Source organism: Trichosurus vulpecula, chromosome 9 (genome assembly GCF_011100635.1).
Source record: "Trichosurus vulpecula isolate mTriVul1 chromosome 9, mTriVul1.pri, whole genome shotgun sequence".
NCBI lineage: Eukaryota > Metazoa > Chordata > Mammalia > Diprotodontia > Phalangeridae > Trichosurus > Trichosurus vulpecula.
Window position 1 is genome coordinate 203,344,788 of NC_050581.1, and position 144,179 is coordinate 203,488,966.

At 47.8% G+C, this 144,179-nt stretch overlaps 1 protein-coding gene across 4 annotated transcripts; it reads right to left on the reverse strand.

The window, feature by feature from the left end:
• Nucleotides 1-18,317: 18,317 nt before the first annotated feature.
• On the reverse strand, nucleotides 18,318-91,739 carry SEPTIN7 (septin 7). Of its 4 annotated transcripts, none has more exons than XM_036738031.1 (14): nucleotides 91,541-91,739; nucleotides 65,368-65,372; nucleotides 63,946-64,048; nucleotides 53,734-53,840; nucleotides 46,543-46,643; nucleotides 44,266-44,400; nucleotides 42,607-42,724; nucleotides 41,071-41,163; nucleotides 39,747-39,843; nucleotides 33,821-33,872; nucleotides 28,373-28,498; nucleotides 21,681-21,816; nucleotides 20,617-20,756; nucleotides 18,318-19,436 (listed from the first exon to the last, which is right to left on the reverse strand). In XM_036738031.1, the coding sequence occupies exons 1-14, from the start codon at nucleotides 91,602-91,604 to the stop codon at nucleotides 19,397-19,399; spliced, it is 1,317 nt and encodes a 438-aa protein (XP_036593926.1). In that variant the 5' UTR covers nucleotides 91,605-91,739; the 3' UTR covers nucleotides 18,318-19,396. The 4 variants fall into 4 exon arrangements, with proteins under 4 accessions (XP_036593926.1, XP_036593927.1, XP_036593929.1 ...); XM_036738032.1 differs by lacking the exon at nucleotides 65,368-65,372 and adding an exon at nucleotides 88,917-88,918; XM_036738034.1 differs by lacking the exons at nucleotides 65,368-65,372; nucleotides 91,541-91,739 and adding an exon at nucleotides 64,376-64,764.
• Nucleotides 91,740-144,179: the final 52,440 nt, after the last annotated feature.

Consider the following 144,179-nt stretch of genomic DNA (forward strand, 5'->3'; position numbering starts at 1 on the left):
GAGCTTTTATGGTGAAGGGGGAAATGGGGGTAGGTGGTGGTGGGCAATGTTGGAACCTCACTCTCATTGGAATTGGTTCCAGGGAAGGAAGACTATACGTACACAGTTGAGTATACCGTGGCCAGTAGGGAAATACAAAAGGAAGGAGATAAGAGAGGGGATGCTCATCAGAGGGGGAACAGTTGAACAAGCTGCGGTATACGCTTGTGATGGATTACCCTTGCTCTATGAAAATGATGAGGGAGGTGGTGACAGAAAAAAAACATGGCGACACCTGTATGAACTGACGCGAAGTGAAGTGAGAAGAACCAGAAGATGGCTGGGCACGGTAACAGCAGCGTTCTAATGCTGATTAACTGTGAGAGACTCAGCTACCCTGATCGATCCAACGATCCAAGACTATTCCAGAAGACTCATGATGAAAAAAGGTTATGCCCCTTCAGAGAGAGCACTGATGAACTCTGAGGGCAAAGTGAGGTACAATTTTCCCAATTTTTTTCAGTGATATGGCTAATGTGGAAACGTTTTGCCTGATTTCACATGTGTTATTTGATACTGTGTCACTTGCCTTCTCAGTGGGTAGCGGAGGACTGAGGGAAGAGAGGGGGGGATTTGGGACTCAAAATGTAAAAAGAAAAGAATTCTAAAAATAATAAATTTGTAAAAGGGAAGCTTGACACCGACGGCTTCCAAGGTCCTTCCAAGGCTTGCAACCGGCCATCAAGAGCACTTAAGCCTTCCCCTCTCCAAGTGAAGTTTTCCCAGCTCCTTCACCTCATCTCATTTGGCAAATCCTCCACTGTTCCCTCTCCTGCTCTTGCCATTTGGAGTCTCTCTGATTTCTTAGCACTGAAAGGCATCGACAAACTTGGCTTCCTTGGTCTCCCACCTTCCAGAAGCCTTTCCCAGTCCTCCTCAATCTCTGGGATGATTTCCAATGTATCCCATGTAGGGTTCATTTGTACAAAGATGTTCCTGGTTGTCTCAAGGGTAAGGACTGGGGTTTTTTTTTGCTTGTTTGTTTTGTTTTGCCTTTCTTTGTATCCCCAGGGTTTAGTACAAAGCTTGGCACATAGTAGGGGCTTAATAGCACTTGCACATTGACTGATGGAATAAAGGCTCATTGGACCGGATTGGGAAAGGTTCCAAACTCAGGAGACAAGAAACATTGATGAGTAACGTAGTAAGTGCCCACTGCCCAGGCCTGCTGGGTGGAAAGAGAAGAGGATGGTCAGTGAGGGCTGGAGGAGGCAGTCACCTTGGAGGTAGAGAGTAGAGCCAGGGTTTGGACAGTATTTGGACAGGAGGGTCCCTCATTCAGTCAGTCAGTCAATAAACAGTGTGCTAAAGCCCTGGGGATCCAGGGTAAGGCCCTTGCCCTCAGGGAGTTCACGGTCTAGCCGTAGGAGACAATAAGCAAAAACTGTGGCTACAGACAAGAGAAATCCAGGGCAACTGAAAAGTTACTTCAGAGGGAAAGTGTCGGGGGAGAGGGGAGGGCGGCCATTCCTTGGGATCAGCGACAGGCAAAATCAGAACTTCCCAAGACCTTCCATCTACCAAGGAAGAAGCCTTAACTTTCTACTTCTTTCCCAAAATCTGGTTCTCAAAGCAAGGGCTGCGGGGTCTTTTCCACAAAGGAAACTCTGTTGCTAAGACCTCCCCCCCCTCCTTTCCCCCTTGCTCTCACGCACACTTTCATCCCCCCTCCCTCCCCTTCTTTTGTTCTCTCACTTTGATCTTCTGTTTCTCTCACACACACACTTTCATTCTTTCTCCCTTCCTTCTCCCTTTCCCCCTCCTTTATTCTCCCTCACTGTAATTCTCTTCTCTTCTCTTCTTTCTCTCTCTCTCTCTCTCTCTCTCTCTCTCTCTCTCTCTCACACACACACACACACACACACACACACACACACACACACAGGCACACAAATTGTTAAGTTGCCAAAAGGACCACAGTAAAGAGACGCCATTTTGTCATCTACCGACTGGGCCAGTCTCTGGCGACCCCCCAGGCATCAGCTCCTCCATCTAGTGGCTTTCCCATTGGCTGCTGAGGGGTCTCCTCACTGCTGGCCGGCAGCCACCAAGGCTCTGCTGAGCTCCAGCAGCCCCTTCCCTCTTCTCACAGGCTCTGAGCCAACTGCTTGAGAAGGCTGGGAAGTTGTGTCTTTTGAGGAAAACAAAAAGAATACTGGTGAATCCCTGACCCCCACATCCCCCCATCACCACTAGACCAGAGCCAGGCCCCTCCAAGGCTGCCTGTTGGCCCAATGCTGGCTTAAGCAGAAGACTGGAAACTTCCCCCCCCATCTCACATGTTCCGAGCCTGGAGTACCCAGGTCACCCTGGGACCCTGGCTCAGGCTGTCCTCCTCTCCCCAAAGGCTTTCCAGCCGTTCTCTCCTCTGGCCCCAGCTGCCCAAATTCAGTCCTGGCATGTGTCCAGGACAAGTTAACGGGATAGCAGCCCTGCTTTCTCTGACCCCCAGGATCCCATGGAGAATTATCTTTTCTTCTTCCTTTTTTCCTAGGACAAGACAACCCGAATGAAACCTAGAGGCCAAAGGATAGCTGACAGGCTGGAGGACGTGGAGATCATGGTCAGCCCAGGAGGAGGGGAGGAGGAGGAGAAGGTTTCCTCTTCCCTTCCTCTTTCCCATCCAATGGACCCATTGTCCAGTCATGATATCCCAGCCAAAGTCTTCTGCCTCATCCATACCTCCTGGGAGCTCAGTTATCCAAGATGATTAGGGCATGGGTTAACTGAACTGGTTAGCCAGAAGGAGAATGGAAATGTTTGGGACTCATGAAGTGGCCCAGAGCTCAGAGTCATAATGACCATAACTAACATTTATGACCAACACTTACTGTGTGCTGGGCACTTTGCAATGATGATCTCATTTGGGGAGGGAGGGGCTTTTGTTATCCCCGTTTACAGGTGAGGAAACTGAGGCAGGTGGGTAAAGTGACTTGTCCAGGGTCACCCAGCTGGGAAGGGTCTGAGGCTGGATTTGAACTCAGGTCTTTCTGATTAGGCCTTTTCTGATTAAGCTCTTTGAATTTCTATATGTGTTCCTGGAGGGGAAAGAGCCCTGGATCTTGGGAGGCCAGGATTCGAGGCTTGCCTTTGCTACTTCCCGGCTTGATTTCCTCACTTGGAAAGTGCAGGTGCCAGGCTCTTCCCCATTTGTGACTCCTTCCCTGACACATGCTCCCTTGATCTTCCCGAGGACTCTGTCCAGAAGTCAGAATTAGTTATCCCACTGTGGAGAGGGGAGGTCAGTCCTTTCCCCAGAGATGCAGCTATGCACAGACTCCCTGACCAGGGACGTAGGTAGGTCTGCTGCATGCCAGGGGAAGATGCCCAGTCACAGGAAGCGTGGAGGAGCTTCCAGTCTGAGGAGGGAGACCAGGGCGCAGCTCTGGACAGACAACGATAAGGTCGGGTGAGGCCCCAGCATTACCAGGATCTGGAATGGCTTCTTAGAAGATGCGGGGGGCCTTGAAGGGCATTGAAGGAAGCCAGGACAGCCAGGAGGGGAGATGAGACCAAAAGTCAGACTCTGGCTCCCAAGGCCACCTTTTGCTGCAGAGCGTGATTGAAGGCGTCCCAATCGCTCACCAGCACGATAAGGCCCAAGAACCCAGAAAGGATCTCTGCCGGCAAACACTGGCCTTCCTCGTGAAGCAGAAAGCCACGGCCACCAAGGGGTCTCCCAGGGGAGCAGCATCTCTGGACTCACCACTTCAGGATTCCCCGATGAAGAAGCAGGAACAGCCCTCAGGACAATGTCACCAGGAAGGCTGCGGAGATCCATGCTGGAGGCAAGACATTCTAGGAAGCGTTAAAGAATCAATTTTCAGGATATTTCCAAAGATTTGAAACAGTAACAGACAAATTTCCTGCCCTCAAAGGTGCCTCCGTTGAATCCAGCAGCCCCTGAGCATTAATAGTCTGACTTTTCCATCTTCAAGGACTTTATGAGAAGGGTTCACGCAGGCCTCGAGGGTGTCCTTGACCAAAGAATTCAGAGAATAGCCATTGATATCCAGTGACGTCCTCCTCTTCATTACCCCATTTGGGGTTTTCTTGGCCTTTTCCCTCTCCAGCTCATTTTACAGATGAGGAAACTGAGGCAAACAAGGCAAAGTGACTTGCCCAGGGTCACACATCTAGGATGTGTCTGAGGTCGAATTTGAACTCAGGTCTTCCAGACTCCAGGCCCCATGCTTATCCACCGTGCAGCAGAGCCGCCTCAGGGAATAGTCAGGCTTCTTCCATTCGTCTCCTACAGCAGACGCACCGTCAGAAGTCTTCTCAAGCCCGTCAGTGAACATTCTTAGTCTCACAGCCATCATGTAACCAGTGATGCCCCGTGTGAGCAAAGGCATAGAGGCAGGAAACTATGGGATCCGTTATAAGGTCAGAGAGCCATCCAGTGTGAATTAGATCAGGGCCTACCCTGGATCAAAGCACAGAAAACGTCCCAACCCTGTTCCCCATTGGCCCATTACCCCAGTGGATTCATCTGCCTGTGGCCTGGGCACAGAACCCATCTCAGGCCTGTTCTGTCCTGTATCCCCACTCCCCTCTTCCTGGCCCTCAGCTCATTGACATGGGTTCAAGGAACACCACTGGGGTGTGAGGATTAGCCTGGGTACCCCACTCTCACCCTATCCCCAGGATGTATGCTGGAGACCCTCCCACAAGGCCCCTGGGGGGCCTTGGTTTGAAAGCCTCTCCCTAGACTTGGGTTCAAGAGCAATCTGTCTGAAAGAATTCTCTCCGTGGCCCATGACACCATGACTGAGCTCTTGGGCAGACTCATGAGGCTTTTGGAGAGGCCCAAGTACCCCATTAACCCCTTTCACAGACTCCAAACCAAAGGAGACTCTGACCTCAGAAGACGCCATGTCCTTTCCCCACCTTCATGCTCTGCCCCCCGTATTCCTCAGGCCCGGACCGTCCTCCCTGCTCCCTCCTCCTCTCCCAGATTCCTCATACTCCCTGACACCTGGGGCCTAATGTACTTTCCCAGGGCTTACCACAGTGTGCCTAGTATACAGTAAGTGCCTAATGCTTGTCGATGGATGGTTCACAGACCTTGAGCTAGAAGGGACCAATCCCTCCAATTTACAGATGAGAAAACTAAGGCCCCGGGGAAGATCAGAGCCTGGGCCTTGGCCAGGGAGTGGTTACCACAGTGGGATTCAAACCCAGGTCTGCTGCCTACAGAGTCAAGGTCTTTTGCTGTGTTTTTGGGTCAGCTTCCCAAAGGCAGAAAGGGTCCTGCACTCCCCCTAGAACTAGGTGGCTGTGCTTTTGGCCCGGCTGGACCTCTGTCCTCCATCCAAAGCCTCTCTAGGTTGCAGGGAAGCTGGACTCCAGATTTTCCAGAGGACAGAAGGAGGGTTTGGGGCCCTGGGGGCCAGAGGCTGGCCAGAAAAGAGCTGCTTGCAGGACCTCCTCTTGGTAGGGAAAGGATAGGAAGTGCTGGGGTGGCTTGGATAGAAGGCAGAGCAGGCCTAGTGGGGAGCTGCTGAGAAGTTCCCCTCTTACAGCTGGAGAGCTAAAGTAGGTCAGATGCTCTCTCTTCACAGTATTCCCTGGGCTTCTGGACTGGAGTCCATTACTGGGTGGCGAATGGATGGGATCGACACAATCCACAATCAGCATTTATTAAGCACCTACTAGATGCCAAATGGTCATGCAAGGTACTAGGGATTTTGAGAGCTCAGGATGAGGAACTGCCTTGACTGACACAGATCAGGACCTGCCCTCAAGAGCTGCCCAGATCCTGAGAGATTACCCGGGCTTGCCCAGGCTACCAAGCCAGGATGCTGGCTCCGGTGCAATGGAACCCACCTCTACAAGGTCCGAGGCCAGCTTTCTATCCACCACAATACCTAGGAGAGTTTATCTGTTATTAGGATCAGCAGACACAGATAAGTAAAGGCAAGATCATTGGAGTCCTGAGAGGGCCTGAAGCCCCAGAAGCACCAGAGCCAGGGCCTGAAGGAAACGCAGGCCTCTGAGGCCGAGTTGGAAAGCGAGTGTATGCCGGGCCTGAAGGACGGCTGTGCAGAGGCTTGCACCTAGTGGAGGCAGCAGCTCCAAATGGGCCTACAGCCCAGAGGCCATTTGGCTGGAAGCTAGAGTTTGCAGAGAAGCCCCATGTGGAATCCTAGCCCCAGGCCAAATGGTGAGCTCTTTAAATGGCAGGGTGAGGGGTTTGTGTGTTATTTTTGAGATAATTAGATAACCAGGAGATGTCTGGGCAACATGGACATCACTGTCCTTCAGAAAGATAATTTCGGCAGTGATGGATTGGAGACAGGGAGACCAGGCTATGGTGTTCATGAAGCGGGACAAAGGCCTAGATGAGGACGTTGCACAAGCAGAGAGAAGGGGAAGAATGTGGGAAATGTTATTAGAGTAGGAGGAGAGATATTCCAGTTGGATGAATGTGGGCAGGGAGGTGCAAAGAATTGCGGGTGACTCCAAGTTTGGGAGCCTGAGCAAGCAGGTTGGCGGGGCACTCCATAGAAGTAAGCATGTTTGGAGGGGAAGCGAGGGCTAAGTGCTTGATCTCATAGGACACCCAGGCAGAGACCACGTGAGAACAGAGTTCAGGGGAGAGTGCTGAGGGCTTGGAAGCTGTCTACGCAGAGGCGAGATTCAAGTCCTTGGGGCTGATGAGGTCAGGTAGGAGACTAAAGAGAAGAGGACACTCCAGGACGGGGCCACAGAGTCCACCTTTCATGAACGGATGTGGGTGAAAGTCCAGCAGAGAAGACTCTCTGAGGAGCGCAGAGAGAAGGAGGAGGAGAAGCAGAAGACCAGTGTCAGGGCATCAGGGAGAGCAATCCTCATAATAACCAACATCTATATCACACCTACTGTGCGTCAGGCATCACGCCAAGCTGCTTTACAAACATTATCTCATTGATCCTCACAACAACCCTGGGAGGGAGGTGTCATTATTATCCCCACTTTATAGGGTCACAGAACCAGTAAGTGTCAGAGGCCAGATTTGAACTCAGGTCTCCTGACTCTAGACCTGGCACTCTATCCATTGAGCCACCTAGCTGATCAAGAAGCATGAGGACTGAGAAAAGGACATTGAATTTAGCAACCAACAGATTTGTTGGCATCCTTGGAGACAGCCGTTTCAGGTGAAAGCTGGTGGCAAAAATCTGAAGAGTCAGAGGTAGGATGAGGAAGTGATGGCAATGACTGTAGATGCCAGTAGTTCAACTATGAAAAGGAAAAGGGCTCTAGGATGATAGTTTGAGGGGATAGGGCAGGGTCACATCAAACTTTTTCTAAAGCATGAAAGAGACATAGGTGTGTTTTGGGGAATCAGGAAGAACCAGAAGATAAGGGGGAGATTGAAGATGGAAGGAGGAAGAGGAAGAAGAGAGTGACTAATGGGGCAGGTTCCTGCAGAAGCTGGGATGGGATCCAAGACATAAATCAAGGGGTTGGCCTTGGAAAGGAGAAGGCCACCTCTTCTTCAGAGACTAGAACAACAGAGGAGAGAATGGAGAAGGGTTTTAAGGGGAGAACAGGGGAGAATGGGTGACTCATGACAAACAGACTCTTTCTCAAGTGGGAGGCAAGGTCTTCTGCTGAAAGGGTAAGGCCATGAAAGGCTTGGGAAGTGGAGAAGGTTTGGGAGTCACCATTGGGAAGGAGGTGGCCAAGCAGGGAAGGACAAACGTATGTACAGCAGTGAGGGTCCAACTGGCATCAGCCACCATTGTTTGGAATGGACCCAGTCAGCATAGCTGTGGGGCTACTTCAAGCAGGAGCAAAGACAGCAGATGGTGGGGCCAGCCAAGGGCTTGGGCTTGGCGGAGCAGGACAAGAAAGCCAAGGATTCAAAGTTGGGGGATGGTATTTATGGTCAAGATTGGGCGAGGAAGAAGCAAGGCCAAAGCAGGGGGAGAGCAGGGGAGGAGGGAAATGGGTGGTGGAGAGGATGCAGAGTAAGTCTAAGAAGAGTGAGGGATGAGAGTTTGTGACCTAAGGGTCCCAAGCCTCCTGGACAGCGGCTGACATAGGGCTGGTGGTGACTGAGGAGACAGGGAGAACCGTGCAAAGTCCCCCAGATCTTGGACCTGTACTACTGAGGAAAGGAGAATGACCTGGGGTTGGAGTGCATTGGCCAAGCCAGGACCTGGACACTGACGATGAAGAGGAGCTTGGAGGATGAGAGGCTGCTGACAAGGGAGGGACTGGAAGCGGCCCGGAGAATAAGGACAGTAGTCCCGTTCCCTCCTTTGTGCACGGTGGGGGATGGATGCCATGTCTTCTGGGGAAGCAGATTTCATGAGTTCTGGAGATGGAAGGAATGAGAGGCTAAAAAAGCAGGTCTAAGACAAAGGCAAATTTGTTGGGGATTGGGATGGGAGAGCAGGTAGGACAGGGGCAGAGTGCCTCCTCCCACGGAAGCAGGTCTTGGCTTCCAGAGCCAGCCCCTGAGCCAGGCTAGGCAGGGGCTGCTAACTGAGGCTGGGGCCTTGCGGCCGTGACTCAGGGCAGAGGCTCCCGCATCGAGGAGGGGCCTCCAGCCCCCACTTCACCAGGCTGATAATAGGCTGTTTCTTTTGGGGGGAGAGAGGTGAAAGGAACCAGGGATGCAGAGCCTGGAGAAGATTCAGGGCAGACACAAGAGCTGGGTTCGAGTGTCAGAAGAGCAATTACCCAGGGTGAGGATGAGGGTGGTTCTCCTCAGCCCAGAGAGCCGAGCCAGGAGTAGTGGGGGCTGTGGGAAGGTGCAGAGATGCATTTTCTGGCCAAACTCCCTGACAATGAGAGGGGTGCCCAGGTGGTCCAGATTCTCCTTCACCAGGGATCTTCAAGCCCAGGCTGGGAGACCAAGTGTTGGGCTTGGCCTAGAAGGACGGACTAGGCGGCCCCTGAGCAGGCCCCTGCCAGCTCCGATTCTCAGGATGGGAGGGGTGGGATACTCCTCCCATGGGAAAATCTGATCCCAGAAATGATCTCAAAGGTGAGCAGAGCCTGATGGCGTGGGAAATGCTGCCATCTTCTGGCGTCTCCTCTCCAGCCGGCATCCTGGCCTTTCTAGAACAGGCCACCAGGCGGGGCTGCTGCTCGGACCCAGGACCGGCTTCCCGGTGCCCAGGGGACACCTGACGCCGTGGCAGCCTTCCCTCTGGGACAAGGCCCTTCGTCCATCGCTTGCCTTTCCTCTTCCTCTTGTCTCCTCCCCGCCCCCATCTCCACTGATGCTCCCCCCACCCCGCGAAGGCCCCTTGGAAGCAGATCTGGGCAGGGCTCTGAGGCAAGCAGGACAGACTCCTCCGGGCCTCCTCAAGAACGGGCAGAGGCAGAGATCAGATTGGCCGGACCACCACGATGGGAAGCGGCTGATGCTGATAAGCCGCCACGAGGCCGGGCACGGCTAGCCTGGGGAGGGGAAGACTGGGGCACGGAGCGCTATCTCACGCAGGGACTCACAGGAGCCTTGTTCTCCTTGACCGCCGAGGGCGCAAGGGGAAATCAGGGCTGATGGGGAAGCGGGGGAGGGTAATTTGCAGTAACCCAAGCTGCCACAAAGGGGAATGAGTGAAAATCATTAAGTCCTGACTCTGCAAAGTCCTTTGCTAAGTGCTGGGGACTGCCTGTGGAGGTAGCAGGTTCCCCCGACCCCACCAGAAGGGTACCAGCCCTGGTACCCTGCCAACCTATGAATGTTCTCCAAGGTCCTCCCAAAATCCAGCCTCCACTGTGTTGCTGGGCAATTCACATCCCCTAGCCGGGCCTCACTCTTCTCACCTGCAGAATGGGGTCGATAATGGCATTTGCCTCCCAACGAGGCTGTGGGATGCTCAGAAAAGGTCTTTTCTGTAAAGTTGTTGAGAGCAGCTCCTGTCAGGGGCACGCCTCAGCACTAAGACCTGGAAAGTGCCGGAGTTGCCTCAGTATTCCCTTGGAAAAGGACAGAGGAGCAAACTCAGGGTCTCCCCTCATTCTGGGTCTGCCTCAGTTCCCTTCACTGCCCCCCATCCCTGAGCTCCTTGGTCCCTGGACAGTCTCCACCAGCCAGCCTCGGTGTAAGGCCCCCAGGCTCGTTTTCCCTAGTGGGCCTCACTCCCTGACAGATGTCTGCTGAATTACGTAGCATTGGTGGGGAAGGGGCCCAGGCAGAGCTGGGCTACCACCCTGGATGGAGCCTTCTGGACACAGCAGACCAGGGCTTCTCCAGCCTCAGGCAACACCTCTAATGGGAGAGGGCAGCCTAAGGAGCTTCTAAGGTCCCCTCCGGGGCCAAGGGAAGTGAAAGGCCTAGAAAGGGCACGGCGTTGGAATCTGCTGCCTCAAGACCCATTTGGTTTGACCTCGAATGGGCCACAAGCAATCTGCCGTGTTTCCTGGTGCTTGCTCTGCTCTGCCTAGCCCAGCCTGTGGTGTCATGACAACCCCACGAGAGGTGGGTGGACCTCATCGCTGGGCCAGCTCTCACAAATCAGTAGGGCTGATTTCATGGGGAAGTTGAGAGGGGCATCAGAGGGGCCCTGAGAAGGTCCTCACACCAGGGGCCCACAGCCCCCTAGGAAGTAGTGGGGTGCCCTCCCCACCTCCACCCTGTCCCAGCAGCTCATCTTCATATCCCTTTGGAGATCACTCACTCTCCGAGCCAGGAAGGGAGTGCAGGAGAGGAAACTGATAGACATATACCGGCACATCTGTGCCCTGTACTCAGAAAGGAACACAACCAACTTGAGAGGGAGGCTGGGCCACAACCGACGAAGGCCCTTAGCAGCACACCCTGACCCAGTGACCATTGCTGGGGGGTCCTGTAGACAGGTGCTGGTTTTCAGCCCGCTGTCTGAAAAGCGTAGGACTCAAAGGAGCCAGTCTCACCTAGCAGGAGGTCACTCAAGAGAGCCAGTGTCAGAAATTCCACTTCTTTGACCTTGCTATTGGCTAAGCCATAGGAACTAGACTTGGGGGCGCCCTCTCTCCCTTCCCACTTGTCTCATGACCATGCTCACGCCCAAAATGGCATTGTCTATTTAAGCCGATGGGTGAATGCTCAAACAGCTCACAAGTGCCCTGCTAAGAGACAAGCCGGTGTCCTCAAACAGCAGCACCCAATGTGCAGGCACAGAGGTGTTGGGCTCAGAACAGAAGCCCCTGTGTCTCCAGCAGAGCATGGGGCTTCTCTCACAGAGCAGTGCTCAGAACAAGGTCTCCTTTCACTGGGCCCTCCCTCAGCCCTGGCCTGAGCTTGGCACCCCATGGGAAGCAAAAGGAGTTTTCATTCTTCTCCATGTTTTGTAGGCTCTGAGCAGAGGAAATGTAGCCAGGACCCCTTTTCAGCTGGGAACAGACACAGCTTGGAATGCCCTTGGGCTTAGTCAAAAATCATGGGAACCAACTCCGCTCCCGGAGTGGGCAACCTTATAGAGGAGCACTTTTCTGCTCACTCATCTGGAGAGGTCACACTGGAAGAACTGAATCAGGCTGGCCCCTTAGAAGTAGAGATGGACACACTCCCTGCATAGCCCAGAGGAACATGAAGGTTCACCAGAACAGCTCCAGAACTGTGACCCCCAAATTCTACTGGCGGTGCTGATGAGTGAAAACACTGACAAACATTAAAATGCTTTGCCTGTCAGATCCTTGCTCCCCCTCCCACATGGAGCCACCTTCCTTCCCAGCCCAGTGAGTTCTCTGATGCACAGGGCACCACCACAGATATGAGAACATATATGTTCTTCAGCAGAACTCCTTTCGTGAAAGAGGCCCATGGAGACACTTGTCCAGGCCGCTCAGATGGAAGCAGGCCCCAGTTATGCTTTACATAAAGCTGAGCCCACCTGTAAGTGAATCCCTTCTCCAAAAGCACTTCCAGCTCTCAGCATCAGAAGGGTCCCAGCAGCCGTCTGGTCCAAACCATAAACCAAAGGACTCCCCACGACAACCCCCCATGTGATCCACCAGCCTCTGCTTGATGACCTCAAGTGAGGGGGTTTAACCACCAGACATGGGCAGCACAATCTACTTGTGTGGTGGCTTGCAATCTGCCCCTTCGGCTTCTATCCAGGGCCCCTGGTTCATCCCCAGGCCAAGTAAAGCTCCACGTTTTTTTTTCTGAGCCCCCCCACCCCCACCCCGGCCTTGCACACAGGTGATCAGTGTTTTCTTTTACAGAAGCCCAGATCTGGTGGATGGCAAGGACTTTACATCTAAGCCAGTTCTCTCATTTCCCCGATGAAGGAACTAAGGTGCCCTGCCAGGGAGCTCAACATCTGACTGCCAAAGCAGAGGGCAGCTTAGTGGCCTCATGCAACCCTCCACCCCCAGGATGAGGACCCTGGAAATCCCTGATGACAAGCAAAGAAAGGAGCCTGGGTAAGAACAGGTCCCAGTTGTTGGATCTCTCATACTGAAAGTAAGGAGAATCATCTTTTAATCCCCAAAGCACTTACTGGAGCCCCTTGAAGAGCCTGTGTGGGACTTTCTTTTAATCAACTCCCAGTAAGTTTCTAAAGTTCAATTCTGCCAGGAAATAGGGGTCCCTGCTTTGGGAACCCAAGGTCATCCCTATGCTTTTTCAGATTGTAACACTGGATAGCCTTGCAGTGCAAGACATCCAGTGTGCATGCTCTTACCCTGAGCTAACACTTGGGGATCCAGGCAAAGCGTCAAAGGTAAAATGAGGTCCTTGCACCCCCAGGTTTTCCAATGGGTTGATAGATCTTTAATCAAACATCAGGTCACAAAATCATGGGCTGTCAGAGTGATGATTTTATTCCATTAAAAACCATTAAGCTCCGGCTACCAGCAAAACACACTAGTCTAAGACCTTGGCTACAACAAGCTTCTGGCCTCTCTATGAGGGTATACAACCGATAAATTTAGCTAAGCTTTTTAGGAAGAGAGCACAAAAACTGAAGTGGGAAAAGGATATTAGAGGGCAGGGGGAGTGTTGGCGAAGACCAAGTCTAGGAGGCAGACCCTAAGCTAAGCCCTGAAAGAAGCTACAGATTTTCAAGAGCACAAGGGAGGAAGGGGTACCTGGGGGCAGAGGGGACACTGAGGCCCTGACCTGTTCAGGTGCCAGGCCAATAGGTACCCTGTCAAAGGAGAGGTGCAAAAAGTGTCTGCGCTTTTAATCTGCCCCTGAATTGGCACAATAATTCTTCACTATCGGAATCCTTATCTTTCACTAATTATCCACACATCTGCATTTCTTTAAAAGAGGCTCAGCCCCCAGCCAGCCTATCCTTCCTCGCTCTACTCTCCAGTCTTGGTCCATCTTCTAAGCTCCAGGGTATGTGTCAACAGCTGCCCAATGGACACTTCAAACCAGATGTTCCAGGACATCTCCAATTCAATGTTACCTGAGACCCCGGAACAACAACAGATTCTTAAGCCTATATGGCTTAACCAACAAGCACCTATTAAGAGCCTACAAAAGCTCTCAAGAAGCTGGCCCTGCACTGAGGTGGATCCACAGAAAGCACACACGCAACAGACAGGAGGGAATTTACCTAGGGCACACACTAGTAACTGGGGAAACTAGGAACTGAGCTCGAGTAGACCTGAAGGAAACCAGTCCTTCCAACAGGCAGAGAATGGGAGGCTCTCTCTCCCACACAGTGGAAAACGCTTTTTTTTTTTTAGCATAATGCACTATTTATTCAGCAATAAACTAAAGTATAACATTTATAACAACATCCTTAAAACATACCATCTAATATATGTGCATATATACATTTATCTATATATCTATATCTACATACATATATATACATATATATATCTCATAACACTCAATATGTCACATGGCACATAGCACACATCACTGCACTCGGTAGCATTCCCCGAAATACTTGTTTATACAGCAGGACGTCCCAGGCTAGGGTCTTCCCCAGCATGACACATCCTTAAGGCGTAGCAGAAAATGCCACACTACCCACCCCTGGGTCACAGTAAGAACAATCTCCTTAATCAATACCAAGGGTCCAAGTAAAGTCCTCCTTTTTTTTTTTTCCACTGAAGAGAACAATTTCTTTTTTTTTTAAATGTAATGTTATTGATGTTTTACTCTATTTTTGTTTATTATAACTGTTTTCCAATTTTTTTTACTTATTTAATATATTTAGTTTTCAGCATTGATTTTCACAAGAGTTTGAATTACAAATTTCCTCCCCATTTCTACCCTCCCGCCCACTCCAAGATGGAGTATATTCTGGTTGCCCCATTCCCCAGTCAGCCCTCCCTTCTGTCACCCCACTCCCCTCCCATCCCCCCTTCCCTTCTTCTCTTGTAGGGCAACATAAATTTCTATGCCCCATTGCCTGTGTATCTTATTTCCTAGTTGCATGCAAAAACCTTTTTTTTTTTTGTTTTGAATGTCTGCTTTTAAAACTTTGAGTTCCAAATTCTCTTCCCTCTTCCCTCCCCACCCACCCTCCCTAAGAAGGCAAGCAATTCAACATTGGCCACATGTGTATCGTTATGCAAAACCCTTCCACTATACTCATGTTGTGGAAGACTATGTTTTGCCCCGTCCTAACCTATCCCCCTTTATTGAATTTTCTCCCTTGACCCTGTCCCTTTTCAAAAGTGTTTGTTTTTGATTACCTCTTCCCCCATCTGCCCTCCCTTCTATCATCCCCCCTTTTTTTATCTTCTTCCTCCTTTCCTGTGGGGTAAGATACCCAATTGAGTGTGTATGGTATTCCCTCCTAAGGTCAAATCTGGTGAGAGCAAGATTCACTCATTCCTCCGCACCTGCTCCCTCTTCCCTTCCTACAGAACTGCTTTTTCTTGCCACTTTTATGCAAGATAATTTACCTCATTCTATCTCTCCCTTTCTCCCTCTCTCAACCCTTAATTTTTTTTTTAGATATCATCTCTTCATATTCAACTCACCCTGTGCCCTCTGTCTATAGATATATGTGTAAATGTATATATATATATAAATATGTATATATGTACACGCACACACATATACATATATATACATAAACATATATATATATATGCATATTCCTTTCAGCTACTCTAATACTGAGGTCTCGTAAATCATACACGTCATCTTTTCACGTAAGAATGTAAACAAAACAGTTCAACTTTAGTAAGTGCTTTGCAATTTCCTTTTCTTGTTCTTTTTCTTGATTACCTTTTCATGCTTCTCTTGATTCTTGTGTTTGAAAGTCAAATTTTCTATTCAGCTCTGGTCTTTTCACTGAGAAAGCTTGAAAATCCTCTATTTTATTGAAAATCCTTATTTTGCCTTGGAGCATGATACTCAGTTTTGCTGGGTAGGTGATTCTAGGTTTTAATCTTAGCTCCATTGACCTCCGGAATATCATATTCCAAGCCCTTCAATCCCTTAATGTAGAAGCTGTCAGGTCTTGGGTTATTCTGATTGTGTTTCCACAATACTCAAATTGTTTCTTTCTGGCTGCTTGCAGTATTTTCTCCTTGACCTGGGAGCTCTGGAATTTGGCAACAATGTTCCTAGGAGTTTTCTTTTTGGGATCTTTTTGAGGAGGTGATTGATGGATTCTTTCAATTTCTGTTTTACCCTCTGGCTCTAGAATATCAGGGCAGGTCTCCTTGATAATTTCTTGAAAGATGATATCTAGGCTCTTTTTTTTGATCATGGCTTTCAGGTAGTCCAATAATTTTTAAAATTTTCCGGGTCAATGATTTTTCCAATGAGGTATTTCACATTGTCTTCCACTTTTTCATTCCTTTGGTTCTCTTTTATAATATATTGATTTCTCATAAAGTCACTAGCTTCCACTTGTTCCAATCTAATTTTTAAGGTAGTATTTTCTTCAGTGGTCTTTTGGACCGCCTTTTCCATTTGGCTAATTCTGCCTTTCAAGGCATTCTTCTCCTCATTGGCTTTTTGGAGCTCTTTTGCCATTTGACTTAGTCTATTTTTAAGGTGTTGTTTTCTTCAGTATTTTTTGGGTCTCCTTTAGCCAGTCATTGACTTGTTTTTCATGGTTTTCTCACATCCTTCTCATTTCTCTTCCCAATTTTTCCTCTACTTCTCTAACGCTTTTTCCAAATCCTTTTTGAGCTCTTCCATGGCCTGAGACCAGTTCATGTTCTTCTTGGAGGCTTTTGATGTAGGCTCTTTGACTTTGTTGACTTCTTCTGGCTGTCTGTTTTGGTCTTTTTCGTCACCAAAGAAAGATTCCAAAGTCTGAGTCTGAATCTGAGCCTGTTTTTGCTGCCTGGCCATGTTCCCAGCCAACTTACTTGACCCTTGAGTTTTTTGTCAGGGTATGACTGCTTGTAAAGAGTACTTTGTTCCAAGCTTGAGGGGATGCGCTATTGTTTTCAGAGCTATTTCTATACAGCCAGCTCTGCCACACCAGCACTCCTCCTTCCCCAAGAACCGCCAGCCAGGACCTGACTGGAATCTTAAGCAGGCTGTGCACTCCTGCTCTGATCCGCCACTTAATTCCTCCCACCAGGTGGGCCTGGGGCCAAAAGCAACTGCAGCTCCAGTTCTGTAGCTGCCCCACCTCCACTGCCCCTGGGGCGGTGGCTGAACCATGAACTCTATCCCTGTCTCCAGCAGCTTTTCCCACTAACCTTCTCTGTTGTCTTTGGTGTTCGTGGGTTGAGAAGTCTGGTAACTGCCACAGCTCAGTGATTCAGGGTGCTAGGGCCCATTCTGCCCGGCTCCTGGTCTGGTTGGTCCTGCTGCCGCTCACGCTGGGCTCTGCTCCCCTCTGCTCCCAGCTCTGTGCGCGATAGACCTCATCCAGCGACCATCCAGGCTGTCCTGGGCTGGATCCCTGCTTCCCTCTGCTATTTTGTGGATTCTGCAGTTCTAGAATTTGTTCAGAGCCATTTTTTTTATAGGTTTTAGGAGGAACCTGGCAGGGAGCTTATGCAAGTCCCTGCTTTCCAACCACCATCTTGGCTCCGCCCCCCAGTCCGGAAAACACTCTTGTAAAGCACAGGTCAAGCCCACACCACCCCTAGGCACTGACTCTCAGTAACTCTTTTTACCTTGAGGACCAAAAAACAAAATCAGCACCTCCTGTGTAGTCTCCAAAGCCCTTCATGCAAGGTAAGCAAGTCGGGTAATCTTGTCCTGAGTCCCTTAGCTACCTGTTAACTTGCCACCCAAACCACATGTGGTATGAGAGCCTTTCATATATGCTCATGCAACATATCATCTCACCTGGAGAGGAGGCGGCTAGCTCACCTTGTATCACCAGTACCCAGCATGGGACTTTACACATAGTACATGCAAAACTTCACTTGGCCAGTAAAGTTCCTAAAGTCCCAAATAGCCAATTCTTTTGAGATGCTTCAGATACTCTGCTTGGCTAGTTTTACACAGGACTAGTCTTTGATGTAAGGTGTGTAGGGTGGCAGTGGCACAAGGATTTTTCCAAGCTATTTTCACTTTGATTATGCTATCAAGTGAATATAAAAGCCTGATGTTATCAAGCTGGTGTGGCTTGAAGAAGCACACTGAGATCTGAGTTAGTTTTCTGGCCTTGATACCTCTTAGCAATATGACCTTAAATAAATCACGCCTCTTCATTTATAAAACTCACCTGCATTACCTACTTTGGAGTAATGATGTGAAGGCTGAAATTTTTAATTTTGAAGTATTACAGGAAAGTGAATTTTGTTTCGCTCAAAATGCTTTCCTGAGTTCTTTGCTCCAAAGTAGCATAGGGGAGATTTTGCTGCTTAAAATGCACTCAACAATAACCTGATTTTCTAAAGTGAAGATGGGTCTTAACTGAAAATAATTCTGTTTTCTTCACGTTTTGCCCACAGTGACTCGGACCACCAAGAGCAGGTTGGGTGGTGCTGCCCCAGTCCAATCTCCTCTTTGGAGACAAGCCAAAAGGGTCACAGTTGCCCTAAATTCCCCTCTTTGTTCACCTCCCTTGAATAACGAATCCCAACAAAAGAAGGGGATGTTAAAACAAACCCACAAAAAAAAAACCTCCCCACTCTCCATAGAGACAAAACTAGATTATGTTTTGTTATATTAAAAATAGCACAGGGAGGAAAAACAAATCAGTAACAATTTTTAAAAGTTAAAATTGATGCTCTAGGAATATGTGAGTTTATTGAATCTGAATTGGCAATTTTCTTCAAAGAAGTAACATGGAGAAGTCAATGGTAAGGCACTACCTGAAAGTGGGCCTGACGGGCACACATGAGACGACTTCTGGGGTGAGCCATGGCTATCCATCAGCAAAGAGCGGTAATTCTCTCCTTGCTGGCCTGCACCTCAGATGATTAATGCCCCATGATGATCACTCCATACCAAATTTTTACATCACAATATTGTTTATTATGTGACTTTTTACAATACAAACAAAAAATACAGAAATGCAATATATGAATACAGCTAAATGCAGAACGGTGACTTTTTTCTCTTCAAGAGGCCATGATTCCCATTTCTAGTAAAATAAAGAAGAGACTGCACACAGGTAGAAACAAGTTGGTAGTTAACTCCACATTTTTGTCTAGAAATGACCTATTAATGCATTTTTCCTGCTACTTACCATAAAGTGTAAAAAGGGAGTTAAAGGGAAGTTTTACTCACTGGTTCCTACCATATGAAAGACGCTATATTCTATTTTAGCAGGGCCAATATACGGAAAATACTAAATTTAAATGTTATTACAAAAATGAAGCAGTAATGAGTCTTCTGGCTAAAGAAGTCACTAAATTGAGAAGAGCATATATTTAAAGAATCCAAAACAAGAAAGGGCTGTTATAAAAAGCTTTAGGTGCACTGGAAGCTTAGAGGTTGGGTTTTTTTTCCATGTGTATTTTTAAACAATGGAAGTGTCAAAAAAGAGGGTCAGCTGTGTTAGACTAGGTCACGTTCTCATCTGCGGAGAATTCTAAGGGAGAAAGGAAGAGGTGGGGGGGGGGGGAGGGAAGGAGAGAGGGAGAAGAGAGAAAGAGAGAGAGAGAGAGAAGGAGAGAAGGAGAGAGGGAGGGAGGAAGCACAGTTTGTATCCGAGTATGGCAATTTCTCCCCCACACAAACCTTCCAGAGTCCTTTTATTTTGGAATATCCTGTAAACAATCAAACCACCAGAACATGATTGTACAACAGTAAAATGTTCTCTTGCATTAAAGTGAAGACATCTGTTTAAAAAAAAAAGAAAAATTGGAAGGTACTTAGAGATGTTTCCTTCTAAGTACATGACACGGCTATGCAATTCAAGGCATCTTAATCTCCATCAACCGAGAAAAAAAAAAAAAACTTTGTCATGCTGTTAAATCCATCATTATGGATACAAATGGTGCAAAATTGGTCAAACGGATCCAACAAACACTGACGTCCAGGCTGGCATATTGGCAACTAATACATAACTGGTGGTCACTAATGGGCTTAAAAGATCTTTCCTTTCTTCTTGTTCTTTTCCAAAGTTCTAGAAAAGGAAAAAGAAAGCACCCAAGATCAGCACCCATCAACTGAACCTGACACAGGCTGTGTCCTGTGCTCAAACTCCCCTAAAAATCTCCATTCTCATCAACACTGGCTCACTCAAGAAGCAGGAAAGAGGGCAGGGATGGGCACTAGCTGACCACAGTCTTGGCTGAGACCCCAGCTGGAGTACCCCATGCTTACGGACTAGGGGTGCTACCACACACTTCTGGCCCCTCAGGTCTGTGGTGCTTCTGAGGTTACCAAGCATGGTGAGCAGTACAAACAGCACCCCAGGGAAAGAGGACCAGCAGCCTCAGAAAGAAGGGCCTGCCCAGGATTCCCAGCTGCTGGTCTTCTGACCAATGACATTGTGCCATGCTGCTTCTAGGGGCTCTAGAGATAACCTAACCTCCACTGAAAGATGAAGACACTGTGGCTCCCTGAGGTGAAGAGGCCTTGGCTGCTGTTCCAGGTTCTGCTCTGACCTCCCGGCCCTCCCTCTCTCCTTCTGTCCATCCCTCCATCCATCCCATGATTGCCACTATACCAGACTCTTCCCTCTGGCCCACACAGGCACCCCCCCACTATTCAGAGCTCAATTCAAATGCTGACTCAATGCCTCCATCTCAGAAACGGCCTAGTCTCACCTGACTCCCAAACCACTTTGTTTTATTTCGCACTACTGCATCCACAGGTTCAGACTTCAAGTTCTGAGGAGTCTTACGAGCTCCTTAAGTTGAATGCCCTCATTTCAGAGGAAGAAAGTGAGGCCCAAGGGAAGGGTCACAAAGGGCACAGCCAGGACTCTGACTGTCCCAGTCTCCCATGGACACATCCTATCGCTGCTCTAAGAAAGGAGCGTCTGCAGGTGCTCAAGACTTCCTGTCCTGAGCTGAAGGTACAAGAGCTGAGACTGACGTCTGTCGCGAGGCACCATCCTCAACTCTCATCCCCACTATCTGTTTCGTCTACTTATAAGGAACCCAACGCCACCTGAGAAAGATGTGGCGCTTCCCATGGGCTTCCCACAGGAACGGGCTATTCGACCCATTACAGAAACAAACCCCAAGCTCCAGCACCAAGGAGCTTCCACTCCAGCCGCGAATGCCCCTCAACCTTTCCAAAGCTCCTGGAAACCAATGAGCCCATGAGAAGCTTCCTCTGTCAGTACGCTCAGCTACCTGGAAGAGTTCTGCTGTTCCAAGATACGCTGCTGAGCTTCCCAGTTGGCCTTGTCATCCTCAAACTGACGCCGTTTTTCCTCTAATTCCTTGTGCTGCGCCTCTAGGTTCTTTTTCATTTGCTCGTGACGCCGCTGGAGCTAAATAACAAAAGAAAAATCCCCAAATTGAAGAAATCAGAAGAGGCAACGAGTGAAACTGCCGCGATACATCAAGGACCTAGGACTTGGGGGGGGCGGGGGGCAGGGTCCCTTGTTCCCCCCATAATCACAAATGAGAGTCATTACCATGTTAACTTCTACAGAACCCCCCAAATAGGAGCCAGATCCATCTCACACAAGGGAGGTGGCGCCCAGCCCAAGGGGCCTGCAAGGCTGGGCTCACGGGACCCGGGCCAATGCTAAACCCTGGTTCAGACTTTAGGTGAGCCCTAAAGGCTCCTTATGGGCCCCTCAACAGCAACATGTGCAGGCCCGCTGGGCCACCTGGGGGCTACAGCACTGATTGAAAGGGGGGCTCAGCTGCCTTTCCCCAAGGCATTCCCTGTATGGTTATATACCTGGCCTTACATACTAACACCCTGCAAAGCACACCATGAAAGAGGGAGGGTGGAAGAACCATAGCAACTGAAGAGGACCCTCCCCTCCCAGATGGGGAGCCTCTGAGGGCCCATCCCTCAGCTGATATGAGTGCCAGCCTCATCATACACTCTCATGCTTTGATGCTAAAGTGGTCGTGAACTATGGCAAGTTTGGTCATTAGTGACCTTTAAAATTTTGCTTCTTTAAATAAGCTCTGGATGGGGAGAACTGCAGCGAGATCCTAGATCCTGATGGCAACTTCTCCAGGCTGGGGGTGGCCTCTGGGTCCACTGTCCTTAAGAACCTCTGGGCTTTGGCATCTGACAGGGCAGGAGCAGAAAGAAACTCAAAACTGTTGGCTTTGGTACAAGGTTTATTGGAAGAGGTGAAAACTAGTAATTAAAATGCAGCTTATAAACTCTTGGCTCTCGGTCACTGAAAAGGTCCTCATTGCCCAAAATGGTGGCACTTTAGGGAGAATACCTCGGCTTCCGAGTCTTTCAGCTTCTGCACCTTCTCTTTGACCTTCATCTCAAACACCTGCTCCATTTCCATCTCCATCTTCTTCATCTTGGCTACATGTTCCCGCCTTTCTTCCTCCATTTGGGCCAGGGGGCTCCTGCCAGCACAACAAAACCAGAGTTTGGCTCATTAACTACGGGAGGATGCCATCTCCATCACTCACGCACAAGTGAGGTGCCCAAAACAAAGGTGGCGGGGCTGCATCTCCCTCCGGCTTTTTGAAAGCAAGTTTCTGAACATCTCTCTTCTTGAAATTACCCTAAGAGCATCAATGCATAACGACAGTAACTGTTCAAAGGCTTTCTATTCTGAAAGCTTATCTGTGGTCAAAAGTCTCCTATAATGTGGTTTGGTTTGTCTAGAACCTTCAAAAACACTTCCCACGATTCAGCTATTAAAAAAAAAAAGAGGGCTTCAACTGATGGCATGTGGAAACATAGAGAAAGCCTTTACGTAAAAGGCAGGACAAGCAAAGCACGCTAGAAGAGATGAGAATGTTTCAAAGGTCGTTTGAAGGGAAGCAGTGAGAAAACAGTCGGATTTTAAAAGTGTTGTGGTTTTCCTTTTCTTTGGGGGAGGAGGGGAAGAGGGAAGTACAGGAAATTTAGCGAAACTAACATGTATTCACTCATTTAAATATTCCTATTTACTGAGGCGATGATACTACCCAGGGCTGTAAGCTTTTTGCTCAATCAGAGGAGCTTCTCTTAACTCCAAAGTGGAATTCTGATGCCCTGAAAACCTGAACCCTCCTCCAATGTCCTGGAAACTTCTGCAGATTCAGACTGTTTCCCTTCTCCCCCCCCACCTCCTGTCACTGTCTCATTTCTTTTTTCTTTTTTTTTACCAATATCCTTAGGGAGGGATTTCTAAGTCTCCTGACAAAGGCTCCTTGGTGACCCAAACACAGAAGGGCTAAAAAGGAATACGCAAACACATCCATTAAAGTTCATTCTCAACATGGAAGAAAACACACACAAGGCCGCATATGTGGCCACCTTTCCCTTAGGCTTCCACTACGGAAGCTCAGCGCTCTGGGCTGCTCTGGGCAATGAAGCTGGGTGAGCGCAGCCTCAAGCACATATGGAGACAGACAAGTCTGCCTCCTCACCGCAAGGGCCCAGCAAGGTAAAGCAATGGAGGAAAAAAACTAAGACATTGGGTGGACTCTTGGGAGGCTGAGAGGACACAAAAATGACCAATTAAAAATCAAGGCTGTCCCAGCTCTAGTAATGGATTTAGATTTAATCATGTAAAATGCCAGTCTGGCCTGCTTTGTGCTCCTAAAATTCACATGTGACCTGAACATGACCAGCTTCTACAAGGAAGCTATATACATGCACATGGCTGGCAAAACTGATGTCCACTTGAAAAGGGTGGTAAAGACAGTTAGGGCAGACACATTTCCCTGTCTGCAACAATGTGTTTATAAAAACCATTTTGGGGTAGGGGAGACTTATTTACAAAATAAGGACAAATATTTTTCTAGGGTTTATATCTAAAAAAGACTGTAGTTAGTAAATTTCCATTCCATGTAAACTGTTACTTGACATGTGAGGATCAAATGAAATTCTATTTGTAAAGCACTTCTAGCCATGAGCTTAATTTTAGGAAAACCTTTTTAAATGTGGAACTCTTCAATACATGGATTGTGTCCTCATTTGTTAAATTTTTCTGTTGAAAACAATCTGAACCAAATGAGAGGTGACGGGGGTGGAGGGTCAGTGTCAGAAGAAGTTCAGACACGAGCAGGAGTTCAGTTGCTTTAAACTCCAACACTGGGTCACTAAGCTGCCACCATCTAGAAGAGACATCACAGGCTCCAGAAGGTTGGTCAATACCTCAGTGGGTCCTTTTCTTATATTTAAAATTCTTGGTTGCCATGGTGAAAAGTGACAGAGATTAAACTTTTTCTGCCGTTATTATAAAAACTGCCAATTCTCTCAGCTCTGTTCATTTCTATACCTAAACATTAAAAATTCTTAGGGGACTAAAACTGCATAAGTCTGGAAAAATTTAAATGACCACTTATGCCTTCAACTGGGTCAAATCTAAAAAACCAAAAAATACAGAGACTTAGTATGCTCAAAGTGAACCATAGATACTGAAAGCAACAATTTTACGATAAACTCAGGCTCCACACAGCTAAAGAAGAAGGTTATGTAATCAAAACCAAAATGTCTTCATGAGGGAATTTCTTGATTTCATTTAATAAAGTACTACAACATGACGGCATTGAACAGATTGGCTGTGAAGAAGACCCTAAGAAAGGGTGCCAAGTTTTACACCTAGTCCACACACATATTTTAAGCGTTCAAAAATAATTCTCATAACCGAGATCCCCTTTAAAGTTTATTTCTCTTGTAAAAATCCTTAGCTCCTGATCTAACACACGGACATTCAAGAACAACACTGTCTTAGCAAAACAGGAAAGCATCTGCAGGATTTGCAGGGGTCTGTCCAATGGCTAACGTTCACCACTGGGGCTCCCCCAATCCCTGTGTCTCCTGCTTGTAGATGCCACATACAACCCACGTTTGCAAACTGGGGGGTGGGGAGTGCACATGTTCCGGGGCTGCAGGTCAGGGGGAAAAAAAGGGAGGTTTCAAGTGCACCATCACTTCTGAGTTAGGTCTTCATTGATGCCTCAATGCCCAGTGCATCAAATGTCCAGAAAAACTACAGCACCACTACATGGCAAGGGCTTTGCTCTGCGCAGGACCCCAACAAAGAATAGGGAGAGAAAAACTCCACACAACAGGGTGAGGCCGGGGGCAGGGCCACGGGCAGAAACCTGTGGATGCAGTGCCAGGCCTGGAATCATCTTCAGACACTTCATGGCTGTGTGAGCCTGGCCAAGTCACTTCACCTGCTTGCCTCAATTTCTTCCACTTAAAATGGGAATAATGATAGGAGCTTACTCCCAGGACTGCTGCGAGGATCCAAGGAGATCACATATTCATAAGTACGTGAGCACATAGAAGGTGCCTTCCACTAGAGGAAGAGAGGCCAGGCTGGCCATGTCAGCCCACCCTCCTGGCCAGCTGCACCCTCACTCCCAAGGCCTGGAACACTCAGCTAAGATGCCACACTGCGGCCCGACGGCAGGAAGACCCGAGTCCAAATCCAGACTCGAATACTTAGTAGCCGGGTGACCCATCTGCCTCCCAAGGACGTTGTGAGGAGCAAATGAGACGGGAGCTGCAGCACACTCAGCAAAGACAACATGCCATAGAAAGGTTAGCTCTTTTTATTACTGTAGCTGTTACTACGTACATTTGGCAGGTATGTGGAAGGAGGGAAGAGCCTGGACGCTAGGAGAGCCACCAGAAGGATGCGGCCAATGGCGGTGGCCAAAGGAGGAGAAAGGGAACTAGGGAGAGAGAATCAAGATGTGGAAACCGACTGAATACCCATCCCTCCAGGCTAATCAAACGTGCTGTGTTCTAGTCAAAGTGGCCAACTTACTGTACAGATGATAAACATGCCATGCCATCTCCCCCCTCCATGCTTTGGCAGTGCAAGCCTCCTGCCTGGCATGCTTACCCTCGTCCACTCCAAACTCCTAGAGCCCCTGGTTCCCTATTGTCAAGGCTCAGCTCAAATGAGAACAGAGGCCATCTGCTCCCTCCTGCCACAGCTACTTTGTATATTCCTATCTGTCTCTATGCTGCATCCCCCAGGAGAACGAAAGCTCCCGCGGAGGGCTGTGTGTCAGCTCTGCCTCTGCATGCCTATTACCAGGGCATAGTAACCGGCACTGGGGTAGTAAGAGGGCCTGAGGTCAGTTACTGGCTCAGCTGGAGTTCTCTCATCTGTAAAACAGGCTGGGGCTGAGCTAGGTGCCCCCCAAGGGCCAACCCCTCCCCCCGACCCTCCACCACTAAAGCTTTGATCCAGTGACTATTAATTTGGGGGCAGGGGAAAGCAAGTGAAGGTGAGTGGAGGGTGTCGGCAGCCTGGAAAGAAGAACAGGAGAGCCTTTGGGGAAAGGTGATGGTGTGTCAGGGGTGACTGCAGAATGTCCAAGGGAGACGGGAGATGGGTCACTGGCAGGGAGGTTGTTAATTCAGCCCTTGGGAGCAAAGGAGGCCAATGAAAGAAACAGAAACAGAGGGAAAGGGAGCAGGAGAGAAAGCAGGTAAGGTCAGATGGGTCAGGGTGACCTAGTGCTGCAGAGATCTCTAGAACGCCAATGAATGGGCTGAGGAACAGATGGTCAGTAACAATGGACAGAGAAGTTGAATTAGTGGTTTGGACATCAGATTTTACAAGCTTAAGAAGCAAATGCAGCAGCCATAAAATAATAAAAATCAATCCCATGAATTCTGAAAAGAACGCATTTGGAACGGGATTTTTGGAGGTGTCCCAAACTGGTTAACAGCCACCAACAGTTAGCAAAGCCAGTGTTGCGATTTCTGCTAATTTATCATCAGTTCTATTTAGAAACTCGGAGGATGAGAATGTTTTGTGATCAAGTCACAAAAATCAAATAACCCTAAAGACAAGAGGGCCTTGGGCCATCGCACTGGTTTCCTCATGTGACAGCTAGCTGAGCAGGCCCAGCTTACAAGTGATTTCTCAGGGTCACACACAGGACTGGGCCTCCGACCTCCAGGAGACCATGAAACTTGCTCAATAAACTCGAACCAAACATACAACTTCAGTTCATTTAATCTGAACAAAAAGCAAAAATCCAAGTTGGTTTAATTATGCCTGGTTGTTTTGATACTTCAAATGTTTCAAAATTCCCAGCAATGTAGATTAAAGGTTCAAGTGAAATTAAGACTGAGGAAGGGTCTTCACACCTGCCACTGGGGCGTAACAAGGCCCCTTTTATGTGCACATCATCTTTTTAGAGTCAATCATAAAATAAAACCAGCCTTGCAGAGTCCCAAATGGCAGCTCAATGGGGAAAGTCAGGTTCAGGCTGAAAGGTTCCTAGGACTGTAGTAGGAAAAGGAATTACAAAAGCCCTACTGCGCTCAATGCAAAGTGCTAGGGAAGAGGGAAAAGAAAAGCTGAAGTAAATTGGTATTTACTTTATTATATAAAGAAGTTTATATCTATTTTGTTATATAAAATAAATTTAAGTAAAAAACAACAGAAGCCATGATGGAAATTTCCTCACGGAAATCAGCAGAAACGCCTTGAGGGTTTTGATCCTGTATGAGCGCAGAAAAACAGGATGATTCAATCTGGGAACAAGGGTTTGCTTTTGGGAAGTAAAAAAATGTCTGTCTGAACAAAAAACAAAACAAAACAAAACAAACTAAGAAAAGATCCTGACTGAATTTGGAGTGTGGCAAAGAGAGGCTTTTTTTTAAAGGGGCATCTTGGGGCAGCTGGGTGGCACGGTGAGTAGACCATCAGCCCTAGAGTCAGGAGGACCTGAGTTCAAATCCGGCCTCAGACACGTGGCACGCTAGCTGTGTGACCTTGGGTAAATTACTTAACCCCAACTGCCTTTCCTTCTCCCTTCCCCCCCCCCCAAAAAAAAACAGAATAAAAAGGGGCATCTGACATTCAAGCTCACGTGGATAATGAGAGTTACAGGGGAGACAAGGGGCATAGCTCTGATTGATAACAAGAAAAAAAGCTTAAATTTCACATAAAAAGAACCGTAAGTAACATTTAAGTAAATTATGTTTTGTGAATTAATTCATTTTTCTTCCTGGTCCTCAGACAATACTTAGAAAGTTCACTGGGCTTTTCTCCCAATTGGCATCATTGCAAAGAGACCACTGGTAGCCTTCATCTCCAACCCCAGAACAAGGATGGAAAAGGTAAAGGCAGAGTCCTGGGAGATGACAAGATATGCACCACGATGGGCTTGCCTGGTTTAGAATATAAACCACAACAGGCCTGCCTGATCTTTCTCTGTAGGATGCTAGGCAGGGTAGAAAAGCTGGCAAGATGCAGGGAAGGAAGGGAAAGCAATGGAAAGGGTGGAGACTGGGCATGGATTGTGACCCCCTGGGCATACACCCTTATCGTCCTGTTGGATACCAAGGGCTGCCCTGCTGTCCCACAATCACTGGCATAGAGTTCATGTAGAAAAAAGCAAGGCAACCCTGATGCTAATGCCCCTCACTCTATGGTGGAAAGTTATTCAGACATGCAGAAGATGACAAATAAAAAGGCAAACGCCAGGTTCCCTCAGCAGCCATGTAGGCTGCAAGGCCATGTCAGAACAAAGCCAGAGGAGGGTACCAGGAGGAGGGCACCTCAGGGCTGAAGCCAGAGGATTCAAGTGTGAATTCCAGGTCTGTTCACTCCTAAGTGGCTTTGGCCAAGTCATTTCCCTTTAAAAGACACTGTCAATTGTAAAAGAACCAGGACTAGGTGAAGTCTAATGATTGCTCTGAATTAACTTATCCAACCAGAACTGAAAAGGTCAAGAACTGCCAGTGAAATCAGGGCAGGGGGCAGTATGAACTGCATGATATGGGATGTCTTAGGACAGTGGCAAGTGAAGTTTTAGAAAGCCTTTGCAATTTCAGTAGGAAAAAGCCTTGCTAAACTATAATACTGCAGGAGGAACAGTCTTGCTCAAGGCCTGACAAAAGAATTGCCAACGTTCTCACTGAAGGAGGTGGCTGGAAAGGCAACCCGACCCCCACCTCCTCCACCCCCACCAGCCCACCGCTCACTTGGTCAGCTGCCCTTTGTTCTTGTTGTTGTCCACACCGTTGTATGTCACGGCCGCCAGCTTCCGGCTCCTGTAGTTCTCATAATGCACGTTGTTAGTCACATCCTTCAGGTCCTGCATGTGGGTTCTGTCACGATAAAGATGACAGCGAGAGTTGGTCCCTGCTCTCACCAACACTGGCAGAACAGAGGGTCCCAGACTCCTGACAGCTCGGCTCACCGTTCTCTTTAGGCAGTGAAGCCCTGGGCTTGACAATCGACACTTACTTCTCCAAACTGTGCCCCTACCACCGCACGAGTGTAAACTCAGTAAGTTGTTGTGGTAAAAATTCAGTGAAACTTCCAATAAGGGACATTAGGGTTACAAGGTTTTCATCAACTTATACTCCGTAAATTATCATATGGGCATTACCAACTGCCAAAGAATTAGAATTATGGGATCGAGGTCAAAACTGGAAGGGACCTCCCTGCTCATCTTGTCCAACCCACAGCAGAAAAACCTGGGAATCCTGCCCCCGCCCAGATGGCAACAGAGACCACACCGACGAGGATGATGACCAGCTTCACGGTTTGCAAAGCACTTTTCAGATACTGCCCCATGTGAGCCTCACAGCAGCCCAGGGAGGCAGATGCTATCACTGATCCTGTCATAGAGATGAGGAAACTGAGGCTGGGAACCAGGATCACACACACTGAAGTCACAGCAGAACTCAGGGCTTTCCATCTCCAAGTCCCACACTCTACTTACTGTATCACGTGGCCCCCAGCGCACACTAGAAAGAAAACCACTCCAACAAGTCTAATACGACAAAACATAGCATCACACAAGAGTTCACTGATTCTAATGAGGAATTCACATGTTCACCTTTCCTAAAGAAAACAAACAGTCATTTTCAATCTCCTTTTAACAAGAACAAAGAGTTGCAGAAGAAGCAACATAATGTTAGCCCCCTTGTGCTGAAGGCATTAAGACTCCTCCCACCCTCATCTGTAAAGTGGGGATAATAGCCCCTACCACCTTTCAGGCTTATCGTGAGGATAAAATGAGATGATATTTGAAAAAACGGATGGCAAACCTTCCATTAGGAGCGGCGGGGGCCAGTCCACCTTCAGCTTCACCTGGGCCTCGCCCATGACTGAGCCTGGCTTAGCAGAGCTGGAGAGGGCTCTGCTCAGGAGGCTCTACCCCATCAGCACCCGAGCTTGCTGATCAGTCTCACTAACCTGAAATGTTTCCTTAGTATTTTGGGGTCAACTCCTAAAAGACAGATTTGTTTCTATTTCCTTTACCTGCCTTGTGACATCTTACCACAGGGTTGTACATATGGGGAAGGCCAGTTGTTAAGACTTCCTCCCCCTTCCAGTGTCACTGCCCCGGACCTTGCCTCATTCAAGGTACTCTAGCTCTCTGCCCAGCCCCACCCTCACTCTCCCCCTCATCCACATTTCTGGGCTTCCTAGGCTCTGGCCCCTCTTATGCAGGAAGCCTCTCCCAGTCCTCCTCCATCTCAGTGCCTGCCTTCTGAGACCACTCCTAATTCAACCTGTCAGCGGCTTGTAGCCACTCACACACTGCCCCCATTAGACTGAGAGGGACCCTTGAGAGCAGGGACAAAGTAGAAGCTTAATAAATACTAGCCTACTGAATGATTAAAATAAAGGGTCACAGAAAAGTAGTGATAGATGTTTGTCACTGACCACCACCCAAACAGCACCAACTACCCTACACATTAAATGTTTTCTGTCCTCTGGAAACCAACTGGGCAAAGGAAGAGCCTGACTTCTGCCCAGAACCCAGAAAGCAATGTTCCAACATAGCACTGACCACATCAGTGCAATGTGAGGCCCACTGAGCTCCATCACTCCAGCTTCTGAATTCTCTTTACATAGTGGCATCAAGTTCAAGCCTCAGTCTCTCCCCAGCCTCACTTGGCTGAACCCCATGAAAACCCTACTCCCACGGCTCCCAGTGACCCTGGCACCTCCAGAGCAAGGCTAGCCAATGAGACTCAGGAGCTCACAACATCACATGTCTGTGCACAAGGCAGCAGAATTATTTGGGAATCCTCAGTCAATGAAGTAGGCAAGCACCATTGGCTAAGTCTGACTTTTTAGAGCCTTCCTCCAGTGAATGTCATTGCTGTACACTACAAAGGGAGTCAAGGCCACACCATGTCACACTGGCTCAGAGCATCAGAATATTTGAAGGAGAGGATGGGGGGTGGGGGTGAGGGGGATCACCTAACTTGAAAAGGGCAACTGAGAATATCAACACTGGCCATCTCAAATGTGCCTACTTTCTCCCATCTAAAATGCTAATGCAAATAACCTGCATGCATACATTAGGAGCATCCTAACAGCAGACAGCCCTCTTTATAATCTAATTAAAGGAGAATGGAGACTATGCTTGTGCATCAGTTGTCAAAAGGCATTCGAGCTGGGAGGGCAAAACACCTTAAGGCACCATGCTGACAAGATTTATCTCCCCATGCCCATGTTAAAATCATACTTCATTTGTTGATATCAGGCCAGGCATAAGAGAGGCAAGTGCAAGCCTGGCAAAGAGGTTTATCACCATTTTGGTCGAGCGTGATGGGAAAAGGATTCCCTGAAGATTGGGGGTAGGGGGTTCCCCAGATTGCCTGTTTTTATGATGTCATTGTGGTGACCACACCAAGCTGCACAACTCTGACTAGCCTACTAGAGGATTTGGGCCTATGGAGGCACACAGAGCAAACAAATGCCTGGAGAAAGTCTACTGTCCCCACTCTCATGTGGGATATGGCTGGATGGGACTCTGGATGGACCATGAGCTGGACCCACCCCGAACTGAAGAGAACAAGCTGAAATGACACTTTGGGAAAAGTGCTTTTAACGACTCCAAGCTTCTCCTGGAAACAAGGGCCCATCTTTTTAACAATTCTTTCAGTGGGACCATAGGGACATAAATCTTGGAATCAAGACGATGACAGCCAAGTCACCCAAAGGACAAGGTCGAGAAGCACAGTGGTTGTAAGCAGTCTGTCAAATTTGGCCAAAGAATTATGCAAGAAAAATAGGTTAAAGGATATCGCTGTCGTTTGGAAAATACTTTGGGCAGGTCGTACAGTGAGGTGGAGGGATAAATGATGAAGAGCCTGGATGATGCTGGTGTGCAGCCCATGTGAGGAGGGCTCCTAGCCACTAGGGGGAGCCCCTAGAGGAAGTCTTTGAGGAAGATATGCAGAGTCAAACAGAATCCGTACCCAAATTAAGGAGCTCGTAAATCTCTAACTCTTAAGTTCCCAAACTTCATAGAAGATTCCCCTTCTCTCAATACTAGACTCAGATAAATCTGTCACAAGGACTGTCCTCCCGTGGTCTGGATGGAAGGACATCTCAGACTCCACCAAGTCCATACAAATACCCTCTAATCTCTCCAGCAAGAGATCAGAGCCTTTGCCCAGAGCTCTCCTAAAGAGACGGCCCCTGTACTCTCCACTACTTTCAGGGCTAACTAGAACAAACCTGATCAAGCCCCTCTTCCCTGTGTTCTTGTCATCGTTCAGTCTGACTCTCTGGGCCTCCACTTTGGGGGTTTTCTTAGCAAGGTGCTAGAGTGCTTTGCCATTTCCTTCTCCATCTGACATCTTTTCAAATACTTGCAGACAGCTGTCACGTCCCCTCTTCCTCTATTCCAGGATAAACATCACCAGTCTTTTTGCCTAATCTTCATCCCCTGCTGTTCTTCTTTGGCTCTCCAGCTATGATCGTTCCTAAAATATGGCGCCCAGACCTGAATACGTCATCCCTGGTGAGGTCTAACCAGGCACAGTACAGGGCACCGAACGCTTTTCTAGTCCTGCAAAAAATTACATGAGCTTTCCTGGAGGCAATGCGACCCCGCTATCTCTTAGTGAGCTTTCAGTTCGCTAAAGCCCTCGGATAATTTTAAAAATCCCAAAGTTTAACCAGTATAAGCCTTCACATGTATTCCTATTAAATTTCATTTTCTTAGATTCAGCCCGCCACCTCAACTTGACAAAATCTTTATGGATCATATTACTGAACTAGTAAATGTTCACCCCAGAAGCCATATTTTATTTGTATCAGTCAGCTTCTTGGGGCACACCGATTGAGGCCTCCGACCAAACTGACCCTGACCCTTCAATGACTATTCACTCTTGGGAGTCCAGCCATTCAGACCGTTCTGAATCAATCTCAATGTACTAAGCCACATCTAACCACTCCACAAGAACAAGTCATCGAATGCTTTGCTCCAGCCTCGACAAAGTGTCTCTTCCAGTGCTCTTCGGAGCATGCCGTATCCCTGGCAAGATTCCAATGGCTCCAGACTCTCAGCCTGGGAACACTGAAAGGCCTAGGCTGTTTCTCCGACCTAATTCAGTCCAATCCATGCTCTTCCTGCTCTTCAACTCTAGGCTCACTGTCCCTCTGCAATGCACATCCAAGAGATGCACCAATGGCCTAGCTCAGGGGGCATCCCTCTACTGAGCTGTCAGTCCAACAATAAGCATGCTCCATCTATCATTAGGCTGATACCCTCTAAATGGTCAAGAAATTTTAACAACTACACAAGCCCTATGGTATTCTAGGCCTTGATGAAATGGGTACAGTTTTAGCCACAAGGAGGAACATCTGGAAGGCTTCAGCAGAAACAAAGTCATTCTCTTCCCTTTGAACTCTACCCAGGACATGTTCTCCACGATGGAGGGGAAGGAGAACTCTGGGCACATCCACACATGGCCTTGGTAACCAGACGGCTGTGACAGATGTCTTGTGAACATCAACTGTGATGAACAACTCTCATTGGAAGAGAGCCTCTAAGGGGCAGAGAACCCATGGAACATCAGAGACTGGAACCCAATCTCTAGCAGGTCAATGAATCGTCAGTTAGAACCCAGATGTTGCCCAGCCCTCTCGTTTTGTGGATGAGCAAAGAGGCCCAGGGAAGACACAATGGTAGGACACGGAGCATGGGACCACAGGCTCTGTCTCCAAATGAAACAACTGACCTTTCCACCACTTTCCATGGCTGTTTTCCTAGAATTAACCTGAGTTCTAAAGAGTTCCTCACCAAAAATACTGCCTTAAAAACCAGTGACTTGAAGGGCTCCACTGTGCCCATGGAAGGAGGTCTCAGACTACGGAAGAAAGTCACAGACCTCAAGTTTTCAACTTCAATACAGAAAAGGCACAACCAGCAACAAGACTAGCTGTCATCTAATGTTCGCATCACCCACTTACTCTCGACTGGGCTACTTTTCATGTCATAACTGAACGGAGTCTCTTGGGGCAGAAATCACAACATCTCCATGCAATTAATATATACTAATTAACAGTATAGCACACCATGAACATCACCCCCATTTTTAACAAAACTGATACTTGGAGAAGTCAGTCCCTTTAAAAAAAATCTGTTTAAATTCCATGCTACTGTTCACACTTACCTTATCAACATGTTTCTTAGAATTGTGAAATCACAGTGATCACCATTTTCAACTGCAGGAAAAACACAGAATACACAAAGTAAATTCACTCAGGAATACTAAGCTTTCCCAGCAACATCAATATCCCAATGAAAAACACAATGGTGACGAGCAATTTTTTTTAAACTAAGGACCTCCCACAGTTCTGAGCTCCCTGTTCAACTGGAAGGAAATAAGATCGTTGGCTCTGCTCTTCGATGACAGACAAGCTATCATGAGGCCGAATGTCTTCTGGCTTTCTCTGCTCACACCTTAAGTCAAAAATGTTGAAGGCAAGTGAAACCTGATTCTCCTACTCCTCTTTACACATTTTTCGGGGTGACAGAGAACAGAGGTACTTTGAATGTATTTTTCACCTCGGGAACTCAACTGAATTTTCCACAACATTGGCCATTTAGATGTTATGGTATCGGCAAGACCCCAACACCCAGAAGGACACAGCTTTTGCAGACGCACACCCAGATGCTTTGGTTTAATCAGTGCCAGGGCCATCCTAGTCATGGTTCCCGTGTCATAATGTGCAAACACATCATAACCAATCGACATCAGTAACGAAACCTCATGTGACCAACTGCCTGTTTCTAACATTGTTCCTATGTCTCTTGTTCTCATAAAACATGGTTTCACCTAACACCATGCCAGGCCACAGCTGGACAGAAGAATTTTGGCTCGAATATGGCTATGGATGATGCATCCCCTTCATGGCACCTAAGGCATGGATGGCTTTGTTACTTTGGGAAATGTTTGAAACTGCCCAATCTCCATGCGACCTCCAACTCCACCACATAGAACCTACCCCACAAAAAACAACCCCTACTCTTGGGCAAGCTCATTTTCCCTTCATTTCCTACTGGGCATTATACTTCAATGAAAGCAGACATTTCCCCTTACCATAGATCAGGCTATATCATTTAATTTGCTTGTCATTTAATATGGTTTCATTCTCTCAGATAAAAGGATAGTATGTTTATAGAGTTGGAAGAAAAGCCGAAGAGGATCTGATATTCCTTGTTATAATTGAAACAAACTTTAAGCTTCCTACACAATGAACTTTAGGGTAAATAGTGCTGGGAAAAATACAAACCTGAGTGCATGAAAGATAATCAGAAAATTTCAGATGACTAACTCAACGAATGTGCAAAGACGACAGGACAAAACAGTTAAGCTCGGGCTGGGGCACAGCTCTAGAGGGGCCTGCCGGTAGGGATATAAGCCGACAGTGAAGTCTTCTTGCAAATGAAAGGGGGAAGAAGTAACCCTTCAATGGGTCCATGATCCCAAGGATGTGGCCCTTCCTCATCACACCCCAAGGACCACAAAACTGACCTTCAATGTCAGAGGTCACCTTGTCTTACTCCACTTGTTGTAAGGCTGAGGAAACTGAGGCCAGCACTCAGAAGGGAAATACAAGCCGAATCGGGACAGGAAGGCAAGCATCCTCCACGCTCCACAGGGGGTTGGGAGGGGCTCCTCTCAGGGATACCCCACTGTGACATGAAGGCTGGCTGCCAAACCCTAGGCCCCCGTAGGCCCTTCCTTCCCCCCAGAGGCCTCAAGCTCTAGGCACCCCTTTCTAGTCCCACATCTGCAAAGACTAAGGATCATCACATTCTAAATGGCAACTGTCATCTCATGACCAATAAGATGACACAAGACACAAGGAAGCAGACCAAACCTGTGCGGGGCCCACAACCAATGAAGCCGAAAGGCAAAGGGGGCACCGGCTCGCTAGCTCTCCATGACGATGCCATGAGGTGTGGGCCAGAGGCTATCTTGGGCACTTGGTCATCTCACCCCATGCCCTGCCCAAGGAGCCAAATAAAGGAAGGGAACCAGGAAAGAAAGAGCTTGAGGAGATCCTCAAGAGCTCACATGTACTTGGTTACTCAGCAGCTTCCAGGCAAGACAGAGGTGACACTAGGTAAGATGATGAAACTGTGCAGAAAGCTGGTGTTTTATGGACAATCCTTATCAAACCTCCGCACCTGGACTCATTAAGTATTCTCTTTAAGAGGGAAGCTAGAAAGTGACGGATTTTAACACTGAATAAATTATTTTTAAGAATGAAACAAACTTCATGAAGAACTTCTGGCATCTGCCAAGTCAGAAAAATCAGAAATGGACAAAAGATGCTCTTCACATTTATTAGAAAGTTGAGTCAATGCATAACAGCCAAACACCCCAGGAACGAGATCCAAAGGCAAGCATTTAATCACCTTTCAAAGGAGAAAGACACAGAGCCAAAGGCAATGCTAGCTCAGAGGTGAAGTTCATTTGTAAATGAGAACGGAAAAGCATGGGAGCAGAGAAGAGCTCGATGTAAAATGTGGCCGTCCCAGATCCTCCTGAGAGAGAAGAGACAAGCCAGAGAGCAGATGTTCTCCAAGAACCACTCCATCTGGAGGCTGATGCTCCGGCCAATGAACAACCCAAGGAGGACAAAGTCGGAAAGCAAATGCCTGGAAGGGAATCTCAGGCCAGAGAGAACAGGATCCGAAGCCATGGCAGGAGGTGATCTCAGAACGAAGGGGCCCCATAGGAATCTGGGACAGCCACATCTGAACAGGAAGCCTCCTTAAGTACTTCCCCTCGCCCCCCAACAAATCCAGCCTCCACCACTCCTCGCACAGCCAATCATACTCTCATTCGATCAATCTAATTCTTGTTAAGTTCTTTCTGACAGCAAGCCGAAACTGGCTTCTCTGGGATTTCCAGCTACCATTCTTTAGCAGAACAAGTTGGAACAGTTCGAATCCTAGGATACTGCCATCGTGTCCTCCCTCCACCTACACTGCCCGGGGCCTTCAGCCTGTCCTCGTAAGGCATGATCCCCACGTCCTTCTCTACTGTGGTTTCCCTCCTCTGGCTGGCCTTCCTAACAGACCTGAACAGAATCTGCCAGGAATGCTCCAACCAAGGGCAAAAGGGAGGCCAACTATCCACTTGCCATCCCTGGCCACCATATCACACCACTGGTTCATTTACTGAGGTGACGGTCCCCCAAATCACTACATCTAACTGCTTGACCATGACTTCCAATCATGTCTGGGCCCCTAAGAGGCTGCCCAAGTCCAACTCAAGAGGCAAAACAAGATGGGCATTTCTAGCTGATGTTTTGCATGATTCAGTGCCACAGAGCAGCTAGTAGTTCAATTTATCTGGAACACAAAGCATTAAGCTCAAAAAGTTAAGTGGGAGGCAGAAGGCTTAAAGGCAGATCTAAAAATGAAGTCTGTCTCCTGGAGGCATTCAGGTAGAACTGTGCAGCAGGTGGCTGGAGCCTTGAGACTGTTCAAGACAACGAAGAGTTGGACTGTGGGGTCATCTACCTTATGGGCGCAGGTCAGATCACTGAGCAAAGTTGTAGAGGGAAGAGTCAGCCCAGACAGAGCCTTGGGGGAAGCGGCCAGCCTTAGGGAGTAATATTTTAAGCCTAAATCCAAATGCCATTTCTGCACTGTCACATTCTCTTTTAGCTACATGTGTGACCACAGGCCTCTAATTTAAGCCCTCTGAGCTCCATGTTCATCTGTGAAATGGAACTAATCCCTACTATGTTACCCACCTCACAAGATTGTTTTGAGGCACAAAATGGATAATGAATGCAAAGCATACAGCAAACCTTACATCACTACAGAAGTGTTCTACCATTATCAATGATGCCTCAAGAGCCTACCAACCACAATGCTCTGAAATGACAAAACATGATGTTTACTGAGTTTTTAAAAGCATCTGATTTGATGCACCAAAATACAGCCTGAGAGGCTCTCTTTAATGGAGACATGTCTCTGTTATACTTTAACAGGCCAGAGCTTGTTATTACGAGTGACCCACAAGGACAATAAACAGCTTTTAACACCAAGGGGCTTTCCAATCTCATCTGGGAGACAAGGTCAAGGCCAGCTAAGGCATTTGTTGACTAAAGAAGTCAATAGTTTTCAAGGCCAGAATCAATAGGAACAGTTAGACTGAGATCAGAAAGGGGGTAGGAGCAACAGAGCTACAATGAGCAAGAAAGAATGCACAAAGGGCTGGAATCTGAATGGGACTTGGAAGGAAAAGTCGGTGCGTTTTCTGATAGGATGAGGAAAGGGATTCCGGGGAAGAGAAGTAGCAAAATGAAATACTGGGGGCAGCAGTGACTGTGCCGTCTACGGGAACCAAAGGAGAGACTGGATGCAGAGCTGACAATCCACGTTAAGTGCTAAGAGATACACTGAGATGATCCGAAGCCATGGAGGGTCACTAACACTGGCCTGAGAAGCCACATTTCACACAGCTACCAAGAGCTCCTGGAGAGGCAAGAAAGTGGCAGAGCCAACATGATCAGGAGTGGAACAGAAGGAGGTAAAAAGGATCCGCCTCGTTCATGGGTAACACGAGGCAGTGCTCTCAGCTGTCACAAGCATGCGCACACGCGCATGCGCGCATGCGCGCACACACGCACACACACACACACACACACACACACACACACTTTTAAGGTCACGGCAGCTAGGTAACACCATAACTACACAGAGCACCTGGGAGTCAGGAAAACCCATCTTCCTGAGTTCCAATCCAGCCTCAGATGCTCACTAGCTGTGTGACCCTGCACAAGTCACTTAACCCTGTTTGCCTCAGTTTGCTCATCTGTAAAATGAGCTAGAAAAGGAAACAGCAAACCCCTTCAGCATCTCTGCCAAGAAAACTCCAAATGGTGTCATGGAGAGATGGATATGACTGAACAATAACAAGTTTAAGGCCTGCAGGCTACTTGGCCCACTCTCAGCTGAGCCTCTCAACAACCCCGAAAGTACGGCTGGCATCATTGCAAGCCGTCGTCACAAAGCTAAGAAGTGTCAGAGGTGGGATGGAGACCAGACCTTCCCAGCTGCCAGTGACACAAATGACTCAACACCAGCATCTCAGGAGAATCTGAACAAGTAACCCAGAGGCTCATGAGAAGAAATGTCGGCATGTTACACTTCTCCCACCATTTACATTTTTTCAATTATATTACAGCTCACCTAGGACACATTACCTGAAAATAAAGTGGACTGCTTCCTTACTAAGAACGGGGCCGGGTGTACGGCCCTATGGGCCCCTGAGACACTGGGAATGGGGGAGGGCCTTAAGAACTAGGCAGGAGGGGGCAGCTAGGTGGTGCAGTGAGTCGAGCACCGGCCCTGGAGTCAGGAGGACCTGAGTTCAAATCCAACCTCAGACACTTGGCACACTTACTAGCTGTGTGACCTTGGGCAAGTCACTTAACCCCAATTGCCCTGCCTTCCCCCTACCCCCCCGCCAAAAAAAACGAACCAGGCAGGAGGATGAGAAAGTATAAAGAATTGGTGATTTCTATCAGTGAAATATACCCACACTGATAAAACTCCAGTTCTACCCAAGTAACATGGGATCGTCATTCACGTGGAAATGGGGAGCCAAACATAGAGCACAACTCCTCTGCTGTAGAGGGTAAAGGGCTATGTTCCACTACACTAGGCTGTCTTCCTTATTCTCGTCTCTGTCGACGAACTGGGAAGCTAGAACTGGGAAAATGGCTGCTGCCGTGCTGCACAGCTGGGCGGCTGCAGTCTGCAGGGCTCAGAATTCAGCAGGTAAAGGCAAGGGCTCCTTACTTCCCTTTCAAATGAGGTTTACAAATGCAGAGAAGACATTTTCCCCCTCGCTATCAAAAAGCCACTTAACACGTAAGTGACCTCAAAATACCCAAGCTTGGGGCAGTGACGACTTTCTGACAGCGAGGGATGCCCAGGACACATGTGGCAAAAAATGAGAAGAGAGTAAACCTTGAATCATGTAAATAAACTCAGTAAGATTCAGGACCGGGGGAGCACCTGTACAAACAGAAATAAGAGATAACGGGCGCTGACGAAAACCTTACCTTCTGCAACACCCCACGGATACTGCCTTCCTCGGACCCTTTTGCCATTAACTTCAATGATAGTATTACTACCAACCACAGCAAGAGGTAAACGGTCCTACAAAGACAAAACAGGGCTATTCAAACATGGTTCTGTTGCCCTCAGAAATACAAAATGACATTGTTCAATGGAAAGGACACTGAAAGGCCTCTCTGAGTAGTCTCTGCAATGGCTCCGATGGGGACCTAACATACAACGTGAGGAAGCCGCACCCACTCTAACGAAGGCCTGCGGACAGCAGACGGTCGACTTGAGGCACCGTTCTAGCAGCGCCAGCCCCCAGGACCCAGGGTGGGTAGGGGCAGTCACCCAAACAATTCCATCACTGGAGAAGGAGTCTGCTCTGAACAGCAAACAATGGCAGCTCTACCACGACCGGTTTATATTTACACAATTCAGTAAACTAAAGCACAGTAAAATGGTGACACTAAACCACACTGAGGTGGAGCAAGGCCCGCAACTCTAAAATCGAAACCTCTCACATGTGGCAGCTTTCACGGAAAAGCACCCCCGGCTTACTCGTTACCTCTGGGGCTCACCCACTGCCCGTCTGCGGGAGCCCAGGCAGTGCCAGAGCAACAGACGGTGCCTCCTTGGCTCTAGGTTTGGGCCCACCCCGACCTGTGAGGACAGCTTTTCCAAACTGTGGTGGCCCAGAGGGACACTGTAGCCTCAGGACACAGCCCAGATCTTCCTTACTTACCACTCCCCCCTGCTAGCCAGCTCCCTAAGACGCTCAGTACGCAGGGCGCCGGCAGCTGCCGCTCCACCATGTGCTGATGGTCAAACATTGAAATGAGGATAACAATGTGAAGCCACTGTGGCACATTCTAGCTATGGAGCAAGGAGAACACTGACCCAATGTTCTCAAACACATCCAGGAAAAGCAGGAATGTAAAGAACCTACCTACAGGACTGTAAAAGCTTTCAGGATCAAACTCCTCCAGGATTTAAGAGAGAGAAAAAAACCAGAAGGGTCAGAAATACAGACCTATTCTGCCTGTCAAGCTTCGGTGAAGAAGGTCCAGAAATGCTAACCTTGTCACTCCAAACTGAATCACAGACTGTAAGAACAACATTTTAACCCCAAAGTGATTTTTCTTTCTCTAACCTGTCCTCAGTCAAAGAAGCCGTCTGCAGAGGAACACAACATGCCCCTCCTTGAAAATCTCTAAGCAGCCTGGCTTAAAAAGAGAAATCCTAATCTGCTGGCAGAAAAAACAGTTGATGCAGATTTTCTGTAAAGGCCATAATATTTCAATATATAGGCTAGAAATGTCTTACCTTTATCTTTTTGACAAGCTTATTTTCTTCTTCATCATCTGTTTCTGGAAATTCATATATTTTAATTTTATGCTCCTGAATTTCTTTCATTATCTAAAACAAATTGAAATGAATGAAAAATAAGATAACATTATACCAAGTCAACAATGTATTTTAAGTGTCTATCATGTGAAAACTGGACAGCTAGCTGGCACTGTGGATGGAGCATGGGGCCAGAAGTCAGGAAGACCAAGTTCAAATCTAGCCTTGGCCACTTACTAACTGTGTGACCCTGGGCAAGTCACTAAATCCTGTCTGCCTCAGTTCCTTATCTGTAAAATGAGATGGAAAAGGAAATGGCAAACCACTCCAGTACCCAAGAAAATCCCAAATGGGGTCACAAACTGTCAGACATGACTGAAACGACTCAACAACAGACCCCTCGATGGATGAAGGGTATCCACAACAATAGGGACAGGCTGGGCAAATAAGGACTGATGCTCCAAGGACATTTTCTGGAGTCAAATAAAGGCCAACATCGAATGCACGTCACTATACTAAGAGGCAATTATTCCAAAATGGGCTTATGACCTAATAATGTAATTTATATAACAAAATGATGCATAACAAACATGCAAAGGCTTTGCCTCTTTGGTGTATTCTGAAGCAAATGGATAAGTACTTGTCTGGACTTTGGTTTCCTCCCCAGTAAAATGGGAAGGTAGGCCTGGGCTATTTCAGGTCCTCTCCAACAAATCTTTTTGAGAGGAAATCCCAGGACTCGAGGATTCTATCCAATTATGGGTTACATCCTAGACAATAAACAAAGGAAAACTCCACATAACACACTTTTTAAAAAGCTGAAGAATGACAGAGCATTTAAGATGAAGCCTTGATGAAAGCATAAATCTTCCAGGTAACCAGCGACTTCAAATGCGCGCTGCCAGAGGAGCTAGCTTGGCTCAACAACAACAGCCAGAAGTGAGGCTTGTTTTGTCCTTGGTTCTTAATGCTGTGGGTGATGGATGGAGGACTAGGGAAGGGGAGGGTGTTGGGGGGTTAGAACTACCTTCAGAAAGAAAATGAGAGAAGAAAAACTAAGCAAGAAAAGACACATAACTACTCTGTAAGGAAGCAGATCCCTGTAGCATGCCAAGGAGCATCTTCTAATAAAAAGGCAAACAAGGAGGGAAGCTTTACTGCACCGAAAAGCAGCTGCAGGGGGCAAGTGAAGGCAGCCAGGAGCCAATGTAGCTTTATTAGGCACCTACTATGTGCCAGGTCCTGGGCCATGCTCCAGGGATACAAAGCAGGAGGGAGACAAGATGTACACATCTGTGCACAATGTGAAATAATCCCCCAAGAGAGGGAACTAGAATTAGGGGGATAAGGAAAGGCAAAGCATTTAAGGCCTGGGGATTGAGATGCAGCTCCTGGTGGCAGCTGGGGAGATGGAGGGGAGGAGTCGCAGGTTATTACAGGCTCAGGAAGACACAGAATGCTAGCCCTAAGCGCACCTAAGAGGCCTAACACCCCACACCCACGCCCACCGCACACCTGCTTCTTAAACTGCTGGCACTCCTCAGGGGTCAGCGTGTCCGCTTTGGCGATGAGGGGGATGACGTTCACCTTGTCGTGCAAGCGCTTCATAAACTCGATGTCCAGTGGCTTGAGGCTGCAAGACAGACTGTCAGTGTGACTGCACAGCTGCTTTCTCATGCTCCTTTTGCTCAGAATGGCAAGGACGCAGTGACGCCCACCATGTGCTACCCCGCTCTCATGGGAGGACCAGAAGAGGAAGATGCACCAAAGAAGCCTCGAGAACAGAAGCCACCTCACTGGTGATCCCCTGGACTTTGCGAGAGCCCAGAAGGGCACATGGCGGCTGGTGCAATCAGTGACTACATAGGTGAGTGGGGGGGGGCCACATGAGAATGCTCCCAAGTGCTGGCAAACCTCCCCATCACCATGGTCATTCAGAGGTGCCACAGGACACAGAGCTCAGGGCTGGAAGTCAGGAGGACCTGAGTTCACATCTGGCCTAGCTCAGTGACCCTTGGCAAGTCCTGTCATCCAATCTGCCTCAATTTTCTCAATTGTAAAAGAGAGACCACAACACCCACCCTGGGGTAGTTATGAAGATTAAAGCACTTAACAAGTGCCTGGTACACAGTAGGCCCTCTATCCCTACCCTCCTTTTATTACTGTTCCAGCTGTTGTTATCAGACTGAGGGAGTCATGGGGAGCAGGAAGAGCGCACTGGTAACTGGCCAAGCTTCACCAGAGCTCAGGAGAACCGGCTTCCTGAAAATGCCAGATTATGGATTCCTTGCCAACAAGTGGCATGAAGGACATGGCAACTCCTGGCCCTGATTCTCTCCCATTCTGGCCTAAAACTTCTTATCTACTGATAGAAATTGGTAGAATATAGATTAAACCAGCTATAATGTCTAAAAATTAGATGGTTATCACTTCCTTTCACTGAATTCAAAGTCACTTAGTCTAATCCAGATAATATTCAAGAGATTCAGAAGAAGTTTTAGACTTGATCTCTTGAATTGTCAATGACTATGAACTGTTCTGGGGCCACTGAGGCATTTTAGGAAAATCTGACATACCTAGGGCTTATAGCAATTCTAATTCGGTGTTTTTCATATTTTCAGAAAATGAGATATGAGACAGTACTAACTATAGAGAGGTTCCACCTCCTGGAGAGTGTTGTGGAAAATGGCACACAGGGAGAAAAAGCAACTCCATCTGCTTTTCTGCTAAATGCAGATTAATCTCAATCAATACAAAATAGCTGCTTCAAGCGTAGAACACTCTTTCTGCCCCCTTCCCTGGGACAGTTTGAACAAAGAAATCTGGAGCTTCCCACAGGGCCCCAGAACCGAGCTTCAGACTCCCAGCGTAAGAAAGCTTAAAGAGAGATTCTGGGCCACCTCCCTGCCTCCTCAGGGCATGCCCATTTGTTTCTATTCAGCACCATTTCATCATGGAATTTGAGGCACAAAGGGATGTGCCCCACAACCAATATTCTAGGAAGCAAAACAAAACATTCATTCCTTCAGCATGGTAAGGACTGAGCGTATCTGGCTCAAGTCTCATAAGAGATAAGGATTTCTGATCATCCAAGCAGACTTTCAGGCCAGCTACAATCCTCAGAAAGCCACAAAGACAAAGAAAACAAACAAACAGAAGGATTAAGGTACTAACCCATGTCCTGAAGGGGCAATGAAGTATAAACAACACTGCACCCTATTGTCTGGCATCTGTCGTCTGTTCACCCGAGATTCCGCGTTCAGATAATCCTCAAATTTGCTGTCAATGTAGTCGATAACAGGCTGCCAACTGAAGAATGAATAAAGAAAAATAAGACCATGAGCATGGTTCTATTCCCACTGGATATCTAAATGTGTGTGCGGGCATATTTAAGGGTGCGTGACATCTCCTCTCCTCCAGGATAAAAAGTGTACAAATTATTTAAAGGCTCACTTCTCCCTTAAGCAGATAGGCAGACAAAGCATACCACCATGCAATTACTCTTCATGTACTCTTTTAGTAAAGGCACAAAAATGAGTTCCACATTTAATAGAGCATTAATAAACATTTATAAAGCACCTTCTGTGTGCCAGGCACTGGGTCAAGTTCTGGGGATAAAAAGAAAGGCTCTTAAGTGCTTGCAACCTAGTGGAGGAGAGAGCAAACAAATATGAACAAATGGGCTCTCTATGTGCAGGATAAATAGGGAATGATGCACAGAGAGAAGGCTGAGGATTAAGAAGAGTGGGGGAAGGCTTCCTGTTGAAGGTGGGATTTGAGCTGGGACTCAAAGGAAGTCAAGGAGGTCAGTAGTCAGAGAGTTCCAGGCCAGGAGGATGGCCAGAGAGAAGGGGAATCTTGTTCATGGAATAGCCATGAAGCCAGCACTGCCGGATCGAGGTGTAAGAAGCCTGAAAAAGCAGGAGGGAAAACAGAATTTTCTATTTAATCGTGAAATGGGGAGGGAAAGGGAGAACTGAGTTTTAGGACGACCACTGACAGCCAAATGGAGGATATGCTGAAGTGGGGACAGACTTATGGCAAAGAGAGCCCTCAGAAGCTACTGCAGTAATGCAGGTGTGAGGAGATGAGGGCCTGTACCAGGGACATTAGGAAGGGACAAGCAGCAAGATTTTGGCAACAGCTCATGTGTAAGCAGCAAGAAAGGGAATCGAGGATGACAGGCTGCAAACTGGAGTGACCAGGACAGTGGTGGTTCCCTCCACAGTAATAAGGAAGATGGCTAAGCAGGCCTCAGCTGGAGAGAAAGAGGAGTTCTGGTTTTGGACAGGCTAAGCTCAGGACGGGGACAGGACAGACAGTTTGAGTCGTCCAATAGGGAACTGGAGATGCAAGACCAGAAGGTCAACAGAGAGGTTAGTGTTGATAAGGAGATAACTGAATCCATGGGAGCTGATGAGATCACCAAATGAAACAGTACAGAGGGAGACAAGAAACGTCAACACAGAGTCCTGTGGGACACACAGAAGCACACGGAACCTCGATAAAGACCCTGCAAAGGTGACTGAGCGGGGGGTGGTCAAAAACCTAGGAGGAGAACCAGGCGACAGCACTGTTGCAAAGACCTAGAGAAGAGGGTGATCAACCGTGTCCAAGGATGCAGAGACCGCAAAGCATGAGGACTGAGAAAAGGCCACTGGATTAGGCAACCAAGAAATCACCAGTAACTTTGGAAAGAGAAGTTCTGGCTGAATGATGCGGTGAGTGAGCCAGGACGTAAAAGAATGGCCTTTCAGCAGCGAAGGCACGGTTGAGGTTACATAAGAAACTGGTAGTGGAGCCAGTCAGCACGGTTTCATGATTTTTCTGGCTTTAATCAGCAGAACATGAGTAGTAGTCATGGCAGGAGAGTGGGGATAATTCAAAGATGAGCAGGAAAGACGGGAGACAGAGCGAGGGGGCAAGGTGTGGGGTACGCAAGGAGAGCAATTATGGGTGAAGAATAATAAACCACTGAGATCAGATGAGGGAACTGCAGAGTTCATGGACATGGGAGCGGAGAAGCCGCGGGCAATGGTCAAGGGGATGACCATTTCTGTGTGTGAGGTGCACTGAAGGCAGACTAGATCATGTGAAGGGTCGAGGAGCTGGGAGGTGAGGGTGTTCGAGGGAGGAGTGATGTAAGCAGGAACCAGAACGGCTGAGCTGCTGAGCTCCTTGAAGAGGAAAGAGAAGATCCAGGAGGCTGAAGACTACAGCTACCAATAGCTCCAACAACAGCACGCTGACTGGGTGGCAGACAGGGAGTAACAATGCACACATTCCTTCCTCTCACAAAGTTACTATAAACTGTCACTGAGCACCACAGAAAAGGGGCCTGGTACATTTTGAGTTTAGTAATCGTGAGCAACGGAGAGTAAAAAACAATGGTTTCGTGAGACACCTGAAAAAACCCAAGCGAGGCAAGCCAGAGACAAAGAGCGCGCTTACCAGTTACTATTGTCCACGGCATCCCCAAATCCAGGAGTATCCACTATTGTGAGCAATAACTGAACACCACCTTCTTTGATTAAAACTTTGGCTTGTTCCACCTGAAAGATCCAATAGGTCAAAGATTAATAAATACTGAATCAATAACTGTTAGACCAAACAAGCAACTTGAAATCATGGTGCTCTAGAGGGCAAGGAGAAGCAGGAGCAGCAAGAAGAACAAGGAAGAGTCCACAAGGGCTCCCCATCTACATGGCTTTATGGACAGCTGCTGAATAACAGAACAGGATGCTCCTCCACCTAGTGAACGGCCAACTCCTGGAAAGATCCTAACAGCAAGGTGACATCTGCCAGAAATGCAAGAGGGAAGGAGCTCTCCTGACTTGGGGCCAGATTTGAGCTATATTGTACCTAAGATCTTAACAGAGTCTCTATTAGGAAGCTGCTGGCATTTGAAAAACGGATCCTTCCAAGATCCACCCTAATCCAGAAGAGTCTGTTCAGCCACCATGTATTTAGTGTCTTAGAGGTTACAATATGAGGTAGCAGGCATTATCCTTGGGGTCTTGGAGGCCAGACCTCGGATATGACACCCGAGGTATGTAGGTAACACCGAGTGAGGCCTCCTTCCTACCTGCAAGTTATCTAGTTACTATGATAGTGAGAAGTTAAGTGACTTGCCCAGGGTCACAAATCAGGTGTGAGAAGCAGGGCTCTCCTGATTCCCAAGCCCAGTCCATCCTGCACCGCCTTTCATTTCCATTATATAGAAGAAAATTGAGGATCACTTAAACTGAATTCACATTTGTGGAAAATGAAGAAACAAATGCCTATGGAAAACCAGAAGCTCCGTATCCAGATGATTTCGTCCTTCCGTGAAGTGCACGCCCCTAAATCGTCCCGGCTGAACTCGATCGACAAGACGCTGACAATCTTGACAAATGGTTCTCACTTAGCCAAGTGTACATGGGGGCCGGGCCCCATCTCTCTGCCCCTGGAAATGCACATTGTGGTCACTGAAATCACAAGGGACCAAAGGGTGCTTGGCCCAGCAAAACCTTGGCAAGAGCAACTCAAATGTGTTTTTAAATAATCTGTACATAAAGAAACTTCCCCTCTCCAGCTCCCCTGACACTGCCTCCCCCCTTTCTCTCCTGACCCAAACCCAACTGTCACTGAACCACACTGAGGAGAGTAAATAACCTGACCAGATGATGTCACTCTCCATGAGTAACCATTGGAGTCTAGAGTCCAGTACCTGGCTAGAGAGACGGCCTCCATCAAGAAGAGGACCCAGGCTCCACCTCTGACGCTGCCACATACAACCCTGAACAAAGTCACTCACCCTCCCTCCCTCTGTGTGACCCAAGGAAACTCTGTAGAACACTAAATATGGAAGAGCTGCCAGTCAGCCCTGTTGGAAAGGGTCTGCCCATCTCCAAACTCCCCACACCAACAAAATCCAACAAAACAGGGTCTACAGAAAGAGCCCTGGGCCTGGGACTAGAGGAAGAGCGCTGGCTCTAATAACGCTGTGGCCACCCACTGTAGGGCACCCACTTGGTTGCCTCATCTGTAAAATGGAGATAACGGTGCTCATATGCCCTACTCTTACAAAGTTACTACAGACTGTCATAAAGCACCAGCAAAAAGGGATCTGGTGCATTGAGTGTAACATATCTACACTCATCAGCTTGGGGGACCTGCTCCCTTTAGGAAGAACACTTGGTAGCTGAATGGAGGCAGGCAGCCCACCAGCAGCTACCCAAATAACACAGGTGTGAGTAATGAGGGCCTGCACCAGGGGAGGTAAGTGTCAGAAAAAAGAAGACGCATTGGAGAGAAGCCCCAGAGGGGAAATCAACAGGCTTTGACAGCAGCCTGGATGTATATATTGGGGGGGGGGGGAGGGAGGCGCGCGGAACTCCTGGAGGCTGTGCACATGCGGGCCTGGGAGATGCTGTTGTAATTGGGGGAGGGGGGGTGCAGTTGGGAAATATGTTTAGGGAGAAAGAAAGATAAATTCAGTTCTGGGTATGTTGACTTTCAAATGTAAAGCAAATGTTTTGCTTTCTTTAAATCCTGCTCTAAAATGAACTTTAATGTTGATCAGCTATTATGTTCACCTATTTTAAAAGGGTGTTTTTTTTTTTTTTACTGTAACAGAAGATTGAGTGAGAAATTTAGGGTTTGTGACCCCAACTGAAGCAAAGGCCCTGGGAGTGCTGCCCGGGTGGCAGGTGACCCTCATTCTTTGAAAAACTCCCAGGCTCAGCCTCGCCACTGACAGTAACATCATCTCTGGCCCTAAGCTAAATTCGGTCCAGCTGTTGTTAGCTTTTTTAACCACAGCCCAAGCTTCACATAGAAGACAGCTGCTGCTACGCCCAGGAAAGATCACTCCATCAGCGATGACCGCCTCAGTCCAGAATCCAAATAATCACCAAATTCAAGTAACAAGTTTCTTCCTTCCATACTCTGCCTTTACAAAAAAACACAAGTGATAAATATCCAAACCGCTAACAAAGACTGATTCCCCTGCCACCTCCCCAGCCCTGTGGGGAGAGGAGAACATCCTTCCAGAACAGGCCACATTCAGTCCCAGAACTTTCTCTACTGTGCCGTGCAGTAACTGATTCATGCTGTCACTGTGAACAAATGACTGGCTTAAACTATACAGTAAAAAAAGATGAAGTCCCCTTGATTACAACTGAATTCCTTGAAAACTGAACAGAAATGGTGGTCAAGAAAATGAAGGTGTCAGTAAATTTCAGTTAACCAGACTGTTCAATCAGAACCTATTTACCCCAGGAACACTGAAAGAAAGCTTATTCTCTCTACAAAATGTGATTCTTTGGCCAAAGCCCACTTCTCTTGGCTGCAAGGCACATGATGGCCATCCTCAGAACTGCAGCCACGCCATAAGCTATGACGCTCTTTTGAAACTTGAAGTCCACGGCTCAACTGTTTCAAACCCAATTCAACTCTGGAAAGAGGCACAATCCCTAAGACTGACAGAGTCAGCTTGCTATGAAAACTGAGGGTCAGTATGTAAAATTCTGCCAGTAGTCCATTTACACAATTTCTTTTTGGTTTTTTATAGTTTACAGAATTGCGTCTCCATACATGGTCAAATACAAAATGCTTGCAACGTCTGGAGGCGATCCAGAAAACCTAACTGTAAACCCCAGTCATTCACATAGTCCAACAGTATCCTACCATCCGGCTTTACAAGCATTCTCGTGGGATTCGTGGAAAACAAATTTGTTCAAGTGCAGGAATTTCAAACTTTTAAGAAATCTCTTCCAAATGGCCATTTTCCCATGCACTTTACTGCAGGGGGTCATGTTAGAATAGTTTATGGGACTACCCTGAGTCCTCCAAGATTAAATGCATAATTTAATCCTTTAGCAAGGAACAAAGAATACTCAGAATCTTAACTTTTCGGAAAAACAAATATGACATAGTTCAATTTATTGAGGCCATATTCTGGTTTCTTGGCCTAGCCCCTGCATATGCTTCATAAGCTGGTTAAAAGACTCATTTTAAAAAATCTTACCCCAATAACATTGTTAAACTTAAAACCAAAACTAATTCAACTTTACATATACTCTGTAAGACACCAATATGGTAAACAAGACCAACCATAACAACAGTGAACAGCGGTTTCCTGAGCACCAGGCCCTGCGCCAAGCATGTTACAAACATTATCTCGCTGAATCTTCGCAAACACCCTGGGAAGTGAAGGTGCTACCATCCCCATTTTACAGATAAGAAACAGAGGCAAACAGAGTCACAAAGCTAGTAGCAAATCTGAGGCAGGCTTTGCACCCGAGTCTTCCTGAGTCCAGGCCTGGCTCCCTGTCCACGGTCCTGCCCAGATGCTTCAGCAGCTCGAGTTATGGTCAGCACATCAAGCACACCACCGTCTACCTTTCCTGTCTGCATAGACTGTTCCCTCCACATACTTCCCAGTTCAGTGCTAAGGCAGCACCTACACAGCACTAAGAGCAGCTTGTCAATAAGTAATACGTACATTCAAAAGTAATGATGCGATATTCTGTTTGCCACAACAGGCTTCGAGAACATCTGTGTGTTTAGTATTTCTTAACCCCATCTACTCTAGAAATCTAGGGATTTGCCACATAATTTCCTACTTCAAACAATTTATAATTTTTAGGTACAAAAAAAGAAGGTTTGCCTTGTACTCAACACGATTCTTTAATCAAGCCAGGCTTGTGACGGCTTTGAGAAAATGCCATGAGGCCTACCTGCCCATGACCTCACACCCACGCTGCCCCCAGACCTGGCAGTTGGAAGCCTCCTTTTTACCCTTTCAGATCAAAAGGCTTGAAAAGAAAAAGGAAAGGCATGCAAAGCTCTCAGAATAACCTGGACCAAGCCAAGTGGACAACGCTTACTGGCAAAGAGGACCTCTAGCCCAAAACTCCCAGTCAGCAAAGTCACTGGGAAGAAGAGTCAGGTGGAGGGGGCCAGAAGCAGCCTTCATCCCAAAGGAGCCAATCACTTAGCCTGGTTACTCGCTCTATGGCAGACAGCTGCCTCGGCTGGAAAATGGGGAGACGAACATGCTCCTGACAAGAACCCCTGACCATCTTGGAATGACTCTTACTAAACAAGGCCACCATGGGTACTCCAGCAGCCACAAGCCCTCCCTTCCCACCCCCACACCTGGGGGTGCCAGGATCACTGCCTTTAGGGCTCATAAGGGGCAAGTGAAGAAAGCATCTGGAGTGATGCATGGAATAAACACACCTGTAGATCAAAAGGAATAAGACAACCACCTTTTAGCACATCTTGATCACTACTAAAAAATAAGTAAACAGCTCCCCTAATTTTCCTATTTGAATGAATAAATGAAAAAATAATTTATTAAAGCTTCCTTTCTTCAAAGGCCTGGGCTCAGCATCAGGAGCCCACACGTTAAAGTGAGTGAGGCCCTGCTCTCGAGCCCTCCCAATGGGGGGACAATACCTGGGGAAGGTCCCAGGGTCCTAAGGGGCAGCAGCAGAGCAGGAGGTCATTCCCCACTACAAGAGTCACAGCAGGGCCTGACGTGGAGCCGCTGGAGAGGGCCTGGGACTCTGATGACCAGGACTTCCTTTTTCTGTTCGCCTTCAGGGGCTGTGGCTGCAGCCCCTACAGGAGCAGGGTCCAGGCTGCATCTCCTCGGGAAGATGGCCGAGGGCACTGGGCTGGTTCTTCTTGAGGCTCTTGGGCTCCGGGTCCTGGGCTGTCTCCATCAGGGTCTGAGGGTAGCTGAATGCAGGGTGTGCTGCTGCAATGACCTGCCTGCACATGTAGCCTCCCATCTCAGTCCCTTCACTATTTCAACATTATCTATTCCTCCATTAGAGGCCTCTTCTGATGCCTCATCATGGCATGGAAGTGACAAGAAGCAACAGGTTCTCCCTCCCTAGGTCAGACCAAGAAATGTCTCATCTGTCTGTAGCTCAGGGTCAGAACACATTTTCAGAGATCACTAAACTGACCAAAAGGAGGATGAAATTTTTGGCCATGGCAGTTCCCAATGATTTAGACAAAAAAGGGGCTGCAACCTGTCTCAGGAATATGGACAAAATCACCAATTTCTGAATCATGAAGCACCATTTATCAATAAATAATACAAAAGAACATTCATGAATTTTTGGTTAATGAAACAATAAGCCCCCTACGTGTTCCTCTACAGAAAAGATGAGGCCATCTGCTGTTTTTAGAAAACAACACTGGCCCACACAAAATGTCCGTGTCAGCTGAGCTGCCTGCCTTAATGTCTCGCGAAGCAATTTTCCCCATTAACAGTGTTTCGGAGAAAAGGCTGTGACTCATCTTGTTCTGCTTGACTCTGGAAAAAAGAACTAGGAACAATGGCTGGAAGGTGGCAAAACATGGCCTTGATTTAAGGAAACCTTCCCCCAAATCAGAGCTACTCAAATGTGTCTTCTAGCAAAAGGTGGTGACAACTTAGCAGGCTTCCCTTTCAAATATGGGTGAGACCAAGTGGCTTCTGAGTCTGGATCTCTACAATCCTGGGGGAGAGGGGAACGGCGAGAAGAGGACATGGAAGGAAAGACAGGAAAGGTATTTTATAATCTCATCGAGGATACCACTAGAAATATCAGCTTCCTATCTACAGATGAGTCCAATCCACATCCCACATAACAAGGTCGCTTTTCATCACAAAAACAAACAGAAATTTTGGCGAGAATCCTGTGTCAATCATTTAAGATCTCAAGCTCTAATTCTGAAGAGAAAGTAACATTATCACCAGATAAAAGGTAAACAGAAAGGCAAGCCAACAACTTTACTTGCATTTGTTTGCAAAAAAATGCCTGACAAGAAGCTGAGATAATTCAAATATTAAGAAAACTCTCAAATCACTTTATGAAAGAAATTTTACCCAGTGAGTACAACTGGGTGCTCCCAAGTTCATAAACCCCAACAGCCAGGTGCTGTGACAGTCCTGTGACAATTTAATACATGTCATGAACCCTTTCACAGGCAAATGAAACCCAGGTAACCTTCCTCAGAATGCTTTTAAATGAATAAAAAAATTCACAGGATCACAAAGGGAACCAACTATACTGAAATATTTGTCTAATATTCAAAAACAAAGCCAAGTCCACGGGCTTCGAGCCTGCCACACAGGAACAAAGACGATTCCATTTACCTCCCTGGGCAATGTTTTAGCCACATACAGCAATGAATATGCTCATTACTGGATCACTAATAAATGAGCTTCTGGCCCAAAAGCCACTGGAGCTATTCAGAATGTATCGATGTCACTACAAAGTGAAGGCAAGATCTCGGGTTGAGGCCCAACACCGAAAACTGCTTTCAAATTCCATTCCTGACATTTCGCTACAAAATGCAAGTCAACTGGCACTTTCATTTCTACTAAGGAATTCTCTAGATGGAACCAGGAGAGACTTTTGACTAGAACCTACTATTGAAACCAAGAGGACTGGGGTCCAAAAGGCCTCAGGTGTGCAATTATTTGGTCAGACATCAATTAACAGAAGAACGTCACCACGCCCGGGTGGCAACTACAGCGGGTAAGAGTGTGAATGGTCCTTCAACATTGGGAATGAAACATTTCTCAGTGACAACAGTTTCTAGCTCTCCACAAGCTGGGTTGTTTGTGAGTAAAAAGAAAGCCACAGTGCCTACCTGCACGGTCTTTTTAATTCTATGTGAGGGGCCCGGGTACTCTGAAGAATACAAGTCTGTTAGGAATAATGAGTTGATTAGCGTTGACTTCCCCAATCCGGATTCTCCTACAAGGAAACAAAAAGCATATTAGTCACTTTACTATCACAAGACACCGTCCCTACATCTCAGGCAGGTCCACCATGAGGAGAGCACCAATCATGGCAAAGCCCCAGTGTGTGTGTCTGCCTAAGCATTCCAATCTGAAACATAAAAGATTTGGGGGCTGGGGAGTGGGAAGTGACTCCAAGTGGTCAGGACAGTTCTTCCCATAGAGCCAGGCAATCACTCCCTCTTGAGGTGACACTCATTCACTTGTTTGGATAACTAAAAGGGCGCTAAAATTGGCACCCTTCTAAGACCATCTACAAACTGTCTGTTGGGAGTCTAAATGTGAGCTCCTGCGGCACACAGCGGCCACACTGCTGGAGGGGCTGCCCAGTAATCTGGACTAAACAACAGCAAAGCAGAGAGCTCAAGGAAGGACGGCAGCCCGGCACTAGCTGGAAAAGAAAAGAAAGGAGTGGCAGAGTCGATGTCATCGAGCAGCCAAAGGGAATGAGCGCTTCCCAGAACTACTACATATCTGGGAGAAGTACTTAATGCAAAAAAGGACAAAAAGAGGGAAAAAGGAACGTCTCAAGTGTCGCTGTGCAAGACAGTCCCCACCCCAGAAGCTTCTGTTCTAACTTTCGAAAAACGGGGGGGGGGGGGGGGGGGGGGAAGGGCAGGACAGCTAGCAAGGAGGAAAAGAAGTCTAGGGCTCTAAATGAAGTGGAGCAAGGCCCTGTGAGGCTCCTGAAAAGCTGATTTCGGCAGGTAGTTGGTATGTAATCAGAAAACCTGAAAGAGTGCCCCAAGTTCCTAAGTCATCAAACGTCTGACAAACATTGTCAAGAGAGATGCTCACCAAGTAAAATGCCAGTGTAGAAAACAAACTCATCTGTAAGCCATCACAAGACAGAGACAGACAGAAGCAGGAGTGAGGAAGATCAGAAATCTAAGCAAGCAAATCCCAAAGGTCGAAAAAATGAAATTCAGGGAAGACAAGCAAGAGACACAACACAGTTTAAAAGGCTCCAAAAGGCACATCCACTTTTACCACCAATGCGAGTGCAGCTGCCACCCTCAATGTCTAAATACTCCTAGAAGGAAGACAGAAGAGAAACAGGAGCAGCAGTCAGACACTCGTGGATCAGAGATCTGTGGGTGAGCCCACAAATGTGAGGGTGTACAGCATCATCAGGTCATAGATTTCAAGTCAGAAGGGGCTGTCGAATCCAACCCCTCCACTTTAAAGATCGAGAAACCAAGATGCCATGTGATTCACCTCAGGTCACCCAGCCAATGATTATCTGAACACACACCTTTTGGGGGCCAAGGCCACACTCTCTATTCACTACACCATTTAGCCTCTAATCAATTCACAAGGTACTGGAGGAAAAGCTACCAAAGGTGCAGAAAACATCTTGAACCATATTCATTTTTCTTAAAAGGAGGTGTTAAAATCACTGGGTAAGGAACATGGGGGCTACTGAAAATATTCTACAGTGAACCCCCTTATGTTTACCTCGCTGCAATTTAATCAACAGACATTTGTTAAAACACTACGTGCCAGGGACTGTGCTAAGCACTGGAGACAGAAAGGCATCGGCCCTCCAAGAGTGTCCATCCCAATGGAAGGAAATATGAAAATGACTCCATCTGATTGGCACAGGCTAAGGTGGAGGCAATCCCAGAGAAGGCACTTCCATTAAGGGAGCCAAGGAGATTAAATGGTGGGAGTGAATACCAGACCTAGGCTGGGCAGAGTCTGCAGATTATGGAACCCCAGTTTCCTGTGTCAGGTGAATGAAAAGATGGAAACCCTGCCTCCTAAAAGCTCTCTGCCAACAAGGTTTCTCCTAGCCGCAAACAAAATTATTCAAGATTGATTCAAAGACACAACAGCAATAAGCCCGTTCAGGAACCTCAGAAGAAACATAAAACATAGGATTCCCAACAGCATCTCCTCCTTGCCCCCATCACACCTGAAGAGGCAGCCTTTCTTCTCACCACAGTATCCTCACTCAGGGCATCCCCCCATTCCTTTCCTCTCACTCTCCTCCCTCTAACGTCACCATCCCCAATGGTCTCCAAATCACCTTTTCTGATGTCTCCCGACATCTCTGTAGCCTCTTGCACCGATTATCACCCTCTTCTCATTTAAGGCTCTACGACACTGCTCTCCTGGCTTCCCACACACCTGTGTGGCTGCTGCTTCCCAGACTCTTTATCTAGGTCGTGCCTACTAACTGTGGGTATCCCCCAAGGCTCATTACTGGGCACTCTTTTGCCTCCTTTCTAGCTCCAAGTCATTATTACCCATAAATTCAATTATCTCAGTAATAATGGGAAACGTTTATATAGTGCCTACTCTGTGCCAGGCTCTGTTGCAAAGGGCTTGACATATATTATTTCACTTATCTTCATAATCACCCTTTTGAGGTAGGTGCCATTATTATCCCCACTTTACAGATGAGGAAACTGAGGCACAGAGCGGTTAAGTGACTTGCCCAGAGGCTCACAGGCAGTAAGTGGACTCAGATCTTTCTGCCTCCAAGGACAGCGCTCCACCCACTGGGTCATCAGGCTGCCTCAAGATTATAACTAGCCTGGCAATCAGGGGACTGACTTTCTCGTATTACTTCCCACCAGCAGCTCAGTGAGGGAGTGATCAGGAAAGCTCACCAAAATCTTCTCTATGTCAATTTTCTCAATTTCAAAAGTGGGAGGTCAGAACATCCAAGGTCCCTTTGAGCCAAGGACAGGCTTGCTTTTATCCTTCAAGCTTCTATTTTTAATATTGACATTTCCTAGGTCCAGAGAATGTTCAAAGGAACCCAAAACCCTCAAAGAGGATGACGAGCATCCTGCCATTTTACAGGTAAAGCTACTAAGGCCAGAGGTACTACAGAATTTGTCCAATCACCACCAGGACGATGAGCCAACCTTTTCACTGGACCACAGTTTCAAAGTATCCACTATTCCTCCATGCTGTTTTCTGCAGAAATAGCTGGCAGGCAAACTGCCACTATTTGTAACCAACAACTAAGAAAAGTTCAATTTTAGATAAACACCTCTAAATTCTTGTCCAAGGTAATCAGGCTGTCATAGATAAGTTTAAGCAGAAAAAGCCGACTTTTAAAAAGCCACAAATATTACTGAGCAATAGACATCTGTTTTTTTCTTATTAAATTTTATTTTACCAGAACACAAATACAAAATAGAGAAAAGAAACAAGAACAAATCATAAACTTAAATACTGAAACTTAAATATAAAAGAAAAAAAAAGCATGTCATGTGCATAGCAGAACATAGGAAAGGATTCAAAATATGTAACAATAAATTTTCACTTCAAGAAAGCCTGCATGATAAATACACCTTGTGTTGAGAGTTGTCCATCTTTTCTTTGCTTCCTTGTGTTTTCTTTTGTTCTCTGCTGCGCACTTTTTAACTTTGTTCTTTTTTTCCCCTCCCCCCACCCTCCCAGAAGGCTACAATATAATTTAGATATTCTTGATATATACATATACGTACAGATATATACATACACTTATACATATACACATGCGTATATAGACATATACTTTCCCAAACATACTCCACTCCTGATCTGTTTTTTGTTTGTACATATCTTTTGTTTCCTATCCCTCCTGCCTCCTCTACTTTACTTCTACCTGCTACATCTCCTTCCTATTACTTGCCTTCCCCCCTCCAAGGATCCCTCCCCCATCCCCCCATTCCCATTAATCTAAACTCCCTTTACCTATTCCCTCATTCTCCCCTCTAAAAATCCCTCCCTTGTCCTCTCCCCATCACTAAACCCCTACCCATTTTATTTCTTCTAAATGTAGAAGACTTTTATACTCTTCTAAATATATACGTATTCTTCCCGCTTAAACCCATTCCCGATGAACGTAGGTCACCAGAACTACCAGCCCTCCTCCCCATCTAAATCCTCTGTATCCTTTCTTCTTCTTGCACCTCTTTTATATAAAATAGTTACTGTTTTTAGTTATTTCTAAATGGTTTTACTTTTTAAATTCATATCATAGTCAGGTTTATCCCCCTTTGTTATAAGCTCGACAATTATCAATAAGAATGTTAGTCATACATTTTACATTATATAAAAGGTAAGCAGTCTGTCCTTGTAAATACCTTATAGTCAGTCTTTGGCATGTACCTTATGTTTTTCTTGGTTCTCATATGTTGAATCTTCTATTAAGTTGAGGATTTTTTTTAACAAAGTCTTGAAAGTCTGAGGGTTTGTCAAATGTCCATTTTTTTTTTCATTCAAGATAATACTGAAATTTGAAGGGTATGGTATTTTCGGCCGGAGCCCCAGGTCTTTTGCTCTTCGATACAGTGTGTTTCAAGACCTGCGGTCCTTTAATGTCTCTGCTGCTAGGTCTTGTGTAATTCTAATTGTGGTGCCATCATATTTAAATTGTTGTAATCTTGATAGTTTTAATATTTTATCCTTGATCTGGGGATTTTGGAATCTGACTATGGTATTCCTATGAGTTTTTCTCATAGGATCTCTTTTAAGTGATGTTCGATGGATTTGCTCTATTTCTACTTCCCTGCCTTGTTCTAAGGCTTCAGGACAGTTTTCTTTAATTATTTCTTGTATTATTATATCAAGATTCTTTTTTGATCATAACTTTCAGTTACTTTCAGATTATTTTTATATTTTCTCTCCTTGATCTATTCTCCAAATCTGCTGTTTTCCTTATGTTTCACTTTCTCTTCTATTTTTTCATTATTCATGTTTTGTTTAATTATTTCTTGATCTCTCGTGATTTCACTGGCTTCACTTTGCCCAATTCTCATTTTCAAGGTGTCATTTTCCTCCTTGAGATTCTGGGTCTCCTTTTCTAATTGGCTGACTTTCCTTTCATAACCTTCTTGTTTTTCTTGGATTATTTTTAGTTTTAGTTTTTAGTTTTTCCTCCATCTGTCATTTGATTTTTAAAGTCTTATTTTAAGATCTTCTATAAATTCTTTTCGGACAAGTGACCACATAACGTTGCTCTTCGGGGGTTTCTTTACTTCAATGTCCTCCTCTGAGGACGAACTACGGTCGTCTCTATTCCCACAACTGGTTTCTATTGTTGGATTCTTTCTGCTTTGCTTATGTATTTTTTTTTTGTGGTAATAACTTGATTTTTTTATAATCACCTCTAGCCCTGGGGTATGGGAAATGGTGCCTCTTGCCCCAGATCTTCAGTTCCCTCTAGCCTGGAACCAAAGCCAAATCTCCAACCTCCAAGTGTCCACAACCAGGGGCTTTCTGCCCCACTGCTTCTGCACTCACAGGTTGTGTGTTGGTTCCTTCTAGCCCCCACTGCTCTTCACAGCACAGCATGGTCTGGCATTTGTCAGGAGAGGTTCCCGCAATCTTCCTGGGCTCAAACACAGGACTCCCCTCACTATACTGGGGTAAAAAGTTCCAGTGGCTGGGGCCAAGGCAGCCTCTCAAACCAACTAACCCCAGGGCTTGTGGCTTGTTGGTGGGAACCTAGCCTGGAGGTGTTTACTCCTTGTCTGGACCAAAGCCAGTCTTGGGGTTCTTCTTCAGATCTTCTCAGACTGTCCCTGGAAGATCCTGGTTGTGCCCCTATTCTTCTTTGCCTCCACCCCACTTTGTTTGCCCTAAGGTGCTATTTTAACTCTTCTGTGGGGGAAAATCTTGAGAGCCTGGAATTTTCTGACCTGCTCCACCATCTTCCCAGAATCCTCTCCATATTTGTCTTAGAGATGAGTCACAGAAAGAACATTCAAAAACAATTCCTGTCTATTTTATTCTCTACATTGTGAAAGAACAATTCGTTTTTACCTTAGTAAGTACAAATCACTCCTCAAGAAATCTTCCAAACATGTCATTTAACTGCAAACATTTAGAATTTGGTTTAGCTCATTCATCACTTTCTTGGCTATAGCTAGGTGAATAAAAATACAGCAAGTTTTCACCTCAAACCAAAGTATTTAATAATTAAAGTGTGTCAAGAAAAGCCTCTCTCACTTAATAGATATGGGAACTGAGGCTGAGAGGTTAAACAACCAAAGCCAGGTCCAAACACAGAAGCAACACTCTACCCCGTCAGGACGTCATCATCAGGTCACTGGCGTCCTGGCAGGTGACTGCACTGCTCAGGGGTCTGAAAGATGTTCTTCTTTACAACGCTCTAAGTCTCCCCAGTCATTCTGGAGGGGATTCCAGTTCTCAGCTCCCACAAAAAGTGCTGCTTTGGGATGGCATGGCCTTGATTCCTTCCTCCCCCTTTATCTCTGGGCAAACCCGTCCCCAAAGTGAAGCTGCTCTCTGGATCCCCATACTGACCGATCCAACAGCCTTCGGTGCTCACCTAGGCCCTGTTCACTGCTGACCGCACTCTAGCCCATGCCCTCGGCCTCAAGGACATCCGGGACATCGGGCCCTACGTCCCCCATCAACCTTTGAGCTGTGAACAGTCCTCCAGGCTCTCTCTTCAGCTTGAAGAATGCAAAGAGGTTCACTCCAGGGACAGCCCACTCTTAGCTTTGCCCAACGGATCCCCATTTCTCCCACCCGAATCTCAGAGACTGTGACCCTTCAGTCCAACCCACCTATGAACAAGAACTATCACCCCCTGGAGCCCACCTAACCCATGAAGCCTCGAGAGCTTGAGGCCATCTCCCTGTCTCTGGTCTCCAGGGCCTCCTCCATCCAGTTAGCAAACCAATCTTTCTGGAGTGACAGCAATCTGATCATTCAATCAACTCCAGTGGCTTCTTCTCATCTCCCAGATCAAATAGAAAATCTTCTGCTCAGCATTCCAAGCCCTTCTCACACCCTACACCCATCCATGTACTCTGCAGTGACACTGGCTTCCTGGCTGTTCTCCATATCTCTCGGGACTCTCTCTTCACGCTGTCTAGAGCTAATCAGTGACAATTTCATGTTGTTTCTCCCAATGGAACAGAAGCCCCGGGAGGGCAGGGACCTATTTCATGTTTGTCTTGGTATCCACACCACAGACAATAGCTGCAGAAACTTTTAATTGTACCCAAACTGCTGGGAATTCTACCATCAGTCCAGAAGGGCTCAGTGCTGAGTTTCAGCCCAAGGCTATCTAGGAGCCCAAGGCTGGAAGGGGCCACTGAGAGGCCTTTAAAGGAACAAGTCCCAAGTTATCTGCCAACAGTCTGAAGCAGCAACACCTACTGACCAGAATTACTATGGGACAACTTCTAATTGGATGGAAAACCTATAGAGGCTATCCATCGGCAGGCAGGGTAGAGACAGGGAGCATACAGACAGAGCAGCTGGGCCCCAAATTAAGCAGGAGGAGGAAAGATAGCTGGCTGGCCTTTTGGAAATCTGAAGGCTCCTTTAATGACAGCTCAACTCAGTGTGGTTTTACGATCGTGTGATATGGGAACATACCAGTGTCCTTAGAATTGAAAATGAGTAAACAAGGTGACAATGAGGAGGTGCGTGCTGGCTCTGTATAACCAGGCAGGCACTTAGAAAAGGAGTGAAAGATTGCATCGGGGAAACAGGATCAGGAGGGACAAGTCCAGGGTCCTGCTGCTGTTTTCTCAACACCTCCAGCGAGTCAGGGGAGCCTCTACACTGACTGTAGGGAAGGACACAGACAGTCACACAGGATGGACAGGCAAGGCGACATTCAGAGTGAGGAGAACACAGATTCCATCCGAGTAACATGATACACGTGCTGAAAGAACGCTCTCTCAAACATCTCAAAGTGATCCAGCTCTGGGGCAGATGGCGGCCAGCGGCCAGAGCACTGGGCCTCAGCTCGGGAAGACCAGGGTTCAAAACCAGCATGCTGTGCCCCTGGCCAAGTCACTTCACCTCTGTCTGCCTCAGGTTCCTCAACTGTAAAACAGGAGATAACAAGAGTACCTGCCTCCCAAGGTTGTTGTGAGGACCCCATGATCATATCTGTGAAGGACACAGTGCCTGGCGTGTGACAAGGTCCAGCTCTCCTCCTCCTCCGCAGTCTCACTGGCTCCCCCAGTACTTACCACAGCCTCCCCCAATTCATCCTTCAAACCAGTGAACAGATGCTCATTAAGTCTATTATGTGCCAGGCACTGAACTAAGCACTGGGGATACAAAAAGAGGCACAAGGCAGTCCCCCATCTCAAGGAGTCCAGCATAATGGGGACATGGAAGACAGTGAAGAGAGGGGAAGCACCAGAATGAGGAGAGGCCAGGAAAAGCTTCCTGAAGATGGGATTTCAGCAGTCCAGGCACAGGGGGCACACATTCCCTCCAGCCCAGCCACCTCCCTGCAGGGAGGTCAAATGGCCCCCTCCTTCAGCCCCGCCTGGAAGACTGCCTCCTCCAGGAAGTCCCCTCCTCAGCGAGCAGAAGAAATAACTTCCCCAGGTCTCACCAAGCTCATCTCTATCAGGGGAGCAGCAGCGTTTGGAGCTATCTGCCCATAAAGATGGGCTCCAGGAGGCTATGAACAGGCACCCCCCCCCCAAAAAAAAAACTCTGCATCTCTCCCAGGTTTGTTGAATGAGCAATTAAGGCCCAGCTCCAATTCAATCTCATCCACAATGCCTTCTAAAACCATCCCAAGTGGAAATGATTGTTCCCTCCTTTAAATAACTTGTAGGAAAAACAGATGCCCAAGAAATCCACTTACTTATACCTTTGGGTTTTAATTCTTTCCACATATTTGTTTCCTCTTGATATACTTTAAACACTGATCCAGGTGTCTTGTACGTAGAAGGAGTTTCCTAAACACTGACCCATCATTCCAGGGCACAAGATTCTGTGAAAGCCTCATCAATGACCAAATGTAGCATCAGCAACACCTTGTGTTTCAGACTTGGACAGTAATTAATGCAAAGTGGTCTAAGTGTGCTCCCCGTCCTTATCAGGACAATTAGGCACCCATGAATCTAATCCAACAAGCATATTGAAGCAGCCTAGAGAGTGGGAGGGACTGAACTAGGTGCCGGGAAACAAAGACAAAACGAGCTGGGGCAGAGGGGAGGAGAGAGAGAGAGGTACAACATGGACAAAAGTTGTTGCTGACTCGTTTCAGTCACGCCTGACTCTCTGTGACCCCATTTTCTTGGCAAAGATACTGGAGTGGTTTGCTATTTCCTTCTCCAGTTCATTTGACAGATGAGAAACGGAGACAAATAAGGTGAAGTGACTTGCCCAGGGTCACACACAAGTAGTAAGTGTCTTAGGCCGGATCTGGACTCATGGACCCGCTCTATATGCCACAAAAAGAGGCCATCGTGCTATACAGTGTTCTTCCCATCTCTAAATAAACCTAACAAAAGACAAGATCAGCAAAGGCTCCCAGTAAGAGGCTCAGGCTTGGAGCTGAGCAGACAGCTTCAGGGAAGACAGGAGTTTAAGAGGAAGAGGCGAGGAGGACATTCATCACAGGCATGGAGGTTAGAGAGAACAGCCAATCGGAGGAAGCAGAGGGTCATCTGCCTGTAAGATAGAACCCATCAAGATGAAGAGGAGACAAGCAGCCTAGGATGGGAGGAGAGGGAGGCTAGAGGCCAACTGTGCTGGGCTGCATGGCCCAACTGATCTGACAACAAAAGGAATTCATTTGCTGTTCTTAATCAGGGGAGTGAAAGGGTCCAGCTTCTGGCCTGAGAAAGATCCTGTAGCTATGTAAAGAGAGATAAATGGGAGAAGGGAGATGGCAAGCCCAGAGTTCATCCAATCTGAGAGGGCCAGGAGAAAGGGATCCAAGGGCCTGAAAACTAGGCTTGGCATCCCTGAATGGGGACAAGGGGATGTGGAGGTGACATGGCTTTACCCATTCATGACCTGACCTTTGAGACCACCTCAGTACCCAAAGGGACTGAACAGGAAGTTCTTTCAACATCGATTTCCCTTTCTGTCTTCACCTTTCCCCCCAAACTCCCTCCTCACTGACAAATTTCTCAGCTAGAATGTTTTCCTTTTAAGCATTAGAGGAAATGCTGTGGAGGGGATTTTTATATTCATTAGATTGAAATAAATCTAAGTTGAACAGCTTAAAGAGGAGGGAGAGAAAGAGAACAAGCATTTATTAATCACCAACTACGTACAGGCACACAGCTGACTTTTAAATGACCAAAAAGACATCTTACCTACTACCATAAGCGTGAACTCAAACCCTCTCTTCACAGATTTTCTGTACACTTGATTTGGGAGATTCGCAAACCCCACATAGCCTTCAAGGTTCTTCTGTTGCTGTTTGTTGGTTTGTTTTGTTTTTAAAAGGAAAGGGAATAAAATTAGTGATTTAAAAATAAGTTCTAATGCTAAACATTTCTAATTCGCTTCCCTAAAGTGATTTTTGAAAATTACATAACAAATCATTATTCACAGCAAATCACACCAGCTTTTCATATCAAATGTTGGAGGTTAAAAGAAAGCACTTATTAGAAAAGAGCACCAACAGGCAGAGAGCTCATTGGAAATGTTACAGCAGTGAGTGATTGCCTAGAAAAACCTGAGGGGGGACGGGGAGGAATGGCCACAAAATTAAAGAGACCTCGCTCAGACCAATGATGTCACCTGACAGCCCTGAAGGTTAGTAACAAGATGATTTCGGAGGAAGGAACAAAAAGCAAGCTGCTAGAACTGGTCACATTTTTCAAATCCATTTGGAATTATTTTTGTGCTCCTTTCATTATCCAGTCACTTGGCTCACAATGGCTCACTCATCACAGGGCACTTCTCTTGAAATTGAGACTAGTCATAAAGGGAAATCAAAGTCTTAACGATTGTTTCCCATCAAACTGTGCAGGTTTTCACAGCCAAGGTCAAGTGAGCAGCTAAGCTGGGCCATGGCTGCAGGCTTGATGCTTCAGAAGATTCTGCTGCCGCCATCTTCAGGGAAATCAAATTTAACCAAATTTAACCAAGCTGCAAAGCCAATTTTATCTCAACTTGTTAAAAATCTTCAATCATCTCAAGTGGGTGCTTCAGACTGGAATTTGAATACTCCTAAAGGGTTAAAAAATAAATGTGATCTTTCACTTAGCCATCAGCCACCAGCTTTTCATCCTGGAGGCTTAAAATGACATCACATTGGTTAGCTTCAGTCTTAATGACCATATCTCACCAACTTACTGACATATTTCTCTAATGATGAGGACACATTAACTGTATTTTATTCTAAAATTTTGTGTCAAAGGGGCCCTAAATTTCCTTGCTATTATTCTACCCAGGATCAACACATGAAAATTCTAACTTCAAACCCGTGATTACCTTTCCTTCACTGCTGCAAAGGCCCTTTTTCCCTCGCAAAATTCACTAACAAACTTTACATCTAAATTTTCTCTCCAGGCAACATTAAATATCAGTTCTGCAAGGTTCTCATTTTGGGCTGTTGAAGAGTCTGTATCATAATTATGGTGCATGTCTATTATGTAGACCATGAAACTACATTTAAAATTTTTCCTCAGCTCAATTTTCAAACAATTTTACTTTTTAATTTATGACTTAAGTGGGGGAAGGAGAAAATCTATTGTTTATATGACTAAAAAATCATAGCAGATACTCACAGCTACTTTGTAGAGAATGTATTTCCATCATTCCAGCGTTCCAAATATCAAAGGAGTATTTCCACAAACGCACGGTAAAATGAGGAATTCCAAGGACGGTATGTTGCAAAGTCAGGCCAATTAGTGTAATCCGATGGAACAAAGCAAAAAAAGGGGAAACATGAAAATTACTTACATGTAATGAACAAATCGCTTAAACTCAATATTACTTAAGTGAATTACAAAACAAACTACAATTTCATCATCTACATATACATATATATACATATATACAACATAGCATCTTAATATTTCTCCTACACTCAACAAAAGCATAAAACACTAATTTTTATTTACTCTTCAAATGGCACAAAAATGTTGATATATTTTACAGGGGACCCAAACCGTGTTTTCTTTTTAAATGGTGAGTAGCTACTCTTCAAAAGGAAAGCAGGGGAATGTAATAAAAGGCACATTTTAAGCTCTGGAATATTCCAACAGTAGTTCCTGACACCCCACCCCCAGACAAAGAATCCTAGCACAATACTATTTTATAATGCCTGGATTAGACTCCACAGGATCAGATACATTCAGAAACCTGCAGCTATGAATTCCCATTCATCAATGGGAATAAAAAGTAATGGGAGTAAGGCAGTTTATGAGATATAAAATTGAAAAAATTAACAGTAATAGAATAAGAAAATAAGAAAAATACAAAGCAGCTTGAAATGTAAAACAAAGGAAGAGAATAAGGAAAGAAAGGAAACTCAACTTTAGGATTCCGGCCGTATCAGCCAATCATAGATATGTAATTTTAAGAATGGGGCAGGGGGGTCTACAACTTTCTTATATTAGGTGGGTAATAACATCCCTCTGGATTCATATAGCGTTACTATCACTATGGGGATAAGACCCAGACTCAGGGTTTCATTGATAGGGAAATTAATTCCCTTGAACGTTCTCTGCCCTTAGAGGCTAAGAGGGCTGCTGGGCCAGGACCACATGCAAAGGCCTCTATACACTACACACTACCATTATGAGAAGGCATTTTGACTTAGAAAACCACAAATTAACATTATGGTTTATTGTGGGGTAGCTAGGGTCAAATCCAGCCTCAGGCACTTACTAGCTCTGTGACCGTGGGCAAGTCCCTTTCCCCTTTGCCTCAGTTTCCTCATCTGTAAAATGAGTTGGAGAAGGAAATGGCAAACCACTCCAGCATCTCTGCCAAGAAAACCCCAAACAGGGTCACAGAGAGTCAGACATGATTGAAACGACTCACCGACTCGACCATGCACAGTAACAAAAATGTTTTATTGTATTTCTGTTGTTAAACATTTGCAATCTGGTCTCTGTGCTGATGACTCTACTTATCAGCCCTAACCTCTAAATGCATTCTGACCTCCAGCCTCCCATCCCCTACTGAACATCTCGAGCTGCAGCTTGTCCCAGAGACATCTTAACTTCAACATGCCCAAAATTAAACTCACTATACCCTCTTCTCCAAATCTGAAAAGGGAAAGCCTTCCCCAACCCCTCTGAATTCTAGTACCTTCCTTCCCTCTGTTAATTATTTTCTGTTTATCCTGTATGTGGGTTGTTTGTCTCTCCCATCAGATTGCGACCTCCCTGAGGGCAGGAATAGTCTTTTGCCTCTTTTTGTATGCGCAGCATTTAGCACAGTGCCTGGCACACAGTAGGCATTTATTTAATAAATGTTTATTGATTGACTGATCTGTCCTAAGATTTACCCAGCTAAGCTTAGAGAGGTTCGACTGACCATGAGGAGAGAAAATCTCAGAGTGGCACAGCCACTCTGGAAGGCTTAAGATATGGCCAGGCAGAGAATTTGTTGGTGGACAAAGTACTCACACCCAAAGGAATGCTGGTCATTTTTAAATACTACAATAGTATTCAATCTTATTGTTACACACACACACACACACACACACACACACACACAAACACCCCATAAAACTAAAGTTAAAATGTGCCCTATGCAATAAGTCTTTCATATCTATGCCCCACCAGCAGTACTGACATCAGAAAATACTCAAAATGTTCAGAAGTCTTCAGGATCTATAATGTGGCCACCTGTGCCAACTTAATGTGCCTGCCCTATGTCCACTTGATGCAGGAGATCACATGACACAGTGTATGCCACATTTTTGTGGTTTATTATGAACAATGAAAACAGTCACTTGCTCAAGACAGCACACTTTCCAGAAAGCACAGAACTTTTTTTCCAAGACGGCCAGTACCTAAGCCAGCTGAACGTGACTATTTCACCACCCATAAGCCATATAATACCTCAATATGCACAAAACATAAGGTAGGAGCTATAAAGGTCTTTTTTTTTTTTTTAACAAAAACAGAATTGTGCTGGAGGTGCTGGAGGCTGATGCATTTTGGCCACCAGAAAGGCTCTCTCTCACACGTAAGTGCATAATCAGAACATAAACACTTGTTTCTATATTAAAAAAGAAATTCCAGACTACCTCAATTTCTGACACCAACAAGCTGAGACTTCAGAGCACATGAAAGTCCATTGATTCATTACTGTCATTATGGATCCACAGCCGTGACAAATATTTTAGAATGTGTGGGTGAGATCAACGAATAAACATTTATTAGGTGCCTATCGCACTCAGCTAATCCTCAGTCCTGGTCACCCCACCCCTCTTCCCACCTGCCCCCAAAGAAAACAGCTACACACAGTCAGGTCAGTGCTTTCCTGGATCCACCCACAAATACTGACTGACCTTAGCTGGGGTCTTCCCCACTTCAGGTTAATTTTCTTATTCAAATTCATTTACATGAAGCAGTTCTGAGTCTTCTTAAGTCTCCTACTCTGCCCACCCCCCAATTCACAGATGATGATCTCACTCGCTACTTTATTGAAAAGGCAAAACCAAGATGACTTCATAAACAAGACTGAAGTCAGCCATCTCAACCAGACCAGTCAGTCATTATAAACCAGAGGACTACAGGATTTTGAGCTAGAAAGAACCTCAGTCTCTAGTCCAAACTCCCTAGAGTTGACAGATAAGGAGAAATTCAGTGACTTGCCCAGGGTCAACCAGTCCTGATTCCAAATGCCATGGCTATTCAAATGAAAGCTGTTTTTCCCATTAGAATTTAAGCTCCTTGAGGACAGGGCTGCTTTGACTTTCTACGGATCCCCAACACTTAGCACTCGCTTAATAAAAGCTTATTGAAGCTTGGCCCAAAGAAGAAATTTGACAAGATCCCCACCTTATTCACACATATGAGTGGAGGTTAGGAGAGGTGCCCTCCCACAGGTGTGGACCACTGTATATTATGTCAGATTTTTTTTCTCTGTAAATTGGTTTTGCTGAAATTTTTTTCTTCCTCTTTACTTTCCCTATTTTGAAAAAAAAAAATCTGTTCTAAAAATGCTCTAAACCACTATTAATTAGAGAAATGCAAATATAAAACAACTCTGAGGTAGGTACCACATCATACCTATCAGATTGGCTAACAGGACAAAACAGGAAAATGCTAAATGTTGAAGAAGATGTGGGAAAATTAGAACACTAATGCATTGTTGGTGGAGTTGTGAACTGATCCAACCATTTTGGAGAGCAGTCTGGAATGATGCCCAAAGGGCCATAAAATTGTGCATGCCCTTTGACCCAGCAATACCACTCCTAGGTCTGTATCCCAAAGAAATCATAAAAAAGGGGAAAAGAGACACATGTTCAAAAATATTTATAGCAACTCTTTTTATGGTAGCCAAGAACTAGAAACTGAGAGGATGAGAATCAGTTGGGGAATGGCTGAACAAGTTGTGGTATATGAATGTAATGGAGTACCACTGTGCTATGAAAAATGGTGAGCTGGCAGACTTCAGAAAAACCTGGAAAGACTTGAATGAACTGCTGCTGAGTGAGGGGAGCAGAACCAGCAGAACATCGTACACAGTAACTGCCACATTGTGAGATGACTGACTTTGACAGACTTGGCTCTTCTCAGCAATACAAGAATCCAAGACAACTCCAAAGGCTCGTGATGGAAAATGCTGCCCACAACCAGAGAAAGCTCTGGAGTCTGAATGCAGCTCGAAGCAGACTATGTGCCCTCTCTCCTCTTTCTCATGGTTTCTCCCATTGGTTCTAATTCTTCTTTACAACATGACTACTGTGAAAATAGGCTCACTGTGAATGTATATGTAAAGCCTATATCAAATTACATGCCGTCTTGGGATGGGGGGCAGGGGAGAGATAGGGAGAAAATTTAGAACTCAAAATCTTAAGGAAGTAAATGTCGAAAACTAAAAATATTTTTTTTAAAAAAAGAATAAAATAAATTTACTAAATAAAAAATGTAAGCACAAAAAAAAAATGATGAGCAGGCAAATTTCAGAAAAACCTGTAAAGACTTATAAGAACTGATGCTGAGTGAAGTAGCAGAACCAGAAGAACACTGTACACAGTAACAATAAAATTGTGTGATGACCAACTTTGATAGACTTAAGTTCTTCTCAGCAATACAACGATCTAAGACAATTCCAAAAGAATCATGACAGAAAATGCTACCCACACCCAAAGAACTATGGAGTTTGAATGCAGATTGAGGCATCCTATTTTCTCTCTTTTTCTTTTCCTTTCTCATGGTTTTTCCCTTTTGTTCTGATTCTTCTTTCACACCCTGACTAAATATGTTTAATAAGATGCATAACATGTATAACCTTTCAGATAGCTTTTTGTCTTGGGGAGGGGGAAAAATTTAGAACTCAAAATCTTATAAAAGTGAATGCTGAAAACAAAATATAAATACATAAATTTAATTTTTTAAAAATCTGTTCTAAGGGATGGTTCTGTAAGGAGGAAGAGAGGCATATGAGGGAAATTTAGGAGATGTTAATCATTCAGCAAATATCAAGTAAAAACAAGATGTTAATAAAAATCTATTAAGACGCTTGCTGATTGATGTACGAACATAATCTCCCTTCTCTCACAGAACATCTAGTCTAACTGTTCATGACCAACAATCCATTCTACATAAAGAACCCCAATGAACAGGAATCCCCTAGCTTCTCTCCAAGGCAGCACAATCCAATTTTAGACAAGTTCCAAAGAGAAAAAGTTTTCCCATACTTCAATCCTAACTGTACTTACCTCTCCATCCTCTGTCTACTCACCACCTTGCCAAGTCCTATACCTTGAGCAAAGAGAACAATTTGCATTCTTTACCACACTAGTGCTTCAAATATTGGTGTCCCCTTGCTATGTGTCTCCTCTCTTCTGTCTCTCTACAAACATCCCCAGTTCCTTCAACCAATCCCCTTGTGGCATTTCTCTCTCCATCCTGGTCACAACCCCCTGGTGTGCACCAACTTACCCACATCCTTGCTAAAACATGGCATCCACTCCAGATGTGGGACTACCAAAGCAGAGAACCACTGAAATCCCCTCTCTTCTTCTCACAAAGGACCATATTAATTGGACTGGCTGCTACCTCAGACTTTTAATCTACAATTCATACTCCACAACTCAGTAATATTCTCACTCCACTCCTTCCCCACCCCACCCCCCAATCCAATCAGTGGCCAGGTCATGTCAATTCCATCTCCACACCACCCTCACCCCTTATCTCTGTTCAGAGAATCATCACGTTCTCCTATGGACTACTAGGCTTCCAATATTTTCCCAGAATTTTTTCCCACAGGAATTACAGTGTGTCTTGCACTACAGGTCCTGCTTCTAACCCAAACTCCACATTCACATCATCAAGAGAGACAATCTCATTGAAGAATGGGCCCACCATCGCTGTCTAACTCTAGTGGCAAAGTTAAGGCTGCCTCGCCACCAACTTCTGACCAGTAACTGACCCTGAGAAGCAGCTGCCAAGCTGAGGCATGCTAGGAATAGCAGGACTCCCCAGACCACCAAGCACCCTGTCATCCATCTTCCAGAGAAGCAACCTTTGTGAGCTGACAATCGCTGCTTCTGCAACTTCAGCCTCCTTAGCAGCCACAGCTACGGAAGATGAAGAAAACAAAGCTCTTACCACCAAAGTCCCTGATACTTTGCAAATGGTCCAACATCAGAAACAGATACAGTCTGATGGCAAGAAAGTTTATTCGAGATGACACATGCCAGCTTTGCTACTGCGCTCTAAGGATCATTGGGCCTTGCCATCGGACTTGCTGCGTCCCTCCCATTAGAATAGCTCCTTGAGAGGGGGCTCTGTCTCACCTTTGGATCTACATGCCTAGCACTGGAGCACAGTGCTTTCTACATACTGAGCGCATATGAAATACTCTGTCCTTCATGCATCTATTTGCACATCTTCCAGAGTTACCAAAACAATCTCCCCAAAGCACAGCTCTGGTCCATGGCTCGCCACCCTGGTTAAGAAACCTCCAGATTGCCTCCTTCTACTCAGCAGTCTGGCTCCAGGCAAAGGCTAAATGATCACTTCTGGGTATGAGGTAGTAGGGATTTTTTTCAGGCATGCATGGGCTGGACAAGATGGCTTCTGAGATTCCTTCCAATTCTCAAATTCTGTAAATTCCAAGCTTCTATCACATGACTCCCTTTCATGCATTCTATGTTCCGGCACAAATGGCCTAGCTGCTATCTCCCAAACTTGGCATGCCATCTCTCCCATCTGTCCCTCATACCTGAGATGCCCACCCTCTCATCTCGTCTCTGCCTCAGACTGCCTGTCTTCAATGCTCAGCTCTGGCATCCCTTCTGAAGGAAAGTCCTTCCCAATTCCCTAGCTTTTCAAGCTCTTGGCATCCCACTTACCTTACACCCATTTACATGACATAGGCACTGTGCCTGCCCCCCCCCCCCGCCCCAGCCCAAAGTAAAACGAACTCCTGAAGAAGGAGAGGGACAACTTTTCACCACTGCATTCCTAGACCCAACCTAGCACAGAGGCACGCCGGATTGGGTAAGATTTTATCTAACTCTGTACAAGAGAGCCACTGCAACGTCTATATTCTACCACTTCCAACTCCATTTTCATATCAAATCTTGTCTTAAGCACAGGCCTAGTTGACACTTGCTGACACAAACTCCTCTCACATACAGCCTAGGAGAAAAGTTGAAAAATTTCACCATTTACATTTTTCAAATATAATCTTCCTTACAAAATACCTAGATTCACTCTCACAAGAGCACCAATGTGTTACAACATTAAAGTGACAACTGTCCTGAATAATTTCACTCAGGCTGAGTTCACATTTGCTGTGAAAGCTCTTTTCCTCCCCCTCCCAGTTGAGAAAAGGAGGGGGCATTTATTCTGCCCCAGAAAGATTCTGTCAATTTGTCAATTCAAACATTTATTAAGTCCCTACTATGCGCAAGGCGACACAGAAGCTCTATCTTTGCGCTCATTCCCAGCTTCCAAAACTAACTCTGGATGTTTGAACTTTGTCACAAGATTATTTTCCCATTAAGGTTGGCCTTTCAGCCAATTTTTTTAAAGAGATTTTTTTCTGCTTTGAAGCCTGCTGAATTCTCTTGAATCCAATCTGTTTTGAGTTACTCTGAGATGCTGTTCTTAGAAACAATTATCTCCTATATTCCTACCTCCACAGTCCCTAACAGCGTAAGTACGTATCAATGTATTTTAACTAAAATTTTTTAAAAACCAAGTTAAGACCTGCTCCTGTCAAGTAGATCCATCATTCTAAAAAGTTTCACATTGTCCTACCCACGAATAACCCTCACTGAAGGTAGACCACGTACTAGTCTAAGGCTGTTCTGGCACAATGGAAATAAAGAAACTATTAGGGGCCAGAAGACCTGGGGACCATGTAGCCACCTGACTCCTCGGTCTTCTTCACGTGTAAAACTAGAATAAGCCTTCTACTGCTATTTCATTAGATGGCCTTCTGGAAGATGCTTTGTAACCCACAAAGCACTGCATAAATGTGGCATTAACTCTGCCTCACCTTGAAGAAAGTCTGGGAACTTGAAGGCCATGCTGCTGGAGTACAAGTTATGCTAGGTCCTGCCATGGCTAACAGAGGCTTCAAGAGAGCCAGAGAAGTGCTGGACCCCTTTGCGGGGAGAGACTGCGGCAGAAGAGAAAAGGGTATAATTTGAATAAGAAAAGGAATTATGTAGGTAACTTAGATGAGTATGGGCTCGCGATGAAGGCCAAAAGCTGGATGCAGAGAAGAAACTGGGGGAAAAATTAGGTTATTCTATCTAACTCTCCAGAATCCCTAAGTTTAAGAGGTATAGCACTAAATCTATAAAGTAATTTCAGGATCATCATTTTTATTACATTGGCACAATCCAACCACACCCACTGAATAGCCTTCCAGTTATTTAAGTCATTCTTTATTTCTTTTTAAAGTGTTTTGTAATTGTAATTATTTTACGGATGCTTCATGAACTTTTTAGTCCCAAATATCTTGTCCATTGTTATTTTAAATGTGCTTTCTTGTCTAATCTTTCTATTTTACAACACCCATCATTAAAGCCAATAGTGGAGGTCTTATGCATACAGTGCCCTCTGAATAATACTACATACCACAATCTTTTTTATGTTACCACAATCTAACTTACGTTACTGAAAATGTGAATCCAATTCAAAGTTCTGGTTCCTCATTCTTCTTGACCTTTCTGTTGCTACTGACACATCTGATTATCCCCTCCCTCCTCCAGTATACTCTCTGCCACCTTAGCTTTTAAGACCCTAGTTTCTCCTGGTTTTCCCCCTATCTGCCTGACCAGTCCTTCTCAATCTCTTTTACTTCTGCCCCTGGATTCTCTTCTTTCTTGGTGCCCTCTTGACTGGTGACCAAATCGATAAGTTACATTATCTCTAACACATGTACACATGTGTCATATGCATAAAGATAATCTATCTGTGTGATTAGTGGGTTTTAATTTACATGTGAGATAAATAGCCAGAAACAACTAGAGCTAGATCTCCTTCTTGACTTCTCTCCCAAATACACGGGGAATGCTTGCTGGACAGCTCCACCTAAAAGTCCCCCAGGCACCTCACCATCAGCAGCAGGTGCAAAACAGAACTGCTTACCCTTACACTCCTCCAATCCAAACACCACTAGTTCTCTACTCACCTGGGCTCAACCCTAGATCAGTTTCCCCTACCTAGGAGGCCTCTTCTCCGTTCCCTCCTCCATCAGCTACCAAAGGAAGCCTGTTAAGTTCTCTCTGAGCATGTTTTACTAACAAGTCAGGCTTCATACGGGAGGCAGCACTTGAGCAGCCACTGAGGAAGAGGCAGGAGATAGAATGGTTTGTTTGGAGAAGAACAAGGAGGTCAGTTCTACGAGGACATAAAGAGAGTAGAATGAAATAAATGTGGAAAGAGGTTTGAACCAAACTGTAAAAAGCTTCAACGCCTGTGTGGATTGGACGCATCTACAGACAGCTATAACAAGGGAAGTCAGCACCAAGGGGAGTCAGGACACTCCCTGATCCTCCCTCACCAGCCCCAACACATTTCATCTTCCCATCTCCCATCCTCCCACTCTGATGACCCTCAAGACAAGCAGTCCAAATGTGCTCGGTTCTCCCCTAATTTCTCTTTTACCCTCCAGGGCACCAGCAGCAACCAGCTTGTCACACAGGAAGGTATCTCACTCTCCCACAGCCATATCCAATCAGTCAGCAAGTCCTATCGTTTCTACATTCCTAGTATCTCTCAAATACACTCCCTTCTCTCCTATGAAACTGCCATTGGTACAGGCCCTCAGCACCTCATGCCTGTGGATTAGTGTCTGTCCCCACTTCAATTCCTCCTCCACTCCGATAGCAAATTGATCTTCCTAAAATGAAGGTCTGGCTCACGTCACCCCTTTGTCAGTAAACTCCAGTGACTCCCTATTACCTCCAGGATCAAAGACAAAATGCTCTGGTTGGCATTCAAACCGCTTCATAACCTGGCCCCTCCCTACCTTTCTAGTCCTCAGCCAGGGATGGGGAAGACATGTGGCCTTCTAGGTCCTTGGGTATGGCCTTATGACTGAATCCAAGTTTTACAGAACAAATCCTTTTATTAAGGAGATTTGTTCTGAGAAGTTTAGATTCACTCAAAGGAACTCTAAGGTTCCTTACCCCAGACCTTACTCCTCTCCATGTATTCTGTGATCCAGTGACATGGGCTTCCTGGATGTCCATGAACAACACCCTCCTCCAACTCCAGACTGAGCGTTTTTACTGAATGTCTCTCATGACTGGACACTCTCCCTACTCATCTCTGCCTCTTGGCTTCCCTCTGAGACGGCTCCCAGTATATCCTGTATATATTTTGTTCATGCATAGTTATTCGAATGTTGTCTCCCCCATTAAACCATGAGCTCCCTGAGAACAGGGACTATTTTTTTGCCCTTCTTAGCATAGTGTCTGGCACAGGGTAGCTGAGTAAGTGACTGGATAATTAGATAGCTCCCTGTTTGGTCTCCCTCCCTTCATCCCTTTCCCTATTGGCTGGCTCTTATGTCTAGTAGTCACTCCCTCTTCACCTCAGTTCTTGGAATCCCTGGCTGGTTTCCTTCAAGTGCCTGATTCTCAACACATCCCCCAAGACGCCCTCTCTCTGCTAACCACATTCTATCCACTTTGTAGATTCGTGTATCGCACTGGCTGAATAGAAGCAACTGAGGCCAGGTCTCTTCTACTTTTAGCTTTGGGTTCCCCATCACTCAAAACTGCTCTAAGCGGTGGAGGCTAGGGTGTGCTAGAACTAGCTCCTGTGGAGGCCGGAGTATGCTAGAACTAGCTCTGGTGGAGGCCAGGGTGTGCTAGAACTAGCTTGAGAGCTCCAGGGGGGAGTCGTTGTACGCTCTGATTCAGGGATTGATTTAGGGCTGTCTTGGCTGTCTACAGGGAGAAAATGTCAATAATGCAGATTAAACCACGTCTATCCTCCTCCTCCATTTACCAGCATTCTGAACAAAGCTGACAAGGAGGTACTTCTTGGGTGATGGGTGATGGCCAATTGGAGAACACTGGAAATGGGAGTCCTGGGTGAAGGCCCCAGCTTGGTGAACTGTAGAATGTAGGAAAGGAGGTCTGGTAGAGTTTGCTGAGTAAGACAGCACCACAACCATCAAACCTTGGATTAAGGAAAACAACTCTGGCAGCTCTGGGGAAGATAGATAGGACTGAAAAGAAACCTGAGACAGGGAGCTTGTCGGGAAGCCGATGTGGCAGTGGAGAGAGGGGACAAGGCCAAGGAAGAATAAGAAAGGGACAGATACAAGAGATGTAAGAGGGAGAAATCAACCAGTCAACATCCAATTATTAAGTGCCTACTCTGCGCCAGGCACTGTACTAAGCTCTAGGGTTGAAAGGCAAAAGACAGATAAGACAAAGACAAAAGCAAACAAATATGTATAAACAAACTACATACAGAAAAAAGGAGGAAATAAACATGAGGAAAGACATGAGAATTAAGGAGTTAGGAAAAAGCTTCTTGTAGAAGATGGGATTTTAATTGGAGCTGACAGGAAGCCAGTAGTCAGAGCAGAGGATAGAGTGTTTCAGGAACGGTCCAAGAAAATGCCTGGAGCTGAGAGGTGGAGGGTCCACTTCTCTTGGGGAGAGAAGGTGAAGAAGCCTGGCAAGGTAGCAGGGGGCTAGGTTAGGAAGGGCTTTGAATGACAAAGCAGAGCCTTTTGTATTTGATGTGGGAGCTGAGAAGGAGCCACTAGAATTTACTGAAGTGGGGGAGGGGGTTGACATGATCAGACCCACAAGACAAGACTTAGTAAAGATTAGCTATGGGAGGGCAGGAGAACGAGGAGTAGAGTATCACCAAGGCTGCAAACCTGAAAGACTGTTAAGAAAGTACTGCTCCCTCAACAGAAATAAAGAAGTTGGGCAGGGTATGCAGAGAAAAGAAGTAATGAGTCCTGGTTTTGACATGCTGACTTTGAAATGCTCCTGAAGCACTAGACTGGATATAGAACTTTGGGAATTATCTACAGAGCTAAGAGCTGATGGGGTCACTAAAGCAGCATAAATGGAGAAGAAGAGGGCCCAGAACAATGATGTAAAGCTCAAAAAGGATCTCCTGTGGGCTTTATATTGACTTTAAAAACAACAAATTAGCATTATCTATGTTGGGTTTTTTTTTATTTAGTTAAAAATCGTCCAATTACATTTTAATCTGGGTCTGGCCACACAAGAGAGTTTAATCCCTGCGTATAACTGGTTTCATGTTAGACACCTTTGACCCTGAGGACTGAACTTCAGAATGCACCAAAGGTAGCGGGTTATGATATGAATGATCCAGGAAAGGAGAACACGAAGCTATCAAACAGCTAAGAGAAGAACCAAGAGTGAAGAATACCACAGAAAGCCAAACAGGAATGTTCAGGAATACAGCAACAGTTTGAAATGCTACAGAGAGGTCAAAAATGATGAGATGAAAGTTAGAAAAGGCTGACAGACTTGCCAATTACAAGATTACTGTCAACTTTGGAAAGAGCAGCAGCAAGTGAATTACAACGTTGGAAACCAGGTTTCAAAAGGCTGAGGAGTGAAAGGAGGGTAAATATAGACAACTTTGTCTACAAGACTGGCTGACAAAGAAAGACAAAATATAAAATGACAGCTTGAGAGTGACCTAGTGATGGTTTCTTAAGGATAAAGGAGATTTGTACATAATTGTAGGCAGCAGGTAAGGAACAATAGCTGGGAAATGACTGAAGTTTAGACTGGAGAGAGGTTATGATCGCAGGGGCAATCCGAGTAAAACGGGATGGGACCACAGGCATATGTAGAGAGCCGGGCCACCTCACTATCGGGATGAAATGAAGCATTGAGTGAGACTCAAATGAAGCAGTCACCTAACCTCAGTTCCTCACCTGTGAAATGAGAAGGAAATGGCAAACCACTCCAGGAGCTTTGCCAAGAAAACCCCAAGTAGAATCATGAAGAGCTGGACATGACTGAAACCAGTGAACAACATGATTCGCCAATGCAGAGATGGAAGGAGGGAGCTCATGGCAAATTACTTCTATCTCCTCAGCAAAGTATGAGACAAGATCTTCAACTGAGAGGGCTGAGGGGAAGATCTGATGTAAGATGTGGAACAGTCACTGCGGAGGACGGGACAGAAAATCAGAGAGGACTGAAAAGGACTGCCTTGCTGTAGAGAACATGGATTTGTAATGAACGTAGCCTGACTGACCGTAGCTTAGTCCAATAGTACATCAGGAGACAAGGAGGCAAATGGTGGGAATGATTCAAAATTAGGGTTTGGCAGGACAGGAGCTGGGACAGGATAGGAGCAAAGGGCAATGTAGTATCAAAATGGTTAACTACAGTATAGAGTCAAGACTATGAAGGGGAGGAAGAAATCAAAGCCAGAGAGGTCAAAGGTCTCAGTAAGGACAAAGTCAACAAAAATTTATTAAGCACCTACTACTAGGTGCCAGGCACTGTGCCAAGCACTAGGAATACAAAAAAAGGCCAAAAACAGTCATACCCTCAAGAAGCTCATAATCTAATGGGGGAAACAAAATGCGAACTACTACACATATACAAACAAGCTACATACAGGTTACACAGGAAGTAGAAATAACCAACAGAGGGAAAGTGCCAGGATGAAGAAGGCTTGGGGCAGGTTGTAAAAAGTGAGGTTTCAGTTGGAAGTTAGGTGAGAGAAGGCAGAGATGAGGGGGGAAAGCATTCCTGGCACGGGGAACAGCTAGTGAATAATGGGGAGTCAAAAATAGCAAGGAGGTCAGAGTCACTGGCTCACAGAGTATACAGAGAGGAACAGGGTGTCAGAACTTGGGAAAAGTAGGGAGGGGCCCGTACTAAACAATTTCAAAGCCAAACACAATTTTCTATTAGAACCTGGAGGTAACAGGGAATCACTGGAGAGTCCTGAATAGGGAGGTGATGTGGTCAGGCCTGGGGCAGCCAGGGGGCAGCACAGTGACTAGAGTGCCAGGCCTGAAGTCAGGAAGACTTACCTTCCTAAGTTCAAATCTGACTTTGGATGCTTACTAACCTGTGTGACCCTGGGCAAGTTCTTAACCCTGTTTTCTTCAGTTTCCTCACCTGTAAAATGAGCTGGTAGAAGGAAATGTCAAACCACTCAGGTATCTTTGCCAGGAAAATCCCACATGGGGTCATGGAGAGTTGGACTAAAATGACTCAACGACAACAAAATGGTCAATCTGAAAGCTGAGTGGAAGATGCCTTGGCGAGGGGAGAGACCTGCTGCAGGAACAGCCACGCAGCCTCACGGCCAAGCAGCCACTCAACGCTTACAACAGTCCAGGTGGGTGGTGCTGAGGGCCTGCACCAGGGCAGCATTTGTGCTGGAGTGTAGAAGGGGGCACATGAGAGTGATCTCAAAGGTAGAATCGACAGGACTTAGCAACTGACTAGATATGAGGGGAAGGGAGAAGCTTCAGGGAAGGCTGAGACACAGATCCGCAGGCCTGGGTGATTGGGAGGAGAGGCAGGCCCTCCATAGTAATTGGGAAGTTAGAGAAAAGGTATTGGGAGAAAGATAATTAAGTTTGAGAGAAAATCATCTCAGGTTTCTCAAGAGTTCCTCGTGGGCATCAGCAAGCACAGGGCAACGAACTGATTTGCATAACAATGAACCCAAGTCTCCACAAAGAAGTTAAAATTCAGTGCAGAATAGTCTAAGAAAACTTGGAAACATCTACGTTTTTTCAAAGCAGTTCTATCCGGAGCAGCTAGGTGGCACAGTGAGTAGAGCAGCAGCCCTGGAGTCAGGAGTACCTGAGTTCAAATTCGGCCTCAGACACTTGACACATTTACTAGCTGTGTGACCTTGGGAAAGTCACTTAACCCCAATTTCCCTGCCTTCCCCCCTGCAAAAAAAAAAAAAAAAAAGGCAGTTCTATCCAATGTGATTTAAAATGTAAAAATTTTGGTGCTTGAAGTACTGAGCTTCAGTTATACCCAATATTCATTTACGTGAACAGTCTATTCCCTTTTGTCAAATGTAGTCAAAAGAAACCTTGCTCTGACACTGGACAAGTGAGAAGGGAACACAGAGGGAAGCATACTTTTTAAAAACTGTCTTTATTTTTATTATCTTGTTTGTATTTTCTTCTGTAACATGGCTAATAATCAAAGTGCTTTGGGGACTGGGGGGTGGTGGCTCAGAAGTTTAAAAAATGATTGTTAAAAATTGTTTTACACGTAACTGGGAAATATTTCATAGAACAAATAAAAATTAATTTTAAAAAACAAAACAATCTCTCTGGGTCTCAGTTTACTCAGTTCTAGGCACTGATTCCAATACAAAAATGAGAGTCCCTGCCCACAAGGCACCTGTGGCTAAATGAACTCTGATGTATCTCAAGGTCTCGAATCTTGGGCTCTGCGAAGGCCAGGACTTCCCTCTCCCTGTCAGTTTTATTTTAAATGGTTATTACGGTGCTGCTTCAACCATTTCCTGAGTTTAAAATGCTAAATATGCCCCAAACCTATCTGTAATAAAAAGAAACCTAACAACCAAATGAGGGATTTCTTCTCAAGTTTTAAACATGTGAAGTATCTCTCTGACTCATCCATGTCACAGATGTCACGAAGTGGGAGCCTCACACTACGTGAGTGATTAGCAAAATGTGCTTCTTAGTCTAAAACAGTTACTGCTACAGTTGGTTACAAAACCAAATCTATACCATTCGATCCAATGATTCACTACTGAGACTGAACAGAAGAGTAAGGGGGAAAGGGCCTACAAATACTCAGTTACTTTGTAATATCCAGTTATTGAAAGCCACCTATAGGAGCTAGGACTGAAGAACAGCTGAATACATTGTTATACCTCATACCACAATGGAAGAGGGAGCCATAAAAATGCACCGTACGGAAATTTCTGAAATGATGCCAAGTGAGGTCAGCAGCCTTAGAAGACCAACAGACCCTGACACTGGCTATAGAAAGAATAACGGCACCTCGATGACAGTTCAGAAAGGACCAAAGAGCCAAATTTACTGTCAATCTTCTCAAAAATGTTTAGCATTTTTAATCAAAATATGCCTAGCTTTGATTTAGTTTTACACTGGGTCCAACACCATTTTAAATGTTTTTAAGTTTAAAATAAAAATTATTTTGACACTTACTGCTTTGAAACACAAACTGAAAAAATTTTTCATAAGTACCATTCTAGCATGTCTGCAAGGGCAGCAGAGTTCAGCTCTCACTAGACGACCCAAGTCCCATCTGCAGAGCTGCAGGGCCTGTCCAGGGCAGGCTCCTAACTGCACCTCCAGCCCGTACCTGCCATCCCACTCCCAAGGGCGGACTGACACTAAAATTTACTTATGGCATTATGTCATTTTCATTCAATATGAAGTATTCATTTCCTGAACTAGTTGGTGGTTTAGGTCAAACTGGAACACTCTGCTTACAATCAATTTCAAAATTTGTCAGGGTCTGTTAGGCATGGGTGAGGCATGAGCCCTGAAAGGTTAGGTGATTCGCCCAGAGTCACACAGCCAGCAGGTGTCAGACAAGAGACTTCCTGGCTCCAAGGTCGTCTCTCTGTCACTCCCTCTCTCTGTGTGTCTCTGTGTCTGTCTCTCTCTCTCTTTCTCCCCCTACTCCATGAAGCTGCCTCGCAATCACGAGCATTATCATACCAGCACCGGAATGTCACAGACCACAGATTTAGAAATGGAGGGAGCCTTCTGAAGACAAAAGGCAGCCTAGCCTGTTCCCTCATTTTACAGATAAAAAGCTGAGGCCCAGGGGAGTCCAAGTAGCACAGCTGTGATAACCCCAGCCAGATTCTCTGGCTCCAAATTCAGCAGACACTTTTTACTAACATGCTGCCTCACTGAGAAAATGGAGCCAGGACAGCTAGGTGGCACAGTGAATGAGGTCAGGAGGACTTGAGTTCAAATCCTGCCTCAGACACTTGACACACTTACTAGCTGTATGACCTTGGCCAAGTCACTTAACCCTAATTGCCCTGCCCTCCCCCTCCAAAAAAAAAATGGCCCCAAGAGCTAACAGTCTGGCCTTCTGAGATGACAGACATACAGGGGAAGAGGAAGACAAAATAAGGCCAGGGGCAACACTGGGCATTGGAAAGGCTAGACCTTGAGCGGGCCCCTCCCCAAAGAAGGCAGATAAACTCACCTGACCAACTCTCTGTGACCCCATTTGGGGTTTTCTTGGCAGAGGTACTACAGTGGTTTGTCATTTCCTTCTGCAGCTCATTTTAGAGATGAGGAAACTGAGGCAAACGGGGTGAAGTGATCTGCCCAGGGTCACATAGCCACTAAGTGTTTAAGGCCAGATTTGAACTCATAAAGATAACTTTCGGACTCCAGGCCTAACACTATCCACTGTGCCACCTAGACCCCCTAAAAGAAACAGCCTTGTTTTTAAAAGAACAAAAATGGAAAAAGTTAATTATCTTGACCCAAATGATACTGCAAGTCAAGGCCCCTAAAGTCAGCACTAGAACAGGGGTCCCCAAAGCTGCCCCCTCTCATTCCACCTTGGCCACCAGCCCAGAAAAAGCAGTTCACCCCAAAGCAGGGGAAATACTGAATTAACTCTGTTGCCCTGAATCCTCATCTCTGTAGGCCTAGCCTGGTCCTGGGATTCCACAAGCTACTGCCCTGACCATCAACCAGAGCCAGGGAAGGGTCATCTGCTCTGCCACCACACTCTCTAAGACCACTACATCTGATCCTCTGAAGGCCTTATGACTCCACTCAAAATCCCCGGGGCTGAGCTATAGGCTGCCCATGTGAAGCTCCCTTCCCTGACCACCTAACCAAGCTATGAGCTGCCCCGTGCCCATCCACATCAGCTCCAACTTCACTCTTCCTTGCCCTTCCAGTGCACCCTCAGGCATCCCTGTTCTATTGTTCCGCTACCCTTCTGGTGAGACTTGAGTCTTCCCCCATAAATTACTTAGCATACATAGATTTTCTATTCACTTATCTGTGTATGTGCAGTGTCTTCCCAATAGAACGCAAGCCCCCGGAGGGTAGGTCAGCCAACAAACCTTTATTAAGAAGATATTATAGTGCGCTGATACAAAAAGTACTAAAGATGCAAAGAAAAACGTAGACAGTCCCCCATCCCCAGGGATGTCACAGCTTAATGGAGGAGACAACACACAAAACAACTCTGTGTGAACAAGCTAAAGAGAATCCACAGAGAGAAGGCACGGGGGGGGGGGGGGGGGGGGGGGAGCTAAGCCATCCTCTGTATCCCCAGCAGTGCTTAGCATGTAGCCAATGTTTGATGAATGCTTACTGTTACACCAGACTATGGCCACATGACCAGCCCATCTTCTTCATCTATCTACTTATTCAATGCCATCATTTACAAGACTTATTCAAATTGAGAGGACCGGAGATTAAGAGTTGGAAGGCACCTAATTCTGACAGGCTCCCTTATTTGCCAGCTTATCTATTAATTCTTTTAGTCCCCCTTGTTAAAGGGTAGGGGGTTCAGCTAAGGTTTTGACCCTTGTTTTCAGTACTTTTAAAAATTAACCAATAGGCTTTAGTGTGATTTTCCCAAAGCCACGATATGATAGTGGGATAGTGTAAAATAAAGGGATTGAAGGTGTGACTTTTGGACTTCAAGAGAATCAACCTTTAAGTGACCAGAAATGCCCTTCACAGTATTCCTGTTAAGCTAACACCTTGCTTCTGTCAATGACTAGGACAGTCCTGTGGATGTTTCCTGGTTGCTGCTGTTGTTCCTAGACCTTCCTCCAACGACCTTGCTTAGAAGAGCTTACTTCCCAAGCCAACCTATTCTGACTTCTGGACAGCACTAAAGGGCTGAATAGTTTTTTTTCATTAACATCAAGCTATAATCTGCCTCAAACCTTCAGATGTTGCTCCTAGTTCTAGCTTCTAGGGCAAAACGGAACAAACTGAATCCTTCTTCTACACAACAGCCTTTTGAAACTTACAATCAAAAGGGGCAAATATCTGCAGCTAGAAAACAAGAAAGCAGTCTGGGAAACTCAGGGTTAGACCCACAGCGCGTAGCATATATCAAGAGAAAATCCAAATGAGTGAGTGAGAGATAAAAGATCACATACATTTCCTTCTGCAGCACCTGTAGATGGGGATCAGTTCATGATCAAAGGATCACAAAAGATGGAAAATTCTGACTGCATAGAATTAAAAAGGTTTTTTGCACAAACAAAATCAATGCAGGTTAAAAAAAGAGAAACTGCTGATGGAGGTAGAAATGCCTATATCAAGTCTCTCTGATAAAGATCTAATTTTACATATAGAAATACACACATATACATACATACGTGTGTGTCTGTGTAGATCTGTGTGTATATACATCTATATACATATATACACATGCATAATTACATACATATAAGGAATTTATTCAAATTTATTCAAATAAAAGCCATCCTCCAATTGATAAATGGTCAAAAGACACAAACAAGCAGTTTTCAAAAATCCAAGCTATAAACAGCCATGTGAAAAATGCTCCAAATCACTACTGTTTAGAAAAATGCAAATTAAAACAGCTCTGAGGCTCCACTTCACACCCATTAAATAGGCAATGATACCAAAAATTAAAAGGACAACTGTCTAGAGGGTGCAAATGGAGGGAAAACGGGCACACTACTGTAATGCTGGTGAAACTGAATTAGTCCAACTATTATGGAAAACAATTTAAAACTATGTCACTGTCCCCGCCAAAAAAGTCACGATACTGCGCACACCCTTTGACCCCACAATATCACTCATGGGGTAGGCAAGCCAGCCCAGCTAGAGCAGCAAAGCATGATGAGGGTGACCGGAGACAGCATGCACCAGTCCACTCAAACCACCACCTCCCCCTCCCGAGACCCTGATGGAGATAGCCCAGCAACCTAATCCCAAGAGCCTTGGGAACAGCTAGGCTTCCAGGCCAGTGCCCACAGCCATCCTCAAGGGATATCTGTAGAGACGCAAGATGTGTGACCACAGTTGTATCTATGAAGCCCCAGAAAATAAAGCCACCAAGTCCTTGGCCCTGTCAACTAGTTCCACATCAGCTCCTGGCATGACTTTATCGGTGAAAACGACATGAAAGAAGAGGCTGACCATCTGTTTTGCTGCTTCATCCAAAGAACCATGGGACCTTTCCACTGGACTTGCAGCTGAAACCTTCCACATGGTTTCCGTCCCCATTAGAGTAGGAGCTCCTGGAGAGTGGAGAATGTCTGGCTTTTCTATGCGTAACCCCAGCACTTAGCCCAGGACTTGGCACAAAGAAAGCACTTCATATAGGCTTTATTCACTCAGTCATTTATTTGCTTCAAGGGTTTGGTTTTGTATTGTTTTCCCAGTTTGTGAGGGAACTGGGAGAGAAAATAAACGCTTGTTAACTGAAAAAGAAAGAGAACGTGTTAAAGAAGAAATACTCCCAGATAACTCCTTCAGTTGATGCTTAAAATAGCAGCTCTCCAGCCCTCTCCTCATCTTGAATGAAGGAATCTAGTTTAGTATCCCCCATAAATATGGAGCCCAGAAGTGGACGAGCAAGGCAGAGAATAACAAGACTGTCACCTCCATCTTTCTGGGGTGCCTCTTCCTAAATTCTGGGTCAACCACACTGACTCACACGGAGATGTTGTCTAGATACACCCCCTTCCTCCTGTAAACAGAAAGGTGATCTTCTGAAACCGTGTCTAGGATATTATATTTTTCCCTATTAAATGTCATCTTCCTAGAATCATCTTTTTAACCTGTAAAAATTGGTGGATCCTGTCATCTGAAGTGCTAGCTCCTCCCCTTTCCAGCTCGGCATCATTGGAAAACCTAGTCAGTCTGTCCTCTAGGCCTTCAGTCCCTGATCACAAGTACTGACCAGCTGCACAGGACTGAGGACAGGTCCCTGTGGTCCTCCACTGCACAGCTGCAATCAGGCTGATGAACAATGCTATCATCTAACCCAGTGGGGTCAAAATTGCATGCTGAACTTAGAAAACCATATCTATGTCCTGTCTTATTTTTATTTATCTTGTCAAATATTTCCTAATTACATTTTAATCTGGGTGGGCCACATGTCTGATATCTTTGACCTAACCCACACGTCTCCAAGTCTGGCCAGAATAGGATCAGAGAACTGCCAAAAAGCCTGGTTGAAACCCATGGTCACTCTCTTCAGCACTGCCCTGAGCTACCAGCCTAAGAAGGATATCAAAGAAGGAAATGAAATTAGTGACCTAGTCTTTGATAAATTCATGGTGGTTCAATAATAACCATTTCATTTTAAATAGCTATTTAAATTAGCTATTATTATTAAATGCTAATGCAGTATCATTCAAACATAAATATTCCATGTAAGTGTTAATTTTCTATAAATATATTGACATTTATCTTCTCCAGACCTATGATTTCATTGGTATAGGTAGTTCCTAATAGGGAAATGCAAATGAGGGACCTCTTGAACAGAGAAGGAACCTAACCCAGCCCAGGGTCCCAAAGCCAGCATGTATTAAGGACAGGACTCCAGCCAAGCCTTCCTGCCTATGAGGACAACTTTCTACACACTACTCTACACTGCCTCACATGTACTATCCTCACTGTTTCAAAACCCAAAATTTAATTTTAATGGATTTAAGTGAGATATCAAAACCAGGACAACAGCCAATAGGCTCTGGGTCATTCTTTAATCCTCTAGGGATAGGGGATCCACCAGTCACTTCACTGGAACAACAGCAGCCCATTCTCCACAACTCAGAGCCTTAGAGAAGGAAATGAATGGAAAATGATGAAGTGCGTACTATGTGCAAAGCCCTGTGCTAAACACTGAGGATAAAAGCAGGAAACTCAAGAGAGGTGATGTTCACATTCTAATGGGGGGAAGAGCTGAGGTGACTCGCCTGGAACTAGTCGAAGTGAGAGAGAGGCCCTGTCTGAGGCTGCTGCACTTTAATCATCTCTAATGTTGTTAATGTGGGCACAGACCACACAGCCCTTGTACCACCCTATCTACGTCTCCAAGAGTTGGTGTGCCTGAAAAATTCATCACCATGCAGTCAAGCAGGTTAAGTACAACGCCTCATCAGGCTTCAGACAACACACAGAAAATGACCCCTCCTGCCTCCATCCATACTGAACTAGATTCAAACCAGGGAGGCCCAGCCAGCATTCGTGTCCCACTGAGGAAGCTTTCAAGAGAACTCAGCAGCATTTTAGTGGAAGACTTGCTCACATACTACTATAAATAAGGTAAAAGAAATGTGATGTACAATAATAAACATTTACAGATTTTTTTTTCCTTCTGCTGAATAAAGGATATGATGATTTTGAGAATCTGGTACAGAGAGAAAAACCTGCAGTTGGTTAAAGATAGAACACTACCTCAAATGAGAACTCCAGAAGTCTTGTCACATACTATTTAATGTGTTAGAAGATATAACAGGAATGAAATAATCTGAAAATGAGCAAAATTCAGGAACACGCATCACAATCCAAGGTAAATGCTACTGACGATGCCGATGAACTGAATTAAAGGCAGGATGCACTAAGACAGCTGGGTGCCCAACAGCACAGAAAATACTCTTTCAGGGGCCAAATGTTTATTTTGAGCCCAGTATATACACAGGGCAGCCTGGGAGAGAAGACACCAAAGTGAAGCAACCTCAGGTGCTCCAAGTGCCCCACAGATGGTCCACAGGAAGTGCTTCTGCGTTTGGTGGAAGAGACAGGAAGGGCCTGGGGCTGGGAAGGATAGACAGGTTCTGCCTAATGGGGAGAGTGCACTTCAAGGCAAAGAATGGTACTGACAGCTCCAAAAAAGGCAGGACCATGTATGGCCAGGAGGGGAGGGCAGCAGGTGGCCTGGTCCAGCTCTTTGGAAGGTCAGGACAGACCAGGGAGGGCCTTGTATGACAAATTAAAAGTGTTTGGACTTTACCCTATGGGCGAGCTGAAGCAAGTGAACATCTCTCAACAGCATCTCCGGCAGCAGGTGTAGAGTGAGAGAGTCAAAGACCAGAGGGGCAGGAAGACTAGCCCACGTGCTACCAAGGGATCTTTCCTTTCCCCCACCCCTTCCCTGCCCTTCCTCCAGTCAATAAACTCCAGTGGCTCCCTATTACCTGTAGGATCAAATATAAAATCCCCTGGTTTTTCAAGCCCTTCCTACCTCCCCAATCTGTTTTGCACTTGTCCCCTTCTACACATCTTACAATCTCGGGACACTGTCCTTCCTGCTGTTCCCCACGTCAAGATGGGCCACTGTCACTGCCACTCCCTCCCTCCCCTCTTCTGACTCCTGGTTTCCTGCAAGCTTAACTCAGCTCAAATCCAAGAGGCCTTCCTGCTGCTACCACCCAGTCCCCTCTAAGGCCCACCCCTCATTGAGGCAGCACAGGAGATAAGAGGACTGGGCCTGGAGTCAAGAAAACACAGGTGCAAATCCTGCTTTAGACAGTTACTAGCTATTACCATGGGCAAGTCATTTAACCTGTCTACCTCAGTTTCCTCAACCGTAAAATGAGGATCATAATAGCACCTGTCCCCTAGAGTCATTGTGAGGATCCAATGAGACAATATTAGCAGACTTTATCCCACTTACATTGTGCCTATCTTGTACATACAGAGCCACAGCTTTGGCTTCCCCATTAGTCTACAGGCTTCAGGAATGCAGGGCCCTTGCTTGTGCCTTTCTTTGTATCCAGCCAGTGCCTGCTCGGAGGAGGTTTTAACCCGGGCTCACACTGGAATGTTTGGAGTAGAAATGAAACGTGACATCTCCAAAAGGAGGGCTCCCAGAGGCCACAGATCTGGCCCATCCATCCCTCCATCCCTCCATCCACCCATCCATTCATCCATCCATCCCAGATCTGGCCCACCCACCCATCTATCTGTCCATCCATCCATCCATCCCCAGTAAGTGATGGCATAGCAGGGCTTTGCTGGGAGGCTTCTAGCCACCAAGAGTCCAACTGCCCCCTTGTAAAATAGAGAACTATCTCAAGGGAAACATCTCAACCATGTTTCCCAACATATTAATACTCTTATTCTTTGGCAAGTCAATATTCGGACGTGAGATCTCATCTCTGAGTACTCCCTTGCACCCTACAGATGCCTTCTACCACAACCAGTCCTTCTCTGCCTCCTCCTATCCATTAATCCTGTCACAAGCAGCCTTGCTCCACATCTCCACATCACGACATACAAGGTAATCCTTGTATTCACTTGTTTGTTACTAATCTCTGAAGCTGCCTCCTACCCACTAGGGACCTCTTCTTGGTCCTTTGGACAACTCTAAAATTTAATTCTTCAGACTGTGGTCTTCCATGACTTGTGAGCCATACAATGGCACAGGAAAAACAATGATGTTAAAAAAGAGATGGCAAACTGTAAACACTACAAACCTAACATTTTGCTATCCCAATATTCAACTACAAACGCAATTTAAATTTTCCACATCACAGAGCAGGTTGTACTTGCAAATGTTTTGTCATTTAAAAATATAAGGTTATTAGAAAACGTGTTCAGTGTTTGACCCTGCATTTCAGGAAAAGGGATGGAGAGTGTAGGCTCTCTGAAGAGACATCTTTTTTGAGTTCCCAGCACATGGTACTTGCTTAATAAATGAAAGGAAATGGAAAGAAACTGTCAAAAGAAGAACACCTAGAGCAGGGGCTCTTAAGCTAGGGTCCCTCAATGTGCTTCGTACACATTCTGAAGCCTGTATTTCAACAGGATTAGTTTCCTTTCCAATACCATGAATTTTATGCATTAAAAAAACACTGTTGTGAGAAGGGTTCCCTGGGTTTCCCCAGAATGAATGCCCAAGGGGCCCATGAAGAACCCTGATTGTCAGGACAGCATGAAGAGGGGGTAAGTGTGCAGAACGAGGCACAGGAACCACGACTATTTAGCTGGCAAAAGAGACTCAAAGAGGGCAGTTCTGGTTTTGGAAGAGCTGTCACTGGGAAGGAGCTTTTCAGTTGGTTCCTGAGGGAAGAACCAGGTGCAAGAGAAAGTTGTAGGGACAAATCTAGGTTCAGTATTGGCGAAATGTGCTGCCTCAGGAGATCACTGGTTTGCCCCTGCACCCAGACTATCACTTGCTTTTCAGTTATGGTTTACACTAGATTTGAAGACCCCCAAGTTTCTGATTGCTGTCCTGTATTTTGTGACTGTTCCTCGACGCTTAGACTGCCCTTCTCCGTAGAATTTAACGCATCCTTTAAAGGCCAATCCGACGCTACCTCCAGCTGTGACAGGAAACCTTCCGTGATCCCCCCTTTCCCTGTCCAAGCCCCCGCCTCACCCAAACTCACAGAGCAAATTAGTAATTTGTGAAAGGCCAGGAAGGCAGCTGGGGGAGGCAGCCCGGAGTCAAGAGCCTGGCTCCAATCCAACCTCGGACGCCTAGCAGCGACCCTGGACAAACCGCGTGGCTGCGCCTGCCTCAGTTTCCCCAACAGTAAAGGGTCGTTGGAAGCGCCATCTAAAAGCTCCGGCCTTCTTCCGCACCCCCCCACCCCCAGCGCAGGTCCTGGGGGGTCTTCTGCCCATCCAGCCCCTCGGACTTCCCCCGGGTCTCTCGGGCTTTGGGAACCGAATGGAACAGGAACGAGGAACAATTACGGGAATTTCCCCGTTCCTGCGGTAGGATTTGGGGACAGGCTTCCTGTGGGGCGCCGGGTCCGCCTCGTGCCCCGGGACCCGGACTCGACCCCGGGCGGCGCTGAGTCCTTAATCAGAGAAAAGGCGCGTCCGTGTGCGCTTCCGAGCCGGCTCCCCAAACCCAAAGCGGGGGCCGCCCACGGCTGCTTTCCTGGCCTCGGCCCTCCCCGCCCCCACCCCTTCTCGTCGCCGCTCTCGGCCACGGCCCCCACAGCCTCTTGCGGGGCCCCCGGGGCCACCGCGGGGCGGGACTCAGGCTGTCCTCGGGCTCTGCCCGGCGGCCCACTGAAAGCCGCGGCCTGCCCCGGGAGCCGACGGCGGGTGCGGAGGAGGAAACCGAGGCGGGGCGGGGGCAGGCGGGCCCCCGCCCCATTTCCTGCAGGCCCCGGCCCGGCCCCGGCCCGGGCTGGCCGCCGCCTCCTCGGGCTCCCTTCAAACTGTCACGGCGGCGGCCGCCCCCGGCCCCCGCGCGCCCGACCTCCCCCGGGCCTGGGCCCCGCCGCCGCCGCCGCCCCCGCCGCGGCCGCCCCCCGCCGCCTCCCTCGGGCTCCCGAGGCCAGGCGGGGCCGGGCCGGGGCAGAGACTCACCCATGGCGCCGCCGCCGCAGCCGCCGCCGCTCCTCTCCTCAGCAGCTCGCTCACTGATCGACATCCCCTCCCCCGGCGAGGCAGCCCGCCCGCCCGCCGATTCTCCAACGCCGCTTGCGCCGCTGACGCAGCGTAGTCTCGCGCCGCGCTGCGGCGCTTACGTACGCCGCTCCGACCCCTCCGCCGCCCGCGCCCCGCCCCGGCCGCGACGCGCGCGCCCCCGCCCTCGAAGCCGTGCACCCGGACCGCTCTCGCGAGAGCGCCAGACGGCGCCCCCGCCCCCCAGGGCCGACCCGGCCGTGGCGCAACCGGCCCTCGGCGGCCATCTTGCAGCCGGGCAGACGGCCGGCCTCGGGGGTCCCTCAAGGCTCGAACCCCCCGGAGAAATTCGTTCGTACGCGCCCGTCGTAACGACTGCGCTCTCCTGAGGCGGCTGAGGTTCTCGGGACTCCTCCCGGAGTTCAGGGGATGGTCAGGAAAAGCGAGAGGGCGCGGCTCCTGCCCATATCAAAGATGGCCGTCTAAACGGCACGTCCGGCCTACGGCTTGAGCCTCTCCAACAGCTTTGGAGTCCGGATACGCAATTAGCGTAGGGTAGGGCGGCAGAGCCTCCGCCGGCTCTTGGCGTAAGGGCGGGCGGCGCGGAGCAGGGACTACGTCAGCGCCTGCCTGCGCTCTTGGCGTAACGGTGCGGGGGCCGCAGAGCACTCGAGCCTGCGCACGCTCTTGGCGTAAGGGCGGGCGGCGCAAGCTGGGCCGCGGCGGGATCTCGCTACGCAACTGGCGCAAGGGCTGGCGGAGCGCCGTGGCCGCCCTGGGGGTCCTGTCCCCGGCCCGGGCCTGGCTTGGGGCCTCAGCCGGACCCACCGAGGTCACCACCCATCTTACAGATTGGGAAACTTGCTTCGCAGAGAGAGCCAGGCCGCTGCCTCCAAGCCCACCACCATTTGGTCTAAAAGAACCCAGAAGTCTCCCGGGCGAGGCTGACCTATCTGTCCGCAGGGGCCAGGGAAGGGCAGCGCCTCCCGACGCCCAGCCTCAGTTTACCGTCTGTGGCTTCCACCCAGGGCTGCCCTCTGGGCCAGGCGGGGGCTTGGGCCGTGTCCTCTGCCAGCCCCAGCCCCTGCTCTGCCCCTGGCCCTGCACCAGAGAGCCCACAACTGACCCCAGCCCGCAGAAGACAGTGCCGGGTCTGGGCCGGCACCCCCTAGTTCAGGAAGCTCAACCTCCTTTGTGGCCCCGGGGGTGCCAGCCGGACCACAGCGGGGCCGCCCAGACCTCCAGATATCCGCAGGACTGGTCATCTGGTGGCCCGGCGGCCCCTCTTCCCCTGAAGTCGGTGCTTTCTCCCTTGAGTTAGGTGCACTTCACCTCCAGCATTCCCCAGAGCTGCCACTGTCTACAGACCGAAACCAGGTTAGACCATCACGTCACAGCCTCCCAGGGCCTCAGTTTCCCCATCTGTAACATCCTTGGTCCTCCGACCTGTTCTTGCTGAAGGCCTCCGGGGTCTTCCCGATAATTGCTTCCTTTTCTGAATGCCCTTCGCTACCCCTGCGCCCTAAAAACGACAGAAGATCACAGACCTGCCCACCACGGTGCACGGATACTTGGATCCTGCTGCTGGAGGGGAGAGCCGAGAGAATCGGCACTCGGGATTTTTTGAAATGAATGTATAAAAGAAACAAACGATTGGATCGATAGAGCCGGATAGAGAAAGTAGATGCGGAAAGATGAAGTCCCTGGGAGGGAAGGATGAGACAAGCCACCCACGTAGCCACAGAAATGGACATCGCTGGAAAACAGCAGACGGTTCAGACCTCAGGGTCTTATTTGGAATTTCAGTCCTTGTTTGATTACTCCTATTCATTGAGATTGTTAGGTTTATGGGTTTGGTTTTTTTTAAAAGCAATGAATTGGCTGAGATGATACCAAGATTGAACCATATGATATTCAATCCCAAGCATTTATTAGGCATCTCTTATGTGCTAAGCCCCAAAGATTCAAGGGCAACTTGGTGCGTTCCTATTAATTCCCTCCTTGGTTTGCTGTTGTCCCCAAAGCCATCTCTCTGAAGTCATTATGGATACGTAAACTCAGGGCTGATGGGACACAGCTTAGTGGTCTCCTGCCTCAGCCAGGATGACTATTTCAGTTCCCTGGGTCAGAAGGAATAGCCTGGCATCATGAAAGGCCCTGCACCATTCCCCCACGTCTCCCTCCTAGACAATATAAGCAAGTAATAATAGAGGCCGACTGGCGCCTTAGGCCAGGAAGGCCTGGGTTCCAGGCTCAGCTCTGACCCATCCTGGTTGTATAACCCTGAGCACAAGGTTATACCCCACAGACTATGAGCAGCAGCCCCTCACCACTTCCTGGTTGTGTTTGAGTGAGGAATGCTGGGGGGGGGGGGGGGGGGAGGGGAACTTTTACCTCCCCAGTCCAGGACCTGGCATGTGGTCACACACACTGAAAGGTTCTTTTCAGTCTCTCGTGTCCATTTTTTCATACCTGTAAGTATTGGACTAAGCTGCAACCTTGTGAGCTTTGAAAAGTTAGGGGGCGAGCCCCTGGGGGTCTGGGAGGCTCTGCCAGATTTTGCAGACGGCTGGGCCCAGTAAGGAGAAAAGTCCATGAAGACTTGCTTGATCCAGCCCAGAAGTGGATCAAAGACATCCATGAGGGCAGCTTGTCCCCAGCTAGGCCACATAGGGCAATGAACACAGGGAGGTGAATGCCCTGGAGCAACCATGTTAAGGTTGAGCCCACTGCCCCCAGGGACCAAGGTGTGCCCCACCCCCCATTAGGGAAAATGTTTACATTTTTGTCTCTGCTGTATCTTTTCAGTAAATATTCCCTTGTAAAAGCTTGGGGGGAGGGGGAAGAGTATAAGTCACAGAGAAGGTGCCATCTGCATGGGCAGAGGGATTTTTCTCCCATATAGGAAATCGTCACAGCCCAATGTCCATCCTTGAGCAGAGATCCAGCCCAGGCCAAAGGCTGACTTTAAGAGTAGAGTCCAAACTGACCCATAAGGTCCTGAATCTTACCTTCCCATCCTGGTTTCTTCTGCCTCCAGGTACTCCCCTCTCTGGCGACATGTGTCCAGCATGTATCTCCCAACAGAAACCAATCCAGCAGGCCTCAGGAAGCACTTCCTTTGGCAAAACACCCACTAGATGCTGGAGATGCAAAGACAAGATGCAAAACAGACCTGCCCTCAAGGAGCTTTCATTCTACTGGAGAAGTGTGGCGTGTAGACAGACAAGTGTATAGAGGATATTTGGGGAAGGAAGAGAAGATCTCTCATCGGAGGTGGCACCTGCTGATCCTCAAAGAGACAGAAGCAAGGAGGGGGCATACCACAACATGGGGGTGGGCAGGAAGAGTAGGTGCAAGGTCGAGTTCAGGCAAGAGCAACTAGACGGGTATGGCTAGGCCTGTACATTAGGCCAGCCTCAGGGACAGAGCCACCTTCTTCCTGACACATACACGGTCACTAGTCCTGGTCCCCTGCCAGATTGCCAGAACCCAGCAGATGCACCCAGCAGAGGTGCTAGTCGTGACTTTCCCAAAGAACTCTGTATGGGCCCAACCATTCTAAGTGAATGAATGAAAAGGCATCTATTAAGCTTCTCAAAGACAAGTCCCTAAACTGTGTGTATCCTTTGACCCAGAGTTGCTACTACTGGGCTCATACCCGGTGACAGGAGAAGACAGAAGAAAGAGAGAGGAAAAGAGCTCATACAAACAAAAACCGTGACCCAAGTGGACGCCCACACGCTGGGGAATGGCCAAACCAATTCTAAATAGGGAGGAATATTATTGCACCACAAGAAACAAATGGGAGGGATTCAGAGGAACTTGGAAGCCCTGAATGAACTGGAATAAAGAAGGGGAAGGAAGCCGAACCAAGAGAACTCATCACCCAGGGACCACAAAGACCTCAGAGAAAGTTACTTCAGAAGTCAGGAGAATTCCAATCTCCCAAGACCAGGCCAACCCACCCCAAGAACTGAGAGGGAAAGGGCTGCTTTGCAAACAGGTATGTCTGGTCACATCAAGTGTCAATTAGTATCTGGAAAGGGGATGTCCAGGGACCAGAAAGACCTGTGTGGACATGAAGCCTGCAGCCACAGGGACTTTTTGTCTCAATGGGCCTGGGTTCAAATCCTATACCTGAAGCATACTGAATAACTTTGGTCAAGTGGCTGAGCCTCTCTGAGACTTGCTTTCCTCACCAACAAGATGAAAGGGTTGGGCTCTAAGGTCCCTCCCAGCTCTAGATTTTATGCTTCTGTGAAGAGTAAGTCAATGAAAGAGATGCTCCTTTCTATTTCTTCTCTTGGAGGTGAGAATAGCAGTCCTGAGCAGATAGTGCTCAACTTCCAGGGAGCAGAATTAAGCCAATTTTTCCTATGAAATTTGAAAGTGTGATTTATTCTTAAACCTGAACCACATTAAGGCATGACTCACTTCCATAGGCATGGATGCTGGCATTATCCCTTCTCCAGTCACGCTTAGAATACTAAGAGAACTTATCCAAGATATAAGTACAAGAATGTTATGTGCCCCTCCCTAAACACTATGAACTTTGGAGAAGTCACCACTTCCCCAGGACATGGAGGTAAGTGAAAACTGTGTCAAGAAGCCTTTGGACCTTTCCATTGTAGTGGCTAAGGGTATACCTGTGGGGATACCAAGAAGCTTGGGACACGTCCCTGCTGTCCCAGGTGCCCTCAGACGCCTGTGGCATCAGAGAGCACCCACAGAAGCTGCCTTCAGCCTTTTTCCCCATGTAAGAAATGATGTGTTATCCTGATAGAACCCAGGACTCAGAAAACCACAGTTTCTGAGCCTACTAGGGCCTACTTCCCCTCCCCCTCTGCCTTGAAGCAGCCTGTGCCACTTTGGGACAGTGCCAGCTGTGAGGAAGCTGTGGCTCATGCCTTCCCATCCTATACTGTTGTTATTTGCCCTTCATTCTTGAAGAGGACCATGACATCAGGGAGGTGATGCCCTGACATGCAAGTGAGTTGGATTTAAGTGAGGGAGGGCTATGCAAAGTCACCAGCCTCACTTTCTCCTCCAGAGCCATCTGGGTCCAGTGGCAAGATATAGATCAGGTTGACTAGAGGTGGCCCCAGATGCTGTGGGGGACCTTGGCCTTGTTAATCTAAGGTCTTTAAAAGGTCTCAGTTTGACTGAAGCAACACCTAGTCAGTGATTAAGGCTAGGTAGGAAATGAAGCAGAAAATGGTCTCTTTACCTAGTCAAAAAAAAAAAAAAGAAAAAAGAAAAGAAAAAATCTGGGAAGCAAAGACCCTCAGGGTTTCTGGCCAAAACATAAACATTGCTATTTACATCACGGCCCAAATGATGACCAAGTGGGGCTTGGCCTGGGACTAATTGTTGGCCAATCAATGAGAGCCAGAGTGATTTGGGTTTAAGGTTGGTCCTTGAGAAAAAAAGTTTCAGATATCAAAATTTACCTTCCTTTGGGCAGAGCACCCACAGGTAAGGGTATGATTCTCTACGTGGACAAAGAAAAGAAAACACGAAAAAGAGCTGTGTTGCCCAACTGGCCAGTTCCAGCTGGGTCCCCAGTGGGGCAGCTCCTCTTTCTCCTCACAGAAGTTGTTGTTTGTCCTTCGTTCTTGGAAAGGCCCATGATATCAGGGAGTTGATGCCAGGACATGCAAGTGAATCGGATTGAAGTGAGGCAGGGCTCTGCAAAGTCACCAGCCTTATTTTCTCCTCCAGAGCCATGGAATCCAGTGGCAAGATATTGATCAGGACCACTGCAGATGGCCCTGCCCCATCCTATAGCAGAAGAACAAGAGAACGCATCAGTTCATTGATTCATTCCAGCATTCAGATCAACTTTCAATCCCAGGTTGAAAAAAGTGAGAGGGGACTTGAGGAGGGACCTGTCCACAGTCGAGGTGCGATGCTGTCAGCTATTTTTAAATGACCAGGGGAATCTGCCTGTGCAAGGGCCAAGAAGAGACCCTTTCCCCAGGTCAGCCCTTCTCCAAGCTAAGGAGCCCAAGGTCTCTGTTCTGGGGCCCATCTCATCTCCCTTCACTCAGCTATGTGCCAGGCCCTGTGCTACATGCCTTCAATGTGAAATCGAGAAGCATGTAGAGACCATAAGGTCCACTGAAGCTTTTTGAGTGAAATGGTAGGAAGGTCAACCCAGCCACAATATGGAAGCAGAATTAGAGATGGCAAAGGTGATAGGTAGGGATGGCTACCAAGAATCATCCACAGGCATTGGTGAGGCTCTTCCCTCCCTACCAGGCACTGTGGGGAAGAAGGAAGAAGAGGAGAGGAGGGGAAAGGGAAGGAAGGAGAGGGAGAGGAAAGGAGAGGAGAGAAGGGGAGAGGAGAGATGAGAGGAGAGGAAAGGAGCAGAAGAGAGGGGAGGGGAAAAGAGAGAGGAGGGGAGGGGGGAGGGCAGAAGGGAAGAGGAGAGGAGGGGAAAGTGAGGGAAGGAGAGGGAGAGGGGAGGGGAGAGGAAAGGAGACGAGAAGGGGAGAGGAGAGAAGAGAGAGGAGAGAGGAAAGGAGCAGAAGAGAGGGGAGGGGAGGGGAAAAGAGAGGAGGGAAGGGGGGAGGACAGAAGGGAAGAGGAGAGGGGAAGTGAGGAGAGAGGAAAAAGAAAAAGGCAGGACTTGACCTTCACATCCTAACGTGGGCAGCAACCTGTAAATACCTATGTACATACAAGATAGAGGCAGAGTAGAGGAAGGTATCTCCTAAGGGAAGGGAAGGGTGGGGTGGGGATGGGGGGAGAACCAGGGGCAGGGGCTCCTGCAGAAGGTGGGATTTGAGCTGAGGCTTTGGAAGACATCAGAGATTGGAGGAGAGAAAACATTTCAAGCATGAGAGACAATCCATACAAAAGCCCAGGGGCAAAATGTGAGGTACAGCAGGGAAGCTGGATGATATTTCAATTTTCCAGATCACTCTCCTGTAGTTAATGTGAAGTGATAAATGTTCTTTTCCAGGCCTTTGGTATTCTCCCCTTTGCTTCCTGATATTTTGAGAACCCATCCCTCAGCACCTCCGAAATGTGTTGCCACCAGTACAGACCTCCTCCTCTGTGTATTCTGGGTCTAGACCAGCTGGTCTTTCCATCGTCTTGTCTTTGATGCCATTTCCGCTTCCTCACGTGCCATATGGGGGCCTGTGATGTTAGCCCGACTGTTAGCTATCTCAGCTAAATCAGGTATTTATCCAGGCTCTCTTCAGATGAGCTCCAGGCATCTTAAGGCCATCTTAAACAAATCTAACCATCTGAGAAGAAAAAGGAAATAAGGGATAGACATTGGCCTGAGCTCCAAGGAGACCAAGAGATTCTCTGAAGGTTGAATGATTGTAGGGGGTCAAAGCAAGTAAGGAGATAGTCCCCTGATCAATAACACCCTGATCCTGAACTGCTTGAAGTTTGACCAGCAAAGACCAATTCGTGAGAAACACAGACCAAAATAATAGTATCAGCCCCAAAGCCATGAAGAATGAACAACCTTTAATGAGCACCCTACTGTGTGCCACATCCTGCTCCCAACCAGGGACCCACAGGGATGGAAAACTGGTCCCAGGGGTGGGGAGAGCAATGGGTCAGGCCATCACTCACCTTGGTCTTCTCCTAAAGATTCACTTAGCCTAAAATCAGCAGCTCTCTAACATGACCTCATGGTGAGGACAAACACCTCTTTATGCCCTGATAGGAAAAAACCCTGCCATGTGCGGGGGAGTATTGAGGATGAGGTAACAAGGCTGCAGCTGCCAACGCTTTTGAGCACTACCAGAGCTGAATCAGAAATGGGCAGGAATGGGAAATGGGGACGTGGTTCAGGTGGAGCCGTCAGCCTGCATAAGCTAGACAGTGTATTGATCTTGGCAACAGCTCTTCCCTGCCTCCAATCCAAAAGCTTAATGTGAGTAAATTGACTGAGCTCGAGTCAGAGAGGACATATTGACTGAACAAGCCAGAACAGAATGACTTCAGCCTGGTATAGCCCTAGCATCAGACTGCCCTGTGCCAGCCTTCCTTCAGCAAGCCCATGACCTGTGGTGGCCTTTTCCTGAAAACCCATCTCTGAAGTATCCATGCCCAGGAAAGCAGGAAACTCAGACAGGAAACAGATGCATCCAGCCTGAACCCCACATGCAAAAATCCTTGGTTTATGGGAGTCAGCTGCCCCAAGGCCATGGAGATTGGCCTGGCCAGATGCTGTCATCAGAGAAGGTCATCGTTCCTGTCCTCACTGAAGATCAGTGGCCAAGATTTGCCTGACCAGAGGCTAAGGGATTCTATGTTCATTATGGAGGGGACCTGACTTGAGCATCAGACTTAAGCAGGTACTTAAGCATTAGAACATGTTTAAGAAAGGACATCTTTAAGGCCATGGTTGCTGACCATTACTTAGGCTTTTAGTCCTCTAAATGGTGCTTCAAATGGCCACAACACATTTAGTCAGAGGGCTGCTTATTACTGAGCTTCTCTCTCCATTGATCAAATTCCAAGATTCCAAACAAAAATAATAAAGTGCCACCCCTACCCAGGGCAACAGAGAGGCACACGGAGGGTGGGTTGGCAGGTTGCAACAGATGATGGGCAAAGAATTAAAAGGAGAAGTGTTGAATAAAAGATGTCATCAAAGAAATGTGGGTGCTACCAGACATCAAATTACTTTATCAAGCAGTAGTCGCCAACCCCGTGTAGTACTGGCTGTCTAAAAAAATATAGAAAAGCAGAACAGAGGAACAGACTAAATAAAAAGAACCAAAAGCAAATGAAAGCAGTCACCTAGTGTTTGACAAGCCCAAGAACATGAATTAATAGGGGTAGGACTCCCTTTGTCATGAGAACTGCTAGGAAAACTAGAAATCATTTTGGCAGAAATCAGGTTTAGACCAAACATGTTACACCATATACCACAATCAGGTTAAAAAGAATATATGACTTGAACATAAAAGGTCACATGACAAAAATAAATAAATAAATGGACAAACAAATAAAAGGGAATGGGAGGAGATTCTTTTTGCCATTATGACTAGGAGGAGAATTCTTGACCTAACAAAGAACAGAGGAGTTCATAAAAGACAAAATAAACAATTCTGATTACATAAAATTAAGTTTTTGCACAAATAAAATCAATGGAGATAGAATTAAAAATGGTAGAGTGGGAGAATGCTTTGCCTCAAATATCATGACTGAGTCTGATATACTAGCTATAAGGAGAATTGGCACAAATATGTGACATTTCTCAATATATGTTTTAAATGAAAATTTTTAAAATAAGAACGATAACTGCAAATGACCACATGAAAATGCATTCCAATTCATTAATAGTAAGGAAAAGTAAAAACAAAACACCTCTTTTTTTAATCTCACACCCTGAAAATTGGCAAAGATGCCCCCAAAATGAGAATAGTTAACAGAGGGACTGGCAAAGACTCACTTATAGCTTGTGAAACTGTTAGGTGATTCCATCGTTCTTGATATCAGTTTCTAATTACATGAGAAAACTCATGAAACTGTCTGTACTCTCTGAGCCAGCAATCCCACAGTTGGGCATGCTCCCCAAGGAAGACAGAAACAGAATCAAAGGTCTGATGGATCCCAGGGTAGTCACAGCAGCTCTTTTTTGGCTAACAAAGAACTGGAAACAAAGTAGGTCCCCATTAACTAGGCAAGAAATTTAAAAACAATCCCTGGTATGTTAATCTAATGGAACATTATTGTCATAAGAAATAATGAGCATGAGAACCATAGGCAGATGTGTATCTCTCCTTTCCTGGTGGTCTCCACTCGCCCGCAGACATTTTGAGAAGAACAAGGACAATGCTTGTCCCACAGCTGGTGAGTGGCAAAGCCCAGACTATGACATGGTGTGGACCCAGGTGATTTCTAGTCCAGGGCTCTTTCCACTAACCTATATTAGGTAACAAATTAGTCCTCATTGATCGAAAGGGTTCACCAATAACTTTAGAGTCCTAGCCTACCATTTAGTGGAGGTGGGCATCTCTAACAATGGCATGTACTTTCTGAAGATGCTGAAGGCTTTGCCAGGGACAAACTGATGTTTGCCAACTGCAGATGTTCCCTCCACGTGTTGCTGCTCCTGTTGGGGCTGCCTTTGACCTCTATTTGACAACTCCTGCCTAGCCCTCTGGAATTGGTGCTTCTCTGGCTTACCGGAAGCTTTGATTCGCCATTAGGGGTCCTTATTACCTGGACCCTTGCCCTTGGCAACTAAACAGATCGGGGATCCGATTCCTGCCAGCTCAGGTAGGTGAGGGTTCAGAAAAGGAATGTTCCAGCAGTCTCGACTTTGAAGATGCCATCCATCAGTCAGTCAACAAGCATTTATTAAGCTCTTGCTGTATGTCAGGTACTGTGCTAAGTGCTGGTTGTCCTCAAGGATCTCATATTCTAATGAAGGAGACAACATGCAATCTGTGAACTATGAACATACAATCTGTCTGTGTGTGTGTGTGTTTGTGTGTGTGCATGCACACACACATGTATCAGGGGTGGGGAAACTGCAGCCTCAAGGCCGCATGTGGCCTTCTAGGTCCTTGGATGCAGCCTCTTGACTGAGTCCAAGTTCAATAGAACAAATTAAGGGGGTTTTATTCTCTGAAGTTTGGATTCAGTCCAAGGGCCACACCTGAGGACCTAGAAGGCCACATATGGCCTCGAGTCTTCAGGTTCCCCTCCCCTGGTATAGATATAGACATAGAGACATAAATAAAGCCCAGAACAACTGCCCCATAGAGTGAAGACAAGGAGATGGTGGGTCCCTTCCCTATTTTGATCACAGTACAGTATTACTGCTTTCACCCATATACAAGACCATTAGACTAGTCCTCAGTCAGGGCATAAGCCCAGAGCATGGTCCTATTTGTTGACTGACTGATACTGTGAGAGGCTTCATGGCACTGTGGGTGGCATTGCACTCAATAAACCCTGAGTTTCAAGTGCCATCATTGATGTGTTACCTCAGCTTGTCACTAAACCCCTTGCTTCCCTGAGGCTCCATCTCACAAGAGTAGGGGACAACCTACACTCATGGGTCAAAATCATTTCCTTCTCCAGGAGGTCCCTGTATCTACCAAAGTATGTGTCCTTCCTGGAGGCTGGACTGAATTTATGTCTCCCAGAAAATTGACCATTTCTTACAAATAGGAGTATATCGTTTACTTTCCAGCCACCGACCCAGTGTCTCTGCCAGAGACATTCAGAGTACTTGTCAGCAAGTGATTTTGAGATTAGGGGAAAAATCCATGAGTACAAGCAGCCACTGACAGCCTAGTGACTGTGCCAGGGGAAGAAGGCTCTCTTGTTTCTATCCATTGTTGTGGCATCCTTATGGGCACCCTGGAATACTGACACTGCAGTGTACTAGGGTGTAAGTCAGCTGTGTAAAGAAAGGGGCTTTGAGGAGCCAGCCCCCAGATCCTATCTCTGGGAGAGGCACACACGCACTCGAGCACACATACACACACACACACACACACACACATGCACGCACACTCACTGTTTGCTGAGGAAAATGAGGACTCTGTGCAGATCAGCCCTTTGCAAGGCTCTAGAAGGAGCCCCGTGCCAGCCCATGACTTTGGGGATGTTTAGTAGTGTTTTCTATTTTACATCGGTGCTAAGGATGGAGGTGGGGCATTTTACTTATTCCTACACATCCGTCTTCTACTGGGTGATAAGTTTCCTAAGGGCAGGTAGGGATGCTAGCCATAGTTCTTCTTTGTATCCCTAGCCTATAGGTCGACCAGAGATGTAGTGTACAAAAGGCTGTATAGTCAGACAAGAAGGTGGCCCAGGAGAAGGATACCTGGTGGACAACCTCCATGCTCCCCCAGCACTCATACCATGTCAAGAGAGTTCTGAGGTGTGCTGTGAGACATGGTGGATGGGAGGAATTCAGAGAAGCATGGTCAGACCATCCCCAAAGTGATGTAATGACCAAAGTGGGCCCAGAAGAATAACATATACAAGGAGAACATGATGATAAAAGCCCACCTTCATCATGAGAATAAGCTTCCTTTCCCAAGGAGACAAGAAATGTGTGTCCCTCCTTTCCTTGGAGAAGTTAGGAACCTCGGGGGTGAAATGTTGCCCATGTGGTCAGGCAGAGTCCCTGGGTGACTGGGGAGGGTCTGGCTTAGGTCTGTCACAAGGGAAGGCTCCCTGGGAATGTGGGAACGGTGTAGTGGGAAATAATCGTGTGGTAAAAAACACAGGAATGAAGGATATGAGGGTGACCATGGACAAGAATCCCACAAGATGAGCAGGAGTGGGGGGTTGCAATCTGCATATCCAAAGGGTCTGCTTGCATGTGTTTCAACAATCCGGCTAGCAGCTGCTGTGGGGGTGTAAAACCAACAGCAACCAGCTCACAGAATGCCGCAAGTCCAAGTTCTTTTGTTCTGCTTTACTAAGGAAAGCAACATTAAGGTGTTAAAAATCTCACTTTAATCCAGCGTTCAAATATCATTCACTTAGTTCAGGGGAAAAAGCTAGCACCCTGAACTTCAGAGCAAACACAAACAAATTACAAACATACATTCATAAACAGACCAAATACAATTCATAGTTACCAACATCTAAGTTCAGCCGGGAGCTCAACACCGGCTGGCTCAGAGTCCTGAATCACTACTGCAGCTCAGAGCTCCGAGAAAAGAAAGCCAACCCCTGGTTTTATATCTTGTTCAGGGTCAAAGGTGAGTCACACATGCGACTCACCCACGTGACCTAAAATTATCACAAAGAGGTGACTTAAACCCACGTGGTCTAGAAGCCTCTGATGTCACAAACTGTCCCTCAAACCCATGTAAACTAGTCTTTCCCTTGAGGCAAGGAGGCCATCAAAGACTCCTAACTTAATCAAGGAAACAAAGGCCAAACCCTTCCAGAGCACTTGGTGGAATGGAGCACAATGCAGCATGGACACATCCCAACTTAGTGCGTAGCCTGGCATCACAGCCTGGCATCACAGCCTGTGTGTAGTGAGACCTAGTCAATGTTTGTTGAATGAGATTGGACTGAGTAAACCTGGACCTGCCAGTGAGCTTTTATAGAGGGCTTTCTGTGCACAGACAGGTACACCACCCAAAAGTCCTCCGGCCCCCAGCCTGTACCAGGCTGTAAACCTTCTTCCCCCTAAACCTTTGATCCTTGTAAAAATACCTTCCTGCTTTAGGAACTGGTTTCTGTTATTATCAGTCATTTCCACCTTTGTGTGAAAAGGAGAATGTAAGTGCTTAGAACAGTGCCAGGCATACAGTAGGCACTTAATAAATGATCATTGACTGAAAAGCCCGTAGGGTTTGAGTGGGGGGCAGTGGAAGGGAGTCTGCCCACAAACGGACAGAATGGGGTGGGGGAGGGGCTGAGGGTTCACAGGCCAGCTGTCCCCTTCATATTCTTGCCCAGGGCCAGCTCCATAAAATGGGTGATGAATTCGTGATGATACCAAAGCTTTTTTAAAATATATTTTATTTTCCCCCCAATTACATGTTATAACAATATTTTTAACATTTGGGTTTTTTTTAAGTTTTGAGTTCCAAATTCTATCCCTCCCTCCTCCTGCCTCCCTCCCCCTTCCTGAGATGGTAAGCAATCAGACAGAGGTTGTCCATACAGAGGTTGTGCAACGTTTCCATGTCAAAACTTTTAGTAAGTGACTACAAACTTTGAGTTCTAAAATTTGTGAAGCAGCATATTTGAGCCCTGTAGATTGAAGCCGCACCTGTGGCTGGGCCAGGGCCTCCCTGCTCCACAGTCTTCCTTACATCTTCGATGCTCACCAATAGGCCACTGCCGCTGTCCCCTCTAGGCCCACAGCCAACCCCAATGCAGCTCTGTATCACCTGGTGGACAACTGGAGACACTGTTGGTTTGGTGCACTGCTGCCCCCAAAGCCCACCACTGCCGCACTCATCATCAGTTCCTGTAATCAGAGCAGCAGTTCTTTTGGAAGCTGCCGGCCCAGGCCAGCATGCCTCAGGACCCATCAGCATAGGTTCTGCTCTTCTAGTCAAGCCCATCCCCCCAGCTTCAGGGCACAGGAAAAGATCTCCCAGCCAGCTTCCACACGGGCCCCAGCCCTCACTCCTGGCTGAGTCAGCGCACCTGAATTCCATTCCCTTCTTCCCTGCCTCTAGGGGTGAGCAAAGTGCCCCCATATGGTGTTTACCCCCACTAAGGCCAGGCCCCCAAATGCAAAGCTGGTGGCAATTAACCCTGAGGCTGGGGCAAAGATTTAGGACCTGCTATGGTCAATAACAAGAGGAGATGGGCATCCTGTGGAAGGTACCTCAGAGGACATTGAGTCCAAACCCTTCATCTTATGGTGGAGGAAACTGAGGCCCAGAGAGAGGCCAAGTGACTTGTCCCAGTCACTCAGACAGTAGCCAGAAGCAAAATTTGACCTCAGGGCTTCCCAGCTCCAGGTCCAGAGCCCTGTGTTACACTCTCCAGAGATCTGGATGGTGGAGTCCACACAGCCGCTCCACTGGAGGAAATGAAACTTGGGCCTCTCGCCTGAAGCTGCTGCATATGTGAAGGTAGGAGGAGAGGCTTTCTTTTTCTTTTAAATATTGGTTTTTTTCCCCCAATTACATATAAAGGCAATTTCATTCTTTTTTTTTACTTTTGAGTTCAAAATTTTCTCCCTCCTTCCTTCCCCACCTCCCTCCTTCCCTCCCCACCTTCCTCCTTCCCTCCCCACCTCCCTCCCTAAAACAGGTAAGTAATTTGCTATAGGTTGTATATGTGCAATCATGTAAAACATTTCCACATTTGTCATGTTGTATAAGAACAAAAGAAAAAACCACAAAAAAAAAAAGATAGTGAAGATAGTGTGCTTCCATCTGCATTCAGAGTCCACAGTTCTTTTTCTGGAGGTGGACAGTGTTTTCCATCTCCAGTCCTTTGGAATTGTCTTAGATCATTGTATGGCTGAGAAGAGCCAAGTCTATCAAAGTCAGTCAGCATACAATGTTGCCGTTACTGTGCACAGTGTTGTCCTGGTTCTGCTCACTTCATCAGCATCAGTTCGTAGAAGTCTTTCCAGGTTTTTCTGAAATCTGCTGGCTCAGCATTTCTTATAGCGCAATAGTATTTCATTATATTTGTATTCCAGAACTTGTTCAGCCATTCCCCGATTGATGGGCATGCCTTTCATTTCCAATTTTTTGTCACCACAAAACAAGGTGCTATAAAGATTTTTGTACACATCTGTCCTTTTCCCTTTTTTTGATCTCTTTGGGATATAGACCTAGCAGTGGTATTGCTGGACCAAAGGGTATGCACACCGTCTGATCACCCTTCAGGCATAGCTCCAAAATGCTTGAGAAGAAAGAGTTTCAAATAGGGAGCCTTAGGAATCCCAGCTCATCCCACTGAGAGCCCATGTCAAAGTCCATTACAAACTTTAGAAAGGAACCTAAGAATGCAGAGAGCCTCTGTGTTAGCTTCCTTTTCAGCCTGAAAAGAGCTTGTAAATAAAACACTTTAGGACCGCATTCCTCGAGATTAGGAGACATCATGACCTTCCGGACCATGGCCATGTTTCCTCAACAGCTGGCTGGCCATTCAGCTCTCTCAGTTGGGTGACTAACAGTGTCAGCAGCTCTGCCTGACTTGGGAGGATGGGGGGTAGAGAGGACAGCCCTAGATTCATGGTATTTATCTCTGCCTCTACTCTTTCCTGCTTCTCTCCTGACCTTTGGACACCATGGCTGTGAGCCCAGGTCACCGAAGGGTTGGGAAGATCTGGCTGCTGTGGTACGTGCATTGTCTCTGCCCGGGTGGGTCCAATCAGCTATGTAACTATCGTCTCTGGGATAAAATGTGAATTCCTGTTTTCCTTTTAAAGCCCCCTCTGACATGGCCCCAATCTGTCTTGTCTCTCTCACTTGCCAGCATGGCCTTGTCTCTATTATTCAGAAGCAATGTTCATCTCTGGCCTCTGCACCTTTTTACTGGCTGTCCCACCTACTTGCAAGGCATCTCTTCCTTGCTCTACCTCCCTCCCACACTACGCCTTCAATGGAAGGGCTGGGACCATCTTTGGCCTTTTTTTGTATCCCCAGACTGAACACAAGGCCTGGTACATAAGGTGCTTAATAAATCTTAAATGTTTTTATTAAAATTAAAATTTACTTTTGAATTTAATTTAAAAATTTTAAATTTTAATAAAATTTCATGTTTTTAACACTTTGTATATACATGTGTAAGGTATGGTTGAATTTTGTTTCCACAGAAATTATATGAAACATGATGGATAATGTAAGTGATAATGTACGTGATAAAACTAATTGTAATAGAAGTCCCTGGCAGATTTTGGCCACTTGTTAATCAGCTTATCTAAAAGCTGACTCCTCTTGAGAAGGCCTTTTGGGACCAGGTGTGGCTCACCAAGGATGAGGTCCATTAACCCAGTCTTAGATAATAGGACTCTTTCTCTTGGATATCCTGGGCTGAATCTTCAACTTACAGCTTTTGGCCATTCTCTTAGCAATTGAGAAAATTCCTTTGGCATGCTATGGAGATCATAACATCTGATGCAGACAAACTGGGAGGACACTAAAAGCATAAGACAATATATTTTGATTTGCCATTTTCGTGAGAGCTCCACGGTAGCTCAGCTTCCTCTACTAAAGCATTTATGTAAATTTCCACGCTTGTAGGCGGGCATCTAAATCACACTGTGGCTGCAGGTGGCCTGCCGGTTGGTTGCATTTTGGTCAGCCCTGAAATAAAGTATAGAAAAACGAGGATGAAAAGGGGGAGGATTGAAATGTGAAAATGAGAGATGTAAGCAGGGGTATAGACCCACATGGGGGGTTTAGGTGTTTTCAGGTAGGCTGTGAACCCTGAAATGTTGACCAATGGGATGCAGAGAGGGAAATTCGAATCATGATGGATTAGAAAAGGACTTTGTAGTTGTCTTGAAGCGTGCCTGCCCCTACTAGAAGACCCAAGGGGTTAAAGGCCAGGTCACCCGTCCGAAGTGACGTGACACATGTGTGCATGTACGTGCATGTGGATTATTCATTCACTTTACATCTCTGCTATACATATCAATCTGTGTGTGAGCCGTCTCACCCATTTGAATGTAAACTCTTTGCCTATAAGGCATGTTTCATTCCTTCCCCAATCCTTAGCACAGTGCGTGGCACATAGTAGGCTCTCAATAAATGCTTGTTGACTGATAACTGATGATTGGGTCCAGAGGTAGGTTACACGGGAGCCCTGGCCTATGGCCCCTGGTAAAGGACCCACGGACAGGGAAGCTCTTTGACAATAAAGTCCTACTTAATGGGAGGATCGAGTTTGGGCTCCTCCTGCTTGTGCCAAGGGCCACCATGCCCTTGTGACTGGGCCCTCTTAATTGGCATGGACGACCAAAGACCTCATCCTGGTTTCTGTCTCAAGGGGACCCTTGACTGTAAAGAACAAAGACCAGACTTGGCTCTTCTTTACAAGCTCAGATCTCTCTCATGCTCAGAAGGGTGAAGTCTGTTCCCATGATGACTCAAGACAGAGGAAGCTGGCCTCTTAGACTTGAAAGGAACCCCCAAGGTCATTGAGGCCAACCCCAGTGTGCACAATAATGATGATAATAACCCATGTTTCTGTGGTGCTTGATATACATCATCTCATTGGACCTTCATGGCAGCCCTGTGAGGTAGGGGATCCCCATTTTACTAATGCAGAAACTCAGACTATAAGAGTGAGTGGCCCAGGGTCACATAGCTAGTATGTGTGTAAGGTACGATTTGAATCTGGATCTAGCAACTTATCTAGTGCTCCACATTGTCTCACCTTTGTTAAAGAGTCCCAGTGAAGGGGGTCTCATTATGTCCCTAGGAGGCCCCAACCTTTTTGGGACAGTTCTTTTGATCAGAAATCTTTTCCTGACATTGAGTCCAAATGTGGAAACTGAGGCACCAATGACCGAATCCAGGATCCTTGACAGGGTCTGATCTGGCAGGACTTGGGAGGGTCGCCGGCCTCCTTGGTCCTGCTGGGTGGGTGAGAGTGGAGTAGGTCCCTGCATTGACCGAAAGGAGGGAGGGACAAAGGAAGCAGCTGCAGAGAGGGAACAGCAACACCTGTCCAACAGGGCCTCTTAAACAAGTGAGGACCCCTTCTCTGGTCCAGGAGAAATGAGCCTAAAGAGATAGGACCCTCAAGGGTTTGCCTTGCCTTGTCTGAGGAGCTGCATGGCCCAGGATCAAATGCCCTAGGATCCTCCAGGATGAGCAAGGGAGAGGAAGAAGAGGGAGGGGGAATAAGAAGAGGGAGGGGGAATAAGAAGAGAAAAGGGAGAGGATGAAGGGACAGGGAGGGAGAAGGAGGGGAGGGGGAGAGAGGAAGAGAGAGGAGTGGGAAAAGAGGAGGGAAAGGGAGGGGAGGGGGAGAGAGGAGGGGGAAAAGAGGAGGGAAAGGAAGGGGAGGGGAAGAGAGGAGGGGGAAAAGAGGAGGGAAAGGAAGGGGAGGGGAAGAGAGGAGGGGGAAAAGAGGAGGGAAAGGAAGGGGAGGGGAAGAGAGGAGGGGGAAAAGAGGAGGGAAAGGAAGGGGAGGGGAAGAGAGGAGGGGAAAAGAGGAGGGAAGGGAGGAGAGGGGGACAGAAGAGGCTAAAGGGAGAAGGGGAGAAAGGAAGGGAGAGGGAAGACTCTTGTTCCTCCTTGGTTCTTGAAGAGAATCAATGACATCTTGAGGGTGATGTCTGGACTTGTGAATGAATTAGATTTAAGTGAGGCAGAACTAAACAAAGTCATCAGCCTCACTCTCTCCACCAGTGTCATAGGAGTCCAGTGTCCAATGGTGAGACGAAAGTCAAGATTACTGGCCATGGCCCAGGATCCAGTGGGTGACCTTGGCCTTTTTATACTAAGGTCTTTCCCAGGTCTGTTTGTCTGAAGCAACACCCATTCAGTAACTAAGGGCTAGGTAAAGATTGAGGCAAAAGATGGTCTGGTTTGCCATCACAAAAAAATCAGTCTGGGAGGGGAAAGACCCTCCAAGTTTCTGGACTGGACAGAAAACAGTTACTACTTACACTCCCTCATCAGAACCCAAAAAATAGTCTAGGGAGTCTTGGGCTGGGATGAAAGCTAGAGTGATTTGGGTTTAAGGCATAGTCAGCTCCGTTTGAATCACAATGGGCTTTTTCAAAGCCTGTTTTTTCAGAGCTATATTTCAAGGAATCCCAAATGAAAATTGCATAAGACAAAGAGTTAATTGTCCCAGCTTTTGGGGGAAAAAAGATAGAATAAATAGGAAACTGAAGAAAATCTAGCCCCCAAACCCCAAGATATCTTACAAAAAATATAAGCAACCAAAAATATAAGAAACTAAAAATGGTATTCCTGGGTATGACCCCTCCACGTGGACCTCGTGTGATGAAGGAAGGAGGAGGAGGAGGAAGAGGAGGAGGAGGATGTCTTGACTTTTGAATGAATTGGATTTAAATGTGGAGGAGCCATGTGGAGTCACCAACCTCACTCTCTTCTATAGGGTTGTCAGAGTCCAGTGGCAGGACAAAAGTCAAGGTGATTAGAGATGGCTGAGGGAAGGAAGAAGGGGGAGGGGGAAGGCAGAGAGGAAAAGGGCCCCGAGGTGGGAGGAGGGGGGTAAGAGGGTCCTCACCTAGAGACCAGGTGGGGCAGGCTGGAGCAGGAGGTGAGCTGGGAGTGACCATCACATGGCTGGCGCCATCCTGGTCTGTGATGAGCAGCATTGGGACCAAGTAAAGGACCCTACTGGTTGTCACAGTCTAAAAGGGAGGTCTCTCCTCCCACAGAGCAAACCTGCAGCTCCTGAGGAAAAGCTGAGCTCCGCTGCTGGGTGATTTCATGCCCATGGGCCTTCCTTCTGCGCCTTCCCACCAAGGCAAGGTGGTGCAGTGGGTAGTGTCCTAGACATGAAGCCAGGAAGACCCAGACTTGAATCCTGCTGCAGGTGCTCCTTGGCTGAATGATCCCGAGCCAAAGATTTAATCTCATGATCCTCATTCATGAAAGGAGGAGGTGAATAATAGTGCTTGCCTCTTAGGGCTCTTGTGAGGACAAATTAAGAAGGAAAACCAGTGGCTAGAATGGAAAGGAGCAAATAAGCATTTGTTGAGCACCTGCAATGTGCTAGGCACTGCACGAGAACTTTACAAATGCAATCTCGTTTGAGGCTCACAATCCCAGGTGTGTGGGGGGGAGGTAGGTCCTATTATTATCCTTATTTTTTTACAGATGAGGAAACTGAGGCAGGTAAAAAACTTAGGTGACTTTTCCAGGATCACAAAGCTAGTAAATGTCTGAGACCAGATTTGAACCCAGGTGTTTCTGACTCCAGGCCCAGCCCTCTACCCACTGAGCAACCCAGCTGTCTCTGGTCTGGTCTTTTGGGACAGTTACTTGTATTCCCCATCCCCACCCTGTGCTGTCCTACTGGGTGGTGCCAGGCAGGACGATGATGCTCTAGATTCAGAGCCCCCTCTAGTGCAGCCCCATTCTGCTTAGAGGGGACAGGAGAAGAGAAGGGAGCACGGGCGGCTTAGAGTCTCCCAGTGGATGCTGTGAATTTACTCACCCACTGTCTCGCTGCATCCTGTGAGCCGCCCAGCCCAGCCCAAGGATCGCCTCAGAGCCCATGGAGCATGGGTTCCTCACTGCTCTAGGGACCGGGAGGAGGGAGAAGAAGAGGAAAATTCCATTCACCAAATGCCAGTGAAGCCCTTGGGTTGTGCCAGGCTCTGTGCTAGCACTGGGGGTGGGGGAGATAACAAAAAGCAACTGTTTCTGCCCTCCACGAGCTGGCACGTTACTGCCTGGTGCGCTGGAGAGCCAGAATGGGGCAGGCTAGTGGAACTAGGGAAAGCAAAGGACCGAAAGTAGAAATAACAGAGAAGACCCGGGAGGGGAGTGCCTGGGGGGAGGGAGCCATGCCCTCCCCCTCCCCCATTTGGGCCAGGTTAGGAGGGCCCCAGGTGGGCAACTCAGCAGGCTCTGTCTGGGCTCCCTCCAACCTCATCCTTCACCCTGCCTTGGCTTTAAAGGAGCTCCCTCCGGAGAACTCATTCAAATGCCAACCCTACTTAACCACAACTAGTTAATAGATCTTTTAGAAACCTCGGAAAGATAATTTGATTATGAAAGACACACCCAGGAATTATTTTGCCTTTTTTTTTAGAACCCTCATCACATTCCCACCCAAACTTTTATCCTGCAGACTCTTAGAAAGAAATGGGGAGCTGTGTGGTAGATAACCACAATGATTAATTAAAGGGCTTTGAGGAGTCTGATGCCACATCCTGGCCTGGGCTGCCTCCTGAATTCAGGTGCTGCCAAGCTGGAAGCCCTAGTCTTGGCCATAGTCTGGGGCTGCTGCCCACGGACCAGGACCAGGGGAGCTAAGCCCAGAGAGGCTGCCGCCAGCACCAGTCACTGGGGGATAAATTTTTGGCCAGGGCGACTTACAGAAAGAGCCATGAATTCAAAAGAGCAGAGGTGCTACAGCCTCCATCCTGCCCCTCTGGTATGCTTTTTTTCTGCAGTGACAGTGGCAGAGAAGGAGCAGAGGGCCTGGCCTGGCATCACTTTTATGTACTGATAATAATGCTGACAAAGTGATGTCATAGCTAGAAAGCCAGGAAGACCGGCTTGAGTCCTGCCTCCATGGGCGCTGGCTGTAGGGCCCTGGACAAGTCACTGACCCTCAAGGTGTTTTGGAGGCTACAAGCTGCTGAAAAGGAATGAGATTTAGCAGGTTCACTCCGCCCCGTGCAGAAGAAATCACAGGTCCCGACTAAGAGGGGAGAGATCGGGTCCTGTTCCTGTAGAGCCTCAAAGGCTTTCCTCACAACAGCTCTGGAAAGGAGAGGGGGAAGGTATCATTATCCTAGTTTTACAGATGAGAAAACTGAGACCCAGAGAGACACCGAGACACTGTCTACGCCCACAGTGTCTAAGGATTCGAACCCAACTGCTAATTCCAACTTTTAATTCCAGTGCTGGCCTGCTGCGAACATTCGTTTGGTTTTGGGTATTCTCCGTTTGAAGCCGTGAGAGGCTCCAGACGAGGAAGGGGCTCCCCACAGAGGGGGGGTCTTCCCGAGGCTCCGTCCTGTAGGCAGCGTTGCTGGACGGGTCGCATCAAGTCCCAGAGGGGCCCAGGCCCTCCGCAGGGGGCCCACGATCATAACAGGAAGTTGAGCTAGGGGTCCTGGGGGGACAGCAGCCGTTCTCAGAGGATGCCGTGTTGGCCGCGCAATGCCAGGCACCGGATCGGCAGCCACCGAGGGTGTGTCATATTGACAGCAGTATCGATATCTATGTCTACATGCTAACGAGCTGGCCCAATTGACATATGTATTTATGCCACATCATGTGTTAGTAGGTAACATACAGCACAGGCGTGTACATGCAGCATGTCCACGTATGTATGTTTCCACACACACATGCGTGATACGTGCAGACATGTAGGCATCTTGGCTAGGCACCGTGTGGGGCAGTGTTCAGAGTCAGAGGAGCCCGGCTGGGAGCCCAGCTCTACCCCTTAGTCCCTGGGCGACCCCTCTGAGCCCCGATTCCTTGACCGCACAATAAGGGGCTTCACTCACCGTGATCAAACCGATTTCATGAGTCATGTAGAGCTCAGTCCAGTACTCTGCAAGCATCGCAGCTGAGGAGGAAGAGGAGAGCCTTCTGTGGGGGATTTCTGGGAGGACCCAGACACAGGATGAGAAGCGGCAGACAGGCTAGGAAGGTGCAAATTACCCACAGTGATTTTATCAGGGTCCACTTGTAAGGGGGAGGGGGGCTGATCAGGAGATCAGCAGGGGAAAGAGCATGGGCCTTTTTTGGAGACTTATGAGGGAAAACTATCCATGGATGGTGGTGCCTGTGCCCCCTCCCGGCCCCCCTTCCTCAAACAACAAGGGAGCTCAAGATAGTTGGGTCAAGGTGGCACTCAGAGGAAGGTTTATAAAAACAGCTGGTCCTGCTCCTGGTGACCCTGGAGAAGAGTGAGGCTGACGACTTTGTGCAGCTCTGCCTCACTTAAATCCTGTTCACTCTTATCCTCTTTGAGAAGGAAGAACCAATGTTAGAAGTAGCTAAGAGAACCTATTTGCCTCCCTCTCTCCCTTTCCCCTTCTCTTCCTCCTCTTCCTCAATCTTCCCTCCCTCTCTCCTCTCCTCTCCTCTTCTCCCCCCTTTCCTCCTTTCCCTTTCCCCCTCCCCGCAGCATCAGCTCTCAGGATTGAACCTAGTCTATGTGAGCCCAGAATCTTGGCAGCTCAGTCCGCCAGTTAGTCACACATCTAACAAAATAATTAATACATTCTAAGTTAAAATCTCCAAAGAGGGATGTTCGTGCCAGTGGAAGATTAATCGGGTCACGATTTCCTTGCACTGGGCAGCTAGATGGGGTTGCCAGACAACCGAGCTTCGCTTTCAACCTCTTTCCATGGAGACACGATCGTCATCCTGTCTGTCACAATCTTATGAATACCTCCAGGACAAACTTATTGGGCACAAAGGCTTGCATAAACCAAGACCTTAATGGGAGCATCTGGAGCCTCCTAGATCCCAAGCAAAGTTGGGTGGGAAGAACTGCCCAGAGGGTCATCCTTCTCCTTTGCCTCCTTTGCCCCGTTATCCCGTTATCCCCAGACCCCGTGGGGTGGCTCAGACAAACCTGTCACCACCTATAAGCCTTCTGGTGAGAAGCAAGACCTCTACGCCCTCTGGACTCCTAGGGCCCTAGGGAGTTTTGAGCCTCTCCATTTGTCGTGCAAAATGTGCTGTCTCTCCCTGTTGCTGGGCAGGTTCCTTGAGAGCAAAATAAATAAATAAATAAACAAACAAACAGATAGATAGATAGATAGATAGATAGATAGATAGATAGATAAATAAATGAATAAATGAATGAATGAATAGATAAATAAATAAATAGATAGATAGATAAATAGATAAATAAATAAATAAACAAACCAGTTTGGTTTTTTTGTCTCTTCAGCATTTAGCCCAGTAGTAAGGGCTTTAAAGGAATGTGGGTTGTTTTTGTTTTTGTTTTTTTTTATTCATTCCTTCCCCAGATCAGAAGTTCTGCCTGAAGTCAGTCCAACTCCAATTAGTCTGTTTAGAACAATGAGGGGAGGGGACGTGAAAGCCAGATTATCCAACACCATGCTGGACACAGCCACCAAGGCAAGAAGCATGTTCAAAGTTCATCTTCTCTGAAAGGAATGGCACTTTTCTTCTCAAATTCAGATGGGCCGTCTCACCTACCTCCCTGCTGTTCCAAGGTGTTGTTGGCTGAGTGGAATATTAGGCCAGTGTCCAGCTTCCAGGGAACTGGGAACCCCAAGAGACCCATCTACAGTAACGTTCGTCAAAGTTCTAGAAGGATGAAGAATGCCTTCCGGAGAGCTTCCTAGAGGATTCTAGCTCTTTGACCCCAGTGAGTTCATCAACTGTAATCAAATTCCCCAGATTCCATAAATGATTAGCTGAACCACTTTCCCCAGGGAAGGACTCCTCCAGATGGCCTTATCTTTACAAGTCTATACAATGGCAGAGAATTTAAGGAAGTAGTTGATAGAGGCAAGGAATCGAAGTTAGAGGCCGATAAGGGACTAGGGAGAAGCCTGAGGAATCAGGGCCCAGGGCCTAAGGGCTGGCTGCTCCCATCCCTGATTCCTGCTACCTGGCTACGACCAGGCTCTTCATCAGACTAAGGTGAGGGAACTTGGCCAAAGCCCTGACTTTTATAGGCTTCCAAAATCCTTTGTATTACCCGCCTATGCCCAGGACATCCACTCTGCCTTGCCCCGAATACCTCCTTGGGAATTCAGTTTGAAAGAGCAAGAAACTTGAGGCTCGCCCCTTTACAGCTGTTAGGCTCTTGTTTCCAGGAAGTTTCATGTTTCCTCTCAGCAAGAGAGGAGATAGAAACTTTGCCGCCCCTCCCCCGGTGGCTGGCCAGCTGGTTGTCACCTCGATTCGGTGCCCTCGGAACCAAGCCACCTAACGGAAATTCAACGTCATCCCCTTTCCCTTGGAGCAAGTCCAACGCTTCTCCTTTTCAGGTCCTGCACCATCCCTTGCCTTGAGCCACAAATCAGGCCGTTTTCAAAAATACCAGCCCCCTTCCAGAGCCCCCAAGAATAAGCCCTATTTTTCATAGCAGAAATAAGGACTTAAATACTGCCACTGTCCAGCTTTCTGAACGGCCAAATTCTTAGTGTCTTTGGGCTGCCCCAGACCTCAGAGATTAACCTTCCCTCCGAAGGAAGGCCCTTTGAACAAGGGATTCGCCCAGCCAGCCCAGAGTGGGGGAGGCCTGCTCTGTGAACACCCCCTCCCCCAGCACAGAGTCCTAGGGCGGGCCAAATCCCACCCCCTCTGACCCTCTCTTCAGATGTTCCCCTCCTCTAGGCATTCAGAGCTGCCCAGTTGACCTCCTTCAGAACTACAGCTCTCAAATCACAGGACACTCCCGAAACCATCTAAGTTTTTATGGTGGGAGTTGGGTAAAAGACAAATATAGGCATTTTTCTCTCCTTTAACGGGTCTGGCTCCTCAGCCAAGAAGCAGCGACATATGTCTTACATTAGAAAACCTTATCAGGCTCTGAGTACGGCTTCCCATTTCCTGTTCATACCCTTCTTCTGACATACTGTGATGCTGAATTACAGTCAGAGTGTTCTATTTTTAAAAATAACTTACGTTCCCACCAGCTCTCTCTGCATAAAGACATTTTTTACATAAGACCGGAAGAGACTTTGGAGAGATGGAGCTGGGAAGGTTCGAAGGGAAGGCCCAGGAATTTGGTTTTTCTTGAAGGTCCCTTCCATCACAGTTTTTAAACTCGATGTATAGCTCGGGTGTCTGACGAGCCATTCGGCTCTGTGGTTGGGCTGCTGAGTTCTCGGGTGGGGGCAGGGGAGAGGAGCAGGAAGCTACTACTGAGTATTTCTGCAGCCCAAAGAACCTGGCCAGAGAGATAACTAAAGAGGACATTTTTCTAGACCTTGAGATCACAGCCTTGGAGCTAGCAAGGACCTCAGGAGCCAACGAGCTGGCTCCTTCATTTTACAGAGAAGAAAACTGGCCAGAGAAGTGACGGGCCCAACGTCAGGATTTGAACCTGGCTCCTCTGGCTTCTAAGCTGGGCTACTTTCCACCATCCCTCCGGGGTTTGCCCAGCCCTTATGTACCTATGGCGTTTTATCTTCACAGAAGTCTTTGAGATGGGGGTTCTTTTTATTCTTGTTTTAGAGAGGTGTAGTGACGGACTTTCCCAAGCTCACAGAGTGGTTGGGTGTTCAAACCCAGGTATCCCTGACCCCAAGTCAAGCACTTCCTCCCCTCTCTGGGTCCTGGCATTCCCAGTCTGCACTGGATGACCCTCAGCATCTTGTCAAGGGAAGGTGCCACACAAAGGATTTCTTGGGAGCGGGGGACCTGCTTTGAAATCAGCTCATTTCTATTTTTAAAAGGAAGATCAGACAGCTCAAAGCAAAGCCTTCTTCTGAGAATGCCAAGCACCGCTAGAGGGTGAGAAGGTTGGGCGCTCCCTGGTGCCGGGGACACAGAGCCAGACCTGGCCAGGGAGCCCTCAAGGGAACTTTCCCTGTTTGGGGCACAGATGATCTGGATTTTTGCCTCTGTCAAAACCCAAGGCAGTTTTCTGCTTGACTTTAGGCCACCCCTTGGCTACCAGTCTCTGGGTGGGGCTGTTTGAGAATAGATAAGAGGCGTGTGGATGTAAGCCTTGCTTTCTTTCAACATTTATTGAGCACCTACAGTGTACAAAGTGCTGGGCCTATTCAGGGCAAAGACCAATACAAACCAGCCCCACACACATGGAAGGGCTTAGGGGGCAAAGCCAGGAATACAGGCATATGGTTAAGAAAACAAGATAACTTGAGGAGGGGAAGAGAAGCAATCACCATGGAATCCAGGAGGGCTTTTTGGAGAGGGTGGCACCTGAGCTGAACCTCTGATCCCAAGCCTGCGCAAAGGGGACAGAGCCTGGGGTGGAATCCTGAGTCTGGGGCCCAGCAATGAGGTAGTTGTGGTTGGAATGTTGTGTGTGTGCGTGTGTGTTCACGCGCGCTCAAGTATGTGACCTCAAGCCTTCTGAAAAAGCCTTGCCTAGTCACAGAGGTTGGAAGGCCCAGAAGGGCCACAGGGAAGCTTTCCATTGGACTAAGTAGCACTTAAGATGACCTCTAACAAAGTCATTTATATAATTCAGAATAAAAAAGTAGAGCCCACTCAAAGGCTAGCCTTGCCCCTATCCCTTTTCCTCCCTGCAGATAACATCACCACTGGGATCCCCCCTCCCACATCCTGTTCCAAGGCCCATCCCTCCTGGGAGCATCTCAAAGCCCCTCCTTCTTAGAAACCCCTACTGCTTGCTGGGGGGAGGCTGCTTCTTCAGAGAACCAGTTTGGGGTCTGGCTCTCCAAGGGCAGTCATAGGTTTCCTTGCTGGAGACCCTCGGGTCGCTACAGGGATGGGCTTTTTCTTTTCCTGTAACCCTTTTCTTTCTAAGTTTACTGCAAGGCCCCAGAAGGTGTGTGCGCCCCTTGCCTCATCCAGAACCCAGGTTTTCCAGCTTCACTCTGTAGCTGTGCCAGCTTCTCTCTGTGATTTCTGTGGCTGGTGATGGGTGAGGATTGAAGAAGGGTGAGGAAACCTTCCGTTGTGAAAACCCGAGAGAGCAAAGGTCAGATCTGCAGTGACTGGAAACTGTGTCCTAGGTCTAAGTGCCACCAACCCAAGACCTGTTGTGTGAATGGGATCCCCAGTCGGTTCAAGAGCAGGCTATGACCTGGGGACAAGGTGGACCTGTCTGGAGGCTGATCAGGCCCTCATCACCACTTTCCATCTGCTGCCAGCCATCCAGCATCTCAAGAGCCTTGAGAAAGGCACACCCTGCTTGGATCTGAAGGGTCATTTTTATTTTATGCTTTTGGAAGGGGGAAGGCAGAGCAATTGGGGTTAAATGACTTGCCCAAGGTCACACAGCTAGTACGTCTGAGGCCACATTTGAACTCAGGTCCTCCTGATTCCAGGGCCTCACTGAGCCACCTAGCTGCCCCCTGAAGGGTCATTTTAAAGCCTCCCTAAGATAATTCATGGTCAGGACCTTGGACTGCACCCCCAGACACACAGAGGATCTTCCTGAGGAGATGGCAGGTCATGTATAACGAGATCCGGGCTCCCACGATCACCTGGAGAAGACCAGCCCATCACCCGATCCACAGCAAAGAGGGGAGGGTGGGGGAGGAAAGAGGCCTGGCTCAGAGACAGCCCCCCCCTACCCCAAGCCCAAACCCTCTTCTCTCCAGGCTCCCTGGGATTCCAATGGCCACCCCCTCTGCTCACCATAATCTCCAGACTTTGGGAGAGAGGAATTCCAGTCGGTGCCCGATGGAGAATTCCCTGTCACCTCTCCTCCCCTTTTCCCACCCCCACAGGGCATTGCCTTTATCTCAGAAGGCAGATGGCCCCATTGCCAGCCTTGAATCCCTGCCCCCACCTTTGCCTTGGATCTGGCCCTTTGGAGGGATCCTTGCAGGGTTTGGAAAGCCAGTCTCCCAGAGGAGCTTCTGGAATTTTTATCCTGAGGCTTCTTGCCCTGTTCAGAAGGGTGGAGGCATGCCAGAGTCACCAGGCTAGGTCACACGGGGGGCTTGGATTCAAATCCCATCTCTGACATACCCTCCGGGCCTCAGTTTCCCTATCTCTCAAATCCAGGGTTAGAGTCAGTGACCCCAAAAGTTCCTAGTAGATGTTGGGGTCCAGGATCCAACCCTGAGCTGACTTGGCTCTGGAGTTTCTCCAAGGGGAATTGGGGACATAATTAATGATAGCTTGGATTTCTATGGCACTTTAAGGTTTGCAGAGTCCTTTACAAATGTGATCTCATTCAAGCCCCACAGCCACCCTAAGGAGGTAGGCATGGTTATTATTCCATTTTATGGCTAAAGAAACTAAGGCAGACAAAGGTGAAGTGAAGTGAATTGCCCAGGGTCACATAGCTTTTAAGTATGTGAGGCTGGATTTGAACTCGGGTCTTCCTGACTCCAGGCCTGGCACTCTGTGCAGCTCAGACCTGTAGCTGCCTGCCAGAAGGTCTGGGTCATTCCAGGTGTCCATCAAGCCACTGGTACTGGCCCACTAATAATCCCTATGGTATTTTACAATTTAAAAAGCCAGCCCCGTGGTAAATGCTGGCCCCATTTGTACAGCAGCTTAACATTCGCAAAGGCCTGCTCTGGGAGGGGGTATGCAAGGAGGGTTAGGCCCGTACTACAGATGAGGAAACTGAGGCCTTAAGGAGGGATGTGCCTGTCTGTGATCACGGAGCCAAGGTCTCCTGGCAAGCTCAGCTGCCTTCCTGGTGAATTCTTGGTGATGCTTTAGATTTTCCAGGGGCCCAGAGACTTGGGGAATTGGGGAGGCTGTTGGTGGCCATGATGGGCTGAGGAGCCCGCTGTCCCTCTGCCTGCTGAAGGGGCTAGTGTGGCCCAGTGAGCACAGTCCCTGACCCTTAGTCAGGAAGGGGCTAGTTTACAGCCATGTACTCCACCTCCCTGGGACTCAGTTTTCCCATCTATAAAGTAGAAGCGTCAATAGCAGCCATCTGGTCCCTCAGGACTATTCTGAACCTCAGACGTAATCGTGACCAGAAGGGCTTCCCAGCTCTGGAGGTGACCTGGATCACAAGCTCCCTTTGCCTTCAATGAATGCTCCGTTCTCAGGATTCCTCCCTAATTAAGCGGGACTGAGCAGAGATGGGAAGTCTCTTGGTAATGAACCCCAGCCTTGGCTGCCTCTCCTGAAGCCTATCTCTGAAGGCAAGTACAGCTTAGCCTCCTTCCTACTCCTTCCCCCTCTGAGGTTTCTGGGGCCTCTGGGTTATTTGCATGGTCTGAATTTACGTCCTGGGGTGGAGGGGGGGTGAGTGACAAAAGGCTTCACAAACTTGAAAGCTTTACGGAAATATGGACTGGTACCCAGAGCTGCTTTGGGGGCGCAGGCCTCCAGGCCACTCAGACACCTCACTCAGACCCCCTCCCTGGCTGCCTGGATTCTCCTCTGGATCATGAGGCGGTTGGACTAGATGACCCCAGGAGGCCCTCCGGGGCAACGTTGGTCATCTCATGACTCTAAGAGTGAGACAGGGCCGTGTGCCCCATGGGCTTCTGTTCCCTCCCATGTAAATCAAGGACAATAATACTCGTGGGCCCAACAGTGAAATGCTTAGCACAGTCCCTGGCACCCAGGAGGGACTTAATACATGCTGATCGTCTAATGATTCCAGACTTGCCTGGAAGACTCTAGGGAGCTTAGGGGTGTAAGGAGTTTGGCAAACCTTTAGGCAGCATCGGAATGCCTGCCCTGGGAGGTAGCAGATCCCTTCTGCAGGGGAAGGGTCTTCCCAGAAAGGGCCTTGGGGAGAGGACTTGAAATGACCCCTCCTAAGAGGAAGAACTTGGGAAATGCATAGACAGGAAAAGGCTAGGAGGGCCTTGTTCTGGCCCAGCTTCAACCTCCCTCTCCGGCTTTTTCATGCCAGGCTCCCTGAGCCACACTGGACCCTCTCACTCCTTGGGCCCCAGCTTCTCCATCTGCGTGTGGAATGGGCTGTGAGAACGGTCAAGTCCGGCCCTGGGTGTGAGCTGGCGGCCGGCCATGGGAGGCCTCAAGGCCTCAGCAGGAAGAGGCTCCTACCTGCACAGAGGAAGAACAGCATAGGGAGGGGGCAGGGTGTGTGGAGGCATCTGTGTGCGTCTGTGGTTAGATATGCATGTGCAGCCTGGCCCCCAGAGGCCCAGCTGCCTGTGAGCTGTGCAGGTCGCTGCCCTGCCCCTGGCATCAGGAGCCCTTGGTTCTTGTGGAGATGTTCCTTTATCCTGGGGGCACCCCCATGCCCTCCAGTCTCCTCCCCCCTTTTATCTCAGACCAAGAACAATGAAAACAGAGAGCCCTGGGCATGCCAGGGGCCTCCTAGTCCAGCCCTGAACCGAGCAGGCTCCCTCTCTCTACTTGTCCCTAGGAGTCCGTCGCTTACAGACCTCCGAGGAGGAGGACTGACCACTTGCCCCTTCTGTCCTGGGGCAGCTTCCACTTTGGGAAGTTCTGGCATCAAGCCTGAATCTGCCTCTTGGAGACTCACCCTCGCCCCCACCATGACACCTGGTTCTGCCCCCAGGGGTCTAGTGTCCTCTCTCTTCCACAGGACAGAGCTTGGAATACTTGAGGACAGCCCCCTGCCCACCTCGACACTTCTCTGGCCAGGTTAAGGGCCCCAGTTTTTCAGTTAAACCTCCTGTGGGGGGAGGGGAAGGCCCCTGGCCCTCTTGAAGGGGGGAGGGGAAGGCCCCCACACTCTTGGTCACTGCCCTCCTCTCCACACTCTTGGTTACCCATGCTCTCCCTGAGGCTTGGCCCCCTGATGAGAGCACAGTCTTCCAAGTGAGGTCTGACCAGGGCACAGCAGAGGGGTCCACAGCTTCCCCATTCCTGGAGGCTTCGTCCCTCACGCTGCATCCCACAGCCAACCACAAGGTTTTGTCGTTTTTGATGACACTTTGCCATCTTCCAAGACACTTGTCATCAACCCCAGGTCAGTCTGAAGATCAGAGAGAAAAACAAATGGCCTCTTTCATGGGTGATCAGACAGTCAGTCAACAAGCATTTATTAAGGGCCTACTATGGGCCAGAGCTCTAGCAATCTGTCCAGACACATTAATGGGATTAATAGGGCTTTGAAGAAGAGCCAGCTGGGCTGGTTACTGTTGGGAGGCATGGGCAGGCCCCTTTATTGGGAGATCACTTGGCTTCACTGGGCTCACCCAAGGTTGTACTTGGAGAGCAGGAGTCAGCGACAACAAGGGTGGGGCACCTGGACAGCAGCCCTCCTACCCCCACCCCAGCCTGAGGCGGTTGACTCCCCAAAGCCAGGGCAGCCACCCTGACCCCTCCACCAAGGGGGCTGAGGTTGGTGCCTCCAAAGGGGTCTGAGAAGGGAAGGAGAGACTTTAGTCACTGATATTTCTGGGAGGTCTTAGGCCATGGCAGCAAAAGGAAGCCCAGGATTCTAGCAGGAAGATGCTACCAGGATTGCACCCCAGGTTCTCACCTGGACTCCAGCGGCCAGGGTCCCACAGGGGCAGAGCTGTCACACGAGGAGGGCTCTGCTCCCATCTTAGCTTCCTGGCTTCTTATCCGAGGTCCTAGGCAGAGGGCCACCAATAAGCTGGAACCCAGATTCCAGGGGAAGACACTTCCAGAGAAAAGACTCAGAAGAAAGAATGGGCACAGCTCATTGTTCCAAACAAGGCTGGGTCAACCCTGTGGTCATAGCCACCTTTGTAATCATACTTTCTGGTTTGCAAGCTTCTTATCCACATGACCTCCTCTGTGCCTTCCACCAACCCCAGGAGGTAAGTATCATCATCCCTTTTACACAGATGAGGACAGGGAGACTCAGATAGATGGACCAGGTTGCCCGAAGTCCCCCAGAGAGTCACTAAGCCCAGGTGTCCCTGGCTCCTGATGTCATACACGCCCCAGACTTTCTCTCCACGGAAGACGGTTTGGACAGCTCAGCAGGCACCTCACCAGCCTTTCATATCTAGTCCTTCCCTGTCTTCACGTGCCACCCTCTGAGGCCTCTTGAACACTTCCATGTCCACAGACAGATCTACAGAATGAGATGGCGCCAAGACGGCACCATGGTCCACTCAGAGCTCCAAGGCATCATGGCCTGCCAAGGGCGGCACCCATAACCACACCCTCAGAAAGTCCATTCACATCAAAGGCCAAGTGTGACCACCTGCTCCAGTCTCCAACCATCTCAGGAAGCGGAAGATGCCCTTCATGGCGCCCTCTCTGACCAGTCAGAGCAGCCCAGTCAGGGCTCCTACAGAGCCTGTTGCCACGAAAAGTCCAGGGGGACCCCAAGCTACAGTCACCTCTCTAATAACCAGCTCCTGGGCGAGGAGGTGTCCAGGAAGGATAGTGGTGCCTATAGCGTGATTCCTGGGGCTCCTGTGGGAGGGCTTCAGGGTAGAGCCCAAGATTCCTCCCAGAACCTCCTTTGGTAGACGCCTGGGGTCTGAGCTGTCCAGGTGGCTCTCCATCCTCCATCATGGAGCTGAATCTGGCTGATCTTCTGCTCCATGCTCCAGACTTAGGTGACACCCTTCCCCCATATTACCCAGAGAAGCCTGGCCCCCAAGGCCCAGAGAGGCAGGCTGGGAGTAAGGACTATCAGGGACAACAGATACTCCTTGGCTGGTCAGCAGAGCATGGGGGGGACAGGCTTCTGAGGCCCTGGAAGGCCTTGCTCTCATGCTGGAGTGAATGTATGAATATGTGTGTGGTGTGTGTAAATATGTGGTGTGCAGGTGTATGCATTAATGTATGTGTGTGAGTGTGTATTGTGGGGGAGTGTGTGAGTGTGTGTGGGGTGTGTGTGCAAATATACGTGTGTGAATGAGGATGTGTGTGGTGTGTATGTGTGTGAATGAGGCTGTGTGTGGTGTGTGTGTGTGTGTGAATGAGGCTGTGTGTGGTGTGTGTGTGTGTGAATGAGGATGTGTGTGGTGTGTGTGTGAGTGTGTGAATATGTGGTGTGTAGGTGTATGCATTAATGTATGTGTGTGAGTGTGTATTGTGGGGGGAGTGAATGTGTGTGGAGTGTGTATGCAAATATATGTGTGTGGGTGTCTGTGGTATGTGTGTAAATATATGTGGTATGTGAGTGTGTGTGAATGTGTATGAATATGTGTGTTGTCTAAGTATATTGTGACTATATATGTGTAAGTCTGTAAGTATATGTGTGAATGGGAGTGAGGGTGAGTATATATGAATGTGTGTTATGAGTGTGAGTGTGAATGTGTGTATGAGCAAGAAGATGTGATTGTGTGTGGTGTGTGAGTATGTATATGTGAATGAGGATGTGTCTGGTGTGTGTGTGTGAATGAGGATGTGTGTGGTGTGTGTGTGTGAATGAGGCTGTGTGTGGTGTGTGTGTGTGTGAATGAGGATGTGTGTGGTGTGTGTGTGTGTGTGTGAATGAGGATGTGTGTGGTGTGTGTGTGTGAATGAGGATGTGTGTGGTACGTGTGTGTGAATGAGGATGTGTGTGGTGTGTATGTGTGTGAATGAGGCTGTGTGTGGTGTGTGTGTGTGTGAATGAGGATGTGTGTGGTGTGTGTGTGTGTGAATGAGGATGTGTGTGGTGTGTGTGTGTGAATGAGGATGTGTGTGGTGTGTGTATGAATGAGGATGTATGTGGTATGTGTATGTGTGGGTGAATGAGGATGTGTGTAGTGTGTGTGTGTGAGAGTGAGGATGTGTGTGGTGTGTGTGTGTGAATGAGGATGTGTGTGGTGTGTGTATGAATGAGGATGTATGTGGTATGTGTATGTGTGGGTGAATGAGGATGTGTGTAGTGTGTGTGTGTGTGTGAGAGTGAGGATGTGTGTGGTGTGTGTGTGTGAATGAGGATGTGTGTGGTGTGTGTATGAATGAGGATGTATGTGGTATGTGTATGTGTGGGTGAATGAGGATGTGTGTAGTGTGTGTGTGTGTGTGAGAGTGAGGATGTGTGTGGTGTGTGTGTGTGTGAGAGTGAGGATGTGTGTGGTGTGTGTGTGTGTGTGTGAATGAGGATGTGTGTGGTGTGTGTGTGTGAATGAGGATGTGTGTGGTGTGTGTATGAATGAGGATGTATGTGGTATGTGTATGTGTGGGTGAATGAGGATGTGTGTAGTGTGTGTGTGTGTGAGAGTGAGGATGTGTGTGGTGTGTGAGTATGTGTGTGTGAATGAGGATGTGTGTGGTGTGTGTATGTGTGCCAAAGGGGAGGTGGGTGGCAAACACCCGGGTCGGCTCACCCCCTCAGGCCAGCAGTTGCTCAGTGGGCCTCTGCTCTTCCCACTCTCCTTGGCCTCTGAAGTTTCCTGTCCCTTGGCACTCTTAGGGGCAGCCATCCATGAAGGTGCCATCTGCCCCCAGGAAGCACCAGTCTGTCAGCTGGTCAGGAAGCCTCGCCTCCCATCGACTGGTCCTCTGCCTACAGTGGCTCTGTCCTGCTCGATACTGACCCACAGGCTGATGGAGCCAGCGGGTTGTGGGTTTTAGGCCCTCACAGCTTGTTTGCAAAAACCGACTGCTTCCTCTGGCGACAGGCTTTCTAAGGCAGAGCATTTGATGCCTCGAGAGTGAGCAGGTTGCCACGAGGAGGAGAGGGAGGCCTCTGCATTCATCACGTCATCCCTGTAGAAGGGATGGCGAGGAGCAGACCCAGAGTTAGGACGATGCTGGACCGGCTGGTTGATTGGATGGTGCGCTGTCAGCTTAGAAAGAGCTTCCATGGAGGGGTCCAGGGATCTTCCTCCTTGGGCGCCTTGCTGCTTTACTTTATTTTTTTTTAATCAGTGACTTAGACAAAAGGCCTACAGGAGACAGGCTCATCGAATTTGCAGATGAAACCAAGCTAGAAGGGAGAGCAAACAGACCAGAGGAAGCTTGGCCATTAGTATAAATCCCATAAGATGCTATTGACTAGGGATAGATGGAAAGGCTTGCATTCGGGTTGAAAAAAAATTATCTTCACCAGTACAAAGAAGGAAGAAGTATTTTGTCTGAAAAGGATCTGAGGGTCTTAGTGTACTGCAAGTTCAATCTGAGTCAATGGTGTAATGTGGCAGCCAGCATACTGTGTGACCCTGGTCTCAGTAAGAGAGGTGTGGCTTCCGGGAATAAGAAGCTAACAGTCCTACTCTCTTCCACCCTGGCCCACCACCGAGCCCGGAAGAGTGTATTCATCTCAGGGTGCTGCATTTCAGGAAGGACACTGATAAGCCAGAGGGTTTCTTGAGGAAAGCAGGGGGATGGTGAAGGGCCAGAAGTCTGTGTCATGTGAGGATGGAACTGGGATGGTGTAGCTGGGAGAAGGGTGGGACATGATGGTTAGAAGGTTGTCACATGGAAGAGATTAGCTTCATCATGGAAGAGATCTGCTCATGGTCCCCAGAGGGCAGAGGGAGAAACCATGCGTAGAACACCCAGACAGGCCAATGGAGGCTCTGGGGAAGGAAGGACTTCCTGACCGGACAACTGGCCCCAGTGTGCAGTGGACACCCCCTCCTTGGAGGTTTTCAAGCCGAAGCTGGAGGACCACTTGTGTGGTCTGTGCTAGAGCGCAGGGCTCCAGGAGTGAGGAACCTGTGGCCTAGAGGCCACATCTGGCCTTTTAGGGCCTCAAGTATGGCCCTTCAACTGAATTCAAATAATGGCCACACTTGAGGACCCAGAGGGCCACATGTGACCTCGAGGCCACAGGTTCCCCACCCCTGGAGGCTAAATAGCCCCCAAGACCCTGACTCCTGAAACTGGGATTCTGGGACCCTGGGATCCGTTTCTGAGGACCCGCAAGACACTGGGAATTCTGACAGTCCATCCAAGTAATGGTGGCCTCTAGGGGGCTGGCAAGCTAATTTAACTGGGAGAAGGAAAGGGGCTTGGAAACTCATCCCATGACTCAAAATCATGGCGTGTCCAGGCTGGGAGGACCTTAAGGCCCATTGGGTCCAGCTGTCTTGTTTTACAAGAGGTCTGACCACCTGCACAAAGATCCCAGAGCTAGTTGGGGAAGATGGAGGGTGGGGAGTGAGGAGGCAGTGTTGACCAATGGCAGGAATGTTGGCCCAGAGACAGAGAACCCTGCTTCAAATCCCGCCTTGGAAGCTTCCAGCCTCTGTGACCAAAGGCAAGGCATTGATTGTTTATAAAATGAGAGGGTTGACCTCAATGGCTTCTGAGGTCTCCTTAGCTCTGAATTTACCGACTAGCCTAGGGAAGGGTGCCCATTCCCCATCCAGGGAGCCTGAGGCCACACCATACTGCCTGGCAAAGGCCAGAACAACTTAGCCCCCAGAGGATGCCTTTGGGTGACCTCCCTCAGGAAGCTTCCACACTGTCATGGGACTCTCACCTGAGGCTGCTCAGGGTTAATGAATGCCTGGAGCTTCCCAGGGGGTGGTCCCTTCCCTTCCTGGGCTTCTCTCATGGTGCCTTGAGGGGCACTCGCTGCCTCAGTGGGCTCACAGCTGAGTAATACCTTCCACCTCCTCCATTACCATCTGACTCCACTCTTCACCTGGCTCTGTAGGGGGCAGAGGCCTCCTGGCCCTTAATTCTGGCAGTCACTTACCATAGTAATGATTTCTGGCCAGAGACATGCTGCGGCCTAAGCAGTCACCCCTACAGCAGCCACCAGAAGAGAAGTTGAAAGTCAGGGGCCAGGGCCCACACATAAGAAGCAGAGAGCAGCAAACCGGGGGGGGCCTCAGAGAGCAGCAAACCGGGGGGACCTCAGAGAGCAGCAAACTGGGGGGCCTCAGAGAGCAGCAAACTGGGGGGGGCCTCAGAGAGCAGCAAACTGGGGGGCCTCAGAGAGCAGCAAACTGGGGGGGGCCTCAGAACAGAACTGAAACCTTGTGGGTCATTGCTTGCCCCCCTGCCCTGGATGCCCCTATCCGAAACAGGAACCTGGGGGTGAGCTCAGCTGCGCAGGTGTCAGAGGAATGAGAGGGCAGACCCACCCGGTCTTCCTGTTTTCATCATGGCTTGCCCTGCCCTGGTAGATGCTGAGGTGGGCAGTCACATTTACAGGACACCTGGGAGGCCCTTCTGGGCTCCCATCCTCCACCCCCACCCACTCTCTCTTCCGCCAGGCAGGTGAATTGTTCCCTTGGCAATCCAGTTGTCCTGAAGCCTCCAGGGCCCCGACCGTGTGGTTTCTGAGGGAGTCTTTAGTAGCCATCCCTGCTGCTTTCCCAGTTTTAGGTGTCGACAGCCTAGGCCTTTCCTGAACTCACTGGTGAGTGCCACTGACAGGTTAGCCCCGGCATTCCTTCTGCCACCAGCACTCCAAAGGGGGTGTTTCCTGCGACGTTTCCTCATTTGGGGTTTTCTTGGCAGAGCACTGGACTAGTTGGCCATTTCCTTATCTGGCTCATTTTACAGATGAGGAAACTGAGGCAAATAGGGTTAAGTGACTTGCCCAGAGTCACATAGCTGGTAAGGGTTTTTTTAAGGTCAGATTTGAACTCAGGTCTTCCTGACTCCAGGCCTAGAACTCTATGCATTGTGGTACCACTTAACTGCTCTCCGTAACCTTGCTGAGTCCCAGAAGGTTGGCACTACAAGATGGGCGCACAGGCAGACTCAACAGAGGGGCCGAGGGGTTTCTTTGCCCTGCTCCAGGCACACTGTGCAGTTTGAACAGGGAAAGATGAGCCAAGCTGGGTATCTCATGGATCCTCATGGATCCCACATCCAAATGACTGCTGACCCCTTGACTTTGTTCTTCCACCACCTGAAACTCCTGGGTGTACCCCCAGCTCTCCCATTTCCATTGGCAGGGCCTGCAGCCTCCTAGTCATCTAGGTTCCAATTTTGGCCTCCTCCTTGTCCCTCTCCAGTCCCTCCCCATCTGCCTTACTGTCCCATTGGTTCTACCTTCCTCGTGGCTCTCTGATCTGTCCCTTCCTTTCTAAGTTGCCCCCCCCCACCTCCCTTCCCGCTCAGGGCCTTGTCACCCAGACTGGGTGGCCCCTATGTGAGTGACTTGCCATTCATCTCTCAAGTCCCCCCACTAGATGGATGCCAGGCATGCTCCAAGATGTCCGGGGGCCGAGACTTCATCTCTGGGCTCTCTCCCCAACGAAGCTTGAACCCACTTCCACTCCTTGGCTCAAGGGTGGGTAAGATGTTGAAGCCCAGAGAACTCACCTTTGCCCAGCCCTTGCTGAGGAGCCCGACTGCTGTTCCCTAGGCTGGTCCTTGGCCAATCGGCTGACATTCAGCTCCTCAGTTTTGTTGGGGGGCGGGGGGCGGTGCTGCACTGGCAGAGCCTTTGAGAACTGACCACCTCTATCACAGTGGCGCCAGGGGAGACTCTTCCTAAAATGCTCTGTGAGCGATGTTAAGCTCTCCTGCCCATAAACCTTTGCTGGCTCCCCAGTGCCCATGGGAAAAAGTCCCAACTCCTCCACCCTCCTGGCATTCCCTGTCTGCCACAGTCCCACCCCGACTTCGCTTCCCACACTGATCTGTCATTCCTCTCTTCTCGGTTCCCTCTCCTCGGGCCAGACTGCTTTGTCCCCAGTGAGCAGGTTTGGGGTTTTCCCATTCCCCTGACCTGGCTCATGTTGTTCTCCTGCCAAAATGCCTGCCCTGGTTCTATCCAACATTTGCTTTCCTTCTAACGATTTGCATCAGATTTCTCCTGCCCTCTGAAGCCCTGGGAGCTGGCCTGTCCTTTGTACAGCTCCTCTGGCCCCGAGGCAGTGGACCTCATCTCTTGATTGATAGAGACTGCTCCCCAAAGTTCCCAGGGAGCTCCTCACAGGCAAATCACCAGGCCTTTGCTCAGGCCCCTCTGCAGCCTGACCCAGTCCGACCACCTGTAAAATGAACTGGAGGAGGAAATGGCAAGCTACTCTGGCATCTCTGCCAAGACAACCCTAAATGAGGTCACAGAGTCAGACACAACTGAAAAATGACCGAAGGTTCCAAGCACCGGAGGATAGGAAACCAAGTGGGGCAGGAAGGGGGAGTCCCTGCCCTCCAGGGGAGTACATTTATAAGGGAGAGATCACGTGGACATAAGGAGGTCTATGTAGGCTGCATACAGGGCGTTTGAGGAAGGCACTGGCAGCCGGGGGTGTGGAGGGAACAGGCACAGGAGACAGTCAAGGCAAAGGCTCCACGACAGGACATAGAAGGCAGCACCCAAAGAACAGCAGAGAGGCCAATGTCGCGTTGCCCAGAGCAACAGACCCAAAAACACTGGAAAAGGAGGGAGGGGCCCGGCCGGGAAAGGCATTTGATGCCCAACAGAGGACTTTCTAGTTAAAGCTGGAGGTCATCAGAGGATGCTGGAGGTGTCCCAGTGTGGCAGTGACATACTGTCTGGACTCTCTGGGGGGAGGGGTGCCCGCCCTAACCAGACCTGGTCTCCTGGCCCTGAGAACGGGTCCTTTGTTCTCTGTGCACCCCTGGGGCTCTCCCCGTCCTCATGCCCGCCTCTTTCCGGGACGGCTGGCTCAGATTGCTATCGGCCGGTCTTGTTACTTCTCCATCAATGTTGGCACTGGTTGCTTGTCTGGTCTATCCGGTACCCTCAGACTCCCTGCTAAGGTCAGTGCCCAAGGGTAGAGGGCCTGGTGCTTGTTTTAGCAAAGCAAGAATCAGATGAAGTCCCCTGCAGGTCTGTGGGAAGGAATAAGAAAAGCTGCCATGATCTCACTGAGAACCTTGCCTCATATTTCTCTGGAAAAATCGAGGCCCTTCTGCTTCAGCCCCCTCATCTCATCCCCCTCCCCTCCCACCTCCCGGACGCCTTCTGTCCCTCCCTCCTCCTTCTCCCTGGCTCATGCAAAGAGGGGGCCCTGCTCCTTGCCAAGGCCACCCCGTCTGCCCACACAAGCCATCTCTTGTCGTCCCATCTCCTCCAGGATGTCATCCCCACCTCCCCTTGTCTGCTGGCTGCTTCTCTCCTGCCTGTGTGGCTCCTGTCCCTTTGAACTGCCTGGTGGTTGATGGCTCATAGGGTACGGCGGGGCTTGTCAGTGCTTTATACACATGGTCTTCCTTGAACCTCTCAGCCCTTCTGTGGAAGGGTTAGGTCTGCTACAATTACACCCATTTTACAGAGAAAGCATCTACAGCTGGACCCAGGTCAGAGAGCTAGGAAGCAGTCAAAGCAGGATTGGAATCCGGGTCTCTCCTGACCCAGGGCCCAACCCCCTCTGAGGGGCAGCATCCTGTAGACACTGTTGGAATTCTAGGTTTACACATTCTGTAGGTCCTTCTGCTGGAGGCCGCTGAAGGGCTTTATTCAATGGGCAATTCGGTTTGATTCATAAAACATCAGATCTCTCACTGAAAGGGACCTAAGACCATCGAGTGTCATCCACAAACAAGGAAATTGGAGCTAGCTCCCTGGGAGAGGTGAGCCACTTAAGGGTCACAGCTAGTGTTTGCGGGAGGATTTGAAACTCAGTCCTTCTGGCTGCAAGCTGAGTGCTCTGTGCAGCATTTATTAAGCACCTTGTGTATACCAGCCACTCCATTAGGAACTGAAGGTCTGAGGACAAAAATGAGATGGACCCTGACCTCAAGCCATACCCCGAGTCTTTGCTAGGGATTCTTCCCAAATGTGCCTGGAGACCAGGGGCCTCCAATTTACACTAGAGCTCATCAATTCATCAACAAACATTTATTAGTCATCTGCTGTGTGCCAGGCACTGAACTCCCTACCGTTCATTTTCCCCAATTAGAATGTGAGCTTCTTGGGGGAGGGGTTGTCTCATTTTTTCTGCTTGAATCCTCAGCATTCAGGAGTGCTTGGCTCATAGTACTTAACAACTGCTCATTCATTCATTCACTGGGCTAGGTAAGAAGCTCCCTTAGTGAATACCAGGGCATCTGGAAAGCTGGCGGTAACCCGGAACTTGGAGTCCAGTGGCACATTCTAGAGAGGCCTGCTGGGAGATGATGGCAGCTCAATTAGAAAATGCAGCCTCCCCTGCCAGTATGGGGGCAGAAGAGCCACAACAGTGACCCTTAGTTAAGGCCTCTTCATGCTTTGGCAGCACACAGAGTTTGGAATGAGAGAAGAGAGAACATGGATTTTATTCCTTTTAGAATGTACCATTACACCCTGCTTACATCATCTATCTCCTTGTGTCAAGCTCAGGTAATTAGGACCCATTGAAGAACATACAATAAGCAGGGAGGGAAGTGGAACCCCTCTGTGAGGGGGGCTCCAGCCATAAGCACCAAATTAGTGACTTCACAGACCTCACCCTTAGACTGACAAAAAAGGCCCTACCAGCTGCATATGGGGCAGAGCCGAGACAATGAAAACAGCTCTCTGAGAACCACAAGAGGATGGCACCTCCCACAAACGTCACCCTGATGTTTGGGGGAGGGCATAGCTAGCCAGCGGAGTCCTGGACTCTCCATTGCCTGGGGCTTATATTTGAGCAGCATCAGCCTAGTGGCCAACGGTGCCCCCTTGTGGGTTAAACAAGCATAATTATCTCCATTTTGCAGATGAATAAGTGGGAGTCTGAGCAGTAAGTACAGCGACTCAACGAGGTGACTCAGGCCCGGGGTGGCAGGTCTCCTGACTCTCCTTTTGGATCGCACCTCGCCCTTTGCCGCTCTTCCCCCTCTATAACAAAGGCATGGCAGTGTAGACCGTGGTGACTGAAGTAATGGAAGGAGATCAGAGACTTAGCTTGGGCTGATCCAAGGGATATGGCTTGAGCAGTACAGATGTTGGTTTCCTGGGGAGGCTGCTGGAAATGTGAAAGGAGCAGCAGATGGAGCGGCGTTAGCTGGGGCCATGGATTTCGGGCCTGGGCTGGAGTCCCAGCTGGCTGGACTTTAATTCCATTTTGCCACTTTGGCATAGGCACAGTCATGGAGAGAACTCCCTCCCCAGGGCCATCTCCCCTTTCCCCCCCTTTCTCCCCTCTAGCTCTAAGACACACGCATTGCCCTGTATTTCATGGGCTCTGACTTTCACTCCGCTCTTCTCTCACCCTGCAGAACACTCGGTTCTTGGGAAGCAAGTTCTTCACTCAGCTCTGAATACTGGTGCCCTCCTGGCTGCCCAGCACACTGGGCCTTTGTTCCGGCCTCTGATCCTGATCACATAGCTTATTTCCTTCTCTTGAATTGCTCTGCTGTCCTGCTCGGCTGTGCTTAGCAAGCAAAGGGGATGGCTGTTTTGGTGCCATTTTGGTGCCAGGGGTAGTGTGTCTACTCTGGGCTTCACACTGATCTGAGGGTGCTGGGCAAGAGGAAGGCCTGCATCTCTGGTCTCATTCATTGTCAGAAAGAGAAGTCTTTTCACTTGCAGGTGATTCTGGCTGCCTGAGAATGGAGGTTTGGGAATAACTGGGGACTCAGAAAGAAGGAGGTCTACACACATACTCTATGTCAGAGTGGGGCTCATTCAGGGTCAGATCAGCTTCTCAAAAAAAATCCATAAAACAGTTGGACCAAGTGGAGGAGACAGAGGAACCCCCCCACACACACATGCAATGCATACGCGCACACATGCACAACATGCAAACACACGTGCACACACATATGCAAACACACAGTGCACATGCGTGTATGTACACAAATTGCTGCTAAGCTGCATACATGCTATATACATATGATCATGAAATCATGCATAAGTCATGGATACACATACATACATGTGTGTTACAGCAATGCTTTTGTGGCAGCAATCCCTGTAAAGTAAGCCCCTGGCAATTGGGGAATGATTGAGCAAATTGTGGTATTTGAAGGTGGCACAATGTTGGACCCGGAGTCAGGGAGAGCAGAGTGCAAATCCGACCTCAGATATTTACTAGCTGTGTGACCCTGGGCAAGTCACTCAAGCTCTGTTTGCCTCAGATTCCTCACCTGTGAAATGAAAGAATAACGGCGTCAGCCTCTCGGGGTGGTTATGAGGACCAAATGAAATAATGAGGTAAAGCGCTGTACAAAGGCCAGCTAGGCTAGCAGTAGTCATGGTGACAGGAAGCAGTTAAGACGAGAAATTCAGAGAACTGGGAGAGCTGTGTGGAACTGATGCAGAGGGAAGAAAGCACCACCCAGGCAGCTGAGGCCCAATCAGTGCTGCAGGGGCTGAGGGAAAAACAGGCATTCCAGGACACCCGGGGAGAGCTGTGAAGTGGGCCCGTGTGTCTGGATTTCACTTTGGAATTACATGACAGGAGCCACCAAGCTGGCCATCTCTTTACTTCAGGGGTCCCACTACCGGGCAGATGCCCCCAGGAAGTCCAATGGGACCCCGAGATCCAATCTGCATGAAAGCACTTATGGCAGGACTCTATGGGGGCAGAGAAGTAGAAACAAAGCTGGCATCTACGGATCAGGAAATGACTCGAAAGAAGCGGAGCATCTAATGGTGATGTGTCATCAGAAGGAATGATGAGCGAGAGGCATTCAGAGAAACCTGGGAAGATTTAGATGAACTGATGCAGAACTAAAAGCATAGTATGCCCAATGGCTGCTTTAAGTACTTTGCTGTCTAGGGGGTCTTTGGGCCCCTCTTTGACTTCCTTTCAGTAATGAAAAGATGACTGAAAGGAAATCCAACTCTAAATAATGGAAAGATCGATGCCGGAGCCAGGGAGCATATAATGAAGCCCCTCTCCCTCCCTGTGACAAAGAGGTGGGGACCGCAGGGGCAGAATGCCATATACATTTGTTCTGCTTTGTCCCCATGGAGGTTTTTTATAGGGAGGCAAGGTGGAAATGACTGATTCAAGATACAAGGCATCCATAAAGCAGCTTTTTAAAATATTTGTGAGAATGGTCAAGACATATGATTTCCTAGATAAAAACATCAGATGAATTTCACAGATAATTGACTACAGCAGACCACATTTTACAGTCAAATAGCTGTACAGAGGTTTAGTGAAGATCAGATTTCCTGTGTCTATTTTTTCTAAAGCACTTGACTGAGTGCCAGGAAACACAGTGTCAAAGGCTCTAACCCTGCATACCTGTTACAGTTCTACAAGGCTCTAAGGATGGAGATGACTTTGCTCAGTAATCTTCTGATACTTCTCTTGTTAGCTATAAAAATAACCTTCCCTAAGGTATCCAATTCACCAAGTCATTATTAAGCACCTACTATGTGCTTAGGAAGAGACAGCACGGTATAAGGCCTAGAGGCCTGGGCTCAGAGAAGGGAATGGCCGAGTTTCACATTCTGCTCTACCTGTTCTGGGCTGGGCAGTTCTAGGCAGGCCATGGAACATCTCTGAGCCTGAGGCCACTCTCCCAGACTTCTCTCCTGAGTCACAGCTGGTTTGGGAGGGAGTTCCCATCTGTGACACTCTCTAGGAGATCACCAACCCTGGCACAATGCACACTATGGGTCTCGTCTCTCCAGGAATTGCTGAAGCCTCAAGGAGACAAGAACTCCAGGTCAGATTCTTGAAACGCTCGGATTTGGAGATTGAAGCAGACATTTTGAAATGGTTTCCCCATTGGTAGAAGGGATAAGTCGGTAAAAATTCAGAGAAGACAAGCCCTCTAGGAGCTTTCCAGACAAGTCAGTGCCCCAGATCCCATACTGGCAGTGGAAGGATTAGAGAAAGCTGCCCAGATGGACTGAGCTACAGAGAGATACTTCAAAGAAGACAGAGGAGCTTAAAAGGAGGGTGTCGGAAATGTGAAGCGCCTCCTCTTCTCCCTAGGCCTGGGCCTCCTTTCTCCTAGGCCTGGGCCTCCTCTTGGGTCTAACCGGATCTGCAGTGCTGTTGGTGCCCACTATCCGCACAGTGTTGGACAAGTCACTTAGCCGCCCTGGGCCTCAGTTTCCTCATGTGTAAAGTGAAGGGATTGGCCTCAGTGGTCTCTGGGGTCCCTTCAGCCCTAAATCTGTGATCTTATGATCCTGTGAATTTTACAGGTTCGAAGGGGCATTGATTCCAGACACCGCTTCCCCGTGGACCTCCAGGGAGCAAAGGCGGAAAGTGGAGCAGCTGCAGAATCAGTGGAGATATTCTGGTCCCTGGAGCTGGGCACAACAGAGGGGCTTTGAGCTCTCTTGGGGAGCTTTAGAAGTCAGGAAGGCCCCTCCCCCTTCTTGGTGCCGGTGAGTTGGGGAGCGGTGGTGGCCAGAGGCCCACAGTCTCTGGATTGGCCTGCACAGAAGGTGTCCCCAGATGAAGGGTCCAGGGCAGGCACTAGGGCTTTGCGAATGGAAGCAAGATGCTGATGAATCTATTAAACAGGGACAGTTTCCTTCACAGCCTGGGAGACTCAGCAGTAAAAATCAAAGGTGTACACCAGGCAGCGACTAACTTAGACGTGTTATTCCAAACCCTTTCCCTTAAAAATCTGGATTCATGTGGGGAAAAAATTCCCACCCCCAAAGGAAGTCATTCGAAGGCTCTGGGGAGAGACAGGACAGGAAACGTCTGCAGAGATAAAGGAAGCCTGCAAAACCAAAGCAAACAAGCCAGGACTGCCATCCTAGGAATTCCAAGGGGGCTGGGGGGAATAGCATTGGAATGCCAAGGAAGAAAGGGAGCCCAGAGCTCTGGGCCAGGCTGCAGCAGCTCCCCAGGCCTCCTGGGAAGCCTCTGGAGGCTTATCTCGATGGGATTGGAGGCATCCAGGTCCAAAGTCTGGCATAAGGGGCCCTGTGTCTCTGCTCCAGCTACGCAGCAACTGCAGCCAGGCCTGGGTCTGGACATTGCCCCAGAGTAGGCCAGGGAAACAGTTTTTCCATCTCAGGTCACTGGCCTGCAAGGAAAAAAAAATTGTTCAGTTAGTCCAAGAAATATTAGAAAGTATGTGTTTTAGTGTCCCATTATGTCCATTTAAGGAAGCAGAGGAAGAAGAAATAGCCAAAAAAGGGAGAAGAGTATATGGCAGGCAGGGAAGGGGAAGAGACAGATTCAGAGAAAGAGGGAGAGAGAGGGAGTGATGGGAGGAGAGGGGGAGAGGGGGAGAGAGGGGAAGAGGGGGAGAGAGAGAGAGAGAGACAGAGAGAGAGAGAGAGAGAGAGAGAGAGCCTTAAGTGGCTGAGAGGCATCTTTCTAATGCTATAGTTCATGAGGTCCCTCCCCCCACCCCACCCCCATAATTGGCAATTGTTATCAATTAGTCGAGTAGGCTCAATTAGCTTTTTAAAAGGGAAATTTGCCGAGGTGGTATAGTAAGAACAGATGGTCCAAAAGCCATCCTACCCCCAAAGTCTATGACGCCCTCTTCCCACAGTACAGAAGAGCCCAGGGAAAGTGGGCTCAGGTTTAAGGAACCCATGTGGCAGAGTCACTCCTGGCTCCTGATTGTTGAAGTCTTCTCTGTCCTTTCAGCAGATGCTCAGGAAGGGCCCCTCAGCATCCAAGAGGCTGTTAACGAATTACAATAATGTTCTGAAGACACATTTAACTGGAACAAAACATACGTTTCTACAGTTGGGTTAAAAAACAAACACCTCACGAGTCCAGGATTGCTGTGGTTGTTAACTCAACATCAATTCTTGTGACGCATATCTGAGGGTCTCAGTGGACACTCCAGCACAGCATCCAAAAGGACTCCGTCTCGGGCTGCCCTTAGAAGGAGGAGGTGGGGGTCCTGGACAGAGGGATCAAGGGGCTGCAGGGGCCATCTAGCTCAGTCCTATCATTGACAGACAGCAGGGGCAGAGCAAAGAAGTGACTTGTCCAAGGTCACGCAGCAGGAGAATCTGAAAGGGATGTGACCTGAGATCTTCCCGAAGCCTAACTCACTCTCCAATACGCTCCTGCTGCCTCACATTTCTGAAGTCTGGACTCAGTCAAAGGGCTGGACTTGAGGACCTAGAGGGCCACATGTGGCCTCGAGGCAGCCTGTTCCCCAGCCCTGATGAGGGAATCACAAAGAGTCAAACGTGCCAGAGTGACAAGAACAATCAGAGTGTCCTGATTAACTGGGATTTTCCGAGATAGAAATCCGCTTTCCCACTCTGGGGTGCCGGCAGGTATCCTGGGTCCTGTCTCTTGGAGGAGATGGCCAATGGAATCTTTCTGAGGGCCAGGCTCACAGCTTGTTTACTCCAACACTGCCCCAGGGCCCGGCTCAGAGGGTTTCCTCAGTGGGTGCTGGATCATGGGTTAACTTTGGTTGTTCCCCTGGGTTTCTTCCACTTCTTTTTTATAATTTAAGCACATTGACTCGAAGAATGAAGGAGCCATGAGACGATCTGCAGCTGGGGCCAGGGCCTTAGAGCCGACCTTGGCTTTGGTTTGAGAGTGCTGGGGAAAGTCGAGACATCGCTGCTGTTCACAAATAGTCTTATGCAAACTGTGGTGGTGTACTGCTGCCATCACAAACACAGGCACCCTACGGGTCCTAGGAGAGGGACTGAGCCTGGGCGAGGATGAGCTGCATCTGGGCTGCCCAGCCCCCTCGGAACCGATGCCTCGTGTTTGTTTGGTGCCAGGCCTGCCCCATGCTCTTCACTAGGCCATGCTGGCAGCAGGCACACCCCCAGATCCATCCTGCAGCGGCCAGACTTCCGGAGGGGCTCACAAGGGAGAACGTTAACAGGCCTGCTGATGAATGGGTGTTTTTAACACTGTTTTTCTAAATAACAGTTGCTTGGGGAAGTAGATTCAGTTTCTTGACCTGCAGATCACAAAATTCTCCATGGCAACTGACTCATTTCTTTGCTCCAGATCTTTTGTTTCCTGATTTAGAGGAGAGAAAAGACAGACAAAAATAATTTTTCAAATTCAGTTTTAGTATGGCAAAGTAAAAGGATTCTTTACTTCATTGGGTCCTGTGCCCCCTGGGAGCCTCAGGATGCCCATGAGCTCTTTCTCAGAATTATGTTTTTAAATGCATAAAATAAAACACATGGGATCACAAAGAAAACCAATTCTATTGCCATGGAATTATCAGAATATTTAAAAAATATTCATAGACTCCATGTTAAGAACTCCTGGCTTAACAAAGTGGATAAGAAAAGGAGAGACCCTTTTCAGGAGACCCCAAAAAGAACTGACCTGGGATTCTTGGGGGAATTTTAGCAAAGCAAGGAGGAGAGCCAACTCCACGAGAATCCAGCAAGTTCCTACTGTGTGCCAGGCACTGAATAGGTCCTGAGGTTACAAAGACAAAACAGTGACTGTTCTCAAGGAGTTTATTGTCTCCTGGGGAGGAAGCCAAAGGTCTTGGGGTGGGAGCGGGGCAAGATGAGTCATAATGGGGTTGGGCGGAATGTTAGGGGCTGCCCACTTCCTGAAGGAAAAGTAGAGAACATTTCAGGAAGGAGTCCAGTCTGCAAAGGTACAGAAGGAGAAGTGGAGGGTTTAGCTCCAATATAGCGAGCATAAGGGACAGCTTTCAACATCAGTCGATGAGCCCTGGGTTCAGATGAACAGAAACTTCACACAATCACGAGAGTATGTTAATGTCGAGGTAGAGAGTCCAAAGCATGCTGGCAGAACTATGAGCAGGGTCTGTATTTGGAGCAGATGCACCATCCCATTGACCCATTCATTTTGAACTCCTAGAATTGTATATTTAGAGCTGGAGGAGGCTTTAGAGGTCATTGGACGCTGCTCTATAGTTTTTACAGATGGAGAAACTGAGACCCAGAGAGGTGAGGTGATTTGCTCCGATAGTAAGTGGCAGAGCTAGACCTTGACCAGGTCGTCCTCTTCTTCACACCAGACCATGCTGAAGCTCCATCTGTAACTGTCATTACTTTGGGAACATTGGAGTCCTGATGTCTGGTGCCACCTTTTAGCTCTTCAGGGAGCTCCAGTCCAGCAGCCTTTGGCAGCCAAGGCTCTATTTCCCGTCTATGGGCCGCCACTGCCCTGACCACCTGGGCCATCCCTGTTGGCCCATGTGGTCCAGCCAGCCTCCATTCCCAAATGGTTGCCTGTGGGAAAAGCACATGGGTTATTGGTTGAGTTACTAGTTAATGTAGCTACTTTTTTTTCCCCCACGGGGCACTATTTCTACTGGGAAGAACAACAGACAAGACAAACTACGGTCATTCAGACTCCAAGACTTGGCAGACATTGTCTCAAAAATGAACAGTGAGCCTGTCATGTCATTCCCAAAAATGAGAGTTGGGTTTGTAAGTGAAATTTGGGATTCCAGAAAGCTCGAAAGTCCAAGACGGACCAGAGGATCTGAGTGCAGAGGAGCAAAGTTCATTGCGTTTCCACATTGTAACAATCTGTCCAATCAAAGGAGCATATCCACGGTTATCGGCCGACTGTAACCCTAACCCTAACCCCGAAAATGCTCAGGGAGTCAACAACCCTTAAGAGCTCCTGATGGGTTAAGCACCAAGGAGAAAGCAGTCCCTGCCCTCAGAGAGCTCAGTCTTTCTTTTTAAAGAATCGGTTTCTACTGACGTCTTTTGTTTCTTACATCATCACGGTTTCCCCTGGTATCCCTCCTCCTTCCAGGGAGTATTTTTTAAAGACGTACACATACACCAAAGAGGAAAAGCACAACTCAATAGATCAATACATTGAAAAAGTCCCAAAATGTGCAACGCGTGACCCCTGAGGACGGCCCACCTCCGCGAAGGCACAGGTCCAGGTGGGGGTGGCTTCTCCTGTCTCGACGCTGGAGACCCGCTGGATCTTCATAATTTGGTTATATTTACTTTGGATTTCTCTCGGCGCTCTCCTTCTTTGCATTCCCACTGTTGTATATCCTGTTTTATTGGCTTTTCCCAGTTCATGGAGATCCTTTCCTGCTCCTAGTCACCATCCCGATCATTTCTTATAGCACAGGAAGATTTCGTTACTTTCATGTACCACAAGTTTCTTTTTAGCTATCCCTTAATCTATGGGCATCTGCTTGGTTTCCAATTCTGCACTATCACAAAAAGTGCTGTTATAAATATTCTGGAGCATAAGGGGTCTTTCTTATTGATGGAATCTCTAGGTCAAAGATAATTTAGTCACTTTATTTGCATATTTCCAATCACTTTACAAGATGGTTGTACTATTTTACAGCCCTACCAACAATGTGTAAGTGTGACTACCATCCCACAGCCCTGCCGTTGTTTCCAATCTTCAGGGGGTGAGGTGGGATCTCAGGGTTGTTTCAATTTCCATTTCTCTTTTAGTTTGGAATATGCTTTCATGTGGGTAGCTAGTGGATAAAATATCAGGCCTAGAGTCAGGAAGACCTGAGTTCAAATGTGACCTCAAATACTTAACAGCTGTGTAACCCTGGGAAAGTCACTTCACCTCTGTTTGCCTCGGTTTCCTTATCTGTAAAATGCGGATAATAATAGCACCTACCTCCCAGGATTGTTATGAGGGATCAGATGAGGTAATTGCCTGGCACGTAGGAAGAGCTGTATAAATGTTAGCTATTATTATGACTCAGAAAGTCTTCTTTTGACAACTGTTTGTTTATGTCCTTTGACCACTTATCTGTTGGGAATGGCTGTTAGTCATATTTTGTTGTCGCTGTTTCAGTGGCATCCGACCCTTCGTGGCCCCATTTGGAGTTTTCTTGGCAAAGATGTTGGCCTGGTTTGCCATTTCTTTCTCCAGCTCATTTTACACATGAGGAAACTGAGACAAACCCGGGTAGGCGACTTGCCCAGGATCACACACTTAGTAAGTATCGGAGGCTACATTTGAACTCAGGACTTTCTGACCCCAAGACCAATACTCTATCCACTTCACCACTAGTCATTCGCGCACGTGCACACACACACACACTCGTGCACGTGCACACACACACGCTCACTTATCCATATATATGTAGGGATCACATGTCCAGTCATCCGCAAGTCTATTCAAGGCCCTGCCTCCGAGGTCCCTTCCAACTCCAACATCCACAGATTCTGAGAACATATTTCCTTTCCAACTTTTGAAAATGACAGATAATCCTTCGATGAAGATTTTTGAACTTAGGGGCCTTTTCTGGCTTTTATCGTTCCCTTCATCCATCATCTCAGTGGCAGGATTTCTGACTTAAAAGGTATGAACAGTTTGTTAACTTTTCTTGAATAAAAACGTATGGAAGTTTTTACGGATCAGCATGCCATCCATGTGCAGAATCCAAGCTGGTCTTCTTCATATCAATCCACTTTTTGTGCATGTGCTGCATTTAACAACGAATGAAACAGAGCCAGGCTGTCTCGCTTAAGGGTACGCAAGGAGTCGGTGAGGATGGGACTCAGCTGATTCAATTGACGATCGTTTCTGATGTTTCACTGTCTTGAGAATGTGAGCTAATTTGGCTGGGCACTGGAGGAGACAGAGGCACATTTTGGAATGGTTTTGGTGACTCTTCTCTCTTGTAAAAACTGCGGAAGTTTTAATTGATGCTTTCCTTTTTATTAACACCTTCCCTTATTAACTTATTAACACCTGTGTAGCCCCACGATCTTAAATGCGTATTTTTTTCAAAAATTGTCTGCAGTTCCCCCATTACAACACTAGGTGGTGGCCTCTGCCGCTTACTCTGGGGAGAGTTAAGTGTAGGCTGGAGGCTACCATCTGAGGGATGAGACTAAAAGCAGGGGAAAATAAGGGCTCCTGTTCATTGCAAAATCACAACAGTAGTATGAAAGTGATATTTCCTGACCTCTGTTTGAAATTCTACTGGCAGAGGTCCCATTCCAGGTCAGCATCTTGTCTGACATCTGGAGCTTTAGAGCATGGCCCAGGAGTGAAGGAGTGAAATGACTTGGCTAGGGTCACACAGTCAGGATGTGTCTGAGTCAGGACTGGCTGCTCTGGACTCCAGGCCTGGTTCTCAGCTAAATTTTTTTCAAAATATCTGGTTGGATTTTTTTTTTAATGGGAGGGGATGGGGTTTCAGACCTTTGATTTCCTCTTGGTGTGCAAACATTCTCCAAGGATACAGTTTAACATCTTGTTGGTAATTTAGAAGCTCTAAGAGTTGTCTGGGGCACTGAGAGATCGTCTCCCTTCCAACTCACCCTTGAGCTGTAACGTACCAGGCAGATG

What these genes read in the sequence shown, in the direction of transcription:
- SEPTIN7 (XM_036738031.1), bottom strand. Translation starts at nt 91,604, where the DNA reads ATGTCGATCAGTGAGCGAGCTGCTGAGGAGAGGAGCGGCGGCGGCTGC. An exon ending in GCCGTGGACAATAGTAACTG is followed by an intron (nt 44,401 to 46,542) that starts GTAAGCGCGCTC and finishes TTCATTCTTCAG; the next exon opens with TTGGCAGCCTGTTATCGACT. An exon ending in GAACAGCAGAACTCTTCCAG is followed by an intron (nt 19,437 to 20,616) that starts GTAGCTGAGCGT and finishes TTCCTTTTCTAG; the next exon opens with AACTTTGGAAAAGAACAAGA.